At 36.6% G+C, this 144,179-nt stretch overlaps 3 protein-coding genes and 1 non-coding gene across 11 annotated transcripts; 2 read left to right on the top strand and 2 right to left on the bottom strand.

Annotated features, from left to right (window-relative positions):
• Window positions 1-29,912: 29,912 nt before the first annotated feature.
• On the top strand, window positions 29,913-61,059 carry GNPDA2 (glucosamine-6-phosphate deaminase 2). Of its 3 annotated transcripts, XM_070791381.1 has the most exons (8): window positions 29,939-30,069; window positions 30,669-30,883; window positions 33,089-33,247; window positions 37,637-37,738; window positions 39,249-39,431; window positions 45,834-46,018; window positions 53,297-53,471; window positions 59,356-61,059. In XM_070791381.1, exons 3-8 carry the CDS (start codon window positions 33,124-33,126, stop codon window positions 59,415-59,417), a joined length of 831 nt encoding a protein of 276 aa, XP_070647482.1. In that variant the 5' UTR covers window positions 29,939-30,069; window positions 30,669-30,883; window positions 33,089-33,123; the 3' UTR covers window positions 59,418-61,059. The 3 variants fall into 3 exon arrangements, with proteins under 3 accessions (XP_019818242.2, XP_019818243.2, XP_070647482.1); XM_019962683.2 differs by lacking the exon at window positions 30,669-30,883 and having other exon boundaries at window positions 29,913-30,069; XM_019962684.2 differs by lacking the exons at window positions 30,669-30,883; window positions 37,637-37,738 and having other exon boundaries at window positions 29,913-30,069.
• Window positions 61,060-61,463: 404 nt separating this feature from the next.
• Window positions 61,464-87,700, bottom strand: GUF1 (GTP binding elongation factor GUF1). 5 transcript variants are annotated; one of them, XM_070791380.1, is made up of 17 exons: window positions 87,309-87,700; window positions 85,107-85,218; window positions 84,787-84,935; window positions 84,423-84,503; window positions 83,478-83,555; window positions 81,719-81,802; window positions 75,728-75,792; window positions 74,800-75,003; window positions 73,194-73,333; window positions 71,955-72,078; window positions 71,472-71,604; window positions 70,516-70,659; window positions 69,476-69,609; window positions 66,782-66,883; window positions 65,679-65,798; window positions 64,052-64,120; window positions 61,464-63,288 (listed from the first exon to the last, which is right to left on the bottom strand). In XM_070791380.1, the coding sequence occupies exons 1-17, from the start codon at window positions 87,471-87,473 to the stop codon at window positions 63,261-63,263; spliced, it is 1,932 nt and encodes a 643-aa protein (XP_070647481.1). In that variant the 5' UTR covers window positions 87,474-87,700; the 3' UTR covers window positions 61,464-63,260. The 5 variants fall into 5 exon arrangements, 4 of the variants coding, with proteins under 4 accessions (XP_070647481.1, XP_019818237.2, XP_019818238.2 ...); XM_019962678.2 differs by having other exon boundaries at window positions 64,084-64,120; XM_019962679.2 differs by lacking the exon at window positions 74,800-75,003 and having other exon boundaries at window positions 64,084-64,120; window positions 87,309-87,696.
• Window positions 87,701-105,678: 17,978 nt separating this feature from the next.
• Window positions 105,679-140,045, top strand: YIPF7 (Yip1 domain family member 7). Of its 2 annotated transcripts, XM_070791378.1 has the most exons (6): window positions 105,679-105,807; window positions 109,393-109,509; window positions 117,415-117,576; window positions 127,520-127,664; window positions 134,369-134,550; window positions 137,922-140,045. In XM_070791378.1, exons 2-6 carry the CDS (start codon window positions 109,394-109,396, stop codon window positions 138,082-138,084), a joined length of 768 nt encoding a protein of 255 aa, XP_070647479.1. In that variant the 5' UTR covers window positions 105,679-105,807; window position 109,393; the 3' UTR covers window positions 138,085-140,045. The 2 variants fall into 2 exon arrangements, with proteins under 2 accessions (XP_070647479.1, XP_070647480.1); XM_070791379.1 differs by lacking the exons at window positions 134,369-134,550; window positions 137,922-140,045 and having other exon boundaries at window positions 117,415-117,599; window positions 127,519-127,593.
• On the bottom strand, window positions 111,434-111,570 carry LOC139183728 (small nucleolar RNA SNORA8). Its single transcript, XR_011567349.1, has one exon. It is a non-coding gene; the product is annotated as a small nucleolar RNA SNORA8 (small nucleolar RNA).
• Window positions 140,046-144,179: the final 4,134 nt, after the last annotated feature.

Below are 144,179 nucleotides of genomic sequence, written 5' to 3'. Positions count from 1 at the left end.
TGCTGTTACAGAAAAGAACAGAGTGGGTTGCAAGAAAGAAAGTCTCTGGAGTCAGTGGCTATGACTGAGAGCTTTCTTTGTCACAAGCTAGGACACATTGTACTGCTCAACAGAAAGTCAAAGTAGTCGTCACGTCTCACCAATGTGCATTCTTTGCTTAACTCAAAGGAAACTATCAACAGGTTTCATAAATGAGGCTCACTTTTGTAACCCAACCTGCTGCTAATTCCTGACTACAATGTTTAGTGCAAGTTTCCCATGAACAAGTAAAATAAACTCAATTTCTTCACTCTGCTATTTAAGGCTTTCCTCCAGCCTTCCTCATTTCATGTCTTGACTCAAATTTCTCAATTTCTCATAAATTCAGCCAGTGCTATTCTCTTGGTGAATGTGCTATCTACAATCATACCCTGTCTTCCTTGGTTTCTTTGCCCTCACTCAGCTCTGTATTCTGCCTGTGCTGCTTCTTTATTATTTTTGTTATTGCTGCTCAGTGACTCAGTCATGTCTTTTTGTGACCTCATGGACTGTAGCACACCAGGCTTCCTTGAGTTTGCTCAAATTAATGTCCATTGAGTTAGTGATGCCATCCAATCATCTCATCCACTGTCACCCCCTTGTCCTCCTGCCCTCAATCTTTCCCAGCATCAGAGTCTTTTTCTTTGCATCAGGCTTGGAACATCAGCTTCAGCATCAGTCCTTCCAGTGAATATTCCTTTAGGATTGACTGGATTGATCTCCTTGCTGTCCAAGGGACTCTCAAGAGTCTTCTCCAGCAAAAAAGTTTGAAGGCATCAACTCTTGGGCACTCAGCCTTCTTCATGGTCCAATTCTCACATCCATACATGACTACTGGAAAAATCATAGCTTTGACTATATGGACCTTTGTTGGTAAAGTGATGTATTTGTTTTTTTCATAAGCTAAGTTTGTCATAGTTTTTCTCCCAAGGAACAAGCGTTCTTATTATCTTGGCTCTTCCAAAACCTTACTTGAACTTTAAGTCATGACCCCAGCACCACAGATTCCAGCAGCTTATTATGACTTTTCTATTTCCAGAACTTCCATTCCACATTGTACCTCATTCTTTGTCTACCCTGGACACTCTGTCTTCTACTAAAATTTTTGTTTGTTGCCAAGGACAGGGGTGAGGGGTGGGGGGAAATGTGAAAAGTGGTCAAAGGGTATAAAATTCCAGTTGAATAAATCCTGTAATGTACAGCATGGGGACTATAGTTAACAATACTGTACTGTGTATTTGAAAATTACTGACAGTAGGTTTTAAAAGTTCTCACCACACACACAAATTTTAACTATGTGTGGTGATAGATGTGTTAACTAACCTTGTTGTGGCATCATTTTGCAATATATACATGTAGCTAATCATTATACTGTACGCCTTAAACTTATAAATGTTATATGTCAACTATATCTCAATAAAGCTGGGAAAAACATTTTTAATAAAAAATAAATACAAAATAAAAGTTTTTATTTGTTTCATCCTCAACTTCCTGGTACCTTCCCTGAAGACACATGAATTTACTCTTTTTAAAGATGGATTTGCTAAGAGTAGCAAGTGAGGAGTGAGGTTAGAGCTCTCTCTCTGCCAACAAAACAGTTTTCATCTGCTTCAAATAATGGTCTACAGATTTGTTATCTGAAGATATGTTATTTGAAGATAAAGTTCTGTAAATGTTTTAAATGTGTGAAAACTACTGTTTGCTCATTTTTGCATCTCTTGCTGTTTCAAATGCAACCCCTTTCCCCCGGTGGTGGGTAGAAATCTGTGCAAACTAAACTTAGTATAATGAGTAAAAAAAATCATTCTCTGCCTGCCAGAAGATAACAATAAAGAGATATTGAGTACTAGAAAGTTCATATCCAATCAATTGGCATATATTATTGAAAAGTGCAAAATCATTCACTAGAAAATAAAAGTGGCAAATCAGCAGGAAAATAAGTACTGTTAGAGAAGGTAATTTCCAGTGATGGGTTCAATCTGGAACAAAGCATGATCAGAACTTTCTAAAATGATCAAAACTTCTTAAAAGGCAAACTGAGATGTGAGCACATATAAAATATGTAGTGTGCATTCACTCCTTAACTCTTTATCTAAAGAAACAACCATAACTATGGTACTATCTTATACAATTTTCTCCAATTAATCCACTCCATGGACAGAGGAGCCTGGTGGACTACATTCCATGGGGTTGCAAAGAGTCAGACATGACTGAGCAACTTTTACTTTCACAGATGTCCATATCCTGATCCCCAGGACCTGTAAATATCTTACATTACGCGGCATGAGGGAGTTACAGTTACAGATGGAATTAAGGTTGCTAATCAGCTGATGTTAGAGTAAGGAAATTATCCTGGATTATCCAGCTGGGCTCAATTAATCCTTATGGCTCCTTAAATGTGGGACAGGGAAGCAGAACCATCAGAACAAGAGAGATGGCATATGGAGAAAGGCCTTGCTGGCTTTGCAGATTAAAGGGGCTGTGAGCCAAGGAATCCAGGAAACCTCTACAAGTTGGAAAGGCAAGAAAACGAACTCTCCTTCCTCCAGGAAGGAAGGCAGCTCTGCTGACACATTAATTTTAATGTGTCAGACTTCTGACTCCCACAACTGTAAGATAATAAATTTGTGCTCCTTTAATCTATCATTTGTAGTAACATTTACAGCAATAGAAAATAAATACACCAACAAAAATTGTTCCAACTTTCCCCAGATGCCCAGAAACTGCTCTCTTTATCAAATATCTTTCTTATTTCAATCACCTATCAGTACTCCCAAACTATTTTGATTTGTAAGATGATAATTTTAAATTGATGAGATAGTGATGCTTTCTATAAATTGCTTTGTCAAAATAATTACTAAGTAAGACATTACCAAAGACTTACTGAATATTAAACCATGACTCTACAGCTATTTTAATTAATGTCATTCAGACACTAATTTAGAGGCAAAATGTATTTTTTAAATCCTCAAATAGCACATAATAATGACCTATTTTATTTTTGAGAAGACAAATATTGTATTGTGAATTGATCTCTTCTTTAAAAACAAACAGCTTAACAAAACTAGGCATTGTTTGCTTGATCTACCAATACTATGTATATACATGAAGCACAAGAGAATGAGAAGAGTAAAGGTGATATCACACTTCTAGCACAATTTCATCAAAATGGTAAAAATGTGTTTAAATGCTTGCCAAGGTCCACAACAATTGGAATTGAAGAACTCACATATTGTTCGTGTGTACATGGATTTCTTCTGTTTCAAAACACTTTCATTTCAGTATCATTTAGAAAATGTGAGACTCATTTTTATCTAAACAACAAAAAAATCATTAGCAGCTAAGATCTAGCAATGCCGTGAATCCCACTAAACCTCAGTTTTTTCTTTATGATTTTACCAGCCTCCTCAGCACTCTATGTTAGTTCTGAGGTTCAGCAAACTGTAACCTACCAAATTACTTTTTTCACCTACGTGTGCATGGAATGTGCTCAGTAGTGTCCTATTCTTTGAGAATGCAATGTAAGAGACGCAGGAGACACAGGTTCTGCAGCCCACCAGGCTCCTCTGTCTATGGAACTTTCTCCAGGCAAGAATACTGCAGTGAGGTGTCATTTCCTACTCCCAGGGATATTCCCAACCCAGGGATTGAACCTATGTCTCCTGCATTAGCAGGTAGATTCTTTACCATTGTACCACCTGGGAAACCCTTTATTCCCTTAGTTCCTCCTATAAGTCAAATGCCAAGGTAGGCAGAGAAACAAGAATTAGACAATAACTTCAACAATTAATGTAGAATGTAAGACAGAATGCTAAGAAGTTTCATGGCTAATACAAACTGGAATGAGGATGGCACAGTACCTCCATCCCTAGGGAATCAGAATGCCTACTGGGTGAAAACCACTAGACCATTCAGGTATGACCTAAATCAAATCCCTTATGATTATACAGTGGAAGTGAGAAATAGATTTAAGGGCCTAGATCTGATACATAGAGTGCCTGATGAACTATGGAATGAGGTTCGTGACATTGTACAGGAGACAGGGATCAAGACCATCCCCATGGAAAAGAAATGCAAAAAAGCAAAATGGTTGTCTGGGGAGGCCTTACAAATAGCTGTGAAAAGAAGAGAAGCGAAAAGCAAAGGAGAAAAGGAAAGATATAAGCATCTGAATGCAGAGTTCCAAAGAATAGCAAGAAGAGATAAGAAAGCGTTACTCAGTGATCAATGCAAAGAAATAGAGGAAAACAACAGGATGGGAAAGACAAGAGATCTCTTCAAGAAAATTAGAGATACCAAGGGAACATTTCATGCAAAGATGGGCTCGATAAAGGACAGAAATGGTATGGACCTAACAGAAGCAGAAGATATTAAGAAGAGGTGACAAGAATACACAGAAGAACTGTACAAAAAAGATCTTCACAACCCAGATAATCATGATGGTGTGATCACTGACCTAGAGCCAGACATCCTGGAATGTGAAGTCAAGTGGGCCTTAGAAAGCATCACTACGAACAAAGCTAGCGGAGGTGATGGAATTCCAGTTGAGCTATTTAAAATCCTGAAAGATGATGCTGCGAAAGTGCTGCACTCAATATGCCAGCAAATTTGGAAACCTCAGCAGTGGCCACAGGACTGGAAAAGGTCAGTTTTCATTCCAATCCCAAAGAAAGGCAATGCCAAAGAATGCTCAAACTACCACACAATTGCACTCATCTCACACGCTAGTAAAGTAATGCTCAAAATTCTCCAAGCCAGGCTTCATCAATACGTGAACTGTGAACTTCCAGATGTTCAAGCTGGTTTTAGAAAAGGCAGAGGAACCAGAGATCAAATTGCCAACATCTGCTGGATCATCGAAAAAGCAAGAGAGTTCCAGAAAAACATCTATTTCTGCTTTATTGACTATGCCAAAGCCTTTGACTGTGTGGATCACAATAAACTGTGGAAAATTCTGAAAGAGATGGGAATACCAGAGCACCAGACCTGCCTTTGAGAAATCTGTATGCTGGTCAGAAGCAACAGTTAGAACTGGACATGGAACAACAGACTAGTTCCAATTAGGAAAAGGAGTACGTCAAGGCTGTATATTGTCACCCTGCTTATTTAACTTCTATGTAGAGTACATCATGAGAAACACTGGACTGGAAGAAGCACAAGCTGGAATCAAGATTTCCGGGAGAAATATCAATAACCTCAGATATGCAGATGACACCACCCTTCTGGCAGAAAGTGAAGAGGAACTCAAAAGCCTCTTGATGAAAGTGAAAGTGGAGAGTGAAAAAGTTGGCTTAGAGCTCAACATTCAGAAAACGAAGATCATGGCATCTGGTCCCATCCCTTCATGGGAAATAGATGGGGAAACAGTGGAAACAGTGTCAGACTTTATTTTGGGGGGCTCCAAAATCACTGCAGATGGTGACTGTAGCCATGAAATTAAAAGACATTCCTTGGAAGGAAAGTTATGACCAACCTAGATAGCATATTGAAAAGCAAAGACATTACTTTGCCAACAAAGGTCCGGCTAGTCAAGGCTATGGTTTTTCCTGTGGTCATGTATGGATGTGAGAGTTGGACTGTGAAGAAGGCTGAGTGCCGAAGAATTGATGCTTTTGAACTGTGGTGTTGGAGAAGAGTCTTGAGAGTCCCTTGGACTGTAAGGAGATCCAACCAGTCCATTCTGAAGGATATCAGCCCTGGGATTTCTTTGGAAGGAATGATGCTAAAGCTGAAACTCCAGTACTTTGGCCACCTCATGCAAAGAGTTGACTCATTGGACAAGACTCTGATGCTGGGAGGGATTGGGGGCAGCAGGAGAAGCAGACGACAGAGGATGAAAAGGCTGGATGGCATCACTGACTCGATGGATGTGAGTCTGAGTGAACTCTGGGAGTTGGTGATGGACGGGGAGGCCTGGCGTTCTGTGATTCATGGGGTTGCAAAGAGTCAGACAGGACTGAGTGACTGAACTGAACTGAACTGACTGACTGGGTGCCAGGCACTATGCATGCTAAGTGTTTTATATAACCTTCACAATAATTCCACAAGGGAGTGCTATTGTTTTTCCCTTTTTACTGATAAGAAAGATAAAGCTTAGATTACCTTTTCCAAAGCCTGAGGAAAATAAGGGATAAAGCCAAAGCTCATTCACTGAACAAACAATTATTTGAGAACCTACTGTGTGTGAGGCATGTTTCAGATACTGAGACTACAGTAATGAAGATAAGAGATAAAAATATCTACCTTCAAAAAAATAAAATTCTAGAGAGAGCAACAGAAAATATACAAAATAAAAATTAAATGTATTTTACATATACACATACACACAGTTTGGTAGGTAGTGATAAATGAAACGTATAAGTGAAATAGGAGTGAAGACTGAAGTAAGATGTTCAAGGAGGCCCTCATGTTCAATGTAGTACATTTGACATGCTTGTTAGCCATCCAAGTGTATTTGTCAAGTAGGCAGAGAATACATGAGAGAAGGCAACGTTTGAGTCATTGCTTAGAGAAGGCAATGGCACCCCACTCCAGTACTCTTGCCTGGAAAATCCCATGGACGGAGGAGCCTGGTAGGCTGCAGTCCATGGGGTCGCTAAGAGTCGGACATGACTGAGCGACTTCACTTTCACTTTTCACTTTCATGCATTGGAGGAGGAAATGGCAACCCACTCCAGTATTCTTGCCTGGAGAATCCCAGGGATGGGGGAGCCTGGTGGGCTGCCGTCTATGGGGTCGCACAGAGTCGGACATGACTGAAGCGACTTAGCAGCAGCAGCAGCAGTGAGGGAGTTGGACAAGCAGATATCTAAGGGGAAGGCACTTAAAGGAGAATCAATGGCAAGTATAAAGGTCCTGAGATGGGAGCTGATGTGCCTGAAGTTGAGTGGAAAAGGGAAGAGCGACAGAAGATGAGATCTGGATACACTGTTAGAGGGGGCAGATAATACAGGACTTTGTAGTTCACAGTCAGGCCTTCGGCATTTGCTCCAGATAAGAATTTTGATCCTAGAAGGACATGTTTTTAACAGGATTCCTTCGGCTACTATACTGAGAACAATCTGAGAAAAGGAAGCAGGGAGACTGGTTAGAACATATCTTCATATGAGTGTGATAACAGTATAAAAGTGGTAAGTTGTCAGATTCTCAACATGTTTGAAAGCAAAGTCATCAGGATTGCAGATAGATTGAACAGGGTGTAAGACAAAGAGAGGAGTCAAAAATGAGAGAAAGATTTGAGGCTGGAGCAACCAGAAAGACAAATTGCCATTAATCTTTGGGAGGAAGCAGTGAATCCCACAGATGGAGGAGCCTGGTGGGCTACAGTCCACGGGGTCGCAAAGAGTCGGACACGACTGAGCGACTTCACTTCATTTCACCAGGAGCTTAGACTTGGATATCATATATTTGATATTCTTATCAGACATTAGAGTCAATTAGAAATTATTAAGTAGGAAGTTGAATTTATCAGACTAGAGTTTTGGGAAGACTCTGGGACTAGAGAAATAAATCTGGAAACCATTTAATTTAATATAAATTTACATATAAATTTAATTCCAGATCTGTTTAATTCTCAAACCTAGTTCCTATTTGTCCGGAGCAATTCTCCACTGCATTTCTACCTTGTTTCAGGTTATCTTTTCAAGTATGTTTATACAACAAACATCCCTGGAGGCTAGAGAGAGTGTCTCTCTCTAGGTTGAAGGATAGATTTGTTTCCTGATCAAGATACTTAAGGCAATGTCTCCCTTGGTAGTAAACAATAGTCAGATTGGCTTGCAGTTTGCAATTCTCTAATAAAAGCAGTTTCCTAAGCTCAGCTGTGACCTAAACCCATTATGTGTGCAACGTCCACCAGGATCCACTTCATATCACCCCCTTGAGCAGAGGGGAGAGCAAGGGAAAGCTCATGCTACCTGATGTCCCATGAGTAGTAAATTGTCTAGATCCATTCAAACTCATGATGTCTTTACCAACCACATTTATGGAAATGTGACAAACTGATCTAGCAGCTGAAATAGTAGCTGATGCTTAGAAACTGACCCCTGAACTAGTAGTTAAGAGGAACCACTGGACATTTTGTAACAAGGGAAGAGGTGTGATATGATCTCAAGTTTGAAATTAAAATCCTTCTGATATTTGAGGGAAAGCTAAACTGGAGAAAAACAAAGAATAGAAGAAGAGAAACCAGCCAGGCTGCTGTGGCAGCAATTCATGCAAGAAATGAAAAGACCCAACAGAGGTGTTAAACAAGGGGACTGAAAGATGGAGGAAGATTTAAAAGATGTTTAGGAGTTAAAATCAATTGGCCTTTAAGGTAGATCTTTATAACATTAAGTCAGAAAATTTCAACTGTAAGTAGGAGAGTAATTGGGGGTCACTTTCTTATATAAGAGGAACAAAGTTAGGCACAGTTGCCACATGCCTGTCAGAACTCTGTGTTGACTTCTCCATGTAGTATTTCTATTTTTCATGGCCTCAAGCTGCAGACTTGTGCATCAGATTCTCAAACAGCAATGCCCATAACAGGAAAGAAAGGGAGAAATCCATTGTACAGGCATTTCTTTGCTTTTTAATAAGAGAGGAAGATCTTTCCTTTGTTGTTGTTGTTCAGTCACCCACCAAGTCACGTCGGACTCTTCATGATCCCATAGACAGCAGTACGCCAGGCTTCCCTGCCTCTAATCATCTTCTGGAGTTTGCCCAAGTTTGGTCCATTGCATCAGTGATACCATCCAACCATCTCATTCTCTGTCACCCTTTTCTCCTTCTGCCTTCAATCTATCCCAGCATCAGGGACTTTCCAATGAGTCAGCTCTTCACAATAGGTGGCCGAAGTATTAGAGCTTCATCTTCAGCATCAGTCCTTCCAATGAGTTTTCAGGCTTGAGTTCCTTTAAGATTGACTGGTTTGATCTCCTTGCAATCCGAGGGACTCTCAAGAGTCTTCTCCAGCACCAGAGTTCAAAAGCATCAATTCTTCAGCACTCTGCCTTCTTTATAGTCCAGCTCTCACAATCATACGTGACTACTGGGAAGACTATAGCCTTGACTATACAGACCTTTGTCGGCAAACTGATGTCTTTGCTTTTTAACAAATAATCCCATTAATCATATAGGGAAAAATGCCCATGACTTGAGTGCAAGGAAAGCTGAGAGAAGAAAATCTGGCCCTTTCAGCCTCTATAGTGGGAGGTCGGTTATAATGATAGTGAAGAGAGGGTTAGAATTGGCTGCTGGACAGACAACCAATAGTATCTCTCAGAGTGTCTGATTAGATATGGAAGCAGAAAGGAAGAACACAAAATGACTGCTTAGACACCTGGCTTGGATCACGGCACAGATGGTATTGTCATTCATGGACAAAGCAGTGAAAGAAGAACAGATTCAGGGTAGGGAATGATTAGATCTCTTTGAACACATTTGAATTTCTCATTGGAAAGCCCAGAACTCAAGTTTGAGAGCTAAGCTAGAATTATATACTTTTGGGACAGTATAACCGAAGTCATAGAGCAAAAGTGTCTAGATAGAGTGAGATTAGAGAAGAGGGCCAAAAAGGGAAGCTCTGAAAGAGAAGCCCATTTGACAGGCTGAAAAGGAAAGTTCATGAAAGTAATCAAGAAAACAGGAGACAGTAATATTTTAAGACAGAAGAGAAGCAAATGCCACTAAATGCTTCCCGGAGATCAAATAAGAAGCTGAGGAATGTCTATCAATTTCAGCCACAAATGTGGAACAGTGACCTCTGCCAAGGAAGATAAATATATAGGGAATTAGTTATAAACAAGTGATTCTGGGTCATTAAGTTATCTGTTAGACTCTTTATTTTTTAATTAGGGCATGCAAGCCCTCCTCTGTAAGACGGATGAATTATTATTGATAAAGTGAAGTCACTCAGTCATGTCCGACTCTTTGCAACCTCGTGGACTGTAGCCTACCAGACTCCTCCATCCATGGGATTTTCCAGGCAAGAATACTGGAGTGGGTTGCCATTTCCTTCTCCAGGGGAACTTCCCGACCCAGGGATCGAACCCAGGTCTCCTGCATTGTAGGCAGACACTTTACCATCTGAGCCACAAGGGAAGCCCATATTATAGATAATGGCTACACAATTAAAATATACAACTTTCAAGAAGTATCTATGCCTTGATCTTCATAGAACCAGCAAAGTCACCTATTAAGTCTAGGCTGGTCAATAAAACACCCTCCGTCTTTCCAACATATAAAATATTGGGGACTATTATTCAAATTCCACACCTTATTTGTCATTCAGTTCAGTTCAGTTGCTCACTCATGTCCAACTCTTTGCAACCCCATGGACTGCAGCACACCAGGCTTCCCTGTCCAACACCAACTCCTGGATCTTACTCAAACTCATGTACGTCAAGTCAGTGATGCCATCCAACCATCTCATCCTCTGTCAGCCCCTTCTCATCCCACCTTCAATCTTTCCCAGCAACAGGGTCTTTTCCAATGAGTCAGTCCTTCCCATCAGGTGGCCAAAGTATTGGAGTTTCAGCTTGAACATCAGTCCTTCCAATGAATATTCAGGACTGATATCCTTTAGGATGGACTGGTTGGATCTCCTTGCAGTCTAAGGGACTCTCAAGAGTCTTCTCCAACACCACAGTTCAAAAGTATCAATTCTTCAGAGCTCAGCTTTCTTTATAGTCCCAACTCTCACATCCATACATGACTACTGGAAACACCATAGCTTTGACTAGAAGGACAATTTGTTGGCAAGGTAATGTCTCTGCTTTTTAATATGCTATCTAGATTGGTCATTGCTTTTCTTTCAAGGAACAAGCATCTTTTAATTTCATGGCTGCAGTCACCATCTGCAGTGATTTTGGAGCTCAAACAAAGTCTCTTACTGTTTCTATTGTTTTCCCATCTGTTTGCCATGAAGTGATGGGATCGGATGCCATGATCTGTTTTCTGAATGTTGAGCTTTAAGCCAACTTTTTCACTCTCCTCTTTCACTTTCTTCAAGAGGCTCTTTAGTTCTTGTTTGCTTTCTGCCATAAGGCTGGTGTCATCTGCATATCTGAAGTTATTGATATTTTTCCCTGCGATCTTGATTCCAGCTTGTGCTTCATTCTGGCATTTTGCATGATGCACCCTGCATATAAGTTAAAGAAGCAGAGTGACAATATGCAGCCTTGACGTACTCCTTTCCTGATTTGGAACCAGTTTGTTGTTCCATGTCCAGTTCTAACTGGTGCTTCTTGACCTGCATACAGATTTCTCAGGAGGCAGGTCAGGTGGTCTGGTATTCCCAACTCTTTAAGAATTTTCCACAGTTTGTTGTGATCCACACAATCAAAGGCTTTAGCGTAATCAATAAAGCAGAAATAGATGTTTTTCTGGAACTCTCTTGCTTTTTGATGATCCAATGGATGTTGGCAATTTGATCTCTGGTTCCTCTGCCTTTTCTAAATCCATCTTGAACATCTGGAAGTTCATGGTTCATGTATTGCTGAAGACTGGCTTGGAGAATTTTGAGCATTACTTTGCTAGCGTGTGAGAGGAGTGCAACTGTGTGGTAGTTTGAGCATTCTTTGCATTGCCTTTCTTTGGGACTGGAATGAAAACTGACCCTTTCCAGTCCTGTGGCCACTGCTGAGTTTTCCAGATTTGCTGGCATATTGAGTGCAGCACTTTCACAGCATCATCTTTTAGGATTTGAAATAGCTCAACTGGAATTCCATCAGTTCCACTAGCTTTGTTCGTAGTGATGCTTCCTAAGGCCCACTTGACTTCTCATTACAGGATGTCTGACTCTAGGTGAGTGATCACACCATCATGATTATCTGGGTCATAAGATCTTTTTTGTATAGTTCTTCTGTGTATTCTTTTCACCTCTTCTTAATATCTTCTGCTTCTGTTATGTCCATACCATTTATGCCCTTTATTGTGCCCATTTTTCATGAAACTTTCCCTTTTGTATATCTAATTTTGTTAAAGAGATCTCTAGTCTTTCCAATTCTATTGTTTTCCTCTATTTCTTTGCACTGATCACTGAGAAAGGCTTTCTTATCTCTCCTTGTCATTCTTTGGAACTCTGTATTCAAATAGGTATATCTTTCCTTTTCTCCTTTGCCTTTTGCTTCTCTTGTTTTCTCAGCTATTTGTAAGGCCTCCCCAGACAGCCATTTTGCCTTTTTGCATTTCTTTCTTGGGGATAGTCTTGATCCTTGCCTCCTGTACAATGTCAAGAACCTCTGTCCATAGTTCTTCAGGCACTCTATCAGATCTAATCCCTTGAATCTATTTTTCACTTCCACTGTATAATCATAAGGGATTTGATTTAGGTCATACCTGAATTTTCTAATGGTTTTCCATACTTTCTTCAATTTAAGTCTGAATTTTGCAATAACTTTATATGGCTAAAGAATACATTTTCTTTATCAAGGTTAATTTTCTTACACTAATCTGCTTCTGTTCACTACTTCCAAAAGTGTGCAAAAATGAAATGTAAGGAATATGCTATCCAAATAAAAGCCTGATTTCTATGGCAGTGATCTGAGACATAGGCCAAGTTTGTGAGGAAATGTTGCTGTATTTTAAAATTCCTAAAATTTTACATCATTCTATTTTGCTTTTTGCTTTTTCAGTTCTCCGGTATATCTCAAACATCATGAATGAAAGTGGCTATTAAGCTTTATATTGTAGTAAATTTAAATTTCAGTGAAGTTCAGCTTTTTAATAGTCCTTTCTCTATGTCGCTCATGCTCATACTTAGTCACTCAGTTGTGTTGGACTCTTTGCAACTCCACGGACTGCAGCCTGCCGGGCTTCTCTGTCCATGGGATTTTTCAGTCAAGAATTTTGGATCCAGTTGTCATTTCCTCCTCCTGGGTATCCCAGGGATTGAACCCACGTCTTCTGTGTCTCCTGCATTGCAGGTGGATTATTACCTGCTGAGCGATCATGAAAGCTTGCTATGCTATAGAAGATCAGCCAGTGTGTGCGTGTGTGTGTGTGTGTGTGTGTGCGTTAGTCACTCAGTCATTTCTGATTCTTTGTGACCCCATGGATTGTAGCCCCACCTGGCTCCTCTCTCCACGAAATTCTCAGGTAAGAATACTGGAGTGGGTTGCCAATCCCTTCTCGAGAGTATCTTCTTGACCCAGGGATTGAACCCAGGTTTCCTGTATTGTAGGCAGATTCTTTACCATCTGAGCCACCATGAAAACCAGAGTGACCTGCTATGCCATGAAGAACAATTGGAAAAAAACAAAACCAATTCTCGAGAGTATCAGCACATCCTCCCCTATATCAGGTTCAATCATGCCCTCTTGTGTCTAAGCGAGGAATAGCAGCTCCAACTTTAAAATCGAAATAAAAGGAACTCTATACACTTGCTATGTGCCAGGTGCCAGGCTGGGTCCTGAGTTCACGTGTGGACAAGACTTATAAGGTCCCTATCCTCACGAAGATTATTTAGAACTTTAATTATGATAAAATTTTACATTCCATTTGAAAATCTGTATGAAGATTAAGCATTTCATTACATAGTACATAGTTTTATCAGCTTAAAAAAAATATATTGCCACCAATTTCTTTAGTCTACAATCTTAAATCACTGATTCATCTTACACCTAAATTTTTCTCCTTAACTTCTAGTGGTAAAATTCATAATACACTGATTTAGTTATATAGCTATTATTTACAAAGATATAACCTTCAATACAATGACGCTGTGATGTTTAATTCTAAAGCTCTTATTTAATCTTGGTATTAGTTGTCATTGAGAAGCCTCTGAAGCTATAATTTCATAGTTCATGATCCCAGGACAATTTTCCCTATTAAATTATAGACAAGAGTGCTTTAGTCTATGTTATAAAATTGAAATTCCCTAAATCTTATTATATATTCTTACATCTGCAATTTTATGATTCTTATCTAAAGAAATCTGAAAATCTCAGAACTTACATAAGTTTCTCAAATCATACAGCTTAGTTTTTGTGGTTTTCAAAACAAAAGTTGTTTTAATTTCAAGAAACAGCAACTTGACTGTGATTGCTGCAGACAGATGATAAATCTTATGGCGCAGAATGAAACCTTCTATAATAAAAGTAAATAAGATACTATATAAACCATAGTAGGCAGATGTTGGAGAATTTGATTTCAATGAAACATTTAAATCAATGATCACCCATACTAGCATTTTAATCTTTTACACAGAGACCACTGTTTCACCCTTAACCATTAAATCACCATATCTCTCTATCAGGAGGCTGTTTAAGTGTGATTACCATTGTGCATTTCTCATTCAACCAATTGCCCAACCCCTTTAATTTTTATTCTAAGAGTATTCTCTTATTCTTGCTCAGTGTTTGGCAGTTGGGAACCTCCAATTAAAGTTAGTCTTATGCATGGTGACTTTAACCCCTCCTCCAAGTATATCAAATTCCAAGCAATCATAAATAAACCTAAAATTTGATTTAAAACAAAGAGCCTGCTATGCAAAGGTACCTTCAAGTTTCCTAGTCTTTCTTTATAGCCAAATGACTGACTGAAAACCTCACCTAAATTAAAAAGTTAAACCCCCCAATTATCTTCTCAGACTATGTAAAAAAATGAAATTAGAATTCTCCCTAACATTATAAAAAATAAAAATGGATTAAACACCTAAACATAAGGCCAAAGAGCATAAAACTCATAGAGGAAAACATAAAGCAGAACACTCTGACATAAATCACAGCAAGATCTTTTTTGATCCACCTCTTAGTGTAATGAGGATAAAAACAAAAATAAGCAAATGGGACCTAGCTAAACTTAAAAACTTTTGCACACCAAAGGACACCATAAATAAAATGAAAAGACCCATGCCCAACCCACAGAATTTGAGAAAATATTTGCAAATGAAGCAACCAACAAGGGATTGATCTCCAAAATATATAAACGGCTAATGCAAAGCTAGTAGAGGTGATGGAATTCCAGTTGAGCTATTTCAAATCCTAAAAGATGATGCTGTGAAAGTGCTGCACTCAATATGCCAGCAAACTTAGAAACCTCAGCAGTAGCCACAGGACTGGAAAAGGTCAGTTTTCATTCCAATCCCGAAGAAAGGCAATGCAAAGAATGCTCAAACTACTGTACAGTTGCACTCACTCACACGCTAGCAAAGTAATGCTCAAAATTCTCTAAGCAAGGCTTCAACAGTATGCGAACCATGAACTTTCAGATGTTTAAGCTGGACTTAGAAAAGGCAGAGGAACCAGAGATCAAATTGCCAACATCCGATGGATCATCGAAAAGCAAGAGAGTTCCGGAAAAATATCTACTTCTGCTTTATTGACTACGCCAAAGCCTTTGACTTTGTGGATCACAACAAACTGTGGAAAATTCTTAAAGAGTTGGGAATACCAGACCACCTGACTTGCCTCCTGAGAAATCTGTATGAAGGTCAGGAAGCAACAGTTAGAACTTGACATGGAACAACAGACTGGTTCCAAATCAGGAAAGGAGTATGTCAAGGCTGCATATTGTCACCCTGCTTCTTTAACTTATATGTAGGGTGCATCATGTAAAATGTCAGAATGAAGCACAAGCTGGAATTAAGATTACAGGGAGAAATATCAGTAACTTCAGATATGCAGATGATGCCACCCTTATGGCAGAAAGTGAAGAAGAACTAAAGAGCCTCTTGAAGAAAGTAAAAGAGGAGAGTGAAAAAGTTGGCTTAAAGCTCAACATTCAGAAAACTGAGATCATGGCATCTGGTCCCATCACTTTATGGCAAACAGATGGGAAAACAATGGAAACAGTAAGAGACTTTGTTTGAGCTCCAAAATCACTGCAGATGGTGACTGCAGCCATGAAATTAAAAGACACTTGTTCCTTGGAAGAAAAGCTATGACCAATCTAGATAGTATATTAAAAAGCAGAGACATTACCTTGTCAATAAATGTCCTTCTAGTCAAAGCTATGGTTTTTCCAGTAGTCATGTATGGATATGAGAGTTGGACTATAAAGAAAGCTGAGTGCTGAAGAATTGATGCTTTTGAACTGTGGTGTTGTAGAAGACTCTTGAGAGTCCCTTGGACTGCAAGGAGATCCAACCAGTCCATCCTAAAGGAAATCAGTCCTGAATATTCATTGGAAGGACTGATGCTGAAACTGAAACTCCAATACTTTGGCCACCTGATGCGAAAAACAGACTCATTGGAAAAGACCCTGATGCTGGGAAAGATTGAAGGCAAGAGGAGAAGCGGATGACAGAGGATGAGATGGTTGGATGGCATCACTGATTCTATGGACATGAGTTTGAGTAAGATCCAGGAGTTGGTGTTGGACAGGGAAGCCTGGTGTGCTGCAGTCCATGGGGTCACAAAGAGTTGGACATGACTGAGTGACTGTACTGAACTGAATGCAACTCAATATAAAAAATAAAAAAAAATAAAAACATGTGCAGAAGATCTAAATAGATATTTCTCCAAAGAAGAATACAGATAGCCAAAAAACACATGAAAAGATATTCAACATCACTAATTATAAGAGAAATGTAAATTAAAACCACAGTGAGGTATCACCTCACATGCATCAGAATTTCCATCATTAAAAAATCTACAAACAATGCTGGAGAGGGTATGGAGAAAAGGAAATTCTCCTACACTATTGGTGGGAAGGTGAAGTGGTGCAATCATTATGGAGAACAGTATGGAGGTACCTTAAAAAAAACTAAATATAGAACTACTGTATGATCCAGCAATCCCACTCCTGGGCATGTATTTGAAGAAAATCCTATTTCAAAAAAATACATGCACTCCTTTGTTCACTGCAGCACTATTTACAATAGACAAGACATAGAAGAAACCTAAATGTCCATCAACAGGAACAGAGAAGTAGATAAAAAAAATGTGGTATATGTGTGTGTGTATATATATACACATGCATACATATATACACAAACATGGTGGAATATTACTTAGCCATAAATAGACTGAGATAATGCTATTTGCAGCAACATGGATGGATCTAGAGATTGTCTTATTGATTAAAGTAAGTCAGAGAAAGAAAGGCAAATATCATATGATATCACATATCTAGAATCTAAAAAATGGTACAAAATCAACTTATTTACAAAACAGAAATAAAGTCACAGATGCAGAAAACAAACTTAGGTTATCTAGGGGATCGGTGAGGGAGGGATAACTGTGAGGCTGGGACTGACATACACACACTACTATCCATAAAATAGACAATTAACAATAACCTGCCATAAACCTCAGGGAACTCTACTATATGCACTATAATGGCCCACATGGGGAAAGAATATTTTAAAAACCAGCAGTAAAGTCTCAGATGCAGAAAACAAATGTATGGTCACCAGGGGCTGGGGTGGGGTGGGACAAATTGGGAGACTGAGACTGACATATACACAATACTATATATAAAGTAGATAACTACTAAACCTTTGAGGGCAGGAGGAGAAGCAGACAACAGAGGATGAGATGGCTGGATGGCATCACTGACTCAATGGACCTGAGTTTTAGCGAACTCCAGGAGACAGTGAAGGACAGGGAAGCCTGGCATACTGCAATCTATGGGGTCACAAAGAGTTGGACATGATTTTGTCTAAATATCATGACTGAAAAACAAGAACCTATTGTATAGCACAGGAACTCTACTCAGTAATCTGTAATGACCTATATGGGGAAAAAATCTAAAAAAGGGTGGATATATGTATATGTGTAACAGATTCACTTTGCTATATACCTAAAAACAACACAAAATTGTAAATCTACTCCAATAAAAAATATTTTAAAAAGTTTATTAAAAGCAAGACCCAAGAGGGCATACTGTCTCTCAGTAGCTTAGCCATGTCTCAGAACAAAACCCAAATATTTTTAGAAAATAATAATATCCAGCACATGAAAAGGTAAAATACATGATGTGAAAATAAATTAAAAATTATCAGAAATGCAAATGAGCAGAAAAACATGAACCATAATAAGGAGAAAAATCAATCAATTGAAAGAGAACCAGAAATAACACAAATAAGAGACTTAGTGGACAAGAACATTAAAAAGTTATCTGTATTCTATATGTTCAAGATGTTAAAGGAAAGAATGAAGGTGTTAAGTAAAAACATAGAACCAAAAAACTCCAATCAAATTTTTGGAGGCGAAAACTATAGTGTTTGAGATGGAATATATCCTGTATTTTTATTAGGTCACAAAATATATTTTAACAAATTTAAGAACACTAAAATCATATCAAATATCATTTCTGACTGCATGGAATGAAACTAGAAGTTATAGCAGAAGGAAATTCACAAATACGTAAAAATTAAACAACACTCCTAGATCAAAATCAGGTCAAACAAGAAATAAAAAGGGAAATTATGAAATATATTGAAGCAAATATGAATGAAAATACAACATAACAAAATTTAAAGGTTAAAAAAAATCAGTTTTAAGAAGGAAGTTTATAATGATAAATGCTCTCATAAAAAGAAAAGAGCTCAAATAAACAACCTAACTTTACATCTCAAAGAACTAGACAAAGAAGAATAAACCAAGCCCAAAGTCAGCAGAAGAAAGAAATAATAAATATTAGAGAGCAAATAAACATAAGAGAAAACAAAAAAGTCCAGGTCAATATTCCTGATGAACTACATACAAGAAAAACCTCAACAAAATACTAGTAAACTGAATTCAACAGCATATTAAAAAGCATGTCATGACCAAGTGGATTTATCCTTGAGATTCAAGGATGGTGCAGCATATACCAATTAATTAGCATAATACACTACAGTAACAGAATAAAGGACAATAATCATATGATTATCATCACAGATATAGAAAATACATTTAACAAAATTCAACACCTTTTCATGATAAAAAATTCTGAATGAAAAAGGTATAGAAAGAATTTACCTGCTGAGTCATCAAGAAAGCCAGAAATAATCTACCTCAATATAATAAAGACCATATATAACAAAACCCAAAGCTAATATCATATTAAATGGTGAAAAACTGACAGCTTCTTTTCTAAAATCATAAACAAAGCAAGGATGTCTACTCTCGCCACTTCTAAACATAATATTAGAAGTTCCAGTGAGAGTAATTAGGTAAGAAAAAGAAATAAAGATGCACTGAGAATATCAACAAAAAGTAAATTATCGCTATTTGCTGATGATAATCCTATATGCAGTCTAAAGACTCCACAAACTGTTAGAACTAATAAATGAATTAATTGCAGTTGCAAGATATAAAATCAACATACAAAAATCAGTTGCATTTCACTACACTAACAAAGACCTATCCTTATAGGGAAATTAAGAAAACAATCCCATTCACAAAAGTACAAAAAAGAATAAAATACTGAAGAATAAACTTAACCAAGCAGATGAAAGATATAAACATTGAAAACTACAAACACAGATGAAAGAAATTAAAGAACACACAAATAAATGGAAAGACACCCCATGTTAATGGATTGAAAACCTGTTAAAACATCTATACTGCCCAAAACAATCTACAGATTTAATGCTATCCCCATCAAAATCTCAATGGTATTTGTAATAATATATAGAAAAAACAATCCTAAAGTTCATATTAAGCCAGAAAGACCCCAAATAGCAAAAGCAATCTGGAGGAAAAACAACAAAGCTTGAGGCATCATACTTCTCAATTTCAAAATATACTGTGATAACATAATAATTAAAACAGTATGGAACTGGCATAGACATACAGGCCAATGGAACAGAATAGACAGCCCAGAAATAAACCCAAGCACAAGTAGTCAACTGATCTTTGACAAGGGAGTCAAGAGTACACAATGGAGAAAGAACTGTCTTTTGAACAAATGTTGCTAAGAAAGCCAATTTCCACATGTAAAATGATGAAATTTGACCCAAAAATCAATTCAAAATAGATGGAAGACTTGAACAAAGGACCTGAAACTGCAAAACTACTAGAAGAAACATATAGGAGAAGATTCTTGACATTGCTTTAGCCATGATTTCTTGAAGGTAACACCAAAGGCAAGCACAGGCAAAGGCAAAACAACAATAACAACAAAAATAAAAATAAGCAATTTGACATTAAAAGCAAGCTACAGAATGGGGGAAAATATCTGCAGACCATATACCTGTTAAGGGACTGATATCCAAAATATATTAAGAATACCTACAACTCAATAGCAAAGTAACAAATAATGTAATTAAATAACTGGTAAAGGACTTGAATAGATATTTATCCAAAGAAGAAATAAATATGACCAAAATGAAAAGGTGCTCATCATCACTAATCAAGCGTGCATGCTCAGTTGCTCAATTGTGTCAGACTCTTTGTGACTCCATCGACTCTAACTAGCCCACCAGGCTCCTCTGTCCATGGAATTCTCCAGGCAAGAATACTGGAGTTGGTTGCCATTTCCTTCTCCACTAATCAAAAGGGAAATGCATACAAAACCACAATGGATATTTGGTTGCACCAGTTAGGATGGCTATTATCCCCTTCAATTCCCCAAAAAAGAGAACAAATATTGGTAAGAATGTGGAGAAACTGGAAACCTCGGACATTGCTGGTATGAATATAAAATGGTGTAACCACTATGTAAAACAGTATCAAAAGTCCTCAAAAAATTAAAATATAACTACTATATGATCCAGGAATCTCTCATCTGGGTATATATCCAAAAGAACTGAAAGGAGATCTCCAAGAGAAACCTGCACTCCCATGTTCATTGAACCACTATTCACAATATCCAACATATGGAAACAATCCAAATGTTTATCAACAGATGAATGGATTAAAAAAGCGTGCTATACACATACAGCAAAATATCACTGAACCTTAAAATAAAGGAAATGCTGCCATATGAAACAACATGGATGAACCAGGAGCACATTATGCTAACTTGGATTAAGTCAGTCATAGAAGGACAAATAATGCATGATTCTACATATACGAGGCATCTAAAATTGCTGCTTAGTCGCTAAGTTTTGTCCAACTCTTTGTGACCCCCGAGGCTGTAGCCCACCAGGCTCCTCTGTCCATGAGATTTCCCAGGCAAGAATGCTGGAGTGGGTTGCCATTTCTTCTCCAGGAGATCTTCCCAACCCAGGGATTGAACCCACATCTCCTGCACTGGCAGGCAGATTCCCCTGAGCCACCACGGAAGCCCAACATATCTAAAATAGTCAAACTCATAGAAGCAGATAATAGACTGCTGGTTGCCAGAGGCAAGAGGCAGGGAAAAATGGGGATTTGCTATCAATGTATATGAAGTTAAGTTCCAGAGATTTTCTATGTAACATGGTGCCTATTACATTAACAATACTGTACTGTGCACTCAAAGTTTTTGTTAAGAGGATCGATCTCATGTTAACTAAAGGCAGGGATGGGGAACATATGGAAACTTTTGGAGGTGATAGGTATGTTTATTTCTGGGATTGTGATGATGGTTTCATAGGTGTATGCATATGCCCTAATTCATCAACTTATACAACATTAAATATATGCAATTTTTGTATATCAATCATACCTCAATAAATCTGCTTTCAAAAAAAAAAAAACTTTAAGCATAAAAAACATGAATAAACTAAGAGGAAAGTAATAGAAAATTATTCCATTTAAATGCAAGTAAAAAATGTTCTAATGGTGATATCAATATCAAAGAAGACTGCAGAACAAAGAATATTACTAAGGATAAAGAAGATCCTTTCATAATGATAAAATAATTAATTCATCATGAGTAGGAAACAAACCTAAATGTTTATGTATCTAATAAGAGAGCACCAGAAGACATCAACCAAATATTGATAAAATGGCAACAAAAATACACAAAACCACAATAATTGTCTAATTTCAACACTACTATCTCATTAATTTATAAAATAATTAACATAAAATCAGTAAAGACATGAGACTTGAATACCATCAACTAACTTTATCTAATAGATAATCTAGGCCAAAATATTTTTTCAAGTGCACATAAATACATACCATATTTTGGGCCACAAACAAGTCTTAACATATTTAAAAAGAATCAAGTCATACAAGGGATGTTCTTTGATCAAAAAGGAAGCAAAATGGAAATAAAAAACAGAAAGCTTCTGGAAAATATGCAAATAAGAATATACTTATAAATAACCTATAGGCCAAAAAGAAACCAAAAAAAATTAGAAAGAATTTTCTGCTGAATTAAAATGAAAAAAAAAAGATATAAAAAATTGTGGGATGACATTAAAGCAGTTTGAAGAAAGGAAATACATAGAACTACAAGTTTATATAAGAAAGTAACAAAGGTTGCAAAACAATGATCTCAGCTTCCACTTAAAGAAACTAGGGGCAAAAAGCCGAGGGTGGGGGGGAGCAGATTCAATCCTGAATGAGTAGACCTTGAGAAATAATAGAGATTAGATGGAAATAATAAAGATTAGAATAGAAATCAGTGATATAGAAACAAGAAGGCAATGCAAAACCCAATTAACCCAAAATTTGGTTCTTTGAAAAGATCGATTAAACTAATAAACATCTAACCACAGTGATTAGAAAGGAAAAAAAAATGAAGGTATAATTTACCGTATCAGATATGAGGGAGTTGAAATCACTATGGAATGCAGAGGTAACAAGGTAATATTACAACCAATGCTATGCCAATAATTTTGGCAACATAAAATTTAAAATTCCTTGTAAGAGAAACTAACAGTGCTCACTCAAAAAGTAATCAACTGAGGATATCAGCAAAAATAGCAGGATAAATATAGTGAAAACTTTGCCCCTCCATATAAGCAAAAAGAAAACTGACAAACCATCAAAACCAACTTTCTGAGAATTTGGAAACAGTGACAGACTTTCAGCAACATAGGGAGGGCTTTTTTTATGAAAGGTAGCTGACCATCAGGGAGAACAGTCAGTTTTGTATGTTTTAATTTACCCTCATCCTATTCCCTGCTCTCAGATCAGTGACAGCCTTTGGAAAAACAAAAACAAAATCCTACATTCCCAGTACTATATGGAGCTAAAACTGGACTGAACCACTTTTATATCTCATTCCCAAGAAACAGCCATTATTAATCTATTTAAGGAAGGACTTCCCTGGTGGCTCAGAAGGTAAAGAATCTGCCTGCAATGCAGAAGACCTGAGTTTGATCCCTGAAAAAAGAAGACCCCCTGGAGACGGTCATGGCAACCCATTCCAGTATTCTTGCCTGGAGAATTCCATGGAAAGAGCAGACTGGAGGGCTACAGTCCATGGGATCCCAAAGAGTTGCACATGACTGAGCAACAAATGCTTTCACTTTTTGTTTAAGGTACACGAACCTTGGAAGAAGCCTCTAAAAGGCTTCTTTCATTTTGTCCAACTCAGAGTTTTTACCTAGTGCTAAAGCCACCACAGGTCATGGTGGAGAGTTCGGACAAAATGTGGTCCACTGGAGAAGGGAATGGCAGACCACTTCAGTATTTTTGCCTTGAGAATCCCATGAACAGTATGAAAAGGCAAAAAGATAGGACACTGAAAGATGAACTCCCCAGGTCGGTAGGTGCCCAATATGCTACTGGAGATCAGTGGAGAAATAACTCCAGAAAGAATGAAGAGATGGAGTCAAAGCAACAACACCCAGCTGTAGATGTGACTGGTGATGGAAGTAAAGTCCAATGCTATAAAGAGCAATATTGCATAGGAACCTGGAATGTCAGGTCCATGAATCAAGGCAAATTGGAAGTGGTCAAACAGGAGATGGGAGAAGTGAACACTGACATTTTAGAACTAAAATGGACTAGAATGGGTGAATTTAACTCACATGACCATTATATCTACTACTGTGGGCAGTAATCCCTTAGAAGAAATGGAGTCAACACAATGTAGCCATCACAGTCAACAAAAGAGTCTGAAATGCAGTACTTGGATGCAATCTCAAAAACGACGGAATGATCTCTGTTCGTTGAAGGCAAACCATTCAGTATCACAGTAATCCAAGTCTATGCCCCAACCAGTAACGCTGAAGAAGCTGAAATTGAACAATTCGATGAAGACCTACAAGACTCCTAGAACTAACACCCAAAAAAGATATCCTTTTCATTACACAGGACTGGAAGGCAACCTGGAGTAACAGGCAAATTTGGCCTTGGAGTACAGAATGAAGCAGGGCAAAGGCTAATAGAGTTTTGTTAAGAGAACGCACTGATCATAGCAAACACCCTCTTCCAACAACACAAGAGAAGACTCTACACATGAACATCGCCAGATGGTCAATACCAAAATCAGATTGACTATATTTTTTGTAGCCAAAGATGGAGAAGCTCTAAACAGTCAGCAAAAATAAGACCGGGAGCTGACTGTGGCTCAGATCATAAAATCCTTATTGCCAAATTCAGACTTAAATTGAAGAAAGTAGGGAAAAAACTTCTAAGACATTCAGGTATGATCTAAATCAAATCCCTTACAATTATACAGTGGAAGTGACAAATAGTTTCAAGGGATTAGATCTGATAGAGTGCCTAAAGAACTATGGATGGAGGTTCCTGACATTGTACAGGAGGCAGGGATCAAGACCATCCCCCTGAAAAACAAAGGCAAAAAGGCAATATTATTATCTTAGGAGGCCTTACAAATAGCTGTGAAAAGAAGAGAAGCAAAAGGCAAAGGAGAACAGGAAAGATATACCCATTTGAATGCAGAGTTCCAAAGAATAGCAAGGAGAGATAAGAAAGCCTTCCTCAGTGATCAATGCAAAGAAATAGAGGAAAACAATAGAATGGGAAAGACTGGCGATCTCTTCAAGAAAATTGAGATATCAAGGGAACATTTCATGCAAAGATGGGTTCTATAAAGGACAGAAATGGTATGGACCTAACAGAAGCAGAAGATATTAAGAAGAGGTGGCAAGAATACACAGAAGAACTATACAAAAAAGATCTTCATGACCCAGATAATCACAATGGTGTGATCACTCACCTACAGCAAGACATCCTGGAATGCAAACTCAAGTGTGCCTTAGGAAGCATCACTACAAACAAAACTAGTGGAGGTGATGGAATTCCAGTTGAGCTATTTTAAATCCTAAAAGATGATGCTGTGAAAGTGCTGCACTCAATATGCCAGCAAATCTGGAAAACTCAGCAGTGGCCACAGGACTGCAAAAGGTCAGTTTTCATTCCAATCCCAAAGAAAGACCAAAGAATGCTCAAACTACTGCATAACTGCATTCATCTCACACGCTAGCATAGTAATGCTCAAAATTCTCCAAGCCGGGCTTCAACAGAACGTGAACCATGAACTTGCAGATGTTCAAGCTGAATTTAGAAAAGGCAGAGGAAGCAGAGATCAAATTGTTGACATCACTGGACCATTGAAAAAGCAAGAGAGTTTCACAGAAACATCTACTTCATCTTTATTGACTATGCCAAAGCCTTTGACTGCGTGGATCACAACAAACTGTGGAGAACTCTTAAAGAGATGGGAATACTAGACTACCTGACCTGCCTCTTGAGAAATCTGTATGCAGGTCAAGAAGCAACAGTTAGAACTGGACATGGAAAAACAGACTGGTTCCAAATCAGGAAAGGAGTATGTCAAGGCTGCATATTGTCATCCTGCTTCTTTAACTTATATGCAGAGTACATCATGCAAAATGCCAGGCTGGATGAAGCACAAGCTGAAATCAAGACTGCCGGGAGAAATATCAATAACCTCAGATATGCAGATGATACCACCCTTATCGCAGAAAGAGAAGAAGAACTAAAGAGCCTCTTGATGAAAGTGAAAGAAGAAATTGGAAAAGTTGGCTTAAAACTCAACGTTCAGAAAACTAAGATCGTGGTATCTGGGCCCATCACTTCATGGCAAATAGATGGGGGAACAATGGAAACAGTGAGAGACTTTATTTTTCTGGGCTCCAAAATCACGGCAGATGAGACTGCAGCCATGAAATTAAAAGATGCTTGCTCCTTGGAAGAAAAGTTATGACCAACCTAAACAGCATATTCAAAAGCAGAGACATTACTTTGCCAACAAAGGTCCGTCTAGTCAAAGCTATGGTTTTTCCAGTAGTCATGTATGGATATGAGAGTTGGACTATAAAGAAAGCTGAGCTCCGAAGAATTGATGCTTTTGAACTGTGGCGTTGGAGAAGACTCTTGAGAGTCCCTTGGACTGCAAGGAGTTCCAACTAGTCCATCCTAAAGGAAATCAGCCCTGAATATTCATTGTAAAGACTGATGCTGAAGCTGAAACTCCAATACTTTGGCCACCTGATAGGAAGAACTGATTCATTGGAAAAGACCCTGATGCTGAGAAAAATTGAAGGCAGGAGGAGAAGGGGATGACAGAGGATGAGATGGTTGGATGGTATCACTGACTCAATGGACATGAGTTTGAGTAAACCCTGGGAGTTGATGAGGCCTGGTATGCTGTAGTCTATGGGGTCTCAAAGAGTCTGACACGACTGAGCAACTGACCTTTCGTAGGGAAAGAGGCATTTGTTAAAACAATCTTTACAGGTAAAAATTTAGTTGCTTCCATGACCATGACCAAGAAAAACCATCAAGTTTTTCTCAAGTTTATCTCAGCCTGGTCAAGTTTATCTCAGCAATGCATGGTATATTTAACATTAAAAAATCAATCACCATAATTCACTTACAGAGTAAAATAGTAAACCAACCTGTCATTTTAACAGATTCAGGTAGTGTTTGGCAAGTATTATATTCTTGATAAAATAGCAAAACAAACTAAAACTAAAAATTATCAGTCATTAGTGAAATGCCTAGTACCAGTGCTGGGGCAAAGAAAATACAAAATGAGCCTAGAGACTTTTTTGTGTCTGGATTCTTATGACTAAAATAGAATCCCCACCCATTCTACTTCCTTCTTCCTAACACACAATATTCTAGTTTCCTGTTACATTTCATAAAGCTTAAGTTGTTCTCCACTCTTACAATATGAAGTCCAATTTTCATGCATAGCCTACAAGGTACTTCATTTGTCCTCCATCTCTCTTTCCAGATTCATTTTTCTCTCATGTTTGAAATACATCCTACTCTCAGCTACACGGAAGTTATTCGGAATTCCATATGCAGCATGCCTTTTACTTTCCTGCCTGCAGACCTTCATACAAATTTTTTTTTTCGTGGTTATTAATTTTACTATCACTCTTTAAAGTGACAGAAATTATACACACTTTTTTATATCATATCGTATCTCATAGGCAAAACAAGCACCGAGGCAACCCTTACAGAGACTAAGAGCCACCAGCCAACGAAGCCTCCTCTGGGCACGGCCCTGACCTGCTGGGCATACAAATTATTTTCTGACATTATAGGGTCCTTTTCTGTATGCTTCCTGGAAAAATCCAGATTTCCCTGATCTATTTCTGACCCAACTTCAATCTGTTCTTTACAGGCATACAGGGTGACTGTTGTTTTACATACAAATCCAATCAGGGTATACATTGCTAAAACATTCTTTAGAATACAAAAAATTTCATAGGCCATAAATTCCAATGTGCCATTTCTTATTTTTCTGTGATATATCTATATAATATACAGTTTCAATGTACTAAATAACTTTTACTTAAAACTTTCCCTTAGTCCCATTCTCATGAGACCAGGCAACTTAAAAGTTATTTTCAGGTCCATTTAACTGTTTTAGTGTTTCCTTGTTTAGTCATTTTAAGTGTAAATTCTGTCACTTTGGAACATCCATCTTCCCCACCTTTGACTCAGGATGACATCTAAGGTGGGGAGACTCCTGGTGTCTACGTCCATAGAGGCATCTGTTCTGGGGCTATTTTCTCTTCTCTGACACCAACCGCATGGATAGACACCTCTTCCTGTGTGTTTTTGTCTAAAGTATATATCCCAATTGGTGTCTGCCAAAACAGCTTTTGTCCATTGCCCTCCATTGGTACATGTGGAAACCCTATTCCAGGTCCGTGTCAGCTACTCCCAATCACGAGGTGACTGCTGTCTGATGCTTCCTTCTGTAACCCGGAGTAGACCAGGGCTGTCATCAGGCATCTTTCCTGTCACCCACATAGTCACCTTTATAGTCTGCCCCCATGCCACTGTTAAGTCTGTCACTTTTGCTGGGTGACAACCTGTGAGAACTTTCCTACCAAACTTTTCATCTGAAACCTTGGTTCAGGGTACCTTTCTATTAATCTTGTCATTGTTTGGGGCTTTATTTCGAGGACAAGACACAGGTCCTTTCTACGACCAAGTCATCCCCAACACAAAGGAACGTCTCCATTAAAGTCCCATGGCTACTCAGTACTCTCAGACTACTTTCCCTTATTAGGATTTGCTGTATCCCCACAAGGCTCTTAGTTCACAAAAAGCAAGGACTGTATGTCTGTCCTTCTCATGCTAATGTCTGGCACAAAACCACATAATCAGTAAATATTTATTGAATGGAAAAATGTTCCTGTCTTTGTAAAAAACAATTTCTCTGTTTAGTTTTACATATTTTGCTTTTAATGGCAGTAACATTGTTTTAATCTTATACAATGAAATGGCATATGCCTTGCAAGAGGTGAGAAACACCTACTTGAAAAGGAAGATAAGACATGATATTGTGCAATCAAAGCAGAAGTAACCATTGCCAAACACTAACAGCAGAGACAGAACTTTTTTCTAGTGTTAGAAAAGCATGAAGAAGTAAAACCACTGAGAAAGAATACACTTCACAATTACCCGTTTATGCGCCAATAATATTTTCTGCAAGGCTCTTTTTATTATTTGCAGATTTTTTTTTTTTACTACAGTGGATACAAAATTGATTTTTGTTAGATGATAAATTATAATACTGAGGAGGGGTTAACAACAGCTTTTGTAAGCTAACTCAAGACTATAGTGCTATAAATCCTTGTCCCTTAGTATATGTTTGTGAGGAACTTTGCTATTTGAACTTATCTCTGAGAACAGAACAATCTACTCTTTGCCCTGGTGGCTCAGTAGGGAAAGAATCCACCTGCAATGGAGGAGACCCAGGTTCAATCCCTGAGAGAAGATCCCCTGAAGCAGAAAATGGCAACCCGCTCCAGCATTCTTGCCTGGAAAAATTCCTTGGACAGAGGAGCCTGGCAGGCAACAGTCCATGGAATCACAGAGAGCTGAACAGGACTTAGACACTAAACCACCACCACCACTCTTGCCTTAAAAATGTGAGCCAGGGGGATTCATTTGACCCAGAGGTGCAGGCTGGATTCACAGCTCAGGTGCAGAAGTTCAGATAAGGAATCTGAGAACATTTGTCTTAACTTTGCAGCGTCCAAGGAGACTTGAGTCTGCCTATCATCCCATGCTGATAATGGTAATCAGATTTTAGTTCCTAACATAACTCTAAGCACTGTTTCTAATGGGTCCTAGTGAAGCCACAAGACCTTTCTTTCGAGTGTTGATTGCTTTCTTAACAATAACTTCCCCAGCCCCGCTTCCTTCCATTCCCCTCATGAACAAAGATCTATGATACTGAGCTCAAATCAGATTCTGCTTCCTCTACCCCTTTACTAGAAACTTAGCACAAGTTTGTACTTCATCAGTCTCCTTTTGAAGTTTAGGCATACTGAGCCGCTCCAAGGCTTGCCTTCCTGCAGCATACCCAATTTAACTTTGATGAGCTTATTGATAAGAAGCGGTTAGATGTCACTGTGCTTGCAAAGTACACACTCAATAGCCTGGGGTAAGAGAGACATGAATTCATACTGCTATTTATTATAAATGCTTATGCATGAGCACTGCAGTCCTATGTGCTAAATCTCATAAACCCAAAAAACCTACTGCCATTCAACCCTTGAGAGATGAAAAAAAATGAGCACCGTCTAAGCGATGCCGCAGGAACTCGAGACTCACGTAAGCTAAGGCTTCCTGTTTGGCACAACTCACAAGGACCTCTGTTCGGCTCATCCCTAGCAAGCCTGAGGCGCGCGCATGCGCAGGATTCGCTGGACGCGCCGCGGTCTCTTGTGCGCAGGGGTTTACATCCGGGTCCTGAGGCTCCGCGCTACACGCGCTGGCTGGGGTCGCTCCGGGTTGCTGGGTGTTGGTTGTTTTAGCTGTTCCAGCGTCGGAAGAGCCAGTGGGTCAACAGGTGAGCCACGGGGAAGGACCATGAAGGGGAGTCGGGCGGGGACCTGCCTGGTCGTTGCCTCCATCGGTGGGCTGTATGCGGAGACTAGGACGCCGGGCGGATGGGGTTCCCAGGAGCCTCGAGGCCAGGGCCGTAGAGTTCCCAAGCCTTTTCCCCCTCTAACTTATCAGGTTTTCCTCTTCGGAACTGAGCCTCCGGGAGGGTGCCTCCCTGGGGGCCTTCAGACACTTGTTAGAATTGCGCGATAGTCATCCTCATTTGCATTCATTATGGTTTGCGGAGGGATGGGCCCAGCAGCCAGGCAGGTGAGGTTGAGTTTGCAGCCTTCGCCTTCCGGGGCGGGGACCACAGCCTTAGCTGCTTTTTCTTGCCCCTCTTCGGGACCAAACCCCCCCACTTCCCAGAGGGCCTCCTTCCAGGCCGGGCTTCAGATGTTCTTTGAAGTCAGGTATAGTGTGTTGTAGGGGAAAAACGCATAGCAGGGTTTCTGAAAGCTTAGATTCTAGATTCTAGTATAGATTCTAATAAAACAGCTGTGTAACCCAAGTTGTCCAGGAGTTCCCACCCAGCATTAAAGTTCTGAGGTTTGTGTTTGTCAGCTCTTTGTCGAGGGGATGCACACCCAAAGTGAATCAGCACCTGAGAAAGATGAGACAGAGGTGGTGCTGTGTCATTTTTTGAGTGCTGTCGAGTCAAGATGCTAGAGAATGGTCGAGGACCGCATCCGTTTGGATCTCTGAGGATTGGCGAAAACTGGGAAATGACACATTTAAAAATCTGAACACATGTGGCAAAAACATTCAACTTTTCTCAGGTGAATCATTTGGAAATTTTGGAAATGAACTCTGGGCACACGCAAGAGTTTAAGAAAACAATGTGCTTGGTCTGAAGGGCTTACTTGAACCTCTGTACAATGAAGTCATTGTGTATGATGTCCTTTTCCAAATTTATCCTGATTGTGAGAATCACCTGTGATGTTTGTGTAAGTGCAGATTCCCTGGATCCCGTTCCAGATCTTTTGCAACATTATGTCCAGGGAAAGGTCCTGGGAATCTTTCTAACAGGGATCCTAAGTGATTCTTCCTTATAAGACACTTTTGCAGAGCATGTGTTTTTCAGTCAGATAGACCCTCCACCACTTAATAGCTTTATAACTTCAGTAATAAACTTCTGAGTTGCAGTTTTCTATATCTGAAGAATGAAGATGATAAGTTCTTTTAATACACCAGAGACTATTAAGTGAGTCTAAGCCCTTTGATAGTAGGATCTTTATCTTAGTCATTTATGTGTCTACAGAGCTTAGTGCTTAGTATTTAATAGGCCCTCCCTCACAAGGGAGAAAGAACTGAGAAAAGAAATAGCATGCCCCCAAAACTCTCATGACATTTCCTCCTCCTCACAGGTTTTTTTTTTTTTTTTTTTTCCTCTTATTATCAGTAGTCATTTTGCTGAATATTTTTATTAGAAATAATTATGTTTCTTGATGGTGAAAACAGCTTGGAAATGTTTCTGATCCCTTGATGTAACTTTGAAGTAGTTTCTAACACTAGATTATTAATGAGTTTTAATAGAGGCCAAGTCCATTTCCTGGACTAAATTAATTAAGTCCATTTGTTGGACTTACTGTGTGACTATGTGAACTATTGTTTGTAAATGTTGTTTATCTCTTGTTACTGTGTCAGAATTCTAGATCATGGTGATTGTAAGTTTTTGTTATGCCAGACTTCTAAATCATACGTTCCTAAGGACATATTTAGATTCAGTGTATTCATTATTATAAGACCTCCTATTCCCACCAATGTAAAGAATTTGATTTACTATTGTATTTACGTAAGTTTGAATTCAGAATTCAGGACTGCTGAAGCCGTTTGTGAAAGAATTGGTGTAACATCCATTTAAATACAAAACTAAGAATTAAAATCTGGAAATTATGGTTGTAAAGCACAGTGTAAATGTTATAAATCTAGACAATATAAAAATAACACATCTTACAGAAATCAGAGGGTGGGCGGAAGTAGAAGAAAGCAATTTTCACGTATTTCATGGTAGCAGGTCAAGCCATGTTGTCCAAAATGGAATCATACAGTTTTAAAGTGACTCCTCTCTCTTAATATTTGTATAATATTTTTTCTTAACTTTATAATATTCTTTTAGGAACTGAAATTGCTTTTTGTGAAGAATTATTTTGCCTAGAGATCTGCAGTTTTTTTAGTTCACTTTATTTTCTTTTGCTTCTGTTGAAGGCAGAAAAATTAAGTGTTTTTTGTTAAAAATAGAATGTCTACATGATACCATGGTTAGAAATTATTTATATACATCCCATTTGTATATGTGCATTATATAGATGTATGGAATCATGTATACCTAATAGTAATGAACTTTATTTTGAGGTGGCAGGATTTGGGTCTTTTTTTTTTTTTTTTTAATTCTTTGTACCTTTCTGTATTGATTGAAATTTTTTAAAGTGCAGGTGTTACTTTTATAAAAACATTATTTACCAGAAGAGAGGTTTGGTTATTACATCATTCGTAGGGAGAGTTCTGGATTTTAGTAAGTAACCCATAAAGTGCTGAGTAATAACTACTGTCATTAACTTGCAATCAATAAATGAGTGCTGCTTTGTTTGCCTTTAGATTTGTTTTATGTTGCTTTATATAGTATCCCTGTGGAGACAATGCAGTGTGATGTCTTTATAGTAAATTTGCCTTGATAAAAATTTTGACTTTGTCACTTAACAACTATGTGAACTCAAATTGTGTTCTGAAACTGGACATTGTGTTTACCTTAGAAGCTTGTCGTAAGGATTCATATTTGTACTTAATTGACCTAGCCCACTGCCCAGCACCTGAAGTCTGTTCAGTAGAGAGCAGCTATTACTGCTGTTTTAAAAGTACACATTGTATTTGTATACATGCATGTCTTTCTTAAGTAATATCCTTTTTAAAGCCATCACTGTATTATGCTTCTGTTTGACTATCTGCTAGTTACTTAAAGTACTCATACAATGAAATTTTCTCAGGTTTGAACTTGTCCTGGAAGCTGTGCGTCACCATAATGAGGCTTGTAATTCTTGATAACTATGACTTGGCTAGTGAATGGGCAGCCAAATACATCTGTAATCGCATCATTCAATTCAGACCTGGACAAGACAGATATTTTACACTGGGTTTGCCAACAGGTAATATACCATTTTTTTCCATGTTAGGTACTCAAGGTTCTGAGATTGAAGGATTTTCCTTGATAGAATGTTTCCTTTTTATTTCTTGTCATATCACTGATTTAATATATTAGCATATAAAGTCAAATATATAGATATAAATTCTCCATATCTAGTATCTAAATTCCATTACTATTTTCTTTGTTAAAATTCTGTCTCACCTACCACTCCAGAATGCAAAAGGAAATACAGAAATATAGCTCAAGTAAGGGTCATGATATTTTTTTGTCCCTTTTTCCTAGTAGTTTTTTGTTTGTATTTAGAGGTGTTGCTTTCACTATTCAAGAAATATCTTAGGAGATTAGCTTTCTCATTGATTATTAAGAGGTACCTAAAGTATGTACTATTGCCTCTTAATTTTACCTCATGTCATCTTATTTTGTGTGTGTGTGTGTGTGTGTGTGTGTGTGTGTGTGTTAGTTGCTTAGTCATGTCTGTTGCAACCCCATAGACTGTAGCCCACCAGGCCTCTCTTCATGGGATTCTCCAGGCAGGGACACTGGAGTGGGTTGCCATTTCCTTCTCCAAAAGGGAACTATAGAAGAAAGAAAGTGAAGTCCCTCAGTTGTGTCCGACTCTTTTCGACCCCATGGACTGTAGCCTACCAGGCTCCCCCATCCATGGAATTTTCCAGGCAGGAGTACTGGAGTGGGTTGCCATTTCCTTCTCCATATCGTCTTATTAGCTCTTTGCTATTTCTGTGATTATTTTCTTTCTATTTTAGAAATATAACTGAAAAATTGAAGACTGATGTGTCTGTCTTCATGACAGAAGGAACATAAGCATTAATTATATATTTTGCTGGATTTAGTTCTCTGTTAAGCTTTTTTCTTTAAAAATAACCAAGTAGTGTCATTGATACCATGGCACTTTTATTTGATGTTTTGACTTCCACAGAAAAGAGTATTGGTTCTGGGATGAGAGCTGTTATTGTTTTGATGACTGCAGGGCATTTATTATACACCCTAATTTTTGTTTTCCTTACCTAATGAAAGTAAGGAAATTAATAGCTAACAGTGTTGTTTTGCAGCTCAAATAAGAGAAAGTCCTTTATATATTGTAAACACTATATAACTTTAAGATGCTCATAAATGTGTTTTATTTAAACAGCATTTTCTCCTTTTTTGCCTTCCCCGATACATGTCAACTCATAAAAGCTACAATCATAATTTTTTTCACTTGCATAATTTCCATGAAGGGTACTCTGACTCACCAAGTTGTTATTTTTGTTTGTTGTTTTGTTTTTTGGTCCATGACAGTAGTTCTTGGTGAGAATGGCAAAGAGCAATTTTTTTTTTTAATTGTGTACACTGGAAGTGGGCCCTTTGGCACCCACAGTTTTGATATGTGAGCTGCAGTGTTTGAATAAGACCTCTGTATCCGTTTGCCTTGTATGAACCTAGGCCATGCTCAGACTAGCAGCCTTAATTAACACTCTGTGTTAATTGTGAAGCAATAAACAGTAATTTGAGTGTGGGGACAGAAACACTTCAGAGTCATAAACACCAGCAATGGTAAACATTTTTTGTGTGTATTTAAATATACAACCCTTTTGCATTATTTTGGATAGTATAACTACTTAGTAATACACCTGCCAAAGGTTGATCTCTGAAAAACTTCTATTGACATTTATCTCTTTTCTCCTTCATTGACCAGTGACGGTGTTAATCATGCCCCATCCTCACCCCTGTGCTTTTGAAATGTGAACATACATTTCTGTAATTGTAAATAACATGCTGTATTATAATTATGCTGCACCAAGCACAATTCTGGGGCTTCCCAGGTGGCACAGTGGTAAAGAATCTCTGTCTGCCAATGCAGGAGACACAGAAGATTCGGATTTGATTCCTTGGTGGAGAAGATCCCCTGGAGTAGGAAATGGCAGCCCACTCCAGTATTCTTGTCTGGAAAAGGCCATGGACAGAGCAGCCTGGCAGGCTACAACCCATGGGGTCACAGAGTCGGACACAACTGTGCATGCACACCCATACAAGTACAGTCAAGCACAGTTCTGGGGAATATCTCTTCAGTATGTATTTATTGAAGTGATGTTGACAAGCATGACATTTAAGGGCCTGCATGCTGTGGGCCTGAGCTGCCTCCCAGATTTAACTCCCACCATTCCCCTACACTGAATCATGGTAGGCAAGTTAGACTGCTTGTAGTTGAAAGAACAGGCCTGAACTTGCTGGCTTTCCTTTCACTAGTGTTGCTAATGTGCTGTATAATAAAAACTTTGTGAGCTCCAGAACCAGGCAGAATCTCTTAAATCTCTGACTTCACTGCCATGTGTGTGATATTTCACACATTCCTTAATTTTTTTGACCCAGTTTTTTTCACCTTCAAAATGGGAAACATGATGCCGGTTTCCCAGACTTGTGAGACTTACATTAGCTAACAGATGAAACACCAGTGTAGCATCTAGCACATGGTAGGCATACAAATGTCATCTCTGAACCTCCCCCATCTTTTTTCTATTTTCAGTCAAGACTTACCCCATTCTTTGATTGTGGGAATTTCACCTCTTCTTCAAAGACTCCATTGAAATGCTATTTTTGATCCTCCTTTCAACAACCAAGACTGTAGTCTTTCCTTTGATTCATTATGCTTCTCCAGATCTCTCGTAGTTTATTTTATAATATTTTTCCTTGCGTTATGGTTATTTAGTACTTGTCTATCCATATCTTGTGAGTTCTTCCATGGTAGAAAGAGTCCTAATCTTTGTTTGATCTGAAACATAGTAAACACTTACTGAATTAATTATGTTCAGTTCAGTTCAGTTCAGTCGCTCAGTCGTGTCTGACTCTTTGCGACCCCATGAATCGCAAATGAGTATTGCAAAGCAAATATATTAAAATGAAGTTTCTTTTACCAGTTCACCCTGTATCATATCTTTTTTTTCTATTGTTTTTTTTTTCTATTCAGCCATTTTGATTAAAACGTAGAAAATGAATGTATTTTTGTCATCACTATTGTAAAAACTTTTTAAATTTTTCTTCATATGCTCTTAAATTATGGAGGGAATCCTGTAACTCTTCTCTTGACATCAAAAGATAGACATAGAAAATTTGTTATGTTCCTAGAAAGGAATAAAGAAAAGTATACTTGTCCATCTTTTATCCTGGTCTCATGTTAGTGGGCTGTAGTTCTTTGATAAGGAATTAGAAAGTTTGACAACATAAATTTTAAATTATTTATGACAATTTACAACAATTTGTGCTTTTAACTTTAAGAAAACCTATTAATCTTCTGTTCTCTGAACCTGTCTGCGTGATATTTAGCTACTTCTATTATCCTATCATCTTAAATGAGAGGCAGTTTTTTTTTACTACTCCAGATTTCTTCTGTATTTGATGTTGTTGTTGTTTTTGGTTGTTTGTTTTGTTTTGCCAGATGCTGTTCAGTTCTGCCATACTTCTCCCTGCTTCTTGAATAGAAACTTTAATGTGTCTGTTTTTTATTTTGCTTTGTGATGGTAGGTGGGTTAAAAATCCAATACTGTGACCAGGATTGTGTGGGCCAGGTTGTTTGTTATAAGAATGCAGTCAGTTTAGTCTTTGAATTTGTAGTTTAAAAAAATGAAGCAATTTTGAAAACATCTGCAAGGTGCTGAATTCACTTATCTTTATTGTGTCATTTCATGGAGCTCTTGTCAATCAGATCTTAATTTTATAAAACATATGAAAGAATCACATTTATAAAACAATAATATTAAGAGCTCAGATGAAGTATCCAAAGCCAAGATCCCATTTCCTAGAAACCATTTTACTTTATACATTTTAGCTGATATATGTTGACAGTAACACAAAATGAGAAGCAGGAATTCCAGTTAAAAAAGGATAAGGTTCCTCACTCAGTCCTTGCCACTTTCTATTTTGAAAGTAGAGGCAATATTTAAACTCAGCTCTGGTTTCCCCTTTGATTTCATTAAATGGTCAACACTTGACCTATTTACATATCGTTTGTGCTACAAATCCCTCCCTAGATAAAGATTTTTTCTCTATCAGTGGGATGTTTATTTTTCTTTTAATTCAAATGTGTGCTCTCTAGAAGTTTCTAGTCTTGGAATATACACCATTAATTCCAGATATCCAACAATATAAGAATTTTCCAAGCTGTAATTTAAGCTGACAGATTCTCAGCTTTATTCAGCAAATTCTGATTTCCTAAAATTTTAGGGTATCTTATAAAGAGACTAGTTCAACATATATTCATTAATTGAATATGTATTTAAATTAATAATCATTTGCCTAATATGTATAAAATACCATTAAGTAAGATGAGAATAAAGTTAATATACACTCTTTTAAAAATTAGACTGTTAGAAAATGGAATCTTTATCTGTTTTAGGGAGTACACCTTTAGGATGTTATAAAAAACTTATAGAATATCACAAGAATGGAGACCTTTCTTTTAAATATGTGAAGACCTTTAACATGGATGAATATGTAGGTAAGCTATATTGTTTGAATATATTATTTGGACATGTTATATTTTAAATTGAGTATGTTTTGAGAATATTAACATTATTTAAATTTGTTTTGAATGACTATATTTCTAGAGTATAACGTACCACCTTGTAGTGGGGTTGGAAGGTTATGTAAAAATGTCTATATTTATGTAATGACAGCATGACACAGTGGAAGGACCATGGGACTGGAAATTAGAAGATCTGCACTAATCTTCAGCTGTGCTACTTACCAGTCCTGGCTCCATCAACTTTGAGCCAATTCATTGACGTTTCTCATTCTTTTTTTTTCTTTTTTCCTCAAAACAAAGTTAAAACCAGTGTGGGGATAAAGTAATTAATATGTATGTAAAGTAATTAGTAAAATTTTTTCAAATATAAGGCTATTTATATTTGTAGCCTTGAAGCTTTTATAATTTATTCATTGTTAACTTGCTTGTGCTTCCTTGATGGCTCGGCCGGTAAAGAATCTACCTACAGTGCAGGAGACGTTGGTTCGATCCCTGGGTTGGGAAGATCCCCTAGAGAAGGAAATAGCAACCCACTCTAGTATTCTTGGCTGAAGAATCCCATAGAGAAGGAGCTGGCAGGCTATAGTTCCTGGGGTCACAAAAAGTCGGACACGACTGAGCAACTAAGCACAACTTGCTGAACTGGAAACATATGAACTCTGTGTTAACATTTACATTTTATTTGTGTATATTTTTAATGGTAGCACGACTGCCAAAGAACCGTCGTAGTTAAGTATACCTTGCATGCAAATAGAAATAACAGAAGAGGAAAATGGACAAAGATTTCGGTTGTGTAGCCACTTAATTTGGAGAAGGAAATGGCAAGTCACTCCAGTATCTTGCCTGGAGACTCCTGTGGACAGAGGAGCCTGGTGGGCTGCTGTCCATAGTGTCACATAGAGTCGGACACGACTGAAGTGGCTTAGCATGCATGTATGCATTGGAGAAGGAAATGGCAACCCACTCCAGCATTCTTGCCTGGAGAATCCAGGGACGGAGGAGCCTGCTGGGCTGCTGTCTATGGGATCACACAGAGTCGGACATGACTGCAGCGACTTAGCAGCAGCAGCCACTTAATTTATATTGAATTTAAGACATAAATCAATCTTACTGGTTAAATTTTATATTTGAGAAGTGGAATATAGTGATTAAATGCACATGAATTAGATTTCTATGTTCCAGCACCTCCATGAGCTTCCTGACCCTAGGAAAGTGACTTAGCTTTTCAGTGTTTCTGTTCATCTATAAAGTGAGATTCATACTAGTATTTCTACAGATGTTGTACACATTGAGTTAATACATACATTTACCGTGGTTAAAATAATGTCTGACATAATAAGCATTTATTCCATATAAAAATGCTTTTAAATTGAATATGGCATAGAAAGATTATATAAATAGCATTTGTGGCTTAATCAGAAGAGTAAACTTTAGATTTATTTCTGAAAATAGTTATATTTTTATTCATTAACTTTGTGTTTAGGACTTCCCAGAAATCATCCTGAAAGCTACCATTCTTATATGTGGAATAACTTTTTTAAGCATATTGATATAGATCCTAATAATGCTCATATCCTTGATGGGAATGCTACAGATTTGCAAGCAGAATGTGATGCATTTGAAAAGAAAATAAAAGAAGCTGGAGGAATTGATCTTTTTGTTGGAGGTATGTAAAACATTTTGTCATTAGTCATTTGTTGGAACTTGGATTAGGTGCTTTGAATTTAAAAAAAAACTTACCTTTGTGTAATGTGAAGAACATCTGTGACTGCCCGTAATACCCATTTATTTAGCTATTGATTTCCGTTTTACTTTATATTCATCAAAAAATAATTTTAATGTTGCAGGGGGAATTGTTTAAATTGTGGCTTGAGAAATAGCTCCTAATCCCTGTTGAAGTCTTATAATTACCTCTTTAGAACTGACACTTTACCACATCTTAGAAAAGGAATGATGTGTTTCTTTTCCTAAATGATACTCTTATTCTTTTACTGTTTCTTTAAAATTACAACCCAGGTTTCTTATCAAATTACAGCATTAAATCTCTAAAAGTTTGCATATGGTACAGGTGGATTTTAACATTTTTCTACTGACCATTAAATGGCTTCATTTCACCAAGAATCGTGTCAAGAATGTCAGATTTTGTTTATCATCAGCCTTTAGCTAGTATGAATTGAGCTTTATAATTGTCTTAATAAGATCTAAATAAATGTATAATTAAAGTTCCACTTAAAATGTCTATGTACACGTGTGCGCACACACCCACGTATACATATGTGTGTGTGTATTGTGTCTTCCTGATCTACCATTGAAGAGAGGTGAAAGAGTCTGTACCTTTGTAATGACGGTATGATTTTCTGTCATCACAGTGCAGCATCTGAATAGTACAACATCATGTAAACAAACCAAAAATTTTTTTTGCCAGATTCTTTAGTATTCACCTAGACATACTAAAAGCTCTAAATTAACACTGGATATCTAGAGGTAGACATATCTGTTAGATCTAGATATGTCTTATGATTTATTAGAAGATGCTCAAAATTTTATGAATTAGACCTGGTTAACTTATGGTTGAGGTAGGTGGTCAAGTATTTTTGGGGTGTTTGGTTGCCTTTGAGGAAAATTGGATTTTATAGTTAGACAAAAACTAGCATCCAGTTTTGGCCACCTACTTATCTGTAAGATCTTGGGAAATTTATTGACTTCAGTAAATTAGTTCAGTATACTAATTAAGTATAATTCATCCTTTGTAAAATAGGATTAATATTAACCATTTCAAAATTGATAAGAATTAACCATCTTATACTGTGTAAAATGCCTAGTGAAGTGCTTGGTATATAGTTGGCATTCCATTAAGTGTTACTCTACTCTTTGTCTCTGAGGTATAGTTTGTAAAGTAATTTTTTCTTAACATATTGAATGTCCTGCTGTTTTACTGATTTACCTCTAAGGATATCTGGCAAGAATGAAGTTTTTCTCATTGAGGAAATTGTTATCTACCAAGCAGAACTAATATCAATTACTGCCTTAAATATAGGGGATGGTTTTTATTTGAGCAAGAATTCAAGTTAGACTCTTGCTTTTCAAAGTAGAAAATATCTATGTTTTAAATAAAACTTAATAATATTACTTCAGTATTCCTGGAAAATATTTGCATTCTAGTTTTGTCCATATGGCTCAATTCTGGGATAATTATCATTTGAACCTACCAATACCAAGGCAAGGCAGTACATTTGAAATGTTTGTGTGCACTACTGATGTATTCTTTAGATTTTATAAACTCTATACCAAAATAAGGTAAAATAATATACCTAACTTGTTCATCTTAGTTATGTTAAGAAGCATTTTCACTCATTTACCATTATACGAGAAGAGAACAGCTACTCACGCCAGTATTCTTGGAAAAGGCAATGGCACCCCACTCCAGTACTGTTGCCTGGAAAATCCCATGGACGGAGGAGCCTGGTAGGCTGCAGTCTATGGGATCACTAAGAGTCCGACAGGACTGATCGACTTCACTTTCACTTTTCACTTTCATGCATTGGAGATGGAAATGGCAACCCACTCCAGTGCTCTTGCCTGGAGAATCCCAGGGACAGGGGAGCCTGGTGGGCTGCCGTCTATGTGGTCACACAGAGTCGGACACGACTGAAGTGACTTAGCAGCAGCCAGTATTCTGGCCTGGAGAATTCCATGGACTGTATAGTCCATGGGGTCACTAAGAGTCAGACATGACTGAGTGACTTTTCACTCATACCATTATACAAAATGATACAGCAGTTATTAAAACTTCAGTATTAAAAAATGACTACATGGATAACATAAATAGTATTTTTTTTACTTTAATGGAGGGCTTATTTTTTCCTGTTAATTCATTGATCTTACAAAAGGCTTCTTGTGACAAATCCTTTGGCATCTTAATGCCAGGAAATAGAATTTACTGGGGGGAAAAAACTTGATAAGAACTCTTTAAGTCCATTTTTTCCCTTTGCCTACTTTCCAGAAAATATTTTAGCTTAATGTAATGTTTAATGTTTAGTTTTGCTTTTCAGATACTTCTAGTAGAACTTTCTTTTTTCCTCATAGCTTTAAGTCACTTCTTGTTTCTTTTTAGCTAAATTTTTTGGTGCATTTCCTCAAATAACCCACCTTAGTTCTCCCTTTGAAACTAATAGCACATAATCATAATTGTTTATTAATGACTCTTATTACTAAAAATGACTTAATATTGTTTTTTAACCAATTTTTGTCTTAAACTTCCTCTAGTTCTCCCCTTGCAAAAAAAACAAAACCAAATCTAAGATTTCCTTTCCTCTTCCATTAACACCTTCACTGTAGTCATGGGCCAATCCAGGGTCTGACAGTTTGTGTTTATCATCCAAGGGACATATAATAGTATGTAGAGAATGAAGGGTTGGCTTATTACATGTTCTTTGGACTTTTCCCTGTTTGGAATACCCCATTACTGGATGTGTCTCATGAAAGAATCTCATTTGATTCTTTGCCTTTGTTGATCTAGGTTGTTATCATTGGATTTTCAAGATGAGGCTTGGTATCTGGGTCTTACCACTTACCCTTCTTTTGTTCCAGGGTTTGGTTAATAAAAACACTAAGAACTGAGCCAAATGGGATCAAAATATCAGCCTTATTGAAGGTAAAGTTGAATTAGAGATGGCAGGTTGGGCTTGAGGCTAGAATGGGGTTGCCTACTTCTCCCCTCTGAATTGGAAATAATAAGACCAGAGAAGAGCTGCAGAGTAACCACCATAGCTCACTCCTAGGAAATGGAGCAAGAGTTCCTGTCCCTCTACAGATAGGAGAAAGGAGGAAATACACTCCCAGAAATTCCTCTGATGAGAGAGTGTTGGGAGAAAGAATAAGGTGTATCGTGCAATTTCTGATCCAACAATAAAATACACAAACATGGAAATCTATAAATAGATTCTAAATGCATTATTAACTTTAAAATGATCTTAAGATAATTTGTGCTTAAAAGGTAAAATTAAAAGATGATGGGAAGATTTTAACCCTCTACTTTGGTTACATGATTAGATTCTTTGATTTGCAAGTAACTATAATCTGCTAATGGGACCAAAAGTGAGTTTATTGGGATGATTCTGGAGTAATTCACAGAATTGATACTAGAGTTGAAAAAATACGTCTTTAGAAGAACAAGAACCATAAGCCTCAGATCACTGAAGCAGGGACTCACCTGAGCCTCTCCTGCAGTGCTATCATCAAATTTTGATGCCTCAGCTCTAGATGACTTCTTTCTTTTTGCATCCCTTGGTCAAATTTCAGATTTCTAGAGAGAAATTCTGATTGTTTCAGCTTAGCACAAGTACTTATCTCTAGACCACTACAGTTCTGCCTAAAAGAGATGAGATATAGGGTGTTATAATTGATCTAGGCCCTGTTGTAAGGGGATCAGAGAAGGGAAGGAGGAGGAAAAAACTATACTGAACATACCAAAGAATACCAGCCTCCTTTCATTTATTCATCTGTTACTTATGGAGGGCCTTCTATGTGTCATGTGTTCTAAATATCAGGATATAGTAGTGGAAAAAAAAGTCTTTACTTTCATGAAGTTTACCTTCTAGCCCACAGAACTATAGACACAAGGAAGACACACAACTCGGACTCAGAGGTTTTAGGGATGTTTCATAAGGGTGTTGATACCTTAGTATAGACTCAAAGACTGAATAAGAATTAAGCATGGTTTTTAGAGTTGATGATTATTTTAAAGAAAATTTGATAAAGCTTTATAAAAAATTCTGAACATTTAAAAAATACAGTTTTATATCCAGAAGTTCAATTTCTGGTAATTACTCATGGTCATTAAGGGGCTGTATTGACTCCTCTCCATCATGAGCCTTTGTGGTTAACTTCAGCTTTGCTGTACACTTCTGTAGGACTCAAATCACCAGTGAGACCACTAGAATTGATCTTGGAGGACTTCCTTTTTTTTCTGGAACTCTTTGTTTTCCTATTTCTATCCTTTCCTCTATAGAAAAAAATAAATAAAAGTATCTGGGCAGATTTATACTGAAGAGGAAAGGCAGAACAGTTTTACAACTCTAGAGAGAGAGATATCTATGGTTTAAAATTCCCAAGCACATACATACTTAATAGTGGAAACAAAGCATGCATATTAACCACATATAGGCCTGGGCTTTATGTACTAGATTAAAAGTTAATCCTGTATTACTAAAGATTTCCCTAGATTAACGGCTTCACAGCTGGTGCTAGTGGTAAAGCACCTTCCTGCCAATGCAGGAGACATAAGAGGCCCAGGTTTGATCCCTGGGTCGGAAAGATCCCCTGCAGGAGGAAATGGCAAACCACTCCAGTATTCTTGCCTGGAGAATCCCATGGACAGAGAAGCCTGGCAGGCTATAGTCTGTGGGTTTGCAAACAGTCGGATATGACTGAAGCAACTTAGTATGCATTGTGCTTTGGTAGTTTGTATCTTGGGCTTCCCTGGTAGTTCAGTAGTAAAAAACCTGCCTTCCAATGCAGGAGATGTGGGTTCCATCCCTGGATTGGGAAGATCCCCTGGGGAAGGAATTGGCAACCATCTCCAATATTCTTGCCTGGGAAATCCCACAGAGAGAAGATCCTGGCTTGTTGCAGTCCATGGGGTTGCAAAGAGTTGGACATGACTTAGCGACTAAATAAGTTGATACCTGCTTCCTAAGGTTTTCATTTCTTTCTTCCTTCAAAACCAGGTTACTCTTTGTCATATTTTACCTTGTTGTAGCCTGGGGAAAAGTTTTTAGAATTATGTGTTAAGAATCAATAAGATATACCTGCTGCTGCTGCTGCTAAGTCACTTCAGTCGTGTCCGACTCTGTGCGACCCCATAGACAGCAGCTCACCAGGCTCTGCTGTCCTTGGGATTCTCCAGGCAAGAACACTGGAGTGGGTTGTGTGTCATTAAATATGCAGAATATAAATATGACAGATATTTTGACCCAGAGAACTTGTGGGTTTATTTTTTGATTGAAGTTGCCAGAAATCTGACTAGCAAGTGGGGTCCATGTATGTAAAACTTGATTTAGTAATAACTACACAGAAAGATTCTTAATTTTATAAAAAGATTTACCTCCAATTTCCTTCAAATAAGAAACGTCATATTCTTACCTATATTTTAGAGACAGTCTTGAGTATTAGAGCTGGTAGTAGATCTCCTCAAAGTAGTGTTTTCAAATTGTGGTTGTCACAGATTATTAGCTTATGAAATCAGTATGGTCAGTCACATTCAGCATTTCCCTTTTGTAAATGGAATGGATTCAAAAGTAGCTTGAATGACTCCTAGTAAGAGTAAGTATTATTTCATGCAGTTCTTATTTTAATTGTATTTATATGTGTACTAGATTGCAATGTCAAATGTATTTCTTGCTATAGGTTACAGTCAAAAAAAGTTTGAAGAAAACTATTGCCTTAGATAATAACTTGTCCAATGTAGACATTTTATAAACTGTACTATAGAGAGGTCCTGTAGTTAATTGCCCTATCTAGACTAAAAAGCAAGCAAGTTAAAGTGTGACTATAAAGACTACTAGGTTAGGAATCAGAAGATTTAGACTGAGTTTAGTCTTAGTTATTTACTAAATTATTACCTTGAACAAGTCATATATTATCCTTGAGCATCAGAGTTTCCTTTGAGTTTAAAAAATAGGTGGGGGAGATGAGGTAAATAGATATGCCTAATCTGACTGTATTACAAGATTGTTAAATATGTCTGATGTTGAGATGATGCATGTGAAAATGCTTTACACACTATAAAGTATTATTCTAATATAAAGTGATACTTAATTTTGCTATTAGAATCATGCTAGCTCAATGCTAAGCATATGGAAAACATTGAAATACTTGTTGAATCAAATATAGGAACAAATATCTTACTGCAGCATTAGAAATTCAGCTGTCAGATAAAACAAGGTAAGTGTGTTTATGACTATTTCTTTGGTCTTAAAATCACGTTTAACTTTGAGAAAACTTATTTATGTGAGAAACCTTATTTACTTATGTGTATATGTGTGTATGTATGTATTTCTTTTGAAAGGAATTGGTCCAGATGGTCATATTGCTTTCAATGAGCCAGGATCCAGTTTAGTATCAAGGACAAGATTAAAGACTCTAGCAATGGACACCATTTTGGCAAATGCTAAATATTTTGACGGAGATTTATCAAAAGTGCCAACTATGGCTCTAACAGTTGGTGTGGGGACAGTGATGGATGCTAGAGAAGTAAGAATTAAATGTTCTTTGATATTTTTCCTTTGATGTTTGTAGATTTTGGAGAAATTATGTTGTCAAATAAGTGATGTTTTGATTTAATCATATTTGCAATATAAATTGTTGTTTAGCTTTCAGTAATTGCTGTCAGGCTCATTGCCATATTTAGAATTCAAGTAAATTAAGTCTTTGGAGCTGGAAATTAAAAATTAGGCACTACCTCTTTTGAGGTACTGCTTCACTTGCCTCTTCCTGTTTCACAATTTGATGTCCTAACATCACACTTTATATAAAAGGACTTGTTACAGGAAAGATGCAGTTCTAATTAACATTAAACTGCTTTTGGAGCCTGAAAGTAATTTAGTGTCATGTGCTTCTTGACTGTAGAAGCATAGCTTAGTTGGTTTCCAGTGGATAAAGAACCCCTCTAAGACGTGATCTGTTCTAAATTTGGTATGTTTAAGAAGGTAAGAGTTCTGAACAGTAGACTCTTATATTTTTTAGTTTTTAATCTTTTATTTCCTGCCCTGAGAATAACAGACCAAATTATAGTCAGCTCATGATTATAAGTAGTTAAATTATATGGAAACCCCGAAACTCCATCCCTTTCTGGCAGCAGGATTGGATAGGTTCAAGGGAAAGAGTATAGACAACGTATGGTGAATAAGTAACTGATCTTGATATAAATATATCTAGGCTTGAATACGTAAACAGAACTGTCATTCAGAATGTAGGAGTTTTTCATGTGAAAATAATAATTGGTTTATGAAAAAGACCTTTTTCCTAGTAAATAAATTGAAAATAATTCAGAGCAATCTTAGTTCTAAAATATAAAACTCAAAGTTACAGGAAAAGATTCTTACATTTAGCAAGATTTAAGTTATAATGCAATTCTTACACTAATTCTTAGAAGAGAGAGTTATTTCAGACATTTGATTTTTTCTTTTGTTCAGGTTTTCCAACAAAATTACATGATGCCATTCACTTCATAGTATTTATTCCCAGCATGATTATAGAGAAAATTTTGACAAAACTAGGGCTTCATCATTTTCCTAAGGGCTTTAATGCTTTATCCTATATCATTCTTTTTTTTTTAATTGAAGTATAGTTGACCTACAATATTGTACTAGTTTCCAGTGTATAGCAAAGTGATTCAGTTCGGATATATATATATTTTTTCAGATCATTTCTACATAGAGTAAGTCCTTGTTACATAGTTTGTGTCTTTTAATTTCATATTTCTAATTTATCCCCCTTTCCCTTTGGTAGCCATAAATTTGTTTTCTGTGTCTGTGAATCTGTTTCTGTTTTATATAGATTCACTTGTATTATTTTTTAGGTGCCACATATGAGTGCTGTATTTGTCTTTCTCTGTATGACTTACTTCACTTAGTACGATATTCTCTAGGTTCATCCATGTTACTGCAAATGGCACCATTTCATTTTTTTTTTATAGCTGAGTAATATTTGTGTGTGTGTGTGTATACACTCAAGCCACATCTTCTTACACCGACCCTCTGCTGATGCACACTTGGGTTGTTCTTGTTGTCTTGGCTATTGTAAATAATGCCGCTGGATTTTTCATAACATTCTTTTGAAAGAAGTATCACACGATTATACTTAATGATTTGCTTATCTTCAATTTTAATGGGCTTAATGTGTATAGATTTTCATCTGCTTGTAGTTTTAACTCTGATGTCAATTATTCTTCAATGATGTTTCCAATAACTGCAAGTACGTGTAAAATTTCGATCCATGTGTGGGGCATGCCTCTGTTGAGTGGAAAGTAGGTTTGACTGGGAGATTAAGTCTTCAGTGCATCAATGAGTATCTTCACATTTGGGCAGCTCAGATAATGAGGACCTTCCATGCACATGTTGGAAGTGACACCTGTAAGTTATTACAGATTTCTTAAGACTTAGGAATTATCTACTAGATCGTGAACCACAGAGGTCACTGCCCTCAGTTTTCACTCCTTTCTTGCCTTGAGGCTTTACACTGATGTTAATTGTGAAATGTTATACTTTATCTAGTCCTTGCTTAGCTAAAATAGCACCACTTTTCAGCTTTCAGAGCTCCCTCTTCTGACCATAATCCTCATAATCAAAATTACTTTTACTCTGTTTTACTGTACTGTTCTCTTTATAACACTTTTTGCAGTTTATAATTGTTTTTTGTGTTTAGTTGTTGAATATCTTTTCCTCACTAATTTATAATCTCCAAGCGTTATTGGGTTATGTATGTCTAACATAGTACATTGCCTGTCACATATATTATTCAGTTACTGTTAGAAACAGTTTAAATGAGTTATTTTTGCCCATAATTCATTTTAGACAGGTTGGTTCTATCCACAGCTTGGCTATCTCCCTATCAGATCTGATTTTTACTAACTTTTGGCTGTTTGACGAAAGCCAAATTTACCCTCAAAGTATTAAAATAGATTTTTACTGAGATTTAAGATAATGCTTATATTTTTAAGGTAATTTCAAAAAGTTCAGTTCAGTTGCTCAGTCGTGTCCGACTCTTTGTGACCCCATGAATCACAGCATGCCAGGCCTCCCTGTCCATCACCAACTCCCAGAGTTCACCCAGACTCACGTCCATCGAGTCAGTGATGCCATCCAGCCATCTCATCCTCTGTCATCCCCTTCTCCTCCTGCCCCAATCCCTCCCAGCATCAGAGTCTTTTCCAATGAGTCAACTCTTCGCATGAGGTGCCCAACATACTGGAGTTTCAGCTTTAGCATCATTCCTTCCAAAGAAATCCCAGGGCTGATCTCCTTCAGAATAGACTGGTTGGATCTCCTTGCAGTCCAAGGGATTCTCAAGAGTCTTCTCCAACACCACAGTTCAAAAGCATCAATTCTTCGGCACTCAGTCTTCTTCACAGTCCAACTCTCACATCCATACATGACCACTGGAAAAACCATAGCCTTGACTAGACAAACCTTTGTTGGCAAAGTAATGTCTCTGCTTTTGAATATGCTATCTAGGTTGGTCATAACGTTCCTTCCAAGGAGTAAGCGTCTTTTAATTTCATGGCTGTAATCACCATCTGCAGTGATTTTGGAGCCCCAAAAAATAAAGTCTGACACTGTTTCCCTGTCTATTTCCCATGAAGTGATGGGGCCAAATGCCATGATCTTCATTTTCTGAATGTTGAGCTTTAAGCCAACTTTATCACTCTCCACTTTCACTTTCATCAAGAGGCTTGAGTTCCTCTTCACTTTCTGCCATAAAGGTGGTGTCATCTGCATATCTGAGGTTATTGATACTTCTCCTGGTAATCTTGATTCCAGCTTTTGCTTCTTCCAGCCCAGCGTTTCTCATGATGTACTCTGCATATAAGTTAAATAAGCAGGGTGACAATATACAGCCTTGATGTTTCAAAAAGAAAAGGCACAAAATTGTTTTTAACTGTTGTAGCATCTTTAAAATTGTTATATATAATAATTTGAATATTTATTTTTGTGATGACCATTAAAACTTAAAAATCCACTTTTGATTTTGTTGATTACTGAATATGAGACATCACCAATGATTTCTTAACTGTTAAAACCATCATCCTTTTACAAGTCTTATCCTACTGGGCCTCTTTTTCATCATCTATTCCTATTTCTTCTGTCATAAAACTACTATTCTTCTTCCTTTCTGACCCATTGTTTCCCAGTCAGTCCTCCATCTGCCTTGGGTTCTCATCCTAGCACTGTATGTTCATTATGCATACTTTGGGGCAGTCTTCTCAGTGACCTCTTTGTGTGCATGTTTTTGTTTGTTTGTTTAATTAACACATCAGTAGCAGTCTCACTTTGTAATACTCTTCTCAGAAGGTTTAGTACTATTCCAGAAAGATCAACTGTGCTCAATACAGTGATAACTACCAATCTTTAGCCAGTTCTTTTTCTGAAGCTGCAGAATTCATATTTTCAAGTGACTCCTTTAATTGTTCAAAATTCATCTTTCTACCAAAATTGTCTTTGCCTCCCTTGGTGAATAGAAACACTCTCCATGAAAATTATCTGAGCTTGAAACTTTTGTCATTTAGGCTTCTTCACATCTTATCAGTCACTACATTCCACCATTTAACTTAGAGATAAATTAAGGGACCAGCTCTCATCAGAACTGCCTTATTTCTGGTCTATATCAGTTTTTATTTTTGAGGATTATTGCAAACCCATTCTAAACTTCATGCCTATCTCCTTTACCTATCCCATTCTCTATATTACAGCCCAATTTTTTAAAAAAAAACAAACATAATTTAGTTATTACTTGTGTATGTAATGAGTCTCTGATTCCCTGCTGCTTCATCACAAGATGATATCCAGCCCCTTTGTTGGGCATGAAAAGACTCATATTCAAATTTCAGTCAGTTTTTAGCCACTTCCATTCATTACCCTATGGTTCAGCCTTACCAAATTTCTAGCTTTTTATTGACCACCCATAATTGTCTGAAATGCCCCCTTTTCTGCTTATCCTTAAAGGCTTGGTTTCAGACAGGAGCTACTCTTAAATCTTGTTCACATTTATTCCTTAAATCTTGTTCTCTTATTCCTTGAAAATAGTGGAACAGATAGAGTAGAAATGATCACATTAGTAACATCAGATCACATTATGAGAACAATGTTTTTCAATTCCTGATTCTCCAGATATGTCTTCATAATTCTCAATTAAAGGTTATATATGTCTTATTGTAGTTGTTAAGGATGTGGTTGCTGGAATCAGACCTCTTGTTTATATAGTAGCCTTACCAAGACCTTCAGCAAGGTACTGAATATCTGTGCCTCAGTTTATCTATAAAATAGGAAAATAAGAATAGTATTTATTCTTATGCTGCTGTTTTGAGGAGTTAGATGATTCATAGAAAGTGCTATGTTCAGTGTTTAACTTTAAAACCACCAAATCGTCTTAAAACTCCTGAAATGAAATAATGTCCATTTCAATAAATATCTATCATGCAATTATCACTACATATTCCCATTTAATGGTGTTAAAGTTGCTTTAAACAGACTTTTCAAATGCTAGTATAAGGATTTATGCCAGATTGCATAATAATCACTTAAGGGACCCTGATTCTTGGGTTCTAATTCCAAAGATTCTGAATAGAAGACAGGGCAAAGAACTTGAATATTTTGTTGTTGTTGTTTTAACTCCTGTGTCTTTAATTTCCAATAAGGAAAACTAATTAATAAAGCCACTAATCAGTGTTGTGCTTACATTATATCAAGCATTTTTAATGTTTAAAAGAATGCTTTTAATCATAGGTGCTTTTAATTATAGGTGGTTTTAATTTAAAAATGCCTTTAATTATAGGCATACTAATTCTTCACTGAACTGAGATTTCTATACTTAAGAAGTATCAATAAAGTAGATATTTGTAATCTTTTACCACTTTGGGGTTGCTTTTTTTCCCAGAATTCATCAGAACTTTGAATTTTTTTTTTTTTTTAATGGGCTGTTTTTAATGCAGGGGCTTTTCTTCCCTAGAAACCCAATTCTCAGCAAAAAAAGAAAAAAACACAAAAAACTAAAAAACCCCTACAAAAACTTAAAAAAAAAAAAAGGCAGCAAAGGGTAGTTTTCATCTGGTGTCTTTTATTTAAGTTTTTTAAGTTAAGAAAAAGCTGGTGACATATTTATACGTTTTTGTGCAAAAATAAATGAATGGCAATAGATTTTTAAAAAATCTTATTATGTACTTCTGTGTGAAAAAGTCTGTATAATATTTCCCTTAAATATGCATTATTTTACTTGTGAGTTTTTTACTGAATTAATCTGAAATGTACAAGCCCTGGATTTGCTACAGAGTGAGAACTTACTTTATTTTATTTTTTTTATTTTTAATTTTGGAAATTCTGCAGAAATCAGAACTCTTACCTTGGTTTGAACTAAAGAGGGGACATGGGGAGGGGAGAGGGGTGGGTTTGTCCAGCATGCTTGTATGTATATTTCAGAACCTTTTTTAAATGTAAAGGCTGTACATTTCTGGGAAGTTCTGAATTTCTTTTGTTTCCTTTTTCCTTCAAGCATTTTGCAGTGAGCTTCTTTTATATATAGCAAACAATTTGAAAGAATACAAAAATATGTGAAGTTCATTTAAAAAAACTACAGTATAGCGCTGGTACAGTACACTAAAAGACTTTGATAAAAGAAACAATACTAAAAAGCCTCCATTTTAAATGTCATTCATATATACCTTGTGAATGAGAGCTATATACTTTTACACACTTTTTTAGAGGAATAAATTATTGAATTACTGAAAAAAAAAAAAAACAGTAGAAATTCATATGCATTTTAAATGCATTTTTGGGCTTTGATATTTTTCAAGATATAGCTCCAAAATGAAAAGTAGTGAATCTTGATAAAAGAAATACAATAATATCTGGTTTATTAATCTTTAATTTCCTCCATGTTTTAGAAGTTCTGGCAATAAAATATGAAATATAGAATTTTTACGTTGTTATAGATATTTTAGAATTATAACCACCTTAACATTCATTTTTTAGTTAACAATTGTAAAGAGAAAAAATGTTTAAAGGTTTATTTCATAAACTTTTAACTTGTAAAATAGGATTGAGTTACTGCTAAAAATGTTAAATGATTCTTTCAGACATCTGTACACTTAATCACTTTTGCACATGTTCTTTGAACTATCTCATAGGCTATTAGGGATTTGGGACCAAGAGCTTGGGTTTTCTGTACCTAAGGATGGGTCTCAATTATGTAACACATATGAGTCTTAAGAGAAAAAAAGGATAGTTCCTATATTTAAGTAGATTCTGAATCCTTCTTTAAATCTAGTTTTGTTCCAAAATAGCTTTATATAGAACCTATTCAGTGAACAGTCTTCAGACTCTAGATTACTTTTAAAATATCTATTGTTTTAGAGTCCTTTGCTTTTCCAAAGTAATATCTATTACTTATCTGGACTAGAGCAATTTGGTAAATCGTTCCTGGTTATGTAATTTATGTAACTCTGCTTTTACAAAACAGCCTGTTTCTTTTTCTTTATTCTCCCAGGTTTCTTCTGCACATCATTATTATATGTGTTAAATATCATAGGCATTATGGTATATTTAGTAATACTCCATTACAAGATACCATTTTACTTTGTTTACTTTGTGCTTGCCTATTACCTTAAAGAGTAGAAATAATCTTGGACTATGAAGAAATATGGAGCTATTTATTTTTATTTCAATCCTCAGAAAAATATTGGTGCTAAATTCTCTGTTTTAAAAAATAGAGCTTCTTAGTCATTTGAACGTGTTTTAAGAATTGTTCATGGTTTTTCAGGTAATGATCCTCATTACAGGCGCACACAAGGCATTTGCTCTCTACAAAGCAATAGAAGAAGGAGTCAATCACATGTGGACTGTTTCAGCTTTCCAGCAGCATCCCCGAACTATTTTTGTATGTGATGAAGATGCTACTTTAGAATTAAGAGTTAAAACTGTGAAATACTTTAAAGGTGAGCATTGAAGTTTCAAAAGTAGATTGGGCGAATGTTCCACTGTAGATAACAATTAAAACTTAATGTGACTGAATATGATGTAATTAGTCATATATATAGGTCAATAATTCACAAAGTATGTAGTAAGTATACTGGTGATATTATATGAATGAAAATATATTTTTAATCTTTTTACTCTAATAACTAGGTGTTTAATATATATTAGAAAAAATATATACTGAACCAACCAAACTTGTATTTCATGGATATCATTGCTTTGACAAGGTTAAAGAGGTTACTGTATTTTATTAGCTTTAAGATACTGCTTTTTTCACATTTATCTAATTTGAAATTGGGATGTTTAAAGTTGACTTCATATAGTTTATCTGGGAGCAAGTTTTCCTTAGTTGTACATAAAATAATAGCATGTCTTATACTTTTTCAGCATCTCATATTCATGAAATATAGTAATAACTTGAAAATTCAATTTAAAGGAAATCAGTAACTCATGGTTCATGCGAGTGTGTGAATGTCAAAAAATCTTGACTGTAATACAAATGAAGTTTGGTAAACAGGGAAAATAGTCTCAAATTTTGATCATAGATATAGAGCTTTGTATTTGCACTTAACCTGTTGTGAGAATTTTCTTGTTTTACTAAATGTTCTTCAGAAGTATTTTTAATGGCTATATAGTAGTTTACTTAAATGTTTCCTTTACTGTTAAACCTTAGATTACTTTTAGTCATTTATATTTTTATCAGTTAAATTACCAGCTTTTTACCAAGTCACAAATATACCAAACTAAACTGAAAATTGTAATTAGTAATTTGACAGATAAAAACAGAGAATAGCTCAGTTATGGGTTATGAATAAGATAGAGCTCTTGATGGCATTTTACCCATGTATTTCCATGTAGTCCAGGTTTCATCACAATTATTAGATTCCTTGACAAAGTTAACAGAAGCAGTCTTCAATATCCACCTACTTTAATGCCAGTTTAGAGGAGATTCATTTAACATTGCCATTTACTAGCACGAGTAATTCCCAGATAAACCCCCCTTGTCTGATCGGTCTGGTTTTTATCAGAAAATAACAACAGCCAATACTTATATTACCAGGTGCTATTTTAAACATAATATACTTACTGATTTACTTAATTCTCAAAATTCTATGACATGGCTACTCTTATAATCCCACTTATAGGTGAATTAACAGGCTTAGTAGGGATGTTAAGTCACTTACAAATTATGAAGCTGAACATATTTCTGAAGAGATTCAGGACATCAGCCTCTGTCAGGATACTTCCTTCAATATGGAGAAAAATAGATTTGAGATCTTGTTCTGGGCTATATATAGACCTCATTTTACAGTAAGGAATTTTGATACAAGGTAGAATGGTTGACTTCATAAATTTATACGTTATAAATGTAATTTTATATATTTGTCATGTCCTCATTATTAGATTATTGCTAGATATACTGGAGGAAATGAATCGCATAGTTATCTTTAATTCTTCAAATACCATTCATACCACTATTCTTTCTTCTACCATCCCTTTAAAAGTATCAATAGGAATCTTAAAGGGTTCTAATTATTAGCTCCTAAAGAAATCTTAACTACATCTAAAACAATAAAATTCATTAGCAAATGGAAGTTTATTTCAGTATATCTTTTGAAAGATATAAATAGATCACAGGAAAGCATTTTAATAATTTTATTCCAGTTTTTTTTTTTTTTAATAAAACCTATGTGTTATGTCCTTGAAGTAATATATTTTCAAGACACTATCATCATGGTGAACATTTTGTTTTGTTTTATCCTTTTTAAGCCCTACTCCAATAGCTTGATAGACCTTGAATGAGTTCAGATTGAACCAAACCATAAAATCTATATTTAGCTTTTCTTCTTCAGGCAACATGTCAGAAGTCTATACATTTTCATCATTCTCTCATTAGAATTTACTTATTTCTATTTATGATTTAAGTGGCAATTATTTTTTATCACATTCTTGTATAGGAAGTTGCTTTATCTAATGTACAAGTCATCTTATGTACAAGTTGCTTTATCTTAGTGTTTAGTTTTAAAAAAAAAAAAAACTATGAATGACTTGGCTTTGTAATGTTTATCCTGATGTTTTAAATTGTGCGTTTTTAAGCTCTGATGTATTCTTACCATGGTCAAAGCTTTAAGCAGATGGTAGGTGAATTATATCAAGTAGGACGATCCTCTTAGAGCTGATACTCTAGAAGACATGTATCTTCTAAACTACATGGTTGAGATTACCATTGTCTCTGTTGTCTCCTCTCAGGTCTCTCTAGTCTCCACTTTGCTGCTTTTTACATACTGTTTGTAAACTTTTCAGTTAAATCTTGTTTTAAATAAGATTGGTTCTATTTAGTCATAATTATCTGGTAAATTTTTTTCATGAGCAGATAACTTTTGCAGTATAAAAAATTACCCTTTAATGTTCATTTTTAGGAAATGTAAATTTTATTTTCCAGTTAATGTCATCAGCCAGGAAACATGAGTTACAGTGCCTTCAAATATATTGTCTCCTGTGGTATTACTCAAAAGAAGTATAAGTTTCCCTGCCTGAAGGTAGTTGGCATTCTTCATAAAAACTGGCTCATTAAGTGATTTGAGAAAATATCTATAAAATGTAGCTCCATAAAGGTAGGGACTTTAGTTTTGGTTCACTGCATTAGTTCAGCATCTCAAAGGATACCTAGTACATTGGAGACACTTGGTAAATTCTAGGAAGTTGGGCAGGTATATGGATAAACATGTGACACTGATACCACTTGAGTTTAAGACCTAAATTATGTAAATCACTGTGAAATCCAAGGTACATTAAGGAGGAGATTTTTATATTTATATAGTACTTGAAGAAAACTTTAATTGAGCTGATGGGACTGAGAGCTGTTGAAGATGCCTAGCATTTAGTTTTCAAGAAAATGGCATAATCAACAGCACAGGTGCAAGGATGAACTAACACAGTAGCAGAGAAAGTTCCTCTTAATAGAATAGAAAACAAAGTATATTGTTTTGAAAGTACAAGCTAAAATGGGGCTCACTTAAACTTTAAAAATTTAGTGAAAAGGCAAATGAGGGCTCACATGTCAGTGGCCTTTTAAAAGAATATTGGAGGAGAGGAGTTACTAGCCCTGAGAAAAATATTCTTATGTATTAACATTTTTTGAGCAAATAACACATGCCAATAAATAAGTAATTTAAAATCTAGCTTCAGAGATAGTTTGCATGAAACAGTTGAATGAATGAAGTATTTGTTGGTTTGTCCACATTCTCATGGATTTTATTATAGGCTTTTTTATCTTCAAAGCACTGGTAAGCGTGGAAGGGAAGGCTAAATAACTTATGGAACTGTCACTATAGAAACTATATTCAAGTATTTAGAGATTACATTATCTAAGACATAGAAACCAAACATCATTATAAGCCTTTTATGCGCTATGCTAAGTACCTTGCTTTCTATTTTGAACTTTTGAGCAGAGGTTACTTCATTTTATATATAAGGCCAGATAGCTAAATATCTGTCATATTCCTGAGGTGGAGGCAGAACCTATCAAGTGCCTTTATGCTTAGTTTAGTTCTTTTTATACATAATTCTTTCATTTCTTGGGTTAATTGTGCTCCTTGCTTTGCTGTCTTCCAGCTGTTCCCATTACTCACTTTAACCTTCTGACCCTTCTCTCTCTCCAGCTGCGTGGAACACTTTAACTTCAGTCCCTCCAGTCTCACCTCCAAGATTCTAAATTTATCGTTAATGATTAAGCATCCTTCAATGTCTAGCCATTCTGCCACTGCTCTTGATTCTTTTCAGTCTTAAGGACCTTGAGTTATAGAATCTTGGTCTCCACTCTCTCCCTTTCTCCTTTTTAACAATATATATTCTAAATTCATTTTGTTTATATAAAAAAAAAAAGCTTCCCAGAAGCCATCTCACTGAACCTTCACAGATTTTTTAAAGTAAATGTTTACTGAGCTTCCATTGTGTATCATGATCTTTATAGACCCAGAATTTAGAGTAGTAAATTTAAGGTCCTGAACCTGTTTATTTTCTGAGAGTGCATATTGTTCTAAAGAAAGTGAAATAGTAGTTCATTATAAGGTGACATTTAGGCTGAAACCCAGTAAGTCTACAGGAGAAAAATCATGCTTTGCTCAGGGAGAAGAGCATTCCCAGTTAAATGAGACAGCAAACATAAAGACCAGGCACTGTGACCAAGCTTAGCCTTTCTGAGGTAATAGCAACAAAGCCAGGGTTGAGAGTGACATAAAAGGGGGAAAGTGGAAGGACATGAGATCAGAAGGATAAACAAATAGATTAAAATCTAAATTATTTTCTAAGTGACCATAGCAATAAGAGAATTTTAAGTAGGGGAATGGTATAATCTAGTTTTTTTTTTTTCCTTTAATTAGACAAGGGAAAATTATGCAAATAGGTGTTGAGCTGGTAGTAAGATTAGAGAGGAAAGTGGCTTCAACCAGCTATGGAGATGAAGAAATATAGCTACTTTGCAATGTATTTTGAAAGGAATGTCAACCAGTCTTGCTCCTGAGTTTAAAAGAAAAAACATCACCAGTGAATTTCAGTTGTCTGGTGTTAGCAGCTCAGCAAAGGATAGATGATACCATATACTAATATTTTTAAAGAAATGGTATAGAAGGGGAAAATGGATCTGGACTTTGTCAACAAGTTTGAGGTGCTCATGAGACACTGAAGTAAGCTGTTGAGTAATTAACATTCTTTCAACTGCACTAGTGAATATTTCTCTCAGGACTGTTCCACTCCTGGTTTTTCTCCTACTACATGTAGTAGGACTTTAGTGTTCTTTACATGTCCCTTTACTTAGCTCTTAAAAATGGGTCTTCACAGTTTGAATTTTAGAGTGATTCTGCAGTCTTTTGATAATGAATACTTCCTTACTAGCAAGTACCCTGTGTCCTCAATCTAGTAATTCCATTTCTTAAGAAAACCACGTTAGTCCCTTTTCCCAGTCTCCGTGTTCTTAACAGCGTGGTAAATTTAACTGATTTCTCTGACCTCCAAATAAAATCTTTAGTTGATTAATTGGGACCATTTATTTCCCCAAAGACATGAGTAACTGGAAGATTTCCCCAAGAAGCTTTAATAATTAAGGAGAGTTTACAAGCATGCCAATTATAAGATGAAATTTAAATTTACTTGGAAATTAGTATTTAATGTAGGTTATTGTTTTAGTAAATTTGTCTGAGTGACTTGTCATCAACCCCTATTGTAAACACCCATGTAAAAAAGTGAAAAATAATTTGCCAGATGAGTGAATAGGGTAATACATTGGAGAACTAAAGTAACAACAGTTCTGAGCTCCTCAGTAGAGTGTGACTAGAGTTTGACTCTAAGCTTCTCAGAGAGTCAAACTCAATAGACTTTAGATGTAATTAGTATTCAAATCTTTTATTTTATCGTACTGAAATTCTAAAGCCAAAACTGCTCTTACTTTTGGTTACTTACAAAGAACCTATACCCCATTCTAGATCTACGACTTCATAACCATAAATTGATACTTGCTAGGTAGTTTAAACATTCCAAAACATTTCTATTTGCATCTTTCCAATAAATACAACCATTTTGTACTGGGGGCTTCCCTGATGTCTCAGACGGTAAAGAATCTGCCTACAATATGGGAGACCCAGGTTTGATGCCTGGTCAAGAAGATCCTCTGGAGAAGGGAAAACTAAACAGTCTGAAACATTTTTGTTTGCATATTTCCAATACAACTATTTTGTATTAGGTGGTAGCTAATATACATTGTATTTTATTAAATCTTTCTTTTTCTAAAGTAAATGAGATACAGTTCAAATTAGAAATAAAGCTAGAAATGTGCTTTTTTTCTTTAAGGTTTAATGCATGTGCACAATAAACTTGTGGATCCACTCTACAGTATGAAAGAAGGAAATTGAAGGAGATTGGATCAAAATTCTGCTTGAATGAACAGAACACTTTTATACATATATGAATTTTCAGCTATGCAATATGATTAAAACTTGGGGGATTTTTGAATATTGTCATTTTTGAAGTCTAATATCTATGTTAAACATTCCATATTTACAATGTGTCCATTTTATACTAGGGTTTAGGAGAAATAATTGGCTCTCACGGTTAATCAGCTACTTGTTACAGAAGCCACACTGTCAATGTAACACCACAAAAATGTCTGCCTATTTACAAATTGTAAATCATTTTAAAGGTGACTTCTGTACATCAAGTATCATTCATATGACTCCAGTGGCATTATTAGACTTTAACTTTTTAATAACAGGACACTCCAAGCCTTTCAGGTATCATACAACTATCATTGCAAGCCTTTACTTCCAAATGCTATCTTTATTTTCTCTGCATTACACACAAGCTTTCTGCACGTGATTGCCTTGGTCATCTTTCTACAGTAGCATCTGGACATCAAAAGTCCTGTTAGATATTGTTGGTACAGAAAATTTGAAGAGATGGCAGTGCCTAAAACTACAGTTTATGTCCTTTTGGAACGTATGTATTAAGTGCATGTTTTTTGTGCACCGTCTTCTTTAGCACTTTTTTTTCTCTTTTTATAAATGTGACCTTTGTTTTATTTAATGACTTGGGTTCGTGCACTTAATATACGTATTTTGGCAATTATGAGCTTTATACCTAGAAACACACTGAAGGAAATTTTTTTTAAGAAAAATTATTAAACCTCTTAAACGATTAGCTTTATTCCTTACCTATATATACTGTATAAAAGGATATGATGAAATATAAAAGGAATTACTGTAAACTATTTGATTGCATAACAATTTGCATCATTAAATTACAAATAAAAGTATATTGTTTTCTATAACTCAAATAAAGCTTGTAATAAACAAATATTAAGTTATCTAAATTTTATTTCCAGAAGTAAAATTGAACACATGCATCTGAAATATTCTAACAATTAATAGTAGCTGTGAGATTGCATTTATTAATACTTTTTATTTGTTGTCATAATTCAATTAGATTTAAGAGACAATGCCTCTGCCTATACAGCTTCTTAATTCTGCTTCTTAGACAGTAAAAAATACTTCCTTTTCACTCTTCATATTTTGCTTTTTATAAGCCCACCTAGTAGAAGCATCACTTATATATACCTGCTTAATCGCCTATGTGATTGAAATATAGTCTTAAAAATATTTAAATAGAAAATTAAAAAATAAAAAATAGGACTGTTAGGATAAAATATGCTGCTTTAATTCTAGATAATGAAGTTTTAATAGACTTGAGTATTATAAATGGTTTTGAATAATTGGTGAAATCAGTAGTATCTCCCAGTCCCATACCTGGTAATTAAGTCTACTGAAGATATTTCCACAAGAGGCAATAAAGCATGGTAGCTAAGCATTGTGGTCTGAAGAAAGAAACCACTGTTTTGATGTTGTTGGGGAATACGTAAGTCTGAGCTTCTTCCCCTATGAAACAGGGTAATATTGCCTGTACCTCCATTGTTGTGTAGATTGAATGAGGGAAAGTCTATAGAGCTCAGCACAGTGGCTGTCAACATACTAAACTCAATAAATGGTGTCTATTATAATACTAACGGTTTATGATATTTTGATGTACAGAAAAATCTTAGTAATTAAGGTCTTCTGGGGCAGTGTCCCCAACTTCTGAGATCTAATGCCTGATGATCTGAGGTAGAGCTGATGTAATAATACAGAGTGCACAATAAATGAGGGCTTCCCTGGTGGCTCAGTGGTAGAGTCTGCCTGCCAGTGCAAAAGAGACAGATACAGTCCCTGATCTAGGAAGATCAACATGCTGCAGAGCCCAGGTGCCACAACTATTGAGCCTACAATCTAGAGCCCAGGAGCTACAACTACTGAACCCCTGGAGCCTGCATGCTAGAACAAGAGAAACCACTGAAATGAGAGGCCTGCACACTGCAACTAGAGAAAAGCCCATGCAGCAACAAAGACCCAACACAGCCAAAAAAAAAATAATAAATAAAAATAAAACTTTATTAAAAATGTAATGCACTTCAATCATCCAGAAGTCACCCCCCAGCAGTGGAAAAATCTTCCAGGAAACCTGTCACTGGTGCCAAAAAGGTTGGGGACTGCTACTCTGGGGGAATACGCAACTCTAAATCATGTTTTATCAAAGTGGCTGGGGAGAGAAGAGTATGCTAAAAAAAAATCTGAAAAATACTTTTTGTACTACTACTAAAACTGTTTCCTAAAAAGTCAGAGGTTAAAGGGAAAAGAAAAAGTATCAAGCTGTACAAATACTTTTGTTGTTCAGTTGCTCAGTTGTGTCCGACTCTGCGACACAATGGACTGCAGCATGCCAGGCTTCCCTGTCCTTTATTATCTCCCAGAGTTTGCTCAAACTCATGTCCATTGAGTTGATGATGCCATGAAGCCATGTCATCCTGTCCTTCCCAGCATCAAGGTCTTTTACAGTAAGCATACAAGTTAAATAGCAGACACACAGTACATATTATGTGCCAGGTACCAACTTCTAACTTTCCCCTGGCCATAATGGTATGACAGAACATCTAAGAAATTATATTAAAATAATACTCTCATGAGATCTCATAATCCATCTGATCTACCAGAGCTAGAAGAAGATGGTTGACTATGTAACTAGGACTAAGCCACATGTTACTTAACCTCTATTCACAATTTTAAGTAAGTTGCCACTATCTGAATTTATAATTATCTCATAACAACCTTGTATAAAATTTATCACTGACAGTCTTATCCTCATTCAATTCATTCAAAGTAAAGGATAAAAATCAATGGCTAAATTATCTTACTATAATACAACATGCCCTCTTGTTTATTTACTAAGAAGATATGCTTTGAAGTAAGACAGCCATTTACTGACTATGTGACCTTAACTAAGTTATTTAAAGCTTCAGTCAGTCTCAATTAGTTTCAATTATGAAATCTAGACAATAATTATTAGACTGTCATTAATGACAGTTGCTATTAATATGCTATTAATATCAAACATTATCCCTTTACATAAATGCATTTTAATTGTCAGAATAAGGCAGCTCATATCCTTATTTTTATATATATGTAAACTATCTGGTTTCCAAATAACATTTGTAAAAATTTTATGAAAAACTAGATCACAGGTCTAAATACTATGTTATTTGACTTTAATAACAGATTCATATATATCATCTAAATATATCCATCTAACAAGCTTATTGTGGGATTGGAACGAGATCAAATCTTTAAATATGAGCCCTTTTAGTGTAAAGAATATGCTTGAAAACTAGTAAGAATCACTTAACATTGACTATGTGTCACGTAGTCTTCTGAACATTTTAAACATATTATTTAATACTCACAGCCTATGAAGTAATAGTATAATCCTGATTTTACTAAAGAGTAAATGAAGAAAGGGTAAGTTGGTCAAGGTCACCTTGCCTAGTGAGTGGTAGAACAGAAATGTGAAACCATGCAATATGGTTTCAGAATCTAAGTTCTTATCTACCCATTACTGTCTTTCAAAGAAAAGCCAAGAGGTTATTTAAAATTGAAAACCTTGAAGGTAACAAGCAAATTTTATAATTTTCCTTCTGTTGTGTTCAACATGTTATAATTACTAAGGAAAATTAAAAGATACACAATTTTTAATTTATGAAAATTCCTTATATTTTCCCACCAATTATTTATCAGATTGTGTTTTCAGAACTTTTATAAAAGCATCTTTTGGAACTTCAACATTGCCAACTTTCCTGAGTTTTTTCTTTCCTTCTGCTTGTCTCTTCAAAAGCTTCATTTTTCGGGTAATATCACCACCATACTGAAAAACATTTTAAGAAACTGAAGTCCAAATCACTCCATAGAAAAATAATCCTATAATTAATTAGAGATATCAATACAATTACAACTTTATAGTTATTATCCATGAAGTAGACACTTGGAAAGTTACCTCTAAGACCCTTCCTAGCAGATCCTAAATTTACTATTAGTATCTTCTCAAAGAATGATAAGTGCTTTATTTGTTTTTGAAGGAGATGATTCTCAAGGAACCCCAATACTATATTATGCAAGTCAAGAAAAGCTATCAATCTCCTTACTGATTCAAGGCCTTGAAATTTTGGATTATATAGCTGTAGTCTAATACAGAAACTTGCATAGGCTTAAATGTGTCAGTCCAATGTTAAAGATTTAGAAAAAGCATTTATCATTTAATTCTCATTATAACTGAGTTAAGAATCTTTTTTAACAGAAGAAACAGCAAACTTCGCAAATTAATGTAGGAGAGGTGGATTTCAATTTTAGCTCCCATTATAAGACAGTAATTGTCTTCAGATTCTTCCTTAAAAATCAAAACATCCTGATCATAACTGTTATGAAAACATTCTTAGGTAGTTGCACATAAGGAAATTTTAAAAAATAAGATAGGAAAATACTTAAGAAATGTGAGCAAAATGAATATGCAATCATTAAAGTCAAGCTGACATTTACCTATTTAAAAAGAAAACATAGATGGGATACAAAGTACTATAAAAACCAACAGTGGAAACCCAAGGTATTTATACCCTCTCTGATTTTAAACTTACAAAATAGATAAAGAACACACGTAGATACATACACATTTTGCCAAAACATTTTTCCTATAGGCTTTCACACTGTAAAAGAGAAAATTTTCCTTAAGTACACAATTATACTATTTAAAAGTACTTATTTTCAAAAACAATCCCCCCTTTACTAAAGATAGTAAGATCAGGTTATACTTACGTAAAATTGACAAAAGACAAATCATTAGATAGCTTACATGCTCTTGTATTTCATGTATTTGGAATAAAATAGACAATTCAAAATGAAAATCAACACAGATTTTACTAAGAATTTAAAAAAAGGTTTGTGGATAGTCTCAAAGAGGCCAAAATAAAAACTGGTGTGACCTTGATGGTGAAAATTTATATAAGGGCATTTCTAGTTCAATTTAAAAATACTACTACTTTCAAAAATACTAAAATGGTTATTATCTCACTGCTGCTGCTGCTGCTGCAAAGTCGCTTCAGTCCTGTCTGACTCTGTGCAACCCCATAGACGGCGGCCCACCAGGCTCCCCAGTCCTTGGGATTCTCCAGGCAAGAACACTGGAGTGGGTTGCCATTTCATTTTCCAATGCATGAAAGTGAAAGTGAAGTCACTCAGTCATGTCCGACTCCTAGCGACCCCATGGACTGCAGCCTACCAGGCTCCTCCATCCATGGGATTTTCCAGGCAAGAGTACTGGAGTGGGGTGCTATTGCCTTCTCAATTATCTCACCACTGACTATCAAATGTGCGTCAAGAGTGACTAGGAATATGAAGAACAATATATTTTATAAAACCCATTTCAGGGGGAATGAAATAATTTTAATATAGCCATTCAAGCAGCTATAAACTAATCTATGTCCATAATGTATGTATCTGAGAAATATGGAGGATCAAAACTTTGAAAATAACTCCACTTTTTTTGTATTCCAAATGAAGATATAAAAGTCTTTTTCTTTAAGGTTTTTTCTACCTCAGCACACGTATGTTTGAATGATTATTTGCTATTTTAAATGGCATTTTCCTGAAAGTTCCCTGATTATAAACTCCACTCTGCCTAATCTGAGTACTTAGGAAACACAAAATAACTAACACAAAATAGTATTAGGAAATGAAATTCATTGCAAATACCTGCACACAACTCATCCAAAGACTGCTGCAAACCCCTGAAGCCTAACATGGTATCAGCTTTCCTCCCTTCCCTCTATGCACTGACTAGCTCTAAGGAAGTGATATTAAATGCTTCAAGTAAAAATCAATTCAGTTTTCTCTTTTGGAAGAATATCTCTAAAACCTAATTTTTAATTCCAGTTCCTACTGGTTTATAATCTACTTGAAGAGATAAACCATAAAACTTTACAGAAATTCCTTCACCAGAAAATTGAGTGGGGTCACTGAATGAGTGGAAATAAAATTCCTTAAACCATATACATTAGAGTAATAACTGTAAATAATTATCACCCAAAAGTGTCATATAAGTAATTCAAAGTAACAGTCATCACTTAAATTAGTGGAATTAAGAGATTAACATTTCTATAAGTAGGAATAAAGTTTAGAGCAATGTTAAATTTTTTAATATTCTTTCATTTTTTATGTATATCATTGCTAAAACCAACCAAGGAACAAAAATGAATTTCAACTCACGTTTCTCTTGCAATGATTTTACTTCCAAGGGCAGCTTGAATTGCTATCTCAAACAGCTGCCTAGGAAGAGAATCCTTGAGACGTTCACATATGGCTTTGCCAACAGAGTATGCTTTGTCTCTGAGACAGAAAAAAATGCAGCTATTCATATATCCTAAATAAAAGTAGTTTTCTAGTTAATATGCATAATCAATGTAAAGGTTACTAAGGAGGTACAAGTAGAACTTGTTTATCATGTTGTTGTTTTTTAATAGCTAAATTGTGTCCAACTCTGCGATCCCATGAACTGTAGCCCACCAGGCTCCTCTGTCCATGGAACTTCCCAGGCAAGAATACTGGAGTGGGTTCCCATTTCCTTCTCCAGGGGATCTTCCCAACCCAGGGATTGAACCTACATCTCCTGCATTGGCAGGTGGATTCTTTAATAAACACCACTTAATCTCTGAATCATATGTGACCTCTGACAGCAAAAATAACATGATCTCTTACAGAAAATCTAGAAAAACACAGAGAATAAAAACCATTCTTAATGCCCTTCCCTCACCCACAGAATACCACTGTTAAACATTCTAGAATATTTTTAAACATATATCCATACTTAGTTATTTTTCTGAATACATATTTATGTTTTTTACAGTTTGGATCACAGTGTGATATATTCTACCTTTTTACTTAATAGACATTTTTACATCACTAAATACTGCTCTACAATTATACTTTTAATGGCTTAAAATAATGTTATTATATGGGTGTTCCATAATTTATTTTACCCAACCACTATTTCTTGAAATGGAAATTAAAAAAAAAAACTTTTATTTCTCAATTTAAGTCTACCATAGTTTAGAAAACATTTACTTTGTTTTATATGGTAAAGAAAACATTTCCTTCCACAACACTATCCTTTTTGGCTATTTTAATTCTATTCTCTTGTCAACAGTTTGGTAAGAGAAGCATGGAAAAAGAAGGAAAAACTAGTACATGGAAATTAATTACACCTTTTAATTTTCAAAATGTAGCTGTCAAATAAAAATGAGCAATAATAAATGAAAAAGTAAAAAGAATAGCAACTTTCACATTCTGTAATTAGTTACTATTCAACTTACTTGTGTACAACAGTTACTAGCTCTTCTACAATACTTCCATTCAGTAGAATATCCATTTTTACAAGTTCTGCAGTCTGGTAGCCTGCATCTTCATAATCAAAACTAACAAAGAAAAATATCCAAGTTACAGATAAGCACTATATTTCCCAAGAGATTACATTTTTTTTTCTTTTCAAAATATGTTTTTTCTACCTCCTCTGGTATCACTCCCAAAAAATTTAACTTTCAAACAAATTACATATAAATTTCAGATAAATGGGCCGACCTGATCACAGTAAAGAACAAACTTCCTTATCTTTTTACATTTATGAAATCAGGTACAAAAATCAACATGCTCCACTGAGGGAAGGGGAAAAAAAACTGCTAAACCAGGCTAGGAAAGTACATCATTGAAAGAAATGTCACCTTCCCAATGTTCCTTCCTAGAAGCTGGCTGGCTGTAGACAATGTATATACTAGTGAATGTATATACAGTCTCAGACTCATGAGTTGGGTTTCTGTTAAGTTTTCTATTACAAGTTAAATAAATGCTAGGGCAGTGCTAAGTAGCCATTAATAAATGAGACTTCTGAATTTCATATATGGCTCTTTAGTATAAACCTTCACAGAGCATTTTTGATGATGAGTTAATACATGTACCTAGAACATAAAAAGTGTTAAGAACAGAGCCTACCTAAGCACAATTAACATTTATTAAGTGTCAACTATTTCTAACAATATGGTCAAAGCTTACAGTAATAATCAAAACAGGTTTTACAAAACTAATGTCTGATGAGAAAGAAAATTTCAATTATGCTCTCGTGTCTTTGCAGTTATGTATGAGAAGATGTGTATTCCTACTGCCGTAATTCTAAAACAAACAATGCAAATGTTTAGCTTCGAAAGGTTTTCAACAGGAAGGTCGCAAGGTGACACTAATAGTCTCTAAAACCTGACTACTGCCTAAAGTGTTCCCCAGATCCTTTCTTTTTTCAATAAACATTAATCATATACTACATAAAGGTACCATGTTAAGTACTATGCAAAATTAATCCTGAGATTTTCACTGTGTTTACAGCTTTAAAATTTTCTGTGCTCCCAAATTTTATAATTTCAATTTTTTTAGAATATGAAAAAATATCATGTATTCCTGAACATAAGGACAACTTAATTTTGGAAGTTGGAATTATTTTTAAATAGTTCAAAATAAGCCATGTTCTCTCAATGTGAAAGTTGTTTCCCAGCTAAAAGATTTTAAGACCACTTAACTCAGAAAGTGGTACCCAAATGCAAGCTAGAATTCAAAGACTGTTGTTAACTGTTATAAACACTTAGTAATTATCCTTTTAATTATAGTAACTTTAACAATATGCTGCCTAGATTCATTTTAAATTACATCGCTACTTATTCACTCAAGGTCTTGTCTGAAAGAAGACATAAAAAAAAAATTGGGTGACCAATTAGAAAAAATAACTTTGTATCATGAGTTATGCTGACTCGCTTCACTGAAAAGCTCATTTCACAAAGTAAACGTCCAGGTCACTGCAGCATATTCTTCAAAATGCTGGGATTTTTCTTTGAATTATAATTTTAAGTATGCATGCACATTCATGTATGCATGTGTTTTACCAGATGTGAACATTCACTTTTCTGTCAACTTCCCCATTATATATTTCCTTTATATCCTAGTATATGCTATCCAGTAATGTAAGATTGAAAAGCAGAGACATTACTTTGCCAACAAAGGTCCGTCTAGTCAGGGCTACAGTTTTTCCAGTGGTCATGTATAGATGTGAGAGTTGGACTGAAGAAAGTCCAAAGAGTTGGACTGAAGAAAGCTGAGCGCCAAAGAATTGATGCTTTTGAACTGTGGTGTTAGAGAAGACTCTTGAGAGTCCCTTGGACTGCAAGGAGATCCAGCCAGTCCATTCTGAAGGAGATCAGCCCTGGGATTTCTTTGGAAGGAATGATGCTAAAGCTGAAACTCCAGTACTTTGACCATCTCATGCGAAGAGTTGACTCATTGGAAAAGACTCTGATGCTGGGAGGGATTGGGGGCAGGAGGAGAAGGGGACGACAGAGGATGAGATGGCTGGATGGCATCACTGACTCGATGGACGTGAGTCTGGGTGAACTCTGGGAGTTGGTGATGGACAGGGAGGCCTGGTGTGCTGTGATTCATGGGGTCACAAAGAGTTGGACACGACTGAGTGACTGAACTGAACTGAATGTAAGATTTTAGGACAGTAAGGGCATCTAGTTATTTGCCCTAACAAAAAACACCCCCACAATGCTACACTCTTCCTTTAACAGGCTATGCCTCCATGTACTTTTATGGGATAAGATAATGGGTTTCATGATGCAGACTACTTAGTCCTAGGAAGACCAAGTTATTGAAGTGTTCACAAATATAGGGACACACCTAGCATTTCTCTAAACAAGTACTTCTATTTTCCAAATGTACACAGATACTCCTAGGATTACTTAACATTCAAATACATTTTAAAAGTGCCACTTAGGTCACAGTAGCTTTTTCAAATAACATGCAATTTTTAATCAACTTACAAGAGAGTACATCTCTTCTTATGAAGAGGGCACTAAAATTTCTGTCACTAGATCACCAAGATTAAGTAAGTGGAATATCAGTAAACACCTGCTGGTCAATACTTAAAAAAAAAACTGTCCAGATATTTGAGTTTCCCATTAAATTTTTACCTAGCATATCCTGAAGACAGAGATTTCAAAGAATCATAAAAATCCACCACAATTTCATTCAAAGGGAAGAGATATTTAAGCATTACTCTATTTTGATCAATATACATCATATTCTTCTGAACTGCTCTTCGAGCCTGAAAAGGGAAGGAAAAAATGGCTTGAATAATTCACATAATGATTTATTTAATAAATATAGACAGATGTCAATTATCAACTTTTAAGAGTGGGCAAAATGAAGGAATCTTTAATGGTCCAGTAAAAACAGCTGACAAATATTTATAATACAGGGAGAATCATTTTGTATTTCAATTATAATATACTTCCTATCAAAACTTTAATCTTTTGTTTTTAATCAAATAAGTCTCTTTTTTAATTATACAATATTTCACTTAAGAATAAATCAAATTAGCTACAGGTGGAGTCAAGTTCTGATTTCTTATTTTACAAATAAAAGAAATTTAGATCCAGAGAAATTAAGCAACTAAAGTTACATATTTTTTGGTACAAGACAATAAAAATTCAAGTTCACTAGTCATCACTTGAGAGTTCTTTCCAATACCTGTCAGAATATTTTAAATATATACTTTCTGATGACTATGATTATATCAAATTTGTGGATTAAATTGTTTATTACAATGTGTCAAGAACTAAAGCAAAATGAGGAATACCTTTCAATCAAAGGTCTCTAAAGTATTGTAATTATCTTTCAAATAATACCCAATTTCAAATAGTCAAAAAAGGTGAAAGGAAACTATATTTTTAGCTACTCAAGATGAAAAAAAGCATCAAATTTCTTTGCTTTAAGCTAAAATATAAATTCAAGATGATCAAAAATTCTGGCTCTGTTTTCTTATTTAAAAGTCAAAATACAGTAATTATATGTATGTATATCTAAACAGATAAATATATAAAGATCTTTATGAAAATTTCTTTTGTTCGACAGGCTCCATAGAGACAGAAACCATTCAAAACCTAAGCTGGGTACCACTGTTTGAGAGGACTAAAATGTACTTTTATATCAAACTGTATTACATTTATACCTGGCAAAGCATCATTATTTTCCCAGTATATTCATCTGGTGTGATAATGGTGCCCAAAACAACTGGCTCCAAATATTCTGTTACTTTTGACTTATCAGGGAACTGTGCAGGATTGATGATTGTAATCTCCTTTTCTCTGTATTCCTAAAAAATAAGAAAAGTCATCAATAGTTAAAAAGAAATCTTAGTAGTTACCATGTTTTTAAATTTTCTACCAACATAGGTTAGAATTTTTGTTATTGAATGTGTTGGAATTAATAAAAAACAAAAGAATTCCTAAAGGTTAGAATATTATTTTAACACACTTTAGATTAAAAAGAGAAAAACTCTCTAAAATAATATTTAATAACAATTATTAATATATTCTGATTATTGATATTTACTAAAATCATTTTATACACCACTTAGAATATGATATAAGAATACATTTCAATCTGTCCCATGTATGTCACTGTAATTAGTTTCCTAACTTAATTTTGTTGGAAAATATTTACAGATGCCAAAGTTAATATTTGTTTAAAACAAATATATTGTAACTTAGATTGAATACAATATTGTTTCTACTGTTAACCTGAAATCTAAAATTTCCCGCAACCATATAGGAAAGAATGCTTTACTAATCATAAGATGAATTACTTATGCCCAAAATCACACTCTTATTTTTTGTGCTGAATTTAGAACAGTATTTTCAGAACTAATTCTACTTTTTACTCTTAGTAACAGACTAGTATTGATAATGTGGAGATTTCATCAGGTTAAGAAAAATATGCATCATTAGTTCTGAAGAAACTTGTCCATCATAAGATAATTCAACTTTTATTACTACTAATCAAGAAATATTTAGTTTTAATAGCTAGTCAGCTACTGGTATACTAAAATGTTTCTCATATTCTACATATACATACACACACATACATTTATTTAGTTTTCGTATGTATGCTAGCTCACAACAGTACCTTCATCAATTTTGCTGATGAAAGAACAGCCTTGTATGGAACAGTAGGGGTTGTCAAAATAACAGAAGCATTATATTCTTGTTCTAGTCGCTGGTTGAAAACTTCCATGTGCAAAAGTCCAAGAAATCCTAACCTGAGGGAGAAAAAGCCAGACTCCAAAATGTTTATGTCCCATGGGCTCTATTTTCTTTGATTTGATATTACTATTTTGTGGGGGAGGGGTGGAATCAAAAGTCATTCAATCAATTCACATCATAATTAAAACCTAGCATAAATTCATTAAAAATAAAATCTTCCATTGGGATTCTATTTAAAGTAGCTATAAAACTGATCCATACAATAAGCATCCACAGTGAGAAACAGACATGTTTTAGTTCATTTTACACTAATATGAACTGATCTTCAGAAATGGTCAAGACCAGTAAGCCATTTAAACTTTATTTTTCAATAAAAATGGAATCCTACAACATAATTGAATCTCACCTCCAGCCAGCACCTAGAGCAAGGCTACTATCCCGATGAACCACCACACTGGAATCATTTAGTGTCAGTTTTTCTATAGCACTCTTCAGGTTATTATATTCAGATTGGTCTACAGGGTACATTCCTGGGGACACAATGATTTCTAATTATTACATGTGACACTCTGCCCAGAAAACCTAATATGCATTGCTGCAAAGTTCAAAATTAATCAGTTAGCTTTTAAATTACTTTCTGTATTTGACTGACCAAAATATTGGTTTGCTAAGAAAACTATGACCATTAAATTAAATTGGCTTCAAAGTATTTTGCAAGTTTCATAAACTTTGAATTTACCACTAGATTCATATTCAAAGTGATGTTTTTGCATTTGCAAATAGTATAGGGAAAACAAAAAAGAACAATGGGAATTACACCTATCAAGAAAATACATCATCTTTATTTTAAGAAACAAAAGTGCAAGATATCCCACAACCACAAAGAAAAATCCCATTAGCAGATAAATAACAGGAAGAAATAAAAACAAAAACTGATTCATCTGTTTCTCTTTCACATCAAACCCAAGTCCTCACCACTTAAGTCCTTCAAACTCTAAATGACTGACTGACTCTGTCTTAATAGGGGCATTAATATTAATTACAAATTAATATTTGTAATTCCCAATGAGATACAAAAGGGAGAAAACAATGACTGGATACCCAGCACAGAGTAATCTGATAACCTTCAATCAGGTCTTCCTTTTTCAAATATCTGTAATATCACACAGAAGTAACAGGTTCTGGAGTTATATATACATGAGGTGACACTCTTCTCTGCTATGTCGACACTAGTACAATAGTACAGTATTAAAGAAAGGCCAGCTAAAGGGAAGGCATTCAGTAAATGTCCACTGATAATTAGTAATGAAAACACCCTATGTAGAAAGAGTATTTCAAATATAATGACCTACTCCCTAGTGAAACAAGAAGGAAATGCATATTACTGTGCTCCTCTAATTTATCAGAGGGCTTGTTTCAAGAGGCTATTTTTTTAAGAAGTCCTTAAATTTAGGAGGAAATGATCTCCCATATAAAGTTGTATCATCCATATATAATTAACTGGTATATAAATATCATACAAAAATTTTTTTTAAACAGCTGTTATTTAAACAGGAATTGATTATTTAAAGTGAGTATTCCTAATAATTATTATTTCAGCTTAGAATAAATTGGCCCTTATCCTTTGAATATGTGAGCTCCTCACCTGCAAATACCATTGGCTTCGCTGATTTAAACCCAGGCAAGGGTTCCACTGGCTGTTTATGTAAATATAATGTATCTCCTATTTGTGCTTCAGTGACATCTTTCATCCCAGCAATCAGATAGCCCACCTGTCCTGCATATCTAAATAAAATTATTACATGGAAATATTTACTATTTTAATGTTTCATGTGCATACTCACAATTAGCTCTACTTCTCCAAGAAATGATTGTACTTTCCAAACAAAACCTCACCAGGCTGAAACTAGATGCTGCATTCTAGTTAATTCTCTAATTCTCAGCTCTAAGAACTGTCAGCAAAAGAACATTCCAAGTCTTACAATCCATGACCGAGGACCTCTGCAACACAAGCCTAGGGACCTTCTTCATGACTGCCCATCTCTGCATATAAAACAATAGTGAAACTGATAGACACAGAAACATAAAACACTCCTTGTGATATTTAGTAGTGAATTATATTACAAATGTCCTTTAAAAAAGGAAGAAAAAGCAAAAACAATGTTTTTAACCTAGCAAATAAAAATGTGAACTCTCTACAAATCTGATACCTATTTGATGTGCCTCTTGCAGGAAAACAGCAAATCCAAAGATTTCAGAGTTTTAGCTTTATTTTTTTTTTAAAGCAAATTTCCTATATGATAATTTCCATTTAGGATGAAATACAAAAATCGTACTGAAGATGCAATAATGATGAATATATATGACAGAATATAGACAGACTTTGTGTAGCACAGGGAATTATAGCTATTATCTGTAATAACTTTTTATGATGTATAATCTATAAAAATACTGAATCACAATGCTGTATACCTGAATTAATGTGATACTGTAATGATTGACTATACTTAAGTAAATAAGAATACAAACTTTAGAAATAGTTGAGTAAAATTACAATAAACCTTATGACTTTCAATTACATAAAAAATGACAAAATAGTGGTAGTTTTAGACATACAGCATTAAGCTATAAAGTGAGACCTGCTTCAATCTTAAATTTGACAAATGAGGAAATAAAGACCTTAGAAAACTATGTGCCCAAGGTAATCAATGTTATTAGTATCTAGAGTACTGATGGAATAGGCACTCAATAAATACTTTATAAGTGAACTCAGAACTCAGTTTTATAATAATGTACACTACTATGCTAATCTCATGTCATAATTCTAATCAAAGTTTTACCATGAATTCCGCACTAAACAAAATAATTACCGAATTTTCTTCACTATTCTATGCTGAAAATCTAACTACAAAAAATTTAAATATCAAAGATTGATACCAAGTATGAATATGCATGAGAGAACTCTCTCTTTCACTGTCAAATCAAATACATCAATGTTGGACCCAGTCGCAACTAGAAAATAAAATCAGTTATGGCCAAAAAGAATTAAAAACACATCAAATTCCTACTGTCCCTCACCCATGAGATTCTGAAAGAGCATTCACTACATAGCTGCATTAAACAATCAAGTTTTGTTTTTTGTTTTTTTCCTAAGTTACCAAATTAGGAACATCCTGAGCACACCAAATTAAGAAAATCAGCAACAGAAACACATACCAAGTGTCTTTTAATTACTAATGCAGATTACTTACAGTTTATGAGTTGGCTGCTCATTAGGATTCAGAACTCCTACTTCATTAACTTCATATGTCTTTTGAGTGTGTGCAGATACAATTTTATCTCCTTTCGAAACCACTCCATCAAATAATGCTACATTGGCAATCACACCCCTATACTGGTCAAAGGTGGAGTCAAATACCAAAGCTCTCAGGGGATTTCTGCAATGGGCTTTAGGACTATTAAAAATAAGTAAAGAACAAATACTAATAATTTAAAATTAAATAATAAAATCTTAACAAAATGCCTAATTCAAATATTACGCTTAATTTACTCTAATACTTGAGAAAGATTAACTGACAGCACAAATAAAAGGACCTTTCTGTAAGGTATAATGCCTATATTTATATTCATTTTAATTCACCCTTGAGTTTTAAATACATTTTGTTAGTGTTAGTTGCTCATTTATGTCCAACTCTGCAACCCCATGGACTATAGCTCATCAGGCTCCTCTGTCCATTGAATTCTCCAGGCAAGAATGCTGGAGTGGGTAGCCATTTCCTTCTCCTGGGGATCTTCCTGACCCAGGGATGGAAGCTAGGTCTCCTGCACTGCAGCAGATTCTTTACCATCTGAGCCACCAGGAAAACCCTAAATACATTTTAAGTAACCATTTTTAAAATATTTATGAAATGGATGAAATATATTTGTTCAGGATTAAAACAAAAACAATAATTACCAATGTATTCAAGTCTGTTACAATAATTAAGAGATCCTTATTATCTTTTTTTTTCTATCTGTATTTGCCTTCTATGTGTTACTAGATATAAATTAAAAATGTATTCTCACTGACCACGAAGAGTATATTTGTCATAACAAGTAAATTAAAATAACAGATCAAACTGATGGACTTTTACTATTAAAGATAAACAAATAGTATACAAAGAGCAGCAGAATACTTACAAGGGTATCCTTTTGATGACTGCATCAAGAACACTTTCCACATTCGTTCCAAGTTTAGCAGAAATCTGAAAATACGTATATGAAACAAACACTTAGGACTTTACTTTTCTATCCTGTGACTGAGCATATGATTAGAAAAAAGAAACAACTCTAAAAGTCATCAATTTGCTTGAAAAGCTTGGTAAAAGGAAGCACACACCATATTATCTATTGACAACTGCCCTTCCATTACAGTTAGGTGATTCTCTAGATTATGGTTAGATGATTCTCTGATTTCTCTACAAAAGCATTCTGATTGTGGTACTGAAAGAGCACTGGACTAAGAGTTCAAAATATCTGGGTTATAATTATGACTCTACGAGTAATACATGACTTTAGCCAATACGTGTTTTCTTCAAGCTTCAAGTTCTTCATCGACAAATAAAGTGATTATTCATATTTTACATAAACCTCAAGGCTGCTGTGTGAATAAACAATATATGTGGATGGCATACAGCTAAGGCTAACTGTAAGGTATAGTACCACTACTGTTCTTACACTGAAAAGGCAGCCAAAACACTCAAAACATGCTCATCTGACTCACCTTTGCCATTACCAATAATTGAACTATCTTTGAAATCTTTATTCAAACTCAGTTCCCTGAATTCTTCCTCTTGCCCTTCAAAGTCCCTCTAGATCAGTTTCTCAACACAGCACTAAGGACACTCTGACCTGGATAACTCTGTTTGGAGGGGCTGTTCTATGTGCTCACTGCAAGATGCATAACAGTATCCATGGATTCTCATCTGCTCACAAGATGCCAGTAGCACCTATTCCCCAGTGTGACAACAAAAAAGGTCTTCAGACATTGCCAAATGTTTCCTGAGAGGCAAAAAACTACTTCCTAATAAGAATGATACTTTAGACTCTGCTGCTACTGCTAAGTCACTTCAGTCGTGTCCAACTCTGTGTGACCCCACAGACGGCAGCCCACCAGGCTCCCCCATCCCTGGGATTTTCCAGGCAAGAACACTGGAGTGGGTTGCCATTTCCTTCTCCAGTGTATGAAAGTGAAAAGTGAAAGTGAAGTGGCTCAGTCATGTCCGACTCTTAGCAACCCCATGGACTGCAGTCTACCAGGCTCCTCCGTCCATGGGATTTTCCAGGCAAGAGTACTGGAGTGGTACAACAATCCTTTAAGATCACATTTTCTAATTTATTGAATGGACTTTTTTTTCATTTTCTATTTAGCCCCCTGCCTCTTTTCCCAGCTGAGACCCCAAGAGCCCACTATTTGTACTCATTCCATTCAACTACTTTCTATTCTCTATCATAAGCCCTTGGTATTAATAAAACCTTAACTGCAACTACATCCGACTATTTGCCTTTTCTATGCTTATAATCAGAGCAGCTCAACATTACTAGAGAACAGTCAAGTAACTGGTTTGGTTGGTTTCTGTAAGTTCATGACACCGATCTCAATATGCAGTTAAGACTTGCTGGCTGTCCAAGGACACATCCTTTACTAAATTCACATTAACACTAACTAAGATAATTCACACCACCTTCCTTTTCAATCTACACACTTTCCCTGTGGCCAATTCACTCTCATTTGATAACGTTGCCTCTTACTTCATTCAAGGAAATAGAAGACATCAAAAACTCCTTTATTCAAATATACAAATCCATCTGCACTATATCCACAACCTCTTTGCCTTCTCTCCTGCTACAATTTGTTTTCCCACCTCTCTGAAAACTCAATCCTCACACCCTCATCTTCTGAATCCTCTCTAATCCTTCTCAAATTCTTATTCATAACACTCTACAAATTGAGAATAATGTAGAATGGTTTCTAGGATCTCTTTTCTACTTACATTTTCTCCCTAGGAAATGGCATCCATTCCCATGGCATCAATGCCACATACACGCTATGACTTAAACATCTCTGACTCAGCCCTCTCCACAAATGCCAGAATTGTGTAGATTTATGTAATATCCTACTTGGATGTCTATTAGACATTTCAAACACACTATGTGCAAAACAGAGCTTTTAATTTTCCCACTATCTGTTCCTCCCCAAGTCCTCTCTGCATTAACAGATTACCAGTATTCAACCAGTTGCTCAAACCCAAACTCATCATGATTCTTTATTTCACATCCTTACACATATAAGAATGCCTTCCTCAATGATCAGTGCAAGAAAATAGAGGAAAACAATAGAATGGGAAAGACTGGAGATCTCTTTAAGAAAACAAGAGATATCAAGGGAACGTTTCATACAAAGATGGGCTCAATAAAGGACAGAATGGTATGGATCTAACAGAAGCAGAAGATTAAAAAGAGGTGGCAAGAACACACAGAATTGTACAAAAAAGATCTTCACGACCCAGATAATCATGATGGTGCGATCACTCACCTTGAGCCAGACATCCTGGAATGTGAAGTCAAGTGGGCCTGAGGAAGCATCACTACAAACAAAGCTAGTGGAGGTGATGGAATTCCAGTTGAGCCATTTCAAATCCTGAAAGATGATGCTTGAAAGTGCTGCACTCAATATGCCAGCAAATTTGGAAAATTCAGCAGTGGCCACAGGACTGGAAAAGGTCAGTTTTCATTCCAATCCCAAAGAAAGGCAATGCCAAAGAATGTTCATACTACCACACAATTGCACTCATCTCACACGCTAATAAAGTAACGCTCAAAATTTTCCAAGCCAGGCTTCAACAGTACGTGAATCATGAAGCTAGATTTAGAAAAGGTAGAGGAACCAGAAATCAAACTGTCAACATCCGCTGGATCATCAAAAAAGCAAGAGAGTTCCAGAAAAATATCTGCTTTTGCTTTATTGACTATGCCAAAGCCTTTGACTGTGTGGATCGCAATAAAAAGTGGGAAATTCTGAAATAGATGGGAATACCAGACCACCTGGCCTGCCTCTTGAGAAGTCTGTATGCAGGTCAGGAAGCAATAGTTAGAACTGGACATGGAACAACAGACTGGTTCTAAATAGGAAAAGGAGTATGTCAAGGCTATATATTGTCACCCTGCTTACTTAACTTATATGCAGAGTACATCATGAGAAACGCTGGGCTGGAGGAAGCACAAGCTGGAATCAAGATTGCCAGGAGAAGTATCAATAACCTCAGTTATGCAAATGACACCACCCTTATGGCAGAAAGTGAAGAAGAACTAAAGAGCCTCTTGATGAAAGTGAGAGAGGAGAGTGAAAAAGTTGGCTTAAAGCTCAACATTCAGAAAACTAAGATTATGGTATATGGTCCCATCACTTAATGGTAAATAGATGGGGAAACACTGGAAACAGTGGCAGACTTTATTTTTGGGGCTCCAAAATCACTGCAGATGGTGACTGCAGCCATGAAATTAAAAGACACATGCTCCTTGGAAGGAAAGTTATGACCAACCTAGACAGCATATTAAAAAGCAGACATTAATTACTTTGCCAACAAAGGTCTGTCTAGTCAAGGCTATGGTTTTTCCAGTGGTCATGTATGGGTGTGAGAGTTGAACTATAAAGAAAGCTGAGCCCCAAAGAATCGATGCTTTTGAACTGTGGTATTGGAGAAAACTCTTGAGAGTCCCTTGGACTGCAAGGAGATCCAACCAGTCCATCCTAAAGGAGATCAGTCCTGACTGTTCATTGGAAGGACTGATGTTGAAGCTGAAACTCTAATACTGTGGCCTCCTGATGCAAAGAATTGACTCACTGGGAAAAGACCCTGATGCTGGGAAGGATTGAAGGCAGGAGGAGAAGGGGACGACAGACGATGAGATGGTTGGATGGCATCACCAACTCAATGAACATGAGTTTGGGTAAACTCCGGGAGTTGGTGAAGAACGTGGAGGCCTGGTGTGCTGCAGTCCATGGGGTCCCATAGAGTCAGACAGAAGTGAACGACTGACCTGAACACATAACACACCAGCAAAATCTACCATGTCCACAAAACACACATCAAATTTGGCCACTTATTAAAATATCTGCATCACATACTTAGCAACCACCATTTTGCCCCTGGACTACTACTGCAAACTGGTTTCCCTGTATCTTTTCTTACCCTTTTCTAATCCATTCTCTGAATGATCAGTTTTCCTCTCTTGCTTTATAATCCTTTCATTATCTTAAAGTTTTCAAACTCTTTAGCACAGCAAGAATCCCAGAATAACTTGACCCCTGCCTTTCCCTACAAAGCCATCTCATCTAACTTGCCTTCTTTCTGTTCCTTAAACATGTCAAACCTTCCCAAACATTCCAAGCCTTTACACTTGCTCTTTGCTCTTTCGGAAATTATTTCTCCCCATTCTTTTTTTCTTCAAGTCTCAGTTCATCAGAGAAAAATTCCCTAAGTTACTCTGCATCATAGCTCTTCTCTAAGAAAAAGACTTTTTTTCATTGTTAGGTATGGTAATTCTACCTGGAACAATACACTCTGTTGAATGTTCCTTGAAAACATTGGTCTCACTCACTAATTACTATACTTCCTTCTTTTTTTATTTAATGAGTGCCTCCCCAAGTAGAATATAAAAACAACGAGACAGATGTCTTGCCTGTACTGTTCACTGCTGCATCCCTAGCTCGCACACCAAATTAAGTGTATGAATGAATTTTCAGCTAAATATACTTTAACATAATTCCAGTCATGATACCATAATTTCAGGACTGCCTTACAATGAGGTCCCTCTTCATAATAAAAAACATTAAATTCTATGTATGTATCCAAGGAAAAATAACTATTGCTTTTTCCAAGTTGTATATAATCAACCAATGTGTTAAAGTTTAAAAAATAAGCAAAAAATCCACTTCATCAGCTGATACTTGCTTTTTTAAAAATTAAACAAGCTTGAAAATAAAAGCTAAACATTATTACTCTGATATACTTACTACACAAGCATGTAGAATAGCACAATTTAGCTAGGGCTATTTAACAATCACTGCAGATGGTGACTGCAGCCATGAAATTAAAAGATGCTTGCTCCTTGGAAGAAAAGCTATGACCAACCTAGACAGCATATTAAAAAGCAGAGACGTTACTTTGCCAACAAAGGTCCATCTAGTCAAAGCTATGGCTTTTCCAGTAGTCAAGTATGTATGTGAGAGTTGAACTATAAAGAAAGCTGAGCGCCAAAGAATTGATATTTTGAACTGTAGTGTTAGAGAAGACTCTTGGGAGTCCCTTGAACTGCAAGGAAATCATACCAGTCAATCTTAAAGGAAAGCAGTACTGAATATTCATTGGAAGGACTGATGCTGAAGCTGAAACTCCAATACTTTGGCCACATGATACGAAGAACTGACTCACTGGAAAAGACCCTTATGCTGGGAAAGATTGAAGGCAGGAGGACAAGGGGACGAGAGAGGATAAGATGGCTGGATGGCATCACTGACTCAATGGATGTGAGCTGGAGCAAGCTCTGGGAGTTGGTGATGGACAGGGAAGGCTGGTGTGCTGCAGTCCGTGGGGTTGCAGAGTTGGACACGACTGAGTGTCTGAGCTGAACTGATTTAACACTCAACTATCATTTAAAAGGTAAATTTAAAAATCTTAATTTAAAATATTATCAACTTTGATTTACATTAAATATAGTTCTAAGAATGATATCTACAATGCCTTGAAATTAGTCTGACCCTACTCTTCAAGGAGAACATTTACATAGAGGCAAAATGGCATATAAGAAATAATATAACAAAGAGTTACAAAAGACCTACATTTTAGTCCTGGCACATTAGCTAACTAGATTTATAATCGTAAAGTGATAAAATCTTTCAGTTTTCGTCCTTTCAACTGTATCATGAGAAATTTCTATCTGTCCTAACCATGTGGTAAGGATTTTTGGTAAAGATCAAATGAAATATCAGTAAAAAGAACTTTGTAAAACTGTAATATTATAATTACACAATATAATAATGATGTGCTATCAAATACTATGAAATTTTACTTAAGCCAATTACCTGAGATTTTGGAAAGTAAAATCAAGTCTTCTAAAAAAAAAATTTACCTTAATACATTCGTCACCTGGAATATCAAACACCTTTTCAATTTGTTTTTCAACCCTTTCAGGATCAGCATTCTTCAGATCTATCTTAAAAGAAAAAAATCACCATGTCTTAATATAATGAAATTAAAATGTATTACATATTAATATTTGGAGACAGATGCATACTTGCTTTTGAACTAACTGACCCCTTAACAATTTTATTTTCAAAAGTATTAAGAGAAAAATAATGACAAAAAAGTAATAAAATTTTAATGCTCATGACCACTGAAATTAGAAGGCAGACAGCAAAGCAAGTAAGAAATTGAGGTCATTAGCTACTCAGAGCCAAAGAGATCAATAACAACATCATGTACACTGATTTTATGTGTTATATATAACTTATAACAACAAACTGTCTTTCTTTGCTTCCTTTAAACCTATCTTCAATATCAAAAAATAAAACTGAATGCAATGCAAATTTTTAATTAAGATTCTTGATTTATTAATTTTAAAATATAAAAGTTAAGCTTTATCAACACTGTTCTCAGTTTAGCACTTAACTGTTAAGCGTCCTGTGTTACACTGTTTCATCCTACTTCATAATGTCCTTTTCTTTTCCTCTACAGTTTAGTTTAACAGACTATTTGGCCTGTCCTGCCCTTCCCTACAGAAACAGCCCCCCATCGCTCCATGTAATTCAGGGAGACTATCTTCTCAATTACATGCCAGGGTAGAGGAGTTTGAGTTGAACTTTTATCATATGCAATTCAAAGAAATCCCAGTATACAACTGACCTGGAATAACAAGGAGTTTCAACTGCATGGGTCCACTTACATGCAGATTTTTTTCAATAAATATGTAAAACTACACTTGTAGAATACCAGGTGCAAGACTTGTATTGAGGTGGATAGCTTATCCCTAACAAAGGCATAAGTGATATTTAACATAAAATTAATAATGTATTGGCTTTCTGTTTTATAACTTTGCTTTCAAAGAATTACATTACCGTACAGTATGACTCTCATAATTAGAGAAACTGCATATCAGCCTATAATTACAAATAAACATTTTTTACTGTAACAATGTTTCCAATACTGTTATGAATATGACTATAATATTGTACGCTATAAAAACTTTAATGAATCTTTCCTTAGTGTATACACTAGGTTACCATGAAGCAATCACATAATGTCATAGCATAAAGCAATATTTCTGCTTCATTGTTATCAATGCATCAATCATTTACCTGTAAATAAATATGAAGTTCCTTTTCACGTTATCTTTTAATTGTTGACGTTTAGTGTCAGTAATACACATAACATCTATGGTGTTTTGTCATCACATAAGACAATACTGATGTAAGTACCAAGAGATGATTCACCTTATAAAAGATGATGTAAACTCAGGGTATTGATAAACAGAGTACTGTAAATGTATTTTCTCCTCTTTATGATTTGATTAGCATTTTCTCTGTCTTATTGTAAGAACACTATATACAATACATATAATATACAAAGTATGTGTTAACAGACTGTTTAAGTTATTGGTAAGATTGTAGTCAATAAGAGGATATTAGTAGTTAACTGTGTGAAATCAAAAGTTACATGCAGATTTTTGACTGCACAGGGGTTTTGCATCCTTAACTTCCATGATGTTCAATAGTCAATTCCATTTAATAAATACCTGAAGATTCTCATATAAAAAGTAGTACAAGTGATACTCATACAGTAAATTTACCCTTAGAAAGTAAAATAATAGCACTGTTGCGCTAACAAATTACCTTGTTTATAACTGGAATTATTGATAGCTGTGCTTCAAAGGCAAGAAAGAAGTTCGCTACCGTTTGGGCTTGAATACCCTATAAAGAAAAGCAGACAAGAAGAAGACACAAGACACTAAGATAATCATTCTATTATCCATCACAAAAGCTGAAATTCAAGACCATTCCACACATCTTCATCAAAAGCAAAGGTACAAGGCAAACTATGGTATCTATACTTCCATGCATCTGGATCATTCCCTGTGAAAATTCCTTTCAGTTCTAGAAACATTTTTTAGAGGGTACTGTGTTAAGCTTTGGGAACAAAGCAGTAATACATGGATCCTTAAGGACCTTGAAGCCTCCTAAAGAACTATGAGATATATTTTATAAAGCCAAGTATATGGATGTTAAGGTAGAGATTGACTGTCCTTGACAGGATTAGGGAGGATTTAACACAACAAAAAAATCTTTGGGTTTTGAATGAAAAGTCCATGAAAATTGAAGTATGTCAAAAGCTTACTATAAATAGTATATCATGGCTCTTATACTGTCATCTCAGTATGTTTTCATGATTATGTTCACAACAGAGAACTTGGTAATATTATTGACATGTTTCTTTAAATGTAGCACTTCTCAAATTATTACCTTAAAAACACCCAAAATGACATCAAAGACAGATTTTCTAGTTCTGCTAAAAACTGACATCACAGATTAAGAAGTGCTTAAAACTTTTGAACGATTCCTCTGATCAGCTTAAAAATTTTAAAGGATGAATTAGTCAATTTCACAGGCCATTTTAGTGTAGTAAAACTTAAAATTAACAGGACCAAAACATAATTTTGGTTAAATAATAAAATAATTCTTACTTTCTTCAAACACAAAAATTCTATTTCCAAACATCTTAAGAAAAATCTTGGAACAACGAAATAGCATATCACATCATATAAAATTAAATGTACCTACCTCATTTGCATCAACCACAAGTAAAACACCTTGGCAAGCAGAGAGTGACCTGGATACTTCATAACTAAAATCAACATGACCCTGAGAAACAAAAAATATTAAAACCTCTAAATGTTAAGAGTTTAAATGTTTCTTACACAGAGGCATTTTGGCAAATCTACTGACTCCACTGAATAAAAAGTAATTAAGCTTCTTTTTAGCCTGTTTTTGTGAAATAATTTCACTAATCTAAGAACACAGAGGGGGGAAAAAAAGCAAAGTGAAGTGTTTAATGTTCAATTTAAAAACTGAAAAAAAGGATTTGTTTGCACTATTAATACAAAGCTGACTTTAACAACAGAGACAAAATTGATATAAAACTTACCGGTGTATCGATAAGATTTAAAAGGTACTGCTTTCCTTCATAGTTATAGAAGAGAGATGCTGTCTGTGCTTTAACAGTGATTCCTCTTTCTCGTTCCACTTGCAATTTATCAAGAACTTGTTTATTATTTTTTGTTTTATCAATTGCCCCTAAAAATAGAAATGTGTATTGATATTTCTATAAGCTTTTAAAAACAGACAATACTGCATATAAACTTAAAACCAAAATTTTTAAAAAAAACATAGTCAAAGTATGCTAGTAAAAGTAACTATCAACCACTCATTGCCATTAATTAGGTGCAGACTATAAAATGAAAATACCTGTTAGTTCCAGGAGCCTGTCTGCTAAAGTACTTTTGCCATGATCCACATGTGCAATGATACTGAAATTTCTAATGTTTTCAACAGGAAAACAAGACATATCAATTTTTTCCTAGAAAAGGGGAGGGAAATATTACATTTATGAGTATAAATTGTCTACAATATAAAACAAGTACACTAAATAATACTTGTAGTCTTCCTAAAACAACTTTATTTAAAGCATTCATACTATTTGTATTATTTCTCTGACAGTAAAGAGATGTATGGTTAAAGTCATATTACAAGCAATGGATAACAACTGCTGCTGCTGCTAAGTCGCTTCAGTCGTGTCCAACTCTGTGAGACCCCACAGACGGCAGCTCACCAGGCTCCCCCGTCCCTGGGCTTCTCCAGGCAAGAACACTGGAGTGGGTTGCCATTTCCTTCTCCAATGCATGAAAGTGAAAAGTGAAAGTGAAGTCGCTCAGTCCTGTCTGACTTTCTCGGCCCCATGGACTGCAGCCTACCAGGCTCCTCCCTCCATAGGATTTTCCAGGCAAGAGTACTGGAGTGGGGTGCCATCGCCTTCTCCATGGATAACAACAGGGCCCATCAAATACATTAGTTTCACTGACAAAGGCTATATGACCATATACAGACCATATGGCTAAATAAAAGTCCCTTATAATATTTTCACCATTTCAAAGGCCGATGAGGAGCTGAATGTATTTTCACAAATGGAGAACACAAGATACCTAGAACTCCTCTACAGCCTTAGAGCACCTGGTCTAACAAAATTTCTTGAAATAAACAAAGCTACAGAGAAGCTGAAAGAAAAAAAATCTTTTTTTTGCCCCCATGACATATTTAATCAAGAGAGTCAGGTCTACTTAAAAATTTGTGCTAATAGAGCCTTCAAAAGTTTAATTTAGATGACTTTATTACTTAACAACAACTTCTCTGGAGAGAGAAGGGGAAAAAATTATATTATCAGGAAAAAAGGCTCACTTTTCACTTAAATCTTTAAAATACTTTAAAATTTTGTGATTTTCAGTTGCAGATTTTTTTTGGACCCAGAACGTTTCATTTTTCCAATCAAATTTATATCTCATAATGAGCAAAAAAAAAAAAGTGAAACTACGAAATACAAAATTTTCATGAAGTTGTTTCCTTTTTTTTTCCCAGTAAGCGCTTCAATACAATTATACCTGAAAGATATTCTGCAAAAATCTAAACCTGAATTGTCTGCCCTGTGATTTTTCCATCCACTGCACCGTTTTTAGTCTTACAATTGCAACATAAATCCATTCTACAGGCATTTTAGAAAAGAGTAAAACTGAATAATTACAGTCTTTTTCTTTCTCCAGTTACTCATAACTTTCATTCAAGTACTTTATTTTACTGCCTAAACTGTTTCTCTTCACAGTTACAACGAAGTATAGTTTTAGGGTCGCTGAAGCTTCCCAGGTGGCGCCAGTGGTAAAGAATCCTGCCAGTGTAAGAGACACAAGAAACGCGGTTTCCATGCCTTGTTCAGCAAGATCCCGTGGAGTAGGAAATGGCAACCTACTCCAAGATTCTTGCCAGGAAAATTCCGTGGACAGAAAAGCTGGCGGGCTACAGTCCGCGGGACCGCAGAGTCCATCGTGACTGAGGAGCAAAAAGCCCCACCTCCTCCAACCACAGGGACAGAATGAGCACGCGTCTGCTCTAGCTGAGTTAAGACGAAATAATAAAGAGAAGTTAAGGCATACCCAGCACTTCTTAGATTCTCGGTATTGAACTAAAAGTTCTATGCCTCACTTCGCGCAAGTCTGACAGCCACTCAACGTTTTTTTTTTTTTTTATAAGCATCTCATTCAACAAATGAAGAAAGAGACAAAGGTCAGGTAACTTGCCTAGGTCACGTGGCTAAAAAGTCGCAAGAAAATGGAACTAGTAGCTTCCTCGATACGCTTTTAAAACTAAATACAGAGAACAATCCCTCGCATAAACAAAGATCCTGATATTACCAATGAGGAAAGGGAGGACACGACTTGTCCAAGGTCACACTGCTGAGCACTGGAGTCCGAAACCGAAGCGCACCCCCGCGCTCCGAGCCCTGTCTCCCTCACAACAGTGCAACCTGCATTCACTAGTCAGTACTAAGAAGCCCTCACAAATTCACCAGGAACACCCTCCCTAGGCTTAAAACGTGAATGACAAGAGACTCAAGGCGGTCACCTTGCGGTCTGCAGAGCTGTAGCACCGGTCCGGAGCCCTGGCCTCGGCTGCAGTCCCCCGGGCCGGCGCGAGGTGAGGCCAGAGTAGCCCCTTACGCGCCGCCTCGGTGACCCAGGCCGCGAGCGCGCGTCCGCGCCACCAACCCTGACCTGCAAGCGTCCACATTCCCCTGCGCAACCGAGGCGTCAGGAGAAGGTCCCGGGACGCAATGGCGCCATCACCCCAGGCTCCGTTTTCTTCAAAACTGCCCCTCGCTAAGAGCTGGCGGACGAGATTCAAACACACTTCGGCCACCCGCGGAAAACACGTGAGGAGGCAACACTCCACATCTAGCTGCTGGGACCAGACAACCGAGAACAGCGCCGCTCGCCGACGTTTGCACGACGCATTACGTCGTGACGTCTGCATACGTCAGCGCGAAGCTGAAAGGAAGTCGCGTGAGCGAAGGTTTAGCGCAGTGCTAGTTGTTCTCTTACCAGGAGGTTGCTTTTTAACCAACTGCCAGATGGCAAAATACTAGAGTAATTTTTTAAATTACTGCTGTGTTCTCCATGTTGCCTGCAACATCGCTACTGTTGAAGTTCATCTGAATGGAAACGGGCAGCAAAATTGATAGCAATAAGAATAATATCCTAGGGCTTCCCTGGTGGCTCATTGGAGAAGAATCTGCCTGCTAATGCATGGGAGGCGTGTTCCATCCCTGTGTTGGGAAGCTTCCCCAGAGAAGGAAATGGTAACCCACTCCATTATTCTTGCCTGGGAAATCCGTTGGGACAGAGGAGCCTGGTGGGCTACAGTCCATGGGTTCACAAAAGAGTCAGACATGACTTAGCAACTATCCTAGGAAAATTTGGGCCGGAAGTGAAAGTGGAAAAAAGTTGCATCCTGAAAGTCCTGGAGTTTTCGTCATCTTTGGGTTACCAATTAAACAATGTTTATCTTGCAGGGGAGAGAGTTCTGGCTAAGGATAAAGATAAGAGAGATAAAGATAAGAGATAAGACAATATCTAGTGTTGCCCCCCACCCCCATCCCATGTTCTTTTTTGCAATATTCAGGAGAAAAAGCGGCAACTGTTGAGTTCACCATTGTATTGTTTCTAGTTCATTTAGGGGACTACTGTGTATTAAAACAGTAACTGTACATCACAATTTGCTACTCTCTTCTTTGTTAGTGAACTTAAGAACCACCTGGAAATGTATTATGCACAATCATTCCTAATATAGTTCGTGTAAGTTGGTTGCCCGAAACTTCAATAAGTTGCTTATTCTCCTTAGTGATTTTCACCATGTCCTCACACCTCTATTATATCCATAACATTTTTCTTTTAATCAATTTACCTCTTACACTTGAATGGGTTTCTTTTAAAAGAAGAAAAAAAAATGTATTATTTTCTATAAGTGGAAAAAGAGCTGTTACCTGTCACAAATTTAAAAGTAAAAATAAGTATAATTAATTAAAAATGTGATTCAGTTTCAATAGATGTTACCTGACAAAGGCTCAGAATCTTTCTTGATTAAAACTGGAAATTAACAAACATTAAGGAATTTTAAGACAGCACCAAAGTGAGAGTTTAATTCTTGACATAATCAGAAGTATTGAAATAAAATTGAGAGGAGAAAATTTTCTCTGTATGGTTCAGTGTCCTTACTGTCATGTCTGTGTCTCACCTAAAATTATCTTGGTACCTTCACTAGCCCCACATTTTGGGAATACTGCAGTATGTTAGGTAGTTGACATTATACTCTTAGATCCACAGATGAAATACATATTTACTAGAAAAATACTGAACATCACTGTGTCATGTAATGTGCTGGATGTGGAAACTCAGACAAATTAGACAAATTGTCTGAAATTGTATAATAGGTAAATGGAAAAAAATTTATGTTTGAATCCAGATTATTAAAAACCAAAGCTCAAATCTCTATAATACCTTTGATAACACAAGATGATTTAGCATTCAACCTGGGGATAAAGAGGAAGTGGAATCACTGAAGTTTCAGAGTTGAGGTTTCTTTTTTTTTTTCCCCCCTGGGCCTTGAAGGTTATAAAGTTTTTCTGAAAGAGATAACTGGAGCCTAATCAAGCAGAGTGATCATTTCCAGCATAATTGCACATACTAAATATATACTTTGTATATATCAACTCATTTAATCCTTACAGAGAACGCTAATGCAGGTACTCTTATAATTCTTTCTGTAGTGCACATATCTGAGAAAAAAATATGGCGCTAGCTTTTTAAGTAACTGCCTAAATCATACATTTAATTACTGGCCTCAGCATCTACACCCTTAACCATGCCAAAAAAGCTCTGCTGAGTGAGGATAAATGAGTAAAAAGGTATGACATATTGAGTTAATACTGAGAAAAGAAACATGGCCAGAATTTGGAACAGTGGCATTTTATTTGAGGCAAGGATTTCTGAAGAGCACACATAATTAAAAACTCACATAAGCCAAGGCTTATTTCCCCATAGAACGAATCTTTAATGGAGAAGCTACAGTCTTGCATAGTACACTAAACCACAGCTGTTTTGCTTATGCTTTTAAAGGCATTTAAAGGGTCTATTTGTTTGCTAAGGCTGTAATAACAAAGCACTGTAGACCAGGTGGCATAAACAAAGAAATTTATTTCCTTACAATTCTGGAGGCTACAAGTTCAAGATCAACATGTCAGCAGTGTTAGTTTCTTCTGAGGCCTCCCTCTTTTGCTTATGAATGACCATCCTCTCCCTGTGTCTTCACGTGGTCTTTTCTCAATACCTGTCCATTCTTTATCTCTTCTGATAGGGATATCAGTTGTACTAGATTTGGGCCCACTTTTGGAGAAGGCAATGGCACCCCACTCCAGTACTTTTGCCTAGAAAATCCCATGGACGGAGGGGCCTGGTAGGCTGCAGTCCATGGGGTCGCTAGAGTCTGACTGAGCGGCTTCACTTTCACTTTTCACTTTCATGCATTGGAGAAGGAAATGGCAACCCACTCCACTGTTCTTGCCTGGAGAATCCCAGGGACAGGGAATCCTGGTGGGCTGCAGTCTATGGGGTTGCACAGAGTCAGACACGACTGAAGCAACTTAGCAGCAGCAGCAGCAGCAAAGTTATTGAAATCATACAAAATCTGTTCTCATATCACTTGGAATTATTTTACAGCTCAATATCAAAAGACATTTTAAAATAACCCACATATTTTCAAGTGCAGTATGACTTTTACCAAGAGAAATCTTTAAGCCATTGAAATCTCAATAAAGTTAGAAGACTGAAAAAATAGAGTGTACTGGCAGAGAAGAGACCATTTAAATGAGAAATTAATATCAAAATGAGAAATTACTATCAAAAATACTTTAAAAATCCCATGTATTTGAAAATTATGTCCACTTTTAAATGATAGCTGTGTCTAAGATGCCACAAGGAAATAGAAAATATTTGTAATAGAATGAAAATGTAGAGAGTTTACCAAAATTTGTTGCATACAGCTGAAGCTGCTCAAAGCAATTAAATGCATTGTGGAGTCTTGAATAAGGTATGAAAACAAATAATGGACACTAGCATAAAATTTTTTGAAATTTGAACAAAATTTGTACTTTAGTTAATAATACTCTATCACATTAATTTTTAGCTTTTTTTTTTTTTTTTTTGCAACATGGTATTTCTTTATATTCTCAGAATTGAATTGGAAATTTTAAGCCTTATTCAAAAATTTAAAAAAATCACTTAAGATAAACTTTCTAGACGTCTAGCGGTAATACTAGATGCCAAAATACACGGAACTATAACAAAGTTTTGAGTGAATGTAAATTAGATATCTAGCATTCTATCCAAACTAAATCAAACAAGTAGAATCAAAATGTCATAAGTGTTTTAGCTAGGCAAAAATTCATAAGTTTTCTAAAATATATATATTATACATACTATTTATATACATGTGTATGTATACAAAAGCTTTTCTACTACTCTTGATAAAGACTTGAGAAACATAAAAAAGAGAGATGGAAAACACAAACTAAATGTAATAGAAGCACTGAATATGAAATAGAAAAAATCAAAATAAGTAAAAGTAAAAGATCATCATATAGTCTAGTTGTTTTTAAACATGTCTGCTCATTAGAAACATGTGGATAGAGAACTGACTTATGGACATGGGGAGAGGGGAGGAGAGCGTGAGATGTATGGAGAGAGTAACATGGAAATTTACATTATATGTAAAAGAGATAGCCAATGGGAATTTGCTGTATGTCTCAGGGAACTCAAACACAGTCTCTGTATCAACCTAGAGGGGTGGGACAGGGAGGGAGATGGGAGGGAGGTTCAAGAGGGAGGGGACATATGTATACCTATGGCTGATACATGTTGATGTTTGACAGAAAATAACAAAATTCTGTAAAACAATTACCCTTCAACCAAAAATAAATAATTTAAAAAAAGAAACATGTGGAGCTTTGGAGGAAAAAAAGCAATACCTGGGCATTTGTATTCTTCAGAAAATTCCAAGATAATGCTGATATTCCTCTGAATTTTAAAATGTAAAGACAGATTTTTCCACTAAATGGTAGTTTTGGTGAAATAGAATTCTATTATTTTCTGTCAACCAACCATGACACAATGGTATTAAGTGAATAATAGTTAAATAATCACAATAGTAAAAGATGTTTATTAGTTTTCATAATTAATAGTCAGACAAAATGTAAAAGATAATTATAATTGCAAGCCATAATGGAAACATGCCTAAACTAACAATATAAAATAATTACATACAATTTGGGATAGTAAGTAGGATGATGTGGTAAGTGGAAGTGCACACATGCACGTGTTTTTATCTGCCCAACCAGTCTATGTCTTTTGATTGGTGCATTTAATCCATTTACATTTAAGGTAATTATTGATATATATGATCCTATTACCATTTTCTTAATTGTTTTTGGTTCATTTTGTTTAGGTCTTTTCCTTCTCTTGTGTTTCCTGCCTGAATAAAAACCCTTTAGCATTTGTGGTAAAGCTTTTAATTTCTCCATCAAATCTGAATAAGAGTCTTCCTAGACAGAGTATTCTTCCTAGATAGGTTGTAGGTTCTTGTCTTTGATCACTTTAAATATCTCATGCCATTCCATTCTGGCTTGTACTGTTTCTGTTCACAAATCAGCTGATAACCTAATGGGAGTTCCCTTGTATGTTGGCATTTTTCCCTTGTTGCTTTTAATGTTTTATCTTTGTCTTTAACTTTTGTCAGTTTGATTACTATCTGTTTTGGTGTATTCCTCCTTGTGTTTATCCTGCCTGGGACTCACTGTGCTTCCTGGATTAGATTGACTATTTCCTTCTCCATATTAGGGAAGTTTTCAGCTATTATCTCTTCAAATATTTTCTCAGATCCTTTATCTCTTCTCTTTCTGGGACCCCCTATAATGCAAATGTTAATGCATTTAATATTGTCCCAGAGGTCTTTTAGACTGTCTTCATTCCCCCCCCACTTCCCTGCTTTTTTTTTTTTCTATATTCTGTTCTGTGGCAGGCAGTGATTTCCACCATTCTGTCCTCCAGGTCACTTATCCACCCTTCTGCCTCAGTTATTCTGCTATTGATTCCTTCTAGTGTATTGTTCATCTCTGTCTATTCTTTACTTCTTCTAGGTCTTCGTTAAACATTTTTTACATCTTCTCCATTCTGTCTCCAAGATCTTAGATCATCTTCACTATCATTGCTCTGAATATTTTTTCTGGAAGGTTGCCTAGCTCCACTTCATTTAGTTGTATTTCTGAGATTTTATCTTTCTGAAATTTTATGTCCCTTCATCTAAGATTTATCTCTCATTTGTCATCCTGATTAACTCTCTATAATGTGTTTTTTGTTCTAGCCACTGTGGGATTGTGGTTCTTCTTGCTTCTTCTGTCTGCCCTCTGGTAGACAAAGTTAAGAGGGTGGTATAAGCTTCATGATGGGAAGTACTGCTGGTAGGAAAAACTAGGTCTTGTTCTGGTGGACAGGGCCTTGCTCGGTAAAACTTTAATCCAGTTATCTGCTGATGTGTGGGTGCTCCCTCCTTTTTAGTTGTTTGGCCTGAGGCAATAAAGCCCTAGGGTCTACAGGCCCTATGGTAGGGTTAATGGTGACATCCAAGAAGCTAGAGGACTTATACCAAGGTGTATCTTCCAAGGGCTGCTGCCAGTGCCCCCATCCCTGTGGTGAGCCCCTGCTGACCCACCCCTCCGCAGGAGACCCTCTAACACTAGCAGGTAGGTCTGGTTCAGTTTCCTATGGGGTCACTGCTCCTTTCCCCTGGGTCTTGGTACACACTAGATTTTGTTTATGCCCTCTAAGAGTGGGTGCTCTGATTCCCCCAGGCTTGTGAAAGTCCTATAATGAAATCCCACTGGCCTTCAAGATCATATTCCCTGAGGATTTCCAGTCCCTTTGCCAGATCCCCATGCTGGGAAGCCTGACATGGGGGCTAGAACCTACACAACAGTGGGAGAACTTCTTTGGTCTTACTGTTTTCCAGTTTGTAAGTTGCCCATGTGGCAGGTATGAGATTTGATTTTATCATCCTTGTGCCCCTCCTACCATCTCTTTGTGGCTTTTCTTTGTTTTTGAATGTGGGGTATCTTTTTCTGCTGGGTTCCAGCATCCTCCTGCAGATGGTTGTTCAACAACTAGTTGCGATTTTGGTGCTCTGGCAGGAGGAGATGAGCTCATGTCCTTCTACCCCACCACTGTAAACTGGAAGCCCCAAGAATTTGTCTTTAAATGTGGTCAAATTCTTAGGTGTACTAAGGGTTAGACTTCAACATATGGACCTTAACACTCACTTCAGCCCATAAGAAAAGAAATAATAAAAAATAACATGTAAACAATTTTATCATCAGTAAATTTTGTTTAAAAGTTATTGATATTATGGAGCATTTTAACATTCAGTTCAGTTCAGTTCAGTTCAGTTGCTCAGTCATGTCTGACTCTTTGCGACCCCATGAATCACAGCATGCCAGGCCTCCCTGTCCATCACCAACTCCTGGAGTTTACCCAAACTCATGTCCATTGAGTCAGTGATGCCATCCAGCCACGTCATCCTCTGTCGTCCCCTTCTCCTCTTGGCCCCAATCCCTCCCAGCATCAGAGTCTTTTCCAATGAGTCAACTCTTCGCGTGAGGTGGCCAAAGTATTGGAGTTTCAGCTTTAGCATCAGTCCTTCCAATGAACACCCATGACTGATCTCCTTTAGAATGGACTGGGTGAATCTTCTTGCAGTCCAAGGGACTCTCAAGAGTCTTCTCCAACACCACAGTTCGAAAGCATCAATTCTTTGGTGCTCAGCTTTCTTCACAGTCCAACTCTCACATCCGTATATGACCACTGGAAAAACCATAGCCTTGACTTGACAGACCTTTGTTGGCAAAGTAATGTCTCTACTTTTTAATATGCTATCTAGATTGGTCATAACTTTCCTTCCAAGGAGTAAGTGTCTTTTAATTTCATAGCTGCAGTCACCATCTTCAGTGATTTTGGAGCCCAGAAAAATAAAGTCTGATACTGTTTCTACTGTTTCCCCATCTATTTCCCATGAAGTGATGGGACCAGATGCCATGATCTTGCTTTTCTGAATGTTGAGCTTTAAACCAACTTTCTCACTCTCCTCTTTCACTTTCATCAAGAGGCTTTTGAGTTCCTCTTCACTTTCTGCCATAAGGGTGGTGTCATCTGCATATCTGAGGTTATTGATATTTCTCCCGGCAATCTTGATTCCAGCTTGTTCTTCTTCCAACCCTGCGTTTCTCATGATACACTCTGCATATAAGTTAAATAAGCAGAGTAACAATATACAGCCTTGAGGTACAACTTTTCCTGTCTGGAACCAGTCTGTTGTTCCATGTCGGGTTCTAACTGTTGCTTCCTGACCTGCATATAGGTTTCTCAAGAGGCAGGTCAGGTGGTCTGGTATTCCCATCTGTTTCAGAATTTTCCACAGTTTATTGTGATCCACACAGTCAAAGGCTTTGGCATAGCCAATAAAGCAGAAATAGATGTTTTTTCTGGAACTCTCTTGCTTTTTCAATGATCCAACAGATGTTGGCAATTTGATCTCTGGTTCCTCTGCCTTTTCTAATACCAGCTTGAACATCTGGAATTTCATGGTTTACGTATTGCTGAAGCCTGGCTTGGAGAATTTTGAGCATTATTTACTAGCATGTGAGATGAGTGCAACTGTGTGGTAGTTTGAGCATTCTTTGGCACTGTCTTTCTTTGGGATTGGAATGAAAACTGCCCTTTTCCAGTCCTGTGGCCACTGCTGAGTTTTCCAAATTTGCTGGCATATTGAGTGCAGCACTTTCACAGCATCATCTTTCAGGATTTGAAATAACTCAACTGGAATTCCATCACCTCCACTAGCTTGTTCATAGTGATGCTTTCTAAGGCCCACTTGACTTCACATTCCAGGATGTCTGGCTCTAGGTGAGTGATCACACCATTGTGATTATCTGGGTCATGAAGATCTTTTTTGTACACTTCTTCTGTGTATTCTTGCCACCTCTTCTGAATATCTTCTGCTTCTGTTAGGTCCATACCATTTCTGTACTTTATCAAGCCCATCTTTGCATGAAATATTCCCTTGGTATCTCTATTTATTTCTTGAAGAGATCTCTAGTCTTTCCCATTATGTTGTTTTCCTCTATTTCTTTGCACTGATCACTGAGGAAGGCTTTCTTATCTCTTCTTGCTATTCTTTGGAACTCTGCATTCAGATGCTTGTATCTTTCCTTTTCTCCTTTGCTTTTCACTTCTCTTCTTTTCACAGCTATTTGTAAGGCCTCCTCAGACAGCCATTTTGCTTTTTTGCATTTCTTTTCCATGGGGATGGTCTTGATCCCTGTCTCTTATACAATGTCACAAACCTCCATCCATAGTTCATCAGGCACTCTGTCTATCAGATCTAGTCCCTAAAAAATATTTCTCACTTCCATTGTATAATCATAAGGGGTTTGATTTAGGTCATATCTGAATGGTCTAGTGGTTTTCCCTACTTTCTTCAATTTAAGTCTGAATTTGGCAATAAGGAGTTCATGATCTGAACCACAGTCAGCTCCTAATCTTGTTTTTGCTGACTGTATAGAGCTTCTCCATCTTTGGCTGCAAAGAATATATCAATCTGATTTTGGTGTTGACCATCTGGTGATGTCCATGTATAGAGTCTTCTCTTGTGTTGTTGGAAGAGGGTGTTTGCTATGACCAGTGCATTTTCTTGGCAAAACTCTATTAGCCTTTGCCCTGCTTCATTCTGTATTCCTAGGCCAAATTTGCCTGTTACTCCAGATGTTTCTTGACTTCCTCCTTTAGCATTCCAATCCCCTATAATGAAAAGGACATCTTTTTTGGGTGTTAGTTCTAAAAGGTCTTGTAGGTCTTCATAGAACCATTCAGCTTCTTCAGCATTACTGGTTGGGGCATAGACTTGGATTAGTGTGATATTGAATGGTTTGCCTTGGAAACGAACAGAGATCATTCTGTCGTTTTTGAGATTGCATCCAAGTACTGCATTTTGGACTCTTTTGTTGACCTTATGGCTACTCCCTTTCTTTTAAGGGATTCCTGCCCATAGTAGTAGATATAAGGGTCATCTGAGTTAAATTCACCCATTCCAGTCCATTTTAGTTTGCTGATTCCTAAAATGTTGACGTTCACTCTTGCCATCTCCTGTTTGACCACTTTCAATTTGCCTTGATTCATGGACCTAACATTCCAGGTTCCTATGCAATATTGCTCTTTACAGCATCGGACCTTGCTTCTATCACCAGTCACATCCACAACTGGGTGCTGTTTTTGCTTTGGCTCCATTCCTTCATTCTTTTTGCAGTTAACAGTAGGTATTACAATGTTTCTACCAAGTGTGCTGTCATTCTAGTCAGAATCACATAACTCACAAAGTCAGCAGGGTGTTCTCCAAAGGAAAAACTAGGTTCTGACAGGAAAGAAAAATGAACCTGGATACTGGGGAGCAATAAATGCCCATTACAAGAATTAGGAATAAAGGATAAAGCCCAAGAAAGTGCATTCCTAAGTGCACAAATGCCAAGAAAAATAGATCTTTATTCCTGAAGGGAATTAACCTTTCTGTGACTACATTTGTCTTAGAAAATCACATTAGCATCTAGCTATCATCTGCTTAATTTTCTGCTTCTCTGACATCTCTTATTCTTTCTTTGTGAATCATTACTTGCTTATTAATTTTCCCATTCTAATTGTTTTGATTCTTAATATTAGTTTTAGATTTATTAAATGCTTAAAATAAATATTCATTTATTTGAAAGGGAGTTAGTTATGTTTGGAACAGTATCTTTTCCAAAATTTTGTGATTATTTCTCTTTGACAGTTGTGGAACATTTTCTTTCTTGCTCCCAAGGAAAAAAGTTATCACATTAAAGAGAAGAAGAAGAATAAACTCTTTTAAAGTTATACTAGGAAGATGAAAAAATATACAACTGTTCAAAAAAAAGTTTAAGACTCTACTGAAAAGAATCTCTGTAGATTGCAGTAGATTTAAACTTACAATCAAATGTGTGAGCAGAAATTATTGTTGTTGCTGACAAGTGTAATCATAATAATCATAACTAATAATATTTATTGAGTGTTTGCAACTTGCCCCGGCCTGTGTTAACTGTTCCTATTCAAAATTCTATTTAATCCTCACATTTTATACACATTTATATATACATGTACATATATGCTATATTTACCTTGATTTAGGTATATTACGAAGTTTAAGTATATTATGGAACACAGAGAAAAATAAAATTAAGTTGATGAGATCAAGATAAACTACATACTACCTAAGAGATAGGTAAAAATTTTATTTTTGTTTTATGCATGAGGGAGCTGAGGATCCTTGCAGTTAGATAACTTGTGGCAGAATATATGTAATTCCTAGGAAATTTTTCTATAAAAATTAATTATATCAGTAGGGTAAATTTATATTGTATAAAAATTTATTACATTTTGAAATTATTATTATAATAATGTACTAATTAACTACCACTCATATTAATTTTCACAATTTCAGGTGTATATTATGTTTTTGCTAACATTTACTTGCTATCAAACTGAAAACTTGTAAGTGTTCAGTAATAATTCTGCTAGATTCCGATTTTTCTTCTAAAACAAAAGTGGAAGCTAATAAGAAATAGCCAGATTAAAAGTCAAGGATAATTATGTTCATATTAATGAAAGAAAACACTGTAATTTTCTTTTCGTGTCATGGGACATGTTGAACTCCTTAAAACTCATTCAGTGAAGCAGAATTTTATGCCCACTTTCATGTGACTGTGGCTCATAAAATAGAAGCAGCCTGGTCTTTAAAGGGCAGATGATCTTGAACAAATCTTATATGGTATTAGCAAAAGGAGCACGTACAGAACACTGAGCAAAATGTATTTTTAAAAAATTAATGGAACACAACATGTATTTTTTCTGCCTTAATAAGAGTAGTAATTTATAGTATAAATACATTAAACTGAAATATAGACTGCCAAAATAATTACCTGATAAACACTGATAAAAAAACAACCCATTTCTCTGTCAGCAGAGGTAGAAAATTATGACATATCCCTTGGCTCATTAGAAGCTCTGTTTAGCTGAAAAATATTTGCTGGAGGTTGTAAATAAATATTGTTTAATATTTCCAAACAGATACACCCTAATATCGGCACTTTAGATAATCATAAGTAGTCTTTTAAGAGATGAAAAGTAATGAAAGGAAATGGGGTTGAGACAACTGATTTTCCACGTTTGATCTGTTACATATTAAATGTGTGACTGTGCAGAAGTCACTTAACCTCTTGGAGCCTCTATTTTTATATTGAAAAATTGCAGTAATGAATGACATAATCATATGTTATGCTTAGATTTACACAATTGAAACACTGGTTTCTGAGTAAGCTAAATTAATAGTAGTGATCATTCATCCATCTATGTAAACTTTCATCCTTTAACATAAATATGTATGCATAATTGTCAGATAGAGGGCAACTTGTTTCAGATATAGCTGTTGACCAACTCACAGTCTTTTGACATTTGACAGATCACCAGAGAGATTAAGAAATTACAGATGGAAATTCTTCTTATTCCCACTGTGAGTTGCAGTCAGCAACCACAAAAGAAACTTTGTCCCTATTTGGCAAGTTACTGTGCCATTAATGGTACGACTTTTACAGTCTTGATTATGTAAACATGTATGACCACCTACTGGATCTGCTACTTTAAAAGGAGTATTTCACTTTATTGAATAGAAGTCTAAGTGGGAGAACAGAGGAGTATACATTGCGGTGATGACAGTTGAGATGGAGAGAATTAGTTAGTTGGAGATATGTTTTAGAGATAGAATCTATACAATTCACCAAAGGATTAGATAATTTCTGATTCGAATGAGTGGCTTGTGATACCATCTCCCGAAATGGAGAAAAGAGTGTTGGGTTGGAGAAGGTAGAAGGTAAAAGAAAAGTTTGGATTATGTTAAATTTTGAATTGTCTATATGATATGAAATAGTTTGAAGCTGAGAAGATAGGCAAGGGCTGCATATGTGACATGAGGAACTCTCTCTATACAGATGGTTTATCAAGCCAGGGGAGTGGATGAGATCACCTTAGAAGAAAGTTTAGAGAGAGGACAGAGAAAAGGGAGGAAAGATAAAGGGAAGGAGAAGGGGAAAGGAACAGAAACTGGCTGTGAATAGAATGTGGTGCTCTTTACATCAGGTGAGAATCCTTATTCATATTATCCAGCTTTTTTGATCATTCAGAACCCAGAAATAAGTATATGAACTAATTATAATATCAATTTCAACTCTGTCCTTCAACATAAGTAAGTGTTAGTTGCTCAGTCGTGCCCGACTCTTTGCAACCCCATAGACTGCAGCCCACCAGGCTCCTCTGTCCATGAGATTTTCCAGGCAAGGATACTGGAGTGGGTTGCCATTTCCTTCTCCAAGGGATCTTCCCAACCCAGGGATTGAACCCGGGTCTCCTGCGCTGCAGGCAGATTCTTTACTGACTGAGCTACAAGGGAACATTATAACAATTGGATGATTCATTAATGGAAAAAGATTTAAATGCATGTTTTATATACATATGGTGTTACATGTATAAGAGTAGTTTCAAAGTATTTTGATATGTGTATTAAAGGGGGTGACAGAGGATGAGTTGGTTGGATGGCATCACCAACTCAATGAGCATCAGTTTGAGCAAACTCCAGGAGACAGTGAAGGACAGGAAGCCTGGTGTGCTCCTGTCCATGGGGTCACAGAGTCAAAAGTGACTGAGCAACTGAATGACAGCAAAAGTCACTTGTCAGGAGTGTGAAGTCATTGGTCTTCAATGTTTCATACCTTATAGCTCTCTTGAGGTTTAGATTAATTTCATTTTTATATGCCATTTCAGTTCACATTTTTTCTGCAATTCATCTAATCAAGCTGGTTTCCATAAATTAAAAAAACTAAGTTGAAAAATACAAAACCACAAAGTAAGTTTAAAATCCAACTAAGTGAACTAAGATTGAAAATATTATTATCTTTGGCAAACATTTCAGTGACTTTATATATCAAAAGAAAGAGTGTACTCTGAGTCCTTGCTGTTATAGGAAGGGATCTAGCTTCTCACATAAAAGCCTTTGAAAGAAGAAATAGAAAGTATGATAATCTAAATTTGGCTACTATATAACGATCTGGCCTTTTTCCATAAACTTGATCCTTAAAACTGGGAAGTCATTAGGATTCTATAAATTATCTTCAATAATTATCCCTCTCTTCTCCCTCTTGAAAGTAAAAGTTAAAGTCATTTAGTCATGTCAGACTCTTTGCAACCCCATGGACTATACAGTCCATGGATTCTCCAGGCCAGAATACTTGAGTGGATAGCCTTTCCCATCTCCAGGGGATTTTCCAAACCCAGGGATTGAACCCAGGTCTCCCGTATTGCAGGTGGATTCTTTACCAGCTGAGCCACAAGGGAAGCCCAAGAATACTGGAGTGGGTAGCCTATCCCTTCTCTAGTGGATCTTCCTGACCCAGGAGTTGAACTGGGGTCTCCTGCATTGCAGGCAGATTCTTTACCAACTGAGCTATCAGGGAAGCCCAAGATGGAAAGGGGCAGTTTGTCTTATTTTTTTAAAGGTCCATCTAGTCAAAGCTATGGTTTTTCCAGTAGTCATGTATGGATGTGAGAGTTGGACTATAAAGAAAGCTGAGTGCCAAAGAATTGATGCTGTTGAACTGTGGTGTTAGAGAAGACTCTTGAGAGTTCCTTGGACTGCAAGGAGATACCAGTCCATCCTAAAGGAAATCAGTCCTGAATATTCATTTGAAGGACTGATGCTGAAGCTGAAACTCCAATACTTTGGCCCCCTGATGCGAAGAATGGACTCATTGGAAAAGACCCTGATGCCAGGAAAGATTGAAGGTGGGATGAGAAGGGGACAACAGAGAATGAGATGGTTGGATGGCATCACTGACTCAGTGGACATAAGTTTGAGTAAGCTCCGGGAGTTGGTGATAGACAGGGAAGCCTGGTGTGCTGCAGTCCACGGGGTCACAAAGAGTCGGACGTGACTGAGTGACTGAACTGAACTGAACTGAGTCACTCGGTCATGCCTGACTCTGTGACCTCATGAACTGTAGCATACTAGGCTCCTCCCTCTATGGATTTCCCAGGCAAGAATACTAGAGTGGTTTGCCATTCCCTTCTCCAGGGGATCTTCCCCACCCAGGAATCAAACCCAAGTCTCCTGAATTTTAGGCAGATTCTTTACCAGCTGAGCCACCAGGGAAGCCTCTTAGCCAACAGAAACTAAACCCTATAAAAATCTTCTTCCCATATATCTTTTGTACCTGGTTGGTCCTCCTCACCTGCATTGGACCTTTCCCAGTTCAGACAGCTTCACATCATTTCACTGGAATGAACTGTCTTCTTACTTCAGCACTGGTCTGGTCCTGATCCCTTCAATTCATTTTTCCCTCAGCTGCCGAGACTTTTCTACCAGTTCTCCCACTTCCACTGCTACCCTAGTCCAAGCTACCTTTACATCATGCATTTGTTACTGGCACAACATCCTCCTAATGAGTTTCCCTTTTCAATTTCTGCATAAGATTGATCATACCCCATGCTTAAAACCCTGCAGTGGCATCTTATTTCAATTATTATAAAATCTACACTCCTTGCCAAGGCTTTTATGATCTGGCCTCTACCTCTACCTTTAAACTCATCATCTTATGATTCAAAACCATAACCACATGGCTTTTTTTTTCTAAGCTATAAACTGCCAATTCCTTGCCACCACAGAGTGTTTGCTTTATACCCTATTCACATAGTCTTTCAAATGGCTTCTTTTCATCAACCAGGTCTCAATTCAAATGACTTTCTTAAGAGGACTTCACTGAATACCCTAATTTTCTCCCCTTTGAGTTCTCCATCTTAAGAGTTTATGCTCACTTCTTGATAGATTTTGGCTAATTCCTGACCTTGTTTTGGATAAATTGTGAGTTCTGGAGTTAGTCTACCAGGTTGCGAATAGTGGCTTTTTGCTACCTACTAGCTTCCATCTGGGCAAGTTATTTAACCTGCACTTATTTTTCTGTAAAATGGAATAATCATATTTTATAAGGTTGATGCAAAAGTTCAATGACTTAAACCTTAAATTCATAGAACTGTACCAGGCTAGTCATTGTTTTCTGTTGTAGATACAGTAGGATTGATATTAAAATATGTCTCTTGAAGTACAAGTCTACTTCTTGAAGTACAAGTCTATTTCTACTTCTTAATTTGTCTACTTCTATAACTTCAAATCTAGAACACAGTCTGGTATTCAATAGATCCTCAAAAAAAAAAAAAAAAAAAGCATGATTTATTGTTACCTGACTAGTGACCTGGCAAAAGACAGCTCTGATTAAAGATTTTCAAAATCCAAATATTTTTAAACAGTGTGGAGAAATTTACTTTACTATCTGCCATTAGTTTCATGCTAAAGCTGAAACTCCAGTACTTTGGCCACTTCATGCGAAGAGTTGACTCATTGGAAAAGACTCTGATGCTGGGAGGGATTGGGGGCAGGAGGAGAAGGGGACGACAGAGGATGAGATGGCTGGATGGCATCACTGACTCGATGAATGTGAGTCTGAGTGAACTCCGGGAGTTGGTGATGGACAGGGAGGCCTGGCGTGCTGCAATTCATGGGGCCGCAAAGAGTTGGACATGACTGAGTGACTGATCTGATCTGATCTGCCATTGGCTCTAGCAGAAATTTCCAAAGTGCAATGTAACCTTGAACAGCAGATTTCAGTTACTGAGAGCTAGATACTTGAGAAATCTCAAGTACTATAAAGAAGAATCAGTAAGAAGCAGATCACAGGGGAACTTGACCTCCAGCCTTGATACTGATATTAGTGATGAAACCACCAGATCCAGATAGAAATTGCCTCCTTGAAGTAATCCTTGAATGTAAAGGGAACCAACTCAGGCAGTCTCCTGGAAGAAATGGATCTGGTGGTAAATTATTTGGCCCCAATTCCAACAAGTTATAGAGGGTAAGTTTCTACACAGCACCATATAATTCTTGGAACATCATCTGGGTGTCCTACAATTCAACTCAATTCTTAAGAATCCTAATAGACTATTGGCTTCCTTCTCTCCTCCCATCAGATACCAGTATCAAGTCCAGGTTGTTACTCGTACTTCTGACCTATAAATTGGTACTTCTGACCTATAAATTGGCTATAAATTGGTGGTTCCCAGGATTGCTTCCTTCAGTTCAGTTCAGTTCAGTTCAGTCGCTCAGTCGTGTCCAACTCTTTGCGACCCCATGAATTGCAGCACGCCAGGCTTCCCTGTCCATCATCAACTCCCGGAGTTCACTCAGACTCACGTCCATCGAGTTGGTGATGCCATCCAGCCATCTCATCCTCTGTCGTCCCCCTCTCCTCCTGCCCCCAATCTCTCCCAGCATCAGAGTCTTCCAATGAGTCAACTCTTCGCATGAGGTGGCCAAAGTAGTGGAGTTTCAGCTTCAGCATCAGTCCTTCCAATGAACACCCAGGACTGATCTCCTTTAGAATCGGTTTATTTGCTAGAGAGGTTCGCAGAGAAACAATATACTTACTGGATCACTGGTTTATTATAGAAGGATATAACTCAGAAAGAGCCAGATGGAAGAAATGCATAGGGCAAGAGAGTGGGGAAGGGAGAGAAGCTTCCATGCCCTGTCTATGAGGGTGCCATTCTCCCAGCACATCCACCTTCTGGGTTTGCCAATCCAGAAGCTCTCCAAACCCTATCCTTTTGAGGCTTTATAAAGGTTTCAGTAATCAGCATAATTGGTTGTCATTGACCTGCTGCTGCTGCTGCTAAGTCGCTTCAGTTGTGTCCGACTCTGTGCAACCCCACAGACGGCAGCCCACCAGGTTTCTCTGTCCCTGGAATTCTCCAGGCAAGAATACTGGAGTGGGTTGCCATTGCCTTCTCCTGTCATTGACCACAGGCAATTAATTCAACATCCCAGCCCTCTTCCCTCCTCAGAGATTGAGAATGGGGTTGAATGTTCCAACCCTCTATTCACGTTATTGGCTCCATTGTCAACCAGCCCCCATCATTAGACGAGGTCCCCAAATCACCTGATTAACATACCAAGAGACACCTCTGTCACTCTCAACACTTAGGAAATTCCAAGGGTTTTAGGAGCCATGAGTCAGGAACCATGGACAAAGACCAAATATAATGAGAAACATATTTTGGTCAACTAAATTACCAGATATATATTTTCCTTATAAAACACAATATCATAGATGTCTTTCAGTGATCAAGATTGGCTTAAAAATGGGGCAGAATATGCCCTATGAATGAGGAGTGCTCTAGATCATATTAGTATATCTATCTTGGGCTGTGATGGAGAAGTAAGAAGCAGGGTAAAAATCAGACATAGACCATGGGGAGTCTTTCTCAGTGTTGTTGGTTGAATGGTTCAGTGTTGGTTAAATTGAATGGTTCAGATTTGGATAAAATTGATCACACATTTTCAGATTTTTGCTAAGATTGTTATGTTAAGTTCATGTACCATATGTTGATTTTTACCACTTTATTAGAAAATCTTGTGAAGGCTGAATATATTCTTCTAGGCTAAGAAGGAGAGGAAGTGTTAGGCCTCTTTATTGTTAGCCTCAAATAAATGATTTTAAATTAGAGTTCAATGGTACATTAGTCACACAAGGAAGCTGAATCTACCATTTACTTTATCAAATTGTCTCTACACCATTCACTGTGTTTGTACACTGTAACAAGTGTTATAAAATACTGTGTTTGGCTTTTGGCAGGTTTTTTTTTTTTTTTTTTTGGCTGTAGCATCTGTTCAGAGTGTCAGAGTACAAATTTAGAAGCTTATATATAGACTCAGCAGGTCATCTTTTCATGAGCTGATTTGTTAAAAATTTCTCAAGTAAAGCTACTATTTGTTGGAGGATCTTTCAACATAAAATAATATAAAGGTATGTGTCTGATCCTTCTAAAGAATTTGGCACTTAAACAAAATACAAATCTAGGTTATATGAGGACTGCAAAACCAATAATCATATTAACATAAAGCTTTGCATGTTCTGAAAACATAGTGTGCTTTCAGTAAAATTATTGCCTATGCTTTATAATAACATATTTTCATTGACTGAAAAAGTTATGCTCTTAAATTCTAAATTTTTTAAATTGCAAGTTATTAAAAGATTTTACACTCTCCTAGTCCTGATTTTAGTTTACATAATTTATAGCTACTTTTATACATATTACTAATGAAAAATCTTGATTTATTATATCAAATGTATGAGTCTAATTTTAGAGTAGCTTTTTGCATTTTTACTGAGCTGAAAAGTGATATATTTGACAATTGTTACTTGAATATTTCTGATTAATGAGACCCTTAGAGCTCAAGCTGTTTATGCAATTTCATTTGAAATGTATTATAAGTAGTATACCATAGATTATTATATGAACTACTCCTAGTGATTTTCAAATTCTTCTTTTGAAATAGAAAGCTTTTCAAAGGAAAATAAGGGTTAAAATGTTGAGTTGAAAAGATTTTTTACTCCATTTCTCTAATTTTCATCCAAAGAGACACTATTACCCACTTTGCTATTACTTTCTTCCCCAACTTTTTCTCCTGTCAAGTCTTTGTTTTTCCCTCTGGTATTCTAGCCCTTAGGTCTCAATCAAGACTATATGCACTGCTCTTCATTCCCAGTAGTGAGTAGAAACTATGCAGAGAGTGTATGGAAACAGGCTCTTTTCCTATAGCCAAATCAAGCCTTTCTTCCTCTGACTCAGCAGAAGCCCTGGTGCAGCAGACAGGGCAAGAGAAAAGGAAAATGTTCCAAACACCATTTAAGAATTAGAAAGTAGAACTGGAAGATTAGTTTTGAGGGTTTTATCTTTGTTTTGGGGAGTAGAGAGGCTATTAGCACACTTTAAAACTCTATGAATAAATCAAGCTTATATATTATTATCAGCCATTTACTTCCTGGCTTTGCAAAGAGTACAGATAGATGATGCACATACACACACACACACACACACACACACATGCTATTCAGTTCAGTTCAGTTCAGTTCAGTTGCTCAGCTGTGTCTGACTCTTTGCGACCCCATGAATCACAGCACGCCAGGCCTCCCTATCTATTACCAACTCCCGGAGTTCACTCAGACTCACGTCCATCGAGTCAGCAATTCCATCCAGCCATCTCATCCTCTGTTGTCCCCTTCTCCTCTTGCCCCCAATCCCTCCCAGCATCAGAGTCATTTCCAATGAGTCAACTCTTTGCATGAGGTGGCCAAAGTATTGGAGTTTCAGCTTCAGCATCAGCCCTTCCAATGAACACCCAGGACTGATCTCCTTTAGGATGGACTCGTTGGATCTCCTTGCAGTCCAAGGGACTCTCAAGAGTCTTCTCCAACACCACAGTTAAAAAGCATCAATTCTTTGGTGCTCAGCTTTCTTCACAGTCCAACTCTCAGTGCAAAAGTAATTGCAGTTTTGCACTGTTGAACTTTGCTGTTTGATATTGGAATACATTCTTAAGTGTGATTATGTTATACATTACTTTAACGTGCATTTATTGCTTTATGTTTTTTTGCTAACGACATTACTTTCTGTGTATTTTATATATATACAAATTGGGCTACAAAGTTTTGCCTCATCCTCTATATTCACTTGATCTCTTGCCAACCGACTACCACTTCTTCAAGTATTTCAGCAACTTTGCATGGAAAACTGGACAAGGAAATGGCAACCCACTCCAGTATTCTTGCCTGGAGAATCCCAGGGACAGAGGAGCCTGGTGGGCCAACGTCTATGGGGTTGCACAGAGTCGGACATGACTGAAGAGGCTTAACAGCAGCAGAAGCAGCGTGGAAAATACTTCCACAACTAACAAGGGGCAGAAAATGCTTTCCAAGAGTTCATTGAAACCAGAAGCACAGATTTTTACACTACAAGAATAAACCAACTTATTTCTTGTTGGCAAAAATGTGTTGATTATAATGGTTCCTATTTTAATTAATAAAGATATGTTTGAGCCTAGTTATAATGATTTCAAATTCAAAGTCTGAAACTGCAATTACATTTCTCCCAACCTGAAGTGAAGTAAAAGTAGCTCAGTTGTGTCACACTCTGCTACCCCATGGATAGTCCATGGAATTCTCTAGGCCAGAATACTGGAGTGGATAGCCATTCCCTTCTCCAGGGGATCTTCCCAACCAGGGATTGAACTGAGGTCTCCCACATTGCAGGCAAATTCTTGACCAGCTTAGCCACCAGGGAAGCCCTTGCCCCAACCTAAGTATGTATAATGTGTGTATATATATATATATGTATGTGTATATATCTGTGTGTATATATACATATATACACACACACATATATATATGATACATATTTTCTTGTGCTCAAAAATCACTGCAGATAGTGACTGCTGCCATGAAATTAAAAGGTGCTTGCTACTTAGAAAGAAAGTTATGACAAGCCTAGACAGCATATGAAAAAGCAGAGACATTACTTTGCCGATAAAGGTCTGTATAGTCAAAGCTATGGCTTGTCCCATAGTCATGTATGGATGTGAGAGTTGGACTATAAAGAAGGCTGAGTGCCCAAGAACTGATGCCTGTTGCAGGAGACTCTTGAGAGTCCCTTGGACTGCAAGAGAATCAAACCAGTCAATCCTAAAGTAAATCAGTCCTGAATATTCATTGAAAGAGCTGATGCTGAAGCTCCAATACTTTGGCCACCTGATGTGAAGAGCCTATTCATTAGAAAAGACCCTAATTCTGGGAAATATTGAAGGCAGGAGAAGGAGATGACAGAGTACAATATAGTTTGATGGCATCACCAACTCAGTGGACATGAGTTTGAGCAAGCTCTGGGAGATGATGAAGGACAGGGAGGCCTGGAGTGCTGCAGTCCATGAGGTCACAAAGAGTCGGACATGGCTGAGGGACTGAAAAACAACAAATATATATATGTGTGTGTATATATATATATATATATATATATATGGATATGTATGTGTATAGCTATCTATATATGTGTTTTTAAAGTGAGGAAATAACATTATTTAAGGGAAAATCTTCAAGATGTATACCAACTTTTAAACTTTTTCTCTTATACTGCTGAGAACAAGGTATTAGGTGAAGATTTTTTTTTTCTCAGATAATTAAAATCAATTTTGGAGAAGGAAATGGCAGTCCTCTCCAGTACTCTTGCCTGCAGAATCCCATGGACAGAGATGACTGGTGGGCTATGGTCCATAGGTTCACAAAGAGTCAAAAACAACTGAAGTGACTTTGCACACACACAGGCAAAGTCAATTTAGTTACAGTCCTGCTTAGTGAAAACTTCAGAAAAGTTAATTGAAGGTATACAGGTTTTGTAAATGGCTTTCTAACATACATTTCCATACCCTTCCCCCATTCAGAGAATATCTTGTTTTCTAATAGGAATCCAGCCATAATCATATTGTCTATTAATCCTGTAAATACCTCAAAAGAAATTTTATTGATTCCTAATCTCCATTTTTCACTCATATTTTTCAGGATGTCAAACTTGGGACAATTTGACTCTGACTTTTACCAATCTAATTACACCATTGATAATCAGGAGCAGACTTGTAATGATTCTAATGCCTGTGGAAATCTTTATGGATCTAGAAAGTAAGTACTTGACATGGAGAAAATATGTTCTCATTTTTAAAAGTCATAATATTTTGACATGGGGTTTCAGGTAGGGTGGTTTCCTTGGGGGAAGATAAACCTCTCCCCATTATTTCTCAGTAAAATGTCCAAGAAGAAATGTCAGGAAAGGGCAGGGAAATGCATTCAGTTCTCCATGAATGCCTTTATTGCTGCAGGCCCATTTATAGGTGAAGGGCTTGTCTCCTCTTTTCAAAATATCACTTAACAGGGAGTGTGAATACAGGCTCTGGGCAAACAAAACATTTTCTTTTTACCTGATATTTTCCAGGACACCCTTCAAGAAACAGCTTTTATTCAATTTAATAAATATTTATTTAGTGCCTGCTTGTGTGTCAGGAATTAAGGAAGGTGCTACAAACCCAAAGATAAAGAAAAAATCCATAATCTTTTCCCTCAAAATATTTAAAAATTTATGTTGAAGGGTACGATTAAATATGCTATTATAATGCAATGTGGCAATTCCTAAATGAAATCTAGATATATGTAATTCAGGATGTGTTAGCTATTTAAGTTGATAGTTCAATGTGAGTTGAAAATTAAAGATGATTAAGAATTTAGTATTTATCCTTTACTAATGCCCCAAATAGGGCAGGTAGGATTAGAAGAATTTGGTTTAAGTTCTGTCTCTAGCATTCATTTTTTGTTGCATTAAGAAAGACAACTTCCCTGACTGTCTTAAACTGAGAAATAAGGATATTAATAATGAGTTAATAATAAGTTAATTCTCTACCTCATGAGAATTATCTGAAAAGCAATTTTGATAATGTGTAGGAAAGTGTTGCTGCTAAGTCGCTTCAGTCGTGTCCGACTCTGTGCGACCCCATAGACGGCAGCCCACCAGGCGCCCCTGTCCCTGGGATTCTCCAGGCAAGAACACTGGAGTGGGTTGCCATTTCCTTCTCCAATGCATGAAAGTGAAAAGTGGAAGTGAAGTCGCTCAGTCATGCTCGAGTCTTAGTGACCGCATGCACTGGAAAGTGTATGTGAAGGTAAAACCATTATAGAAATGTTATTTTTTCATATAACTATAGTTTGTAGAGGCAATGGACACTTTGTTGCCAAGTCACTTAGACATTGTATTTGGTTATACAGTTGCTTCTTTAAATATTCTTCTTTAAATAAACTTCTAACCCATAGTTATATGGGTCTAGATTAGTGAAAGGTAAGAAGGAATACAGAGAAATTAGAGAACTTTTCCAAGGTCATATAGCCAGTAAAAAATGAGGTTAGCCTACTAGCCCTAGGGTACAGGATTAGACCCAGAACTAAGGTAGTCATATAATTTATTGTAAAATCAAGACATTTTGAGAGTAAAATCTGTGTTATTGGTAACAATGTTGATACAATAAGAATAAACTGGATCATCTTAGGAAAACTGGGATGTGTGTTTCTTATGCCATTCCAACAAGTTTAGGGCAAAAAACTTAATAGCAAACATTTCAAATGTATTAATTCTTTTTTTTTTTTTTTTTTTTTCTGCACAAAAGGTTTCTTTTTATTCATTAACATAGGCAAAGTTATTTAAGTCAATAAATTTTTAAGGATTTTTCACACGTCCTGATTCTTTCCACTGCCAATCACCATAGCTCCTCCAGGGTTGTCATCTTCAAGGTAGCCCTTTCAAAAAGTTCTGCTCAATCCACAGCTGTGATGCCTGCCACGTTGTTTTAGTTGGGCCTCTTAGATCTTCAGTGGAGTTCACTTCAAAGTTTGCCACCTGTAATCTTCAAAGACCCAATTTCCTCAAGCAGTTTACTGTAGGATCCTGTTTAGGGTCAGGAGATGGGATCTGTCTAGTTCTTAATGACAACCATAGGAAAAAAAAGTATTAGTTACTGTTGAAGATTCTGTCAAACTGACCAGTATAAGAAACTAAAAGGATACTTGTATCAGTAGAAATACCAGGTCTAATATGCACAAAGCAAAAAAACCAACGATGCCAGATACTGAATTTATATCGCACTGTCTTTTGAACAGCCAGCAGGAACAAACTGCTGAATGCAGATACCATGCAGTGCTCAAATGTATTAATTCTTGAAGTGTATTTTTCACACAGAGATAAGTACCTTGAAAACTTAAGAATAAAGAGAAAAAATAAAACAATAAATATAACTGGCAGTGGTGACTCTTCTGTTCCAACTACACCCTGGACAATCTTGACATTGTTTTCATGGGCTGATGACTCCTACAGACACAGGCAGATACGTGCTGTTTTCACAAGCTGTGTCCTAAGGGCTGATGCTGAACTGCTGCTGTAAAGCGATAGGGAAAACCATTGGTCCATAAGGTTTTTTTAAAATGGTTATTAAAGTTAAATATTTGGAATTTTAACCCTTTTATGCCCCTAGTCTGTGTTGTCTAGCGTTAGTCAAGCTGCCATAAGAATTTCTTAGAATGAAAAAAATCCATATATCTATCTATGAAAGTGAAAGTGTTAGTCGCTCTGTCACGTCCCACTCTTTGCGACCCTATGGATGTTAGCCCGCCAGGCTCCTCTGTCCATGGGATTTTTCAGGCAAGAATACTGGAGTGGGTTGCCATGCCCTCCTCCAGGGGATCTTCCTGACCTAGGGATCAAACCCAGGTCTCCTGCATTGAGGCAGATCCTTTACAGTTCGAGCCATCATATCTGAATATTACCAGGCAAATTAAATATATTTAAAATATTTATAAGAAAAATAAGGGAGAAGGAATAGGCTGTCTAGAATTGGCTCATTGCAGAATTCAACAACAGGAAAAGAACTTTATTTCTTTTATGATTTACAATTTGCAGTCAGGAAAAAACAGAAAAGTATGTGATGGCATGGGAAGTAGTTTGAGCATGAAGGTATTACAAGAGGGTAGCTCAAAATATATAATCCACACGAGAGCTATCTAACAGAATTTTTCAGCTCTGTGCTCCTGTTTTATTGAAAGAATCCAGTCACCTGCTGTTTCTTTTCTCTTGTCTCCAGATGGAATAAGCACCTGGGTAGGGTCTGCAATCTACGTTTTCAGACTAAACAAAGCTAAAATGTCTGATAAAATAGAGACAAAGCTCTCTCCTTAACCAGGGACTCAAACTAGAGCCTTCTCTTCTACTCTACCCCACCCTGTTGTTTTTTTTTTTCCATTTGATTGCCCATATCAACAGAAGTTGAGGTAACAAGAAGATGAAAATTAATATAACCAAGTGAGGACAAGTTATGATTACATTATCAAGTTGATGCCTGCTTATGCTTATGCCTACTTATGCTTTAAATGCTTAGCCTACTTCAGTTGCTTAGCATTTAAATCCAAGTTCTGATTTGAATTGTGGCAACCCTAAATTCCAACCCATGCTTCAAGTCTCAGGAATTAGAAAAGGGTGTATTAACTGTGGTACTTTTATGAGGTACATAAAACATGGAGTCAGGTCAGTGACTTACTGGTTTGCATCAAATGACTTGATATTTGATCTTTTATTCATACAGTGAATAGTTCAATTAAAATATATCCCAAATCAGAACAAGATGCTGACCATACTGGCTAAAGACATAGGAATCCAGTAGCAGGTTATAATCAATATGTCTATTTTTCTCATTCTGCCCCCTGCCCCATCCTCTCCTCCCCAATATGAAATCACATCCAAAAAACAACTTATTCTGCTCAATAAATGGCATTGTGATCTGAAGCTGGTTGAATGTGTTTATTATGAATAAATATATTTGTATAAAGTTTTCCTAGTTTAATGTGGAGGTTTCTCATTAAAGAGCTTAACTGTCCAGTCATTCAGATAGGCATTATTTTCAATGCTTGTAGCCAATTATCTAGGCTGTATTTTCTCACTGTAGTTTTCCAGTTTTTGAAATGAGAAATATCTTCCAATTATTTAGAGTAATAAACTGTGGTTTCTGCAGAAAGGTGACACCTGGAAAACTCCCTTTAAAAGTTTCAGGAGGCCTTCAGCAAATACATACTGAATCAGCTTTTCTGAATCCCTAGAGATCTCTGTCAATGCCACATAGCTATGTGTACCTGCTGACTGAGCCAGGATCTGGGCATGTTAAACAAGCCAAACCCCCTGGCTACCATATCCTAAAACACACTGCCATCAAACTCACCCTGTATAATCAAGGATACTTAGAATGTCTGTTTACTGGCTTACCTGGAGACTTATATAGATAAAATGGGACACTGGGAGTCAGTGCACCACCCCCATTCCCCTGGGATCAGACTGACAAAGAAAAGTAGCATCAATCGACCATCATGATAGAAGTCCATATAGTTTTGGACTTCCATCTAATAAAATATGTAGCTAGTGATCATCTGATGGGACACAGAAGCCTGACTGCAAGAAACATAATTCTGCAACCACAGAAATTATAATTGAGTCACCTAACAGTGATCTTCTATCTTCCATGTTTACACTGGGAGGTGAATGTTAAGTCCTATTGCTACAGAAACAGGTAAAAACATTTTCCCCATGGAGGCCATGCCATATCTCAACACAATATCATCTAAGTAAAGACAAGTCTCTTCAGGCTGGTTGGAATTGTATAACCCCAGCTATAGGTGGTGAAAAGGGGAATACTGAAGAATTCGTGAGTACTCAGAGAGTTTGTATATGGACCAGGTATGGCCATTGCTTCATGGGTTGTGGATAGAAATCCTGGCATGTGTATAGTGGAGATTTCTCCTGGTAGGAAAACACAGGTTGGGTGGTATATTGTGAAAGTCAGTGTGGGTGTTCCAGGGGAACCGAAGTGGGAAAAAGCTAGAGATGATCAGCACAGAAGGAATACAAGCTCTTGGACTATGATTAATGTTGTTTTCTATGAGGAAGTGGCAGACTGGAAAACAACTACTTAAAAATATAGAAGATGCTGTTCCAGGGAGTGAGGGAGGTGTCTAGAATGCTTCAGAGTCAGTCTCAGGAAGAGGACATACGAACACTTAGCTAATGTTTATTGATTGCTTCTTATGTGCCCAGCACTAATCTAAGTGCTTTGTTTATTTCAGATAATTTAATTCATAATAACCTTATTAGTTTGGAGAAGGAAATGGCAACCTACTCCAGTGCTCTTGCCTGGAGAATCCCAAGGACAGGGGATCCTGGTGGGCTGCCGTCTATGGGGTCACAAAGAGTCGGACACGACTGAAGCGACTTAGCAGCAGCAGCAGCAGCAACCTTATTAGTTCTATTATTGTCCTCATGTTACAGATGAATAAACAGAGGCATAGGAAGTGAAACTGTTTGCCTAAGAGTATAAAATTGGGATTTGAATGCAGACATTTGGACTCTAGAAGTCCTGTTTGCTAACCACTCTACTTGGTTCAGAGTACATCCCACTATGGGAATATCATTCAGATCAGATCAGATCAGATCAGATCAGTCGCTCAGTCGTGTCCGACTCTTTGCGACCCCATGAATCACAGGACGCCAGGCCTCCCTGTCCATCACCAACTCCCGGAGTTCACCCAGACTCACGTCCATTGTGTCAGTGATGCCATCCAGCCATCTCATCCTCTGTAGTCCCCTTCTCCTCTTGCCCCCTAATCCCTCCCAGCATCAGAGTCTTTTCCAATGAGTCAACTCTTCACATGAGGTGGCCAAAGTACTGGAGTTTCAGCTTTAGCATCATTCCTTCCAAAGAAATCCTAGGGCTGATCTCCTTCAGAATGGACTGGTTGGATCGATCTCCTTGCAGTCCAAGGGATTCTCAAGAGTCTTCTCCAACACCACAGTTCAAAAACATCAATTCTTCAGCACTCAGCTTTCTTCACAGTCCAACTCTCACATCCATACATGACCACAGGAAAAACCATAGCCTTGACTAGACAGACCTTTGTTGGCAAAGTAATGTCTCTGCTTTTGAATATGCTATCTAAGTAGGTCATAACTTTCCTTCCAAGGAGTAAGCATCTTTTAATTTCATGGCTGCAGTCACCATCTGCAGTGATTTTGGAGCCCAGAAAAATAAAGTCTGACACTGTTTCCACTGTTTCCCCATCTATTTCCCATGAAGTGACGGGACCAGATGCCATGATCTTCATTTTCTGAATGTTGAGCTTTAAGCCAACTTTTTCACTCTCCACTTTCACTTTCATCAAGAGGCTTTTGAGTGCCTCTTCACTATCTGCCAGAAGGGTGGTGTCATCTGCATATCTGAGGTTATTGATATTTCTCCTGGCAATCTTGATTCCAGCTTGTGTTTCTTCCAGTCCAGTGTTTCTCATGATGTACTCTGCATATAAGTTAAATAAACAAGGTGACAATATATAGCCTTGACATACTCCTTTTCCTATTTGGAACCAGTCTGTTGTTCCATGTCAAGTTCTAACTGTTGCTTCCTGACCTGCATACAAAGTTCTCAAGAGACAGATCAGGTGGTCTGGTATTCCTATCTTTCAGAATTTTCCACAGTTTATTGTGATCCACACAGTCAAAGGCTTTGGCATAGTCAATAAGGCAGAAATAGATGTTTTTCTGGACCTCTCTTGCTTTTTCCATGATCCAGCAGATGTTGGCAATTTGATCTCTGGTTCCTCTGCCTTTTCTAAAACCAGCTTGAACATCAGGAAGTTCACAGTTCACATATTGCTGAAAGCCTGGCTTGGAAAATTTTGAGCATTATTTTGCTAGCGTGTGAGATGAATATCATTACAGGCAGAAATATAATACATAGAGTCAGAAAGTAAAAGAAGGGAAATGTGATCAAAATTTTGCCAGTTGTTCTAAGGGAACTTTTTGCAGTCACTTCACAGTTGTTCGAAATGATTTTTAGAAGAGATGCCTGCTAACAAAGCTAATGTTTAAATCCCACTTGCCAGAGTCCAGTGTTTATTTTGGTCTAATTCAGTAATTTGGAATAATGTGTTGGGTTTTAAATCATTAAAATTTTAGTATTTACCTTCCCAAAGGGCTAACTAAGATGCTCTGTAATCAAGGACCATTCTTTATGTTTCTTTCCTTTCCTTTAGTTAAAAACAGTTTGAAATGACCAGATAACATTGTAGACTAGCCCCCATATCTTCCTCCCATTCTCTAACTTTAAGAATTTATTTACTAAGATTGTTTTTCTCGCATAAATGGTAAAAATTTTTTTAAAAAAGCACAATCAAGTAAATGTTGAAACATTATGTTTTGACAAAACTAAATCACATATTTCAAAAGAGGAACAGTGAAGCCAGCTATGAAAGACTTTTAGTCAGGGACTCAAAGATAATTTGATTGGAAATAACTGTCTGGGAAGGGCCAGAGCTTTTCTATGTCTGGGGGTCTATTTCTGTTTTGTAAATAAGTTCATTTGTTAGATTCCACATATAAGCAATATTATGTGATATTTGTCTTTGTCTGGTTTGCTTCACTTAGTATGACTGTGATTTTTTAATTGCTCTTTGCCCAGATTTATAGGGAATGTCCTATTTGGTGATATCCCTGAAAATCAGTGGAAAAGCAGCATCATGTAGGGAGAAGGGCACTGCTCGGACAGACAGCTTCAGTTCACTGTCCAGCACTTGAATGTTATTGTGTGTTGCCAGACAAGTCATTCAGTCTCCATGAATCTGTATTTCTTTTTCTGTAAGATGAGATTAAAACTACAGTTTTTACTTTGCAGAGTATTAATTAGGTGAGAAAATGTGAAGTGTCCAACACATTGCAAATAATCAGTGCATGTTAGTCAGTATGGATTGTTTTTCTAGAGAGTTTTCTCACAACTAGTTACTTTTCATTTTTTGGTTTGTTTGTTTAGGTTAAACTTCAAGCAAGTTAATTTTTTCATGGACGAATAGTCATAAAAACCAGGAGAAATTATAAAAGGAAAATTATAGTTTCCTTCCCCGCTTTATCATGATATCCCTTTCTTAGATGTATCAGTATCAATATTTTCCTTTTTCTAGACAACAAGCCAGTGAACAGCCTCAGCCTGCCTTTGTCCCAGCAGAGATGCTCGCATCATCAGGTTACTCAGGACAGTTTTTTCAGCCAGCATCCAACCAGGATTATTATTCACCATCTTCTTACATTGACAGCTTTGAAGAAGAGCCTCCTTTACTAGAAGATAAGTTAAGGAAGTGCTATTAATGTGTGTACAGCTTGAATAGTAATAGCAATCATCAGCACTTAATGCATACTATCAGCATGCTGCATATAGCGTTTTATATGATTGTTCCACATATAAATGAGAGTCTGCCAGACAGATACATTTAAACCAATGGGAGTTCGTCTCCTGTTTGTGTGGGGAAAATCTGAAGTAGATAGGTGCTAACACTATGTTGGTCTTGCAGTTTTTAAATGTTTCTTCACTGTTTCTTACATGTGGACTCCCTGGCCATCTCTAGACAACAGTGAGCATCTTCAGGCAAAGTAATTATATCAAAGTAACCACTCTTCCCACCTAGTTAATGAAGCTACTTTATAGCAGCATGTTTTACTATTTTCTGCTATGCTTGCCTGGGGGCAACAGGGGTAGTTTCTCAATATACTTTTTTTTGTTATCATGGAGAAGCGAGTTTTTTTTTGTTTTTTCCTCCTTCCTGGCTCATGTGAGCCCCCTCATCTCATCTAGGTATGACTAAGTAAGGAGGAATATGACTCCAGTAAGTAGCACTGCTGGTGGCAAGGAAACCTGGGGACCCTTGCAGATGGACGTTTCCTCCAAAGATTTCAGGGATCTCCCATCCATTGGTTCTTTTTTTTTTATTTAAAAAATTTTTGAGATTCAGCCAATTTATGTCTGCTACTTTTGTTCCTATGGCATGTCAACATGATGCTGCTGCTGCTACTGCTGCTAAGTCACTTCAGTCGTGTCCAACTCTGTGCGACCCCATAGACAGCAGCCCACTAGGCTCCTCTGTCCCTGGGATTCTCCAGGCAAGAATACTGGAGTGGGTTGCCATTTCCTTCTCCACAGTATGATGCTACAAAACTAAAATTCAAGGAGGTTTTAAATTTGGGAGCCAAGGAGAAATATTCACAGGCTAACTGCTCTCTTTTCTATGTTGTCCAATGAAAACAGATAGGTTAACGTTCCCAGTATTTTACATTAAAAGATCATTGTTTGGACACAGCCAGCTACCTGATATTAAAACATTCTTCTCTGTTTGCCTTCAAAATTAAGAAGAGGATAAAGATGTAAACTATTCAGAAAAGTACGGATAGAATTATATAATCAATTTGTTGGAACTTCAGAGGCCAGTTAAATTTTTGCATCTTTTATGCTTAACCATGCATTCTAAGTTGCCTTTACCTCTGATACCTAACCCCTGAAAGTTATAAGCTATTTTCATTAGGCATTTGCCATGACCCTGCCAACATCTCTACTTAAAAAATAAAAAAACTTATCAATTGTCTAATTATAAAAGTAATCTATATTCAAAAATAGAAATTTGGAAAATATAGAAACATATGAATAAAAATATAAAGTCCCTGAAAATTTTGTTTCTGAGACATGACTATCATTAATGATTTGATAATATTTATTCCAGCCTTTATTCTATTTTCTATGAATATATATATATATACATACACACTTAAAAATGAAATACTGCCTCTCTTTGAATATATATATTTGTAAATACTTAAAAATTGGATCATACTATGGATATGAAGTTTTGGGTTTTTTTAAAGTTACCTTATATCATAAGCATTTTTATTTTTGCATTCTTTAAAGTCATTAAATATTGTTTGAAAACATGATCTATTATATACAAGTGTATGCATGGTCAGTCACTAAGTCATGTCCAACTCATTGTGACCCCATAGACTATAGCCTGCCACACTCCTATGTCCATGGGATTATCCAGGCAAGAATAGTAGAATGGGTTGTCATTTCCTTCTCCAGGGGATCTTCCTGACTGAGGAATCAAACCCATATCTCCTGCACTGGCAGGCAGATTCCTTACCACTGAGCCACCTGGGAAGCCCATTATATACAAATATCATAATTTAAATCTAGCTCAGCAGTAAAAAAATCCATCTGCAATGCAGGAGACATAGGTACGATCTGCACTGGCAGGCAGATTCCTTACCACTGCGCCACCTGGGAAGCCCATTATATACAAATATCATAATTTAAATCTAGCTCAGCAGTAAAAAAATCCATCTGCAATGCAGGAGACATAGGTACGATCCCTGAGTCAGGAAGATTCCCTGGAGAAGGAAATGGTAGCCTGCTCCAGTTTTCTTGCCTGGAAAATCCCATGGACAGAGGAGACTAGTCTGTGGGGTCGCAAGAGTTGTACACAGTTTAGTGACTAAACCACCACCATAATTTAAATCTTAAACGTTATTCCTTTATAATAGATAATGCTTTGGTGAACATCACATTAGATAACTTTGACCTGTACAGAATCTGTCCTCAGGATCGATCTATAACGTTGGGATTGCTGGTTAAAGGCATTTACACTGTCAGACTCATCTGGAAAAATGATGAGCCAATATACCTACACAGTAGACTAGTAAATGTCTTTGTTAATTTGATAGGCAAAAAAGGCAAAAAAATAATACTTTTTATTTCTTGGTTACTAGAGAAGTTAGACTTTATTTTCATGTTGTTGACTTTTACGTCTTTCTGCTTTTAAAATCTTAAGACTTTTCCTTTCTTTTTTTATTTCTAGACATATTAAATAGTAAAGATATTTATTATTGTCTGGAATATATATTTCATGCTTTTTTCATAGATTGTGTTTGCCATCTAATTTATTTATGGGATATTAGAGCATATAGACATTTTAATATTTATGTTTTCAACCCCACAATATTTTTCTTGATAACTTTTTTCCAATTGTTCTTTGTTTAGACTATATTTCTCCAGCTCTAACTAAAGCCAGAAAGATATATCCTCTTATAGATTCTCAAATTTTTAAATTATCTTTTTGTTCTGGACTTAAATTTTTGATTCATTCAAAATTGTTTTAAGTTAGTATGTGAAGTAGAATTTAACTTTTTTATGGTTAATCAATTTTTCTTATAATATTTATTGAATATAATATTTTCTACTTGTCTCAAATACTTCCATTCTGATATTCTAAACTATAACATATTCTTCTGTGATGTCTTCTCAAATTTCAAATAGGAAATATATTAGATTTTCCCTCCTCCTTTTTCCAGCTCAGAGAAATTCCTATAATTTTTTTCTCTTTGTGATTATACTTACCAAATATATATATTAGAAATAACAGTACCTAATATAATTTTGCATTTTGAGTCTATGAAATTTCTGGACTCTGATCCAATATGCTCTTCAGCCATGGTGACTTTGTGAAGCCTCAAGCCTTATCTGTCTAAAAGGTATAAAAAGACCATATGCAGGATTTCTAGTATAAGATGATAAATGACATTTGCTAGTTTTTATTGAGTGTACACCAAAACAACCTATAAAATTATTAAGCTATAATAATTACCCCTTGCACAAAAACATGCTATTTGAAAATATGTTTGTTTATTCCTCAGTTTGCTCGCTAAAAAGCTCGCTTTCGCTTGGTTTTCTGTAAGAATGATAACTTGTGCTATGTGATAATGTGCAATCAATGTGTTAACAAATGCATCTTGATAAATAATAGTCAATTCAAATCTGTCAGACTAAAAAAATTACTGTGACATTTGGTATTTTTATTTGTAGCATAGCCTGATGTTCATATTTGAAAGGCCAATGCCATAATTTGCATAGAAAACAAAGGTATTAATTCATTTTTACAGCATATATATTGTATACTTTACTACCACTAGATGACAGCAAAACAATAAATTCTGCATTCAAATTTCATAACAGTTTCATCTTTTTTATCTTGTAAAATAAGGTGTTATATTAGAGTATTACAATTGATAAATACATATAGTCTCATTTGCATACCATGTAATAAATTTTAAAACAAAATATTATGGAAATGTATTTTGGTTAAAAATACATAAGATATTTTTTCTTATGAAAAAATTTATTAGATCTTAAGTTCATTTACTGTTTCATGACTCAATGTTGAAACATGCAAAAGTTAATTATGCCATTAAATAAGTGCCTGAAATCAGTAACAATGTCTTGTAAAACATTTTCATCTGGGTTTCTTCAAGCATAATAATTACACTTTTTGAGGAAAAAGTTATTTTGAATTAAAAGTCACTTTATTGTAGTAAAAACTGAAAGCACATTGTTAATGTAAATGTCTAAATTGAAAATAAAATTTGAAAACAACATAAGTCTCAGGTGACATCAACTTCAACTTAAGCATTTATCAATTTTTTAAATCTTCTGCTATTTTAAATATCACATTAGACAGCCTAAGCTATTTTAAATTGATGAACTGCTCATATTTTCCAAAGTATATGTTCACTAAGAAATATACAAATACACTGTAAAAGTAAAAAGGAAAGTTGAACTGTAAAATTGTTTGCTCACTATTAAATTAATTCAAATTAAATTCGTATTCTTTCTTTTCAAGTTTGGGTGGCTAGCAGTTGTCACCCTGGATGTGGAAAGAGTGAAAGATACACCTTCTATCCTAATTCAGGCCATGTCTGGCTGATATTCTGAAATTGACTAGGTCCCTATTGGAGCAAGACCCCTCTATGTCATGGCAATCATTGAAATTTCGTCTGATACCCTGTGTGTAGAATGTTAGCTCTGCAAGGTGTTTAGGTGGTACATGCCACTATAGAAGAAACTGAACTATACCCTCTCTTTGACCAAAGAGGGTTACTAAATCCTGTGAAGGGAAGTTAAGTGCCAGGTACCAATGATTTGGGAATACAATCCTTCACATGGGAGAACTGAACACACTTAAAAAAAATACAAACATTATAAGATTAGATGCACATTGACTCAATCAAAGCTATGGTTAAAAGGGTGGGTTCTTTTTCTGCTTTTCTAACCTTTTTCCGATCTCTTCCTACTTCCCCTACCCCATGGCAACCACTTTTCTACTCTGACTCTGTAAGTTTGACTTAAAAAAAATTTTTTTTTAGACTCCACATTCAAGTGATACCATGCAGTATTTGGCTTTTTATTTCTGGCTTATTTCACTTAGAAAAATGCCCCCAGGGTCCATTCATGTTGTCACAAATAATAGAATTTCTTTATTTTTTATGACTGAACAGTATTCCTGTGTGTGTGTGTGCACACACATGTGCACGCTTGGTTGCTCAGTTGTGTCCAACCTTTTGTGACCCAATGGACTGTAGCCCACCAGGAAGCTCTGTCCATAGGGATTCTCCAGGCAGGAATACTGGAGTGGGTTGCCATCACCTCCTCCAGGGGATCTTCCCAACCCAGGGATTGAACCCAAGTCTTACACATTGAAAGTAGATTATCATCTGAGACACCAGAGAAGCCCATGAATACTGGAGTGGGTAGCCTATCTCTTCTCCAGGGGATCTTCCCAACCCAGGAATTGAACTGGGGTCTCCTGCATTGCAGGCAGATTCTTTAACAGCTGAGCTACCAGGGAAGCCCTCCATGGTGTGTGTGTGTGTATATATATATATATATATATATATATATATATATATATATACACCATAACTTTTAAATCTATTCATCCATCAATGAACACTTAGGTGGTTTTGACTGTTGTACCCAATGCTGCTATCTTCCCAGGTGGCACTAATAGTAAATAACCCATCCTTGTCTGAAGAATCTCATGGACAGAGGAGCCTGGCAGGCTATGGTACATAGGGTCATAAAGAGTTGGATACGAGTGAAGTGACTTGGCATGGACATACACAGTGCTGCTATCAAAGTGGAGGTGCAGGTATCTCTCTGATATCCTGGTTTTGTTTCCTTCATATATATTCCCAGCAATGACATAGCTGGATCATATGGTAGTTCTATTTTTTTATAATATTTGAGGAACCCCCACAGCGCTTTCCATAGTGGCTATACCAATTAACAGTCCCACCAACAGTATTGACGGGTTGCCTTTTCTCCATATCCTCACCAATACTTACTTCTTTTTGATGTTAGCCATTCTAACAGGTGTTAAATGATTTTGTGATTTTGATTTGCTTTTTCTTGATGATTAATGGTGCTAAGCACATTTTCATGTACCTCTTGGCCATTTGGATGTCTTCTTTGGAAAAATGTCTATTCAATTCCTCTATCTATCCTTTAAATTGAACTGTTATCTATTAATTTATTTGAAAAGTATGAGTTCTTGTGTCAGATTCTCCAGCGCTGGAACCTAAATTTTCTATTACTGGCTTTGTGACTTTGGAAAACTTACCTCATCTCCCCAAACTTCAACCATCTAACACACAAAGTAGAAATAAACTAACAGTGCTTGCCTCCATGCGTGTCAGAAAGACCAACACATGTAAGTCTTCCAGGGCTTACAGCAAAATTCAGTAAAAACATTCAGCTAAAAGATTTCCACTCTTTCCAACTGAAACGTATGTACTTTATAGTAGTTTAGCTTCAGTTTTTCCTAACCCCCACCTCACTCTTATTCAAATTTAAGATGATAGCAGGAGGGAAATCAGCTTAATTACTGGTTCCTAACTAGTGAAATTACATTCTTCTTCCTTATAAATGTTTTTTTTTTTTTTTTTCTACATCTTAAAGTTTATCGGAGTGGTAAGAAAAGTAACTGATGTAATCCTGGAATTTATTTCTTTATTCACTGTATGTCAAGTGTCTGGGTGTTTTTCTTTTCTTTTTAATGAAAAATATATAAGAGGAACAGAATCTAGCAGAGGAGTATGTAATATGTAATGTGGCAGTCACAATTCTTTGAAAAATAAGGCACTGGAAAAAAATTACAAACGTATAAATGAGTTTAGACTCACAGACACGGCCTCAGTGATTTTGGTTATTTTATTTTACCATCACTACTCAAAAAAGAGAAAGGTTAATTGTCTCAAGAATTCAGTCTCTGAATACACACACTCAACAACACAGAGCTTTGGCCTGATTGAAATATGTGTGCACCCATGATTGCTGTTACTTGCTGAAAGAACCTTTTCTCTTCCGTGGAGTTTTACATAGTTAGCATATCATAGCTCATTAGGAGGAGCGGAAGTAAAATACCAGACCCTGGCTAAGTGTCTTCAGATTAAATAACACTGCTAATTGAAAATTAGATGTCCTTTTCATCATACGGGACTAGAATGCAAAAGTAGGAAGTCAAGAGATACCTGGAGTAACAAGCAAATTTGGCCTTGGAGTAAAAAATGAAGCAGGGCAAAGGCTAACAGAGTTTGCCCCGAGAACACACTGGCCATAGCAAATACCTTCTTCCAACAACACAAAAGACGGCTCTACACGTGGACATCACCAGATAGTCAATACCGAGATCAGATTGACTATATACTATGCAGCCGAAGATGGAGAAGCTCTATACAGTCAGCAAAAACAAGACCAGGAGCTGACTGTGGCTCAGATCATGAATTCCTTATTGCCAAATTCAGATGTAAATTGAAGAAAGTAGGGAAAACCACTAGACCATTCAGGTGACCTAAATCAAATCCCTTATGATTATACAGTGGAAGTGACAAATATTTTCAAGGGATTAGATCTGATAGATAAAGCACCTGAAGAGCTATGGATGGAGGAGGCAGTGATCAAAACCATCCCCAAGAAGAAAAATGCAAAAAGGTAAAATGGTTGTCTGAGGAGACCTTACAGTTAGCTGAGAAAAGAGAAGCAAAAGGCAAAGGAGAAAAGGAAAGATATATCCATATGAATGCAGAGTTCCAAAGAATAGCAAGAAGAGATAAGAAAGCCTTCTCAGTGATCAATGCAAAGAAATAGAGGAAAATAATACAATGGGAAAGACTAGAGACTCTTGAAGAAAATTAGACATACCAAGGGAACAGTTCATGCAAAGGTGGGCACAATAAAGGACAGAAACAGTATGGACCTAAGAGAAGCAGAAGATATTAAAAAGAGGTGCAAGAATACACAGAAGAACTATGCAAAAAAGATGTTAAAGACCCAGATAACCACAATGGTGTGATCACTCACCTAGAGCCAGACATCCTGGAATGTGAAGTTAAGTGGGCCTTAGAAAGCATCACTACGAACAAAGCTAGTGGGACTGATGGAATTCCAGTTGAGCTGCTACAAATCCTAAAAGATGATGCTTTGAAAGTGCTGCACTCAATATGCCAGCAAATTTGGAGAACTCAGCAGTGGCCACAGGACTGGAAAAGGTCAGTTTTCATTCCAATCCCAAAGAAGGGCTATGCCAAAGAATGTTCATACTACCATACAATTGCACTCATCTCACACTCTAGCAAAGAAATGCTCAAAATTCTCCAACCCAGGCTTCAACAGTACATAGGCCGAGAACTTCCAGATGTTCAAGCTGGATTTAGAAAAGGCAAAGGAACCAGAGATCAAATTTCCAATACCCAGTGGATCATGGAAATAGCAAGAGAATTTTGGAAAAATATCTACTTTTGCTTCATTGACTATGCTAAAGCCTTTGACTGTGGGAAATCCAGCAAACTGTGGAAATTTCTTCAAGAGATGGGAGTACCAGGCTACCTGACCTGCTTCTTGAGAAATCTGCATGCAGGTCAAGAAGCAACAGTTTGAACCAGACATAGAAAAATGGACTGGAGTATACCTCATGGCTGTATATTGTCACCCTGCTTATTTAACTTAATGCAGAGTACATCATGCTAAATGCTTGACTGAGTGAAGCACAAGCTGGAATCAAGATTGCCAGAAGAAATAACAATAACCTCAGATATGCAGATGACACCACCCTTAGGGCAGAAAGCAAAGAGGATCTAAAGAGCCTCTTGATATAAGTAAAGGAGGAGAGTGAAAAAGCTGGCTTAAAACTCAACATTCAATAAACAAAGATTATGGCAATCACTTCATGGCAAATAGATGGGGAAACAATGGAAACACTGACAGACTATTTTCTTCTGCTCCAAAATCACTGCAGATGGTGACTGCAGCCATGAAATTAAAAGACTCTTGCTCCTTGGAAAAAAAGCTATGATCAACGTAGATAACATATTAAAAAGCAGAGATATTACTATGCTGACAAAGATCCATCTACTCAAAGTATGGTTTTTCCAAAAGTCATATGTGGATGTGAGAGTTGGACTATAAAGTACGCTAAGCACTCAAGAGTTGATAATTTTGAATTGTGGTGTTGAAGAAGACTCTTGAGAGTCCCTTGGACTGCAAGGAGATCCAATCAGTCCATCCTAAAGGAAATCAGTCCTGAATATTCATTGGAAAGACTGATGCTGAAGCTCCAATACTTTGGCCACCTGATACGAAGAACTGACTCATTTGAAAAGTCCCTGATGCCGGGAATGATTGAGGGTGGGAAGAGAAGGGGATGATAGAAGATGAGATGGTTGGATGGCATCACAGAGTCGATGGACATAAGTTTGAGCAAGCTCTGGAAGTTGGTGTTGGACAGGGAAGCCTGGCATGCTGTAGTACATGGGTCGCAAATAGTTGGACACTACTGAGCAACTGAACTGAACTGATTTGAAAATGATGCATGTTTCATAGAACAAGTTTCAAAAGTGTTAGCAGTTGAAAACGCAGGAAAAAGAAATAACTAAATGTGCAATAGGATGGGACTTTTGGTTTGTTGCTGCTGCTGCTAAGTCACTTTAGTCGTGTCCGACTCTGTGCGATCCCAGAGACGGCAGCCCACCAGGCTCCACCCGTCCCTGGGATTCTGCAGGCAAGAACACTGGAGTGGGTTGTTAGCTACCATTATATTTTATACCTTTACTGAAAATGTCCATTTCTTTCTTCACTTTTGGCTAGATTTTAACCATATATTTGCTGCAGAGCAGGAATTTTTTCCTTGACTATATCTCTAAAATATATCCTCTAGGACACTGTGTGGGAATATACATTCTTTTTGTTTAAGGTTGCTCTGTATCATACGTATTACATAGAACTTTAGACTATGATGGTATAACAAACAGATTAAAGTGCTTTGTAAATTAATAAGTTAACTTTAATTAAAGAATATTACTCATGCTTATTTTTCTATATTTATGTTATGTCTTTTTCTTTTTTTTTTTTGCAGAACTTGGAATTAATTTTGATCACATATGGCAAAAAACCTTGACAGTGTTAAACCCAATGAAGCCAGCAGATGGCAGCATTATGAATGAAACAGATCTCACTGGGCCCATCCTGTTCTGCATGGCTCTAGGAGCCACCCTACTTTTGGTAATGAACAGCAGCCAGTTCTAGATTTTTTTTCTTTTTTAATTGAGGTAACGTTGGTTTACACCATAATCTGAGTTTCATGTTTACAATATCATATTTCTACTTCTGTATACATGACAGCCAAGTATCAGATTTTAACGTATGCCCTTCCAAATGTCATTTTTTGAAGTTGTCTTTGTAAACACAGAAAGTAGTATATCACTTTATAAACTGAAACTTGTTTAATTCATGACTACATTTTTTTTAGTAAGAGAGACATATCTACTTGAACCATAATGGCAAAAAGAAACTGTCATCACTTCTTATGACAAATTTTAAAAAATGTAAATTTAAATAGAATTTTGAAAATCAAATCACCAAGTCAGATTTTCAACAAAGCAGGAAATCATATAAATGATTTTCTTATTGTTAAGCCTTTTTCTGTTGTTTAAAAAAGACTATCAATCTGAAAAAGTTGAAGGAACATGTGAAATTTGAAAATAATAGGGCCAAAATTTTATTTCTTGCTTTCTGTGTGATTTCTGTTGTAACATTAAACAAACATCCCCTATTTACTCAATATTTTCTTTTCTGGGTTGTGTCTCCAGACTATTGCAGATATCCTGTGAGGTCTGAGATGAGTCTCCTTGTTCCTGGTTAGGCTACTATGAATAAACAGACTTGCAATGATAAGCAGTGATTTGTTTTTTCGACCTGTATATTTCCCCTGTCATTTTAGTTTTCTGTTTTTTATGAAGACATTTACCCCCCTGACGTCACCAGTTGTCTTGTGTTGGGTCTCTTTCATTCTTTAAATTTGGGAGCAATGATATTCAGTTCAGTTCAGTTCAGTCGCTCAGTCGTGTCCGACTCTTTGCGACCCCATGAATCACAGCAAGCCAGGCCTCCCTGTCCATCACCAACTCCCAAAGTTCACCCAGACTCACGTCCATCGAGTCAGTGATACCATCCAGCCATCTCATCCTCTGTCGTCCCCTTCTCCTCCTGCCCACAATCCCTCCCAGCATCAGGGTCTTTTCCAATGAGTCAATTCTTCGCATGAGGTGGCCAACATACTGGAGTTTCAGCTTTAGCATCATTCCTTCCAAAGAAATCCCAGGGCTGATCTCCTTCAGAATGGACTGGTTGGATCTCCTTGCAGTCCAGGGGACTCTCAAGAGTCTTCTCCAACACCACAGTTCAAAAGCATCAATTCTTCAGCACTCAGCTTTCTTCACAGTCCACTCTCACATCCATACATGACCACTGGAAAAACCATAGCCTTGACTAGATGGACCTTGTTGGCAAAGTAATGTCTCTGCTTTTTAATATGCTATCTAGGTTGGTCATAACTTTCCTTCCAAGGAGTGAGCGTCTTTTAATTTCATGGCTGCAGTCACCATCTGCAGTGATTTTGGAGCCCAAAAAAATAGTCTGACATTGTTTCCACTGTTTCCCCATCTATTTGTCATGAAGTGATGGAACCAGATGCCATGATCTTAGTTTTCTGAATATTGAGCTTTAAGCCAACTTTTCACTCTCCTCTTTCACTTTCATCAAGAGACTTTTTAGTTCCTCTTCACTTTCTGCCATAAGGGTGGTGTCATCTGCATATCTGAGGTTATTGTTATTTCTCCCGGCAATCTTGATTGCAGCATGTTCTTCTTCCAGCCCAGCGTTTCTCATGATGTACTCTGCATATAAGTTATATAAGCAGGGTGACAATATACAGCCTTGACGAACTCCTTTTCCTATTTGGAACCAGTCTGTTGTTCCATGTCCAGTTCTAACTGATGCTTCCTGACCTGCATATTGGTTTCTCAAGAGGCAGGTCAGGTGGTCTGGTATTCCCATCTCTTTCAGAATATTCCACAGTGTATTGTGATCCACGTAGTCAAAGGCTTTGGCATAGTCAATAAAGCAGAAATAGATGTTTTTCTGGAACTCTCTTGTTTTTCATACATCCAGTGGATGTTGGCAATTTGATCTCTGGTTCCTCTGCCTTTTCTAAAACCAGCTTGAACATCTGGAAGTTCACGGTTCACGTATTGCTGAAGCCTAGCTTGGAGAATTTTGAGCATTACTTTACTAGCGTGTGAGATGAGTGCAATTGTGTGGTAGTTTGAGCATTCTTTGGCATTGCCTTTCTTTGGGATTGGAATGAAAACTGACCTTTTCCAGTCCTGTGGCCACTGCTGAATTTGCCAAATTTGATGGCGTATTGAGTGCAGCACTTTCACGGCATCATCTTTTAGGATTTGAAATAGCTCAACTGGAATTCCATCACCTCCACAAGCTTTGTTCGTAGTAATGCTTTCTAAGGCCCCCTTGATTTCACATTCCAGGATGTCTGGCTCTAGGTGAGTGATCACACCATCGTGATTATCTTGGTTGTGAAGATCTTTTTGTATAGTTCTTCTGTGTATTCTTGCCACCTTTTCCTAATATCTTCTGCTTCTGTTAGATCCATACCATTTCTCTCCTTTCTCAAGCTCACCTTTGCATGAAATGTTCCCTTGGTATCTCTAATTTTCTTGAAGAGATCTCCAGTCTTTTCCATTCTGTTGTTTTCCTCTATTTCTTTGCATTGATCACTGCAGAAGGCTTTCTTATCTCTTCTTGCTATTCTTTGGAACTCTGCATTCAGATGCTTCTATCTTTCCTTTCCTCCTTTGCTTTTTGCTTCTCTTCTTTTCACAGCTATTTGTAAGGCCTCCTCAGACAGCCATTTTGCTTTTTTGCATTTCTTTTCCATGGGGCATTAGGAGTCACCAAAAAAGAATATTTTTCCTCCTAAGTTTAGAAGATATTCTATTTCATACTTTAGAAAAATGTTTTCTCCCCCTCAAAAAAGGAGAGAAAAATAAGAAATAGGAAAGGCTTATGGTTTTACATTAAGGAGGTAATGACAGCACATTAAAAGCAGAGGATGAAAAAGATGGTCAAGCCAGTCTGACAAGTACAGTTTCATTAAGGCACAAAATGGTAAACTTGGCAAGAGAGATGATACAGAAAATTTAAGATGCTAGGAAAAGTCCTTAAATTAATTATTCAGTTCACTTCTGTTTCTTACAGCTATCCACTCCCCTAATGCAGCTATACTTCTCAAAAGTAGCTATGAAATGTATTTGCAACTAAATTAATTTTCACTTTGCATTACTAAGTACATAATACTAATCAAAATTCTGATAGAAATCTAGTTTGTGCATTGTAACTTGGTCGATAAGTACGTCATGTTTATCCAATACAATAGTATTTAGTTATGGCATCTTATTTCTTCCTTTGAACTACAGCAAATGCAAATACTCTGCAAGTATAACACTATATCAACTAGAGTTTTAATTCAGTTTCAAACATTCCTTCTGCCTTTGCCACAGTAATTTGATAATATTAGATTAAGTTAGATTAATATTAGATTAAGTTGCAAGTAAGACCATGTCAATTAATCAAATAGTCAGAAACAATTAATTTAACATATTAACTCTTGTTTCTTTTTCAGGTAATTTGTAATATAACAGCTGTTTGTTTTTTCGTAGAAAATATTACTATTACCATCTCCTAAAGGAAAAAATTAATCCCATTAAGATCTTTTTTGGGTACATTATGTTAGTTGGAATTATTTAAATAGCCTCAATTTTAAGTGTAAAACAATACAAACAAAGAACTCAACTGAGAGTGAAAAATTTGGATCTGCCCCTAACTTTGCCTCCAGATAAGATCCTGAACCTTTTATTTCTTATTTCTAGGCCTCCATTTTTTTTCACTTTGAAGACAAAAAAAAAAAAGGCTTATACAAGTGATTCTTAAGGTTCATTTCAAATCTGAAATTTTAGGAAATGTGTAAAAATTCATATTTTCTCAAAGATTTTAAGCAGCTATTCTCACTTCAACTTTACTATCACATGCAGTTACTCCGGAATTGATTCTGATACTTGTAGAACAATAAGGACTGAAAAACTCAGCTGGATATTAATAAAGCCATATTTTAACTCAGAGTCCATTTGAGGCTTTAACCCTGTCCTGGATATCTGAAATTAAAATGTAAAAGATGATTTTATGAGCTGGTAGTGCACTATAATAAAGAAAGCAAGACTCAATCCAGAAACAATATTCAAATCTGCTCATTATCTCCAGAGGTGTAATATTCATAGTCACATACTCATCATTTTTATGATTTATGTTGATACAAAGCACAATATCTTTTAGGGGACTTTCTTCATGTTGCAGGAAGCAAACCAGAAAGAACAGCTTCAAACACTCAACACAGATTTAATTTTACTTATTTTTCCTCTTAAAATTATTTTCAGCCCCCAAACCATAAACACAAATGTTTTAAAATTATGGCTCCATTTAATTTTTCTAGTAGAGCTGTAAGTGTGATCTGGAAAAGGGATATGCATGGCCAATATAAAAGCATAATCAAGAATAAGAAGTATTTCAAATAAGATGTAGTAATGGTACAATGATGATCTCAAACATTTGAAATGTAAAAAGAAATTGAACATTTATTTTCCAGTTCAATTACAAGCCCTTATTAGAATGTGAAACAAATTAAAAAATGAGAAAGGCCCCTGCCAAATGGAATTAAGCCTCACACTGGATAATCTAACAAGAGAAAGAGATAAAAAGAGAAGTCAGTAACTGATATGAAAAAGGACAATTTTACTACCAAATTAATTTAATCCACCCTCTGTTTACCCCATTCACAAAACTGGTTAGAGTCATGGGCCAGCTACGTGTCCTTTGAGTGTAGGGAAGTTGTGTGTCACCATTACAACTATTTGTACCTCTGAATTATCCCATCCAATTAAATGTCAAGTAAAATGTCTCTCTAATACATGAAAGTTATTTGAAATTGTCACGATTTTCCAAGTGGAACAAACTCATCCAATAGTGCAGTTCATAACTGATGTGGTTCTTTTAGCATACCCATTAGCATTATCAGCATTACTTCACAAAATAGCCAGAAGGACTTATTATGGCTAATGCAGGAGAGAATTCTGCAGCATAGCTCAGGGACATTTTGTGAAAGAACTTAGTAGTGATCAACTTCCCTAACTGCAGAGGAAGAAAAATTCAAAATAGCTTGACAGTTTTGAACAATAAAATGGTCATGATATTCTCCGTTAATTGACTACAAAATAAATATCTCTTTATTCTGTAAGATATAAGGACTTCATGAATAACAGCTATGGAAAAGAAAAAATGACAGCGAAAAAGCTCTCTCTCTGTGAATCAGTTTTGTTGGTTTTGTATAATTTCCATGAAAATCAGAGTCAGCCTCTTCAATCTTTATCTAGAATTTCTAACCAGCTTAATGTATATATAAAAATGACATGCATTTTTTACTGGAGATTTGGCATCCTCGGATAGCAAACATTAAAATATCTTCTGTTGAATCAACAATAGTTTGTCACTTTCCCTGGATGAGTTTAATGGAGCTGCTTCAGCAACAAGTCTCCAGTATTGTGCGGGTGATGGCTATCTGATGAATCCTCAGATCAGCAGTCTATCCTGAATACTTTAGTCTGACTTCCTTTAACAATACCTTTATGATTCACTATTGCTTGCTTTATGTAAATCAGTTTTTCATAAAGTCTGTTTAGTTAAGCTGGTAGTAGGCATTATGAAAACAGGATTCTCCAGTCACATAAGTTTGGGATATGCTAGTTTGCATGTGTGTGCATTCTCAGTTGTGTCCACCTCTTTGGGACGCCACGGACTGTAGCAGCCAGGCTTCTCTGTCCATGGGATTTTTCCCAGCAAGAATACTGGAGTGGGTTGCCATTTCCTCTTTCAGGGAATCTCTGACCCAGAGATCGAACTCATGTGTCCTACATCTCCTGTGTTGGAAGATGGATTTGTGGCTCGTCTGATAAAGAATCCGCCTACAATGCAGGAGACCTGGGTTCTATTCTTGGGTTGGGAAGATCCCCTGGAGAAAGGAATGGCTACCCACTCCAGTATTCTGGCCTGGAGAATTCCATGGACAGTATATCCATGGGGTCACAAAAAGTCAGAGACGACTGAACGACTTTCACTTTCATTTTCTTTGCTACTGCGCCACCTGGGTCCCCTTGTTCTGTCACTTATTGGAGCTTCTGCAGGTATTAAGGGCCTAAATTGTAGAGCCAGACTGCCTGGGTTCAAGCTAAGCCTCAGTGCTTGCATTATTTTACTTTAGGCAAGTCCCATAATCTCTCTGCACCTCAGTTTCTTCCTGTGTATAATGGGTACAACAATGATACCTACTCATTATATAGTGTGGATTAAATAAATTAATTTATGTAGAATCTCTAGAACAGGACCTAAGATAGTAAATGCAACAGATGTTTGATAATATTACTATTATGTCTTATAAATCTCCAAGACTAAATCGGAATTTTTTATTCATTTATTCATTCATTTAATTGTGCAACAAATAAGGAAAGAAAATATATCCTCACCTATGCCTAGTACCCCAACAGGCAATCTATAATAAAAATATCAGTCTGGGGATATAAGCATGCTTGTGCCATCCCATGTATAGAGGGGATTTTTTTCATGACCTGAATCTATATTACAATCAGTTTTTCTTTAGAGCTCCCAATCTCCTGATGCTTATACTCCAAAGACATGAATAACATTGAGCTGAATGATTCGAAAGTATTCTCTGCTTTGTTGACAATCTGGTTTCTTCTTGATGTTCATTGTGTATCCAAACGGTTTTCTTCCCATTGTTTCAGGCAGGAAAAGTCCAATTTGGTTATGTGTATGGCATGAGTGCCATTGGCTGCCTAGGTATTCATGCCTTACTGAACTTGATGAGCTCTTCAGGAGTGTCCTATGGCTGCGTGGCGAGCGTGCTGGGATACTGCCTGCTCCCCATGGTCATCCTCTCCAGCTGCGCCATCTTCTTCTCACTGCAGTAAGTGTCTGTGTTAGTAATTGACCCCACATGTACAAACATCGCTGAAGCTTGCCGCATCAGTGCAACAATGAACCTCTTTCTGATCATTTTCGTAGGAAGATTGGGGAAACTGGCTATTAAAAGCTACATACAGTTTCAGGAAAGTAGGTCGGTTTTGGCTCAGGTGCTATTCCTATTTCATGATTTAAAAAATAAATTAAACCAAGTTATCTTTAAAATTGGTACTTCGTTCGTGGTCACATTCTTCAATATGAACTATTGCCATGGGTAATATAACCAACTACAGAAAATTCACTTGTTTGAATTAGGAAGAGTAAGTGCCTGGTGAATCCTGACAAATTGCTTCAGCTCCCAGGCACTCTGCCTTCTAGGAGGGAAGCAACTGTTCTTTCTCAGCTGGGCTCCTTGTAGTGCAGAACTCCCAGGAACCCTGGTGAGAATATTGATGCTAGAAAACTTCATAGCATATACACTCAATCAATATTTTTTTTCTTTTTTACTTCCTGGGCAGTTAGTATTTGTAATTCAAAAATATACATAAGGATTCAGTGAATACACTTCTGTTGGGCACTTTCCTAGGGCAAATACAGAGCACTACCACTTTGGGCTGGGGAGAGCAAGTAATTCCATAGTTCTTTATCACCTCCCAAGCTCCAAACCCAATTAGAAATATATCATTTGCTACCAGTGCTCATTTTTCCATATAGACACAATTCACATTTTTTTCTCGGATGATCCAAGTTTTAGGTTATTAACACTATATTGGATAGGTTATTATACAGACTTTGTCAATGCCAGATAAACATTTTAGAAAGACTAATATTTTTGTTTAGATATAATCTCAAATATTTTCTTCATAACATTATTGAGAAATGCATAGATAGAAGTGCTTTTCTGTTTTAATATGGTTTCATTTTGAAAATAACACTTAAAAAAAAAATTATTCTAGGATAGTTGACTTACAATGTTGTGTTAGTTTCAGTTGTACAGCAAAGTGAATCTGTTGCACATATATCCACTATTTTTTGCATTCTTTTCCCATATGGGGTAGTACAGGGTATTAGATATATCTCAATAAATATACCTCTAGCTCACATTGTTGGCTTCCCTTCCCAGGGAAGGGGGAAAGATTTCCCTCTACAGAGCAGAGTTCCCTGTGCTGTACAGTAGGTTCTTATTAGTTATCTACTTTACATGTAATAGAGTGTATATGTCATTCACAATCTTCCAATTTATCCCTCCCACTCTTTACCTCCTGGTAACCTTAAGTTTGTTGGAAGTAATGGTCTTCAGAATAACATAGAGCAAACCCTTACTTTACCAGTGAGTACTCAACACTTAAAAAAGAGGAATACAATGGCAAATGGAAACCTTGAATGTGTAAGTACAATGTGAAAAGTGAATGAATGTCACTCAATAGTGTCCAACTCTTTGTGATCCCATGGACTGTAGCCTGCCAGGCTCCTCTGTCCATGGAATTCTCCAGACCAGAATACTGGAATGGTTAACCATTCCCTTCTCCAGGGTATCTACCCAACCCAGGGATAGAACCCAGGTCTCCCGCATTGCGGGCAGATTCTTTACTGTCTGAGCCACCAGTGAAGCCCACAATGTGAGTTAGGTGTATATTTCCTGAGTCTTGTCCCTGACTTTTGTATATCATGTTCTTTAACTAGCTCTTCTGTTTACTATGTTGTTTGATATGGATGTTTGACATGTTACTAGAGAGTTCAGTTTTACAATTTCTATTTTGTCAGATGCTTTTGCCAAAGAATACTATAATGATCTGCCATTTAAAATTTTTTATGTTTTAGACATTATTTCTCACAAAGTTGAGCTTTGGGGCATCTTAAATCACTCTGGATTATTAAAAGAACAAAATAAAAACTACAACTCAAATTTTGAGAATCATCAGTAGTCTGATATTTTTCATTAGACTTTCATTCTGAAATGTTAAGGATGATTTAAGAATCCATTAAGTTATATTAATAAGGAACAACTAACTGATCCCTAAAGACCATGAAACTGAGGTTACCTTTTTGTGCGTATCACTATAACATTCAAATGAATCATATATAATCTCACATTTTTCTTCACAAAAAACTGGTAAATTGAATCCTCTAAATTTTATTTCTAATAGCATTAATTAAGCCAACAGACATAATATTTATTAGAGTGCTTTAAAATGTGTTTGGTTTATTTACAATCCTAAGCCACTGCAAACTACACAGTGTACCTTTCCACTTGTTTTGCTTTGGTTCCACTGTTAAGAGTGGGTATTTCTGTCATTGTCACAAATAATAAGCACAATCCTCAATTTCAGATTGAACCAGATCAAGTGAGGCAGTGTAGTTTGATGGCAAACATAACAATATGCTGCTGGGAGTTAGCAGCTCTTGACTTAATGTCCATCTTACTTGCAATTTTTGTCAAGTCACTTCATTCTCCTTTCTTCCTAAAGAACCAATTGCCTCCATAGTTACTTTTTGAAGACATGAATTTGAACAAATCCATTTCAATATTATAAAAATCTACACCCACACCAACCAAAGGGATCTTCAGCAATGAGTTGGGAGGCCACACACATCTGTGCCTTCCTGCTCCATCTGTTCCCTCCCTGAGCTGTGTCAGGCTTTGCTGTCTCAGACAAAAACCCAGGACATGGCCCTGGAGCACTGGGGGGTGGGAACCCCACTGGAATTCAAGTCCAGTCATTTTTATGCTCATACAGTGGGCAAATTTAGGAAGAAAGCAGGGAATAGAAATTTGTAGTTATAAAAGAAGTCTCTAAACATAGTTCATATAAAAGAATTTTAGTAATTGTGATTTTGACTTATGAAAGTGACTGTGCTGCTGCTGCTAAGTCGCTTCAGTCGTGTCCGACTCTGTGCGACCCCATAGACGGCAGCTCATCAGGCTCCGCCGTCCCTGGGATTCTCCAGGCAAGAACACTGGAGTGGGTTGCCCTTTCCTTCTCCAATGCATGAAAGTGAAAAGTGAAAGTGAAGTCGTTCAGTCGTGTCCGACTCTTAGCGACCTCATGGACTGCAGCCTACCAGGCTCCTCCGTCCACGGGATTTTCCAGGCAAGAGTACTGGAGTGGGGTGCCATTGCCTTCTCCGGAAAGTGACTGTAGGTCAATCCTATTTCCAGTAATCTGAGCTTTTACCTACCTATGAAATATTTAGCTTCTAATGGTGAACTTGACTCAAAATTCTAACTGGCCGAGGCCTTTAGTTCCTATTACCCTTCACCCTCATTTTACAAATGGAGGAAATATACCAAGGACATTTTAGAGGCAGCTGTGTGATTCAATAACTTCTTTCTCTCCTGGTATAAGATAACCGTCTCTTTGGTCTCTGCTGTAGGGGCACCTTTGGAACTGTGTCGGCACTGGTCATCATTGGCTGGTGTAGTCTCTCAGCCTCCAAAATCTTCACGTCAGCTTTGGCCATGGAAGGACAGCAACTTCTCATTGCCTATCCTTGCGCCTTACTTTATGGACTCTTTGCCCTCGTAACAGTTTTCTGAAGAATGCTCAAGATGGCATTACAGGATTCTATTTGTTTGCTGTTCAGGTTATCTTGGAAATGGTTTAGCGTTCACATTTGGTCATATGATTTCTGTTTTTATCGCTAAGAGAATAATAAGCAGAGAGACAAAACAGCACTTAAGGATGGGACTCTAATAGGCTGTTTGGTTTGAATGATGATTTGCTTTTTGGTTGGTGCATTAAAACAATTTAAAATACTTTAAGATAAAAGGATATATAGTTGTTGTACTGATGGACTCTATTTTTCTTAATGGATGCATTTCTGAGAAATTGTAAGGAAGTAAAATCATACTTGACTGGGTAGAGGAAATCCACACTGAGCCTTCTGAGAAAACGTCATGACATTTCAAGCTGTGTACAAGTGGTTAAAGTCACACTGTGCAGGACCTTTGGAGAATTGCAGGGGAGGATTATTTACAGTTTTATTCACCTGAGAACTGAATCTCCTATTCCTCTGTTCATTTACTTCCCCAACTGTTGTTTGGTTCCATTTGAACAATGCATTCATTCACCAGTTTGAAGCCCTCATTTCCTTCTTACTTAGTTTAGACACCATGGTTCATTGCTATAATTTCTCCCTTGAACATGTATGTCCTCAGTAAGCTTGCCATTTGCTCCCTGAATAGATGAATGTGAATGGAGGAAATGCTACTTGTTTCTCCTTTATTATAGTACTACATCTTAAACGGCTGCTCTGTACTACCTTTCAAATCCTACTGTATTACCCTACCAAATTCACTTTTTCACTTTCTGAGATAATTGTTTCAAACAATTTCTTCACTAGGGCTTTCCTGGTGCCTCAGTGGTAAAGAATCTGCCTGCAATGCAGGAGATGCAGGTTCGATCCTTGGGTTGGGAAGATCCCCTGGAGAAGCAAGATCCCCTGAAGTAGCAACCCACTTCAATAGTCTTGCTTTGGAAATCCCATGAGAGGAGCCTGTCAGGCTATAGCCCATGGGATTGAAGGAGTCAGACACAACTTAGCGACTAAACAATAACTACAACAATTTTTTCACTACTCAGATCTCTAATACTCTTTTCTGTTAGTTGATGACTTTTCTTATTTTATTGGAAAAAAGAAACATCTAGAAGAAAATTACATCTTCCCATCATAGATCTATCAACCTACATGCATCTTTATAGATATATATATATATATCTATACATTTGTGTGTATACATATGTGTATATTTACATAAGCACAACATTCCCCCTTTAAAAGCCAGAGAACTGGGCCATCATTGGAGAGTGATGTTGAATTAAAGAATTTTTATTTTAAGATGAGAGACATTGAAAGATGGTTTTGTGCTAATACAAATGATAGGTAAAGAGGAAAACATTGATTGTGCAGGTGGAGGGGCTGGGTGTGGAGGGGAAAGGAGACAATGACAAGGGGGAACATGTGATGTGTGAATGTGTGAAAGACCTGTGCATATGGCAGGGCACATACATAATTACCAAACATCTGCTCCTGTGATTGTCCTGTGAATTACCCCTCTCCCCTTTGAAGCTCCAGACCCCTATCCCATTCCTTAGCTCAGGATGGCATATAAGCCTCAGTTGCTCAACTTGCTTTTGAGTCTTGTATCTTTGGGGCTTCTATATGAATGAAATTAAATTTGTTTTCTCCTGTTAATCTATCTTATGTTAACTTAATTATTTGGCCAGCCAAAGAACCTAGAAGAGAAGAAAGAAAAAAATTTTCCTCCTCTACAGTGGGTGTTGATTACTGTAGTAAAGAAGACAAAAATGGCTGCAGCCTGAATAGAAATTGCACTGGGAGTGGGGAAAAAATAGACAATAAAACAGTAAGCAATGAATAAACAAGATAATTACAGAATTACGAGAAGGATACTAAGGAGGAACATGTAGAGGAGAAGGCAGTGCTGTGGTGTTAAACTTCTGTACTTTATAATTAATAAATGAACCTGTTAACGAATTATAGTGCTTCCTTAAGTTCTTGCTTTTTCTACTTGGACTAAATTGGTCTTACTGTTTGTTTAAGGGAGATGAAGCAAAAATGCTGTTTATGATAATAATTTTTCTGTGGTATTATCCTAACAATTTCTTAGAGCTATATTTATATTACAGATTTTAATTTTTTACCTTTTAGAAAGTATTTTAATTTTTAAAATATTATAGGTAAAAGTTGCTCTAAATTTAGGATTTAGGTTCACATTGTTTTTCTGTGTATAAAAACAGTTATACCCCAAAAAGTTTTGATTCTTTTACTATGAAAAATGATAACATCTTATAAAAAAACACCATAAACAAAATACTAAATGTTTTGTAACAGCAAGGAATAAGAATAAATTCATTTAATAGTTCCTAACAGCAGAATTTTAAAATACTTAAGAATTAATGTAAAAATAAATATAAATGGTGTCTATGAAAATAATTATAAAATATTAGAGGCACTTTTTAAAAAGATCAGATATGTTGACAGATATCCTATATCCCAGGATAAGAAAATTGGACTATGTAAAATAATGTTCTCCAAATAAATGTATAGGCTTAATATAATTCCAATTAAAAAAAATCAAGGAATATTTTTCTTGGAAACTAGCAATGACTTTAATGTTAATCTGAAAAACAAATGTGTAACTGTGAAAAATTGAAACAATCAAAAAATATGTTACAATAGGCAATAAGTTAAATCAGGTTTTGTTCATCTCGATGGTTGAATGCTAGGCAACTCCATGAAAATATTTTGGAAAATGATACATGAGAAAATGCATGTGCAAAATTTTCATAATTTTGTTATTTACTGAAGACTTACTATGCATTGACCTAGAAGCTTTACATTATTAACTCCCTTAATGCTGACCATAACTCCATGAAGTTTTCTTATCACCTCTGTTTTACAGATGAGGCTACTAGTTACAGATTGGCCAAATAACTTGCCCAAGATTACTCAGTCGATAACCAGGATTTGAATCAGAACTGAATTCCAGTGTCCATAACCACAACTTCACCCTCCTGTTACTGAGCAAAAACTGCTTTGCATTTTCCCATGAGCGTCAATATGTCTACCACTTCTACTCAGATCATCCTTTTCCCTTGACCTTAGCCACTACTAGAAAGAGCCAGAGACCTTACCTGCTGGGGAATAATAATAAAATGATAAGATAGAAGAAGAATCCAGAGTGTCTAACAGGAATAAAGCAACACCTTCATGATTCTTGGGTTCATTTCTGAACTCTAGTTGAAATAAGCTATGCAGAGTCAGACCTAGTTGGCATTTGAATAAAAAAATCTCATGAAGTATAGGGCTTTCCTCTCATTCCAAGTAGGGTTTGCATTATACGGATTTGTATGGATTGGAGATATTTTCCTTTGTTAATAGTGCTGTTTATGGTCAGTAGGATGTGTTACAGAACAAATGATAAAGTGAAAGGCACTTAGGGTACACAACTAGAGATACATCTTTTTGGTTGAATAAGTAAGTCATGTCCAACTCTGTGATCCCAAGGACTGTAGCCCCTCCACGCTCCTCTGTTTATGGAATTCTCCAGGTAAAAATACTGGAGTGGGTTGCCATTCCCTTCTCCAGGGGATCTTCCCCACCCAGAGATCAAACCTGGGTCTCCTACATTGCAGGCAGATTCTTCCCCATCTGAGCTACAGGGCGGAACCCACTTTATTTTGGTGGAATAAGCCCTTAAAAACTTTTTCCCTTTTGCTCAAATGCTTTCAATTTATTTTATCTGAGAATGTAACATTTTCCACTTTTCTGTTTTTACTCTTGAATGAAAGTTACAGGTTATGTGTAAAAGTTAAATGGCACATTTGGAGTCAAGAGATGGCCTTCATTTCTACAGGAATGAATGGGGACATGTGCTGAAAATAAAAGTCCCGAATTACTGAGACTCAAGTGCCCCAGTTCACAGTGGTTTAACTAGGGCAGTGGCCTTTGCAACATTTGATGACAGATGACTTTCTACTTTGCTCTGGTTCCCAGTGAAGAATGTTAAATGTAAAATCACATTGACAATCTCCTGCTCCGCTTTTTCTTAGAGCACCGTAGGTTCTGTTCTATTTTTCAGTGACATAATGAAGGATCTATTTTTTCAAATCAATTTTCACTTATGAGTGTAAGTCTGGGGCAATTTTAAATGAGTGTTCTGGTAAGGAGAACAAGCAATTCTTGGACAATGGCAGGAAGTATAAAAGTTCAACTCTGACACCATATACCCAGTGGCAGCATCAGATGCCACAGGTCTTAGCCTAACCCTTCTCCTACTTCAACCCCAAGCCCGTATTTTTGGGCTGTACTTCTGACCAACTGGCTATGAAGCAGGGGTTCCTCCTCTTAGGGTTAATTTACTAAAGCATTTCACAGAACTCACTTACTAGATTACTGGTTTATTATGAAAGGATATAATATAGGATACAGATAAAAATCCACATGAATGAGATGTGTAGAGCAATGCATGGTGAAGGGAGCCTCCATACTCTCTTAAAGGATGCCACTCTCTCCAAATCTCCATGTGTTTACCAAACCAGAAACTCTCTAAACACAATCCTTTTGAGTATTTTGCTGTTGTAGTTGTTCAGTCACTCAGTCACGTCTGACTCTTTGCAACCCATGTACTCTGGCCCTCCAGGCTCCTCTGTCCATGAGATTTCCCATTCAAGAATACTAGAATACTAGAGTGGGTTGCCATTTCCTTCTCCAGAAGATCTTCCTGACTCAGGGATTGAACCCACACCTGCATTAGCAGGCAGATTCTTTACCACTGAGTCACTAGGGAAGTCCCATTTAGGGTGTTTATAAAGGCTTTATTTATATGCAAAGAAATAGAGGAAAACAATAGATGGGAAAGACTGGAAATTTTCTTCAAGAAAATTAGAGATACATTTCATGCAAAGATGGGCTCGATAAAGGATAGAAATGGTATGGACCTAACAAAAGATACTAAGAAGAGGTGGCAAGAATATGCAGAAGGACTATACAAAAAAGATCTTCATGACCCAGATAATCACAATGGTATGATCACTAACCTAGAACCAGACATCCTGGAATTCAAACTCAAGTGGGTCTTAGGAAGCATCACTATGAACAAAGCTAGTGGAAGTGGTGGAATTCCAGTTGAGCTACTACAAATCCTAAAAGATGATGCTATGAAAGTGCTGCACTCAATATGCCAGCAATTTTGGAAAACTCAACAGTGGCCAGAGGACCAGAAAAGGTCAATTTTCATTCCAATTCCAAAGAAAGGCAATGCCAAAGAAAGCTCAAACTACCACACAATTGCACTCATCTCACGTGCTAGCAAAGTAATGCTTAAAATTCTCCAAGCCAGGCTTCAACAGTACGTGAATAGAACTTCCAGACATTCAAGCTGAACTTAGAAAAGGCCAAGGAACCAGAGATCAAATTGCCAACATCCGTTGGACCATCAAAAAAGCACAAGATTCCAGAAAACATCTACTTCAGCTTTATTGACTATGCCAAAGTCTTTGACTGTGTGGATCACGACAAACTGTGGAGAATTCTGAAAGAGATGGAAATACCAGACCACCTGACCTGCCTCCTGAGAAATCTGTATGCAGGTCAAGAAGCAACATTTAGAATTGGACACGGAACAACAGACTGGTTCCAAATCGGGAAAGAAGTATGTCAAGGCTGTATATTATCACCCTGCTTATTTAACTTATATGCAGAGTACATCATGAGAAATGCTGGACTGGATGAAGCACAAGCTGAAATCAAGATTTCCGGGAGAAATATCAATAACCTCAGATATACAGACGACACCACTCTTATGGCGGAAAGTGAAGAAGAGTTAAAGAGCCTCTTGATGAAAGTAAAAGAGGAGAGTTAAAAAGTTGGCTTAAAACTCAACATTCAGAAACCTAACATCATGACATCCAGTCCCATCACTTCATGGCAAATAATGGGGAAACAATGGAAACAATGACAGACTTTATTTTGGGGGACTCCAAAGTCACTGCAGATGGTGAATGCAGCCATGCAATTAAAAAACGCTTATTCCTTGGAAGGAAAGTTATGACCAACCTAGACAGCATATTAAAAAGCAGAGACATAACTTTACCAACAAAGGTCCAT

This window comes from Bos indicus, chromosome 6 (assembly GCF_029378745.1).
Source record: "Bos indicus isolate NIAB-ARS_2022 breed Sahiwal x Tharparkar chromosome 6, NIAB-ARS_B.indTharparkar_mat_pri_1.0, whole genome shotgun sequence".
In the NCBI taxonomy this organism is placed as follows: domain Eukaryota; kingdom Metazoa; phylum Chordata; class Mammalia; order Artiodactyla; family Bovidae; genus Bos; species Bos indicus.
The sequence above is the reverse complement of the archived record's forward strand: the minus strand, read 5'-3'. Positions and strand labels throughout refer to the sequence as shown.

Bases quoted from the DNA above. Each gene is read 5' to 3' on its own strand.
- GNPDA2 (XM_019962683.2), top strand. From the start codon at position 33,124: ATGAGGCTTGTAATTCTTGATAACTATGACTTGGCTAGTGAATGGGCA. The intron at 37,739-39,248 runs GTAAGCTATATT...CTTTGTGTTTAG, and splicing joins TAACATGGATGAATATGTAG to GACTTCCCAGAAATCATCCT. The intron at 39,432-45,833 runs GTATGTAAAACA...TTCTTTTGAAAG, and splicing joins AATTGATCTTTTTGTTGGAG to GAATTGGTCCAGATGGTCAT.
- GUF1 (XM_019962678.2), bottom strand. From the start codon at position 87,473: ATGTGGACGCTTGCAGGTCAGGGTTGGTGGCGCGGACGCGCGCTCGCG. The intron at 85,219-87,308 runs GTGACCGCCTTG...CCCCTTTTCTAG, and splicing joins ACAGCTCTGCAGACCGCAAG to GAAAAAATTGATATGTCTTG. The intron at 83,556-84,422 runs GTAGGTACATTT...TTTTCTTTATAG, and splicing joins TTGTGGTTGATGCAAATGAG to GGTATTCAAGCCCAAACGGT.
- YIPF7 (XM_070791378.1), top strand. From the start codon at position 109,394: ATGTCAAACTTGGGACAATTTGACTCTGACTTTTACCAATCTAATTAC. The intron at 109,510-117,414 runs GTAAGTACTTGA...TCCTTTTTCTAG, and splicing joins AATCTTTATGGATCTAGAAA to ACAACAAGCCAGTGAACAGC. The intron at 127,665-134,368 runs GTAATGAACAGC...CCATTGTTTCAG, and splicing joins TAGGAGCCACCCTACTTTTG to GCAGGAAAAGTCCAATTTGG.